The sequence below is a fragment of the Oncorhynchus gorbuscha genome, unplaced genomic scaffold, assembly GCF_021184085.1.
Source record: "Oncorhynchus gorbuscha isolate QuinsamMale2020 ecotype Even-year unplaced genomic scaffold, OgorEven_v1.0 Un_scaffold_141:::fragment_3, whole genome shotgun sequence".
In the NCBI taxonomy this organism is placed as follows: Eukaryota; Metazoa; Chordata; class Actinopteri; order Salmoniformes; family Salmonidae; genus Oncorhynchus; species Oncorhynchus gorbuscha.
The window spans coordinates 319,492-441,109 of NW_025744684.1; the positions used below are offsets into that span (position 1 = coordinate 319,492).

Below are 121,618 nucleotides of genomic sequence, written 5' to 3' on the forward strand. Positions count from 1 at the left end.
GATGGACGCAAGCAGGTTACCTAGGAGGGGGACTGCCAACCGGGGTCCAGTTGAAAACAATGGAATGTGGGTTAAGGGAGACGTTGCAGGAAGCTAGAGACAAGGAAATAGGAAGAAACAAGGCCCATTTATTGAGGAACCAAGGGACCAAACAGAGAGAGAGAGCAGAAGAGGAACTAAAGATAGGAACTTGGGCCATAGAAGAAGCGCAGAAAGCACAACTAAAAAAAAATATCCTGAAATGATGGGGGTTGCCACTCCCCCACGAGGGGCAGATGAACAGACGAGCTACCACCAGGAGATGGCGCCAAATCCCTCTACATGTATAATTACTAAAACATACAATACATGACAAATGGTGACCCTGACGTGGTCTGGTAAAAAGATATCGCTGGACATTGGTGTGCCAGCCGATTGGCCAGTACTGTCGTCGGACGGTGTGTCTCACAAATCCTGACCGGTCAACTAAAAAAGGGTAAGCAGACACCTGTTGTGGAAAACTAAAGTTCTGCACATTGGAGTTATACAAATTTAGTTTTGTGAGACACCTGTTTGATGTAAGTTACTAAATTTAAACTATTATGATGTGTGAGATTGGAAAATAGTTGAGAAAGTAATATCTCCATTGGCAACTGCAATTTTATTATTGATCAACCATACTTAATGGTGCGTTGTGTATGGGATGTACTAGTATGCCTGGTTGGTAGGTGGTAACAGAGATCACTTACCACGTGTATGAATGATGGGTAACGGGTGGCCACCAAAGCTTGAATGGATAGTCTGGGACTACATGTATGAGTGGTGAGCAACGAGTGATCGCCAAAGTGCGAATAGAAAGTCATATGATGCGAACGTGATGTATTAGGCAGGGCCAAGTGTGAATGACGGATATTTAAATTGATTACTCGGACTTGAGATCGATTTAGCCGTAGGGAAAGGGTATCACTTGGGTTTCAGTAAAGACATTGGTTGTTGGCAGTATTGTAGTGTACATGGAATATCGTTGGAAATGGAAAAGGTGTAGAGAACGCCGAAGTCCACTCTAGATTTAAATAAAGGCAGAGAGGGCAAAGAGTGGAGGAGACTGGGTGAGAAGCTGTACAGAGAATGGACAGAAGGTGGGGCTATTGCATCTCCTACTGGTCTGCTTGCTGGGGAGAATGAAGATCTGTGTGTGTCTGGTGTAAATGGAAGTTTACTGGCGTAAATGAAGATTTGTGAGACTCAAATCGTGTGCATGAAATACGTTTGATATTCAGTCGGGGACTAATATCGGTATGAATGAGGTCGGGGATTTTTATGATAAGAATGTTGAAAAGTCGCAGGCTTGCTGATGAGAGTAATATCATAGAATATTGAGGGGGTGTGCAAGACTGTTGGAAAAGGTGTTCAACTCTATTAACGTAAAATTCTGTGTGTAGAGTTATATTATGAAGTTTGGATTATACTAAAATTGTAGAATTACATAATCAACATCTGAACATACTTACGATAAACATTAATTGAGCCACTGAGTAATAGATAAGATATACACTAGGTACGGGGCGACGGGTGTGGTCGATGTAAGACGGGAGTGGTGTTTTAACCAAGTGATGAGAAATAAGGTAGATTTATTTTGTTCTTTTAATTAGTTTACACAAGTACTCCCCGGTTATTGATTTTGGTTTGATTGTTCAGATAACACAAATGAAATTAAACAGGAGGTTAAGATAGACTAACATTAGAATCTGTTTTCATTATGGGGTACAATGAAAGGCCCGCAGAGGGGATTGCAGACTGAGGTTTTTATGTTACAGGGACAGTGCACAATTATCACAGTTGTGTGTGTGTCTAATGGCTGGGGATTTAAGAAGTATTTTTGGGGAGACAATTTGGAGAAACACGAATAAAACATGAAACACCGAGACAAATTATTTGAGTATGAGGGGATTATCATAATTATTAGGTTTTGTTTTTGTAGTAAACGTTTGGGTTAAGGGGATTTTCACGCACTGCAAAGACCTTGAAAGTTGGAGAGAAGTGAGGAGAGTTGGACATGTAGAAAATGTAGGGGGAGCTCCTACAGGATAATGTCAGAACATATGGATACTATACTAATCTTACCTAAGTCATTATTTAGAGTAGGTAAGGTTGATACCTGGGCAAAGCCAGATATCAAAAGGGGGATGGGTGTAAATTGTGGTCTAGGATAGGATGGGGACGGGTGTAAATTGTGGTCTAGGATAGGATGGGGACTATTGGATAAGAAACTAATAATAAAAAATAAAATAAAAATGTAAGCTAACAATTGGGCATAGAAGTTAAAGATGTAATCAGATAAAACATATGAGAATTTTTTTGTTAACCAAGCCTGTATGTCCAGGATTTTATGCATTACAGGTGAACTACAGGTGAAGTCACTCAATCCAGTCCCAGAGGCTTGGGGACCATAGAAGACCCCTGGTGACAGCTAGCTGAAAGAGCTGCCCAGATTCATATCGCACGGCGGAAGGGTAAGACACTTTTTCACTGTCGGACAATAAACAGAGTTCGGGAGAAGAACTGGAATTAACAGAATTCCGGGGCTAACTCCCGAATGAAGTAACCCTACCTGTCCTATCACCCCTGTTTTTGTCCATAGGAGTGAGGATGTGTCTGGCTCTGGCTAAGTGATGTGTATTTTGTTCCAAAATGAACATAAGAGATCCCTAGATCTGGGTAGACAGGAAATTAGAGTAGAGATTACATGATAACCGACTTCGGACTGTTCTAGGATTGGAGAAGAGGGTATCCTTATAGCATAGAGGGTCCCACAAGGGTGGATAGGTTTTCCATGATATGGGGGAAACCTGGGAGCAATGTTGAACTTTGTAAAGGTGATGAAATCCTACTAACCATCAAAAAATATTAAGCTCTATGATGCAGGCACTCACACCCTCGGACTACAAAGGACGAGGACAGACATGATGGGTGTGTTTTCTATTAAGGTACTGCCAAGACCAGAGGTAATCGGACACACTCCTCTACCACCACTGTGTTAAAAATACCATTCAGATAATTAATGTTAGAGACTATTCGGCTATTGATCAATTAGGAACTGGGACTGGTTTTGATGGTAGGGACAATTTGTGGCTGTCTTATATGAGGTACACAGCTAAATCCCTGAGAATAAAGGACTGCATTATTTGTAGTCATGCTAGACCTGTTCTGGCTACACACCCATTTGGTGTTGGGGCATATGGGGGCAATTACAGTTGCATCACGGGTACAGGTAATGGCATTGATTATGGGAGATTGCCTGGAGCTGATTGCAGCAGTAACATAACCATTAATTCCACTTGTGGATGATGTGTGGAGCCAAAAGAGTGCTGAGATCCATTCTTAGAGGAGAATGGCAAGGTATGTGTGGTCTGACCAGTTGGATAATTCCACTGACCATTGTTGATGTTACTGCTGAACAGCTGCTGAGTTCTGTATCCAGGGGACCTGAGAACATTCCATCCCATGGGAGACATAGACGTAGTGCTCCATGGACAGAGGATGTAGTTGACATACACTAACCTGTTGGGAGTGCCAGTGGGGGTTCCTCATGAGTTTCAGGCCTTGGGTAGGAATGATGGACTCTGGCACTTACTACCTAGTATGGGTCCAGCCATGGTGGATGCTAGACAGACTGCTTGGATTAATTATATCTACTATAATCAACAGCGTTTGGTGAATTACTCCCGTGATGCACTCACTGGTATGTCTGAACAGCTTGAGGCCACATTTGGGGTTTCCAGACAGAATACACTTGCCTTGGATATGCTTCTTGCCAGTCAGGGGGACGTCTGCAAGATGTTCGGTAAACAATGTTGCACGTATATTCATAATAATACCAGTCCAGATGGTGGTATATCTAAAGCGGGCTTGATACACTATCTGCTAAGATGAGGTCCACGGGGGGGGTGGAGGAGTCTGTTCTCTTGGCCTGGTTTGGTAAGTACACTGGTATGATGGTTACTGGATTTCTGACCCTAATTATTGTATTATTTGTTATTGATGTGCTGCTTGCATCATACTGTGTTTTAAGAAGTCTGTTACAGATGTGATGAAGGATTCAGGGAGGATGGGACTGACTGAGGATGACACATGATATGCTGTTGTGAAGGTTTGGAGCCCCTGGGTGGCAAGGAGCCCACCTGGTACAGGATAGGAGTAGCTGAGAGGACCAGATGGTTTCTAATAATTCTTTACTCTGTTTTCCATGACCAAAGTTTTATCCTACATCTTACATGTCAATAACAATAAAGTTTTATCCTGTTTTTGATAAGTGACACCCTTGCGGGTGACAAAAGGGGGAAACAAAAGCATACAACAAAGGCATATATCACTTCTTATTAATAATACACTTTTTATTATTTTCATGAAATGCTATGACTACTGAAATAAAGGATAGTGAGTGACACCCTAGCGGGTGTCAAAAGGGGGACTTAGATTTCACACTATTTTCTTTTGTTCAGTTTTTGAATGAGCTGTTCTCTTTTGACATGAAGGTAGTTTAAACTTTGTAACTGTTATATGATTCATTGCTGAATTTGTGTTCACACCCTTGGGGTTATTTTACATTATAGCCATTACCATAAGATTGAATGTTATCTGCTGTTGCCTTGTGTGGAGGTATGTATGTGTTATGCTACCTAGCTGATTTGAAACATTGTTAAAAGTATCAGGGCCATGGAACTTTCTCATGCTGGAAAAATACAGAAGGGAGGGCACATTCAGAGCGTGGGTTGCGAGAACAAGCGGTCTTTTTGTTAGATAACAGGAGCCAGGTGCGAGATAATGGTATGGAGCATGAGACCCATCTTTCAGTTTGCAGCCATTTTAGGGGGATCCAGTTGCTTATATTGATTAAGCTTCTCCATTGTATGTCGTGTCCCATCTGGGATGGGAAGAGGGGGAAATTATTTTTCTTTGTGGGCCATTTCCGTATAGACTTACCTAGCATAGGCTATTTTTCCTTTTTGGATTATGTTTTCGTTTTGCTTGGAGTAATGTCTCTGGACTATATCATATCTCTTAGGAGATGTGAAGAGAGGGAATCACAGCGTTTTCCCGCTGGAAAAAGTTGGCATATGTGGACAATCATTTTACTTTTATTTTGAGATGTTCTCCGCTCTGTTGAATGAGGGTTGTAAGTTCCTAGGTGGCTGGTAGCCAACTTAGTACATAGTGGGATTGAATGGAGAACATGATGGTAATATACATATGTCTATTTCTGTTTAATACCGTGCCTTATTTCTTAGTCCATTAGGGAGAAGTTTCTCTTTGTGTCTGGATCTAGTTAGGTTGTGTCACGTCTCTGGTGAGACGTGAAGAGAGGGTTTTGTAAAGAATTGCTATTCTCTTATGCAAGTGATCAGCCTACTGCTAAATGCATGGCTACAACTCACAGTAAAGGATGTGGGGCCCCCTACAGGATAACTCACGCACACACACCCCCATCCAGCACATACACAGTCCCCTTTACCTGAACGGATGTGACGGCGGGATTCGAGAGTGACGGACGGCCCAGCTGAGCCAATGGCGGAAGACTACAGACGGACGGCCCAGCTGAACCAATCCAAAGATCCGATCTCCCAGAATCAACCTACTTTCTGTTTTGTATAAATTGTATTGTAACGGTTCACTCTTTCTCTTTTTCCTGCTGTTCTGTGCGAGCGAATGGGAGAGCCGTATATACGTGTACCAGATATTCTCACTCTGAATAAATCTGTCGCTTGTCGTACAATCTACCACCTTGTCTGAATCGATCCTTAACCGGCTCACCCTTCTACATATCCTTTTATCAACAGCGGTGGCTGTGTTTGGGCAACAATATGGTTCAGATACACTCCTCTGTTCCCCTCTTTTTCTCTCTCTCACACACTATTGCTCTCACTTATTTTGTGAAATACATTTGAAAATGTAAGCCATTCCCTCCTCTCTCTTTCTCTCTCTGCTTTATCTCACGTTTCTCCAGCTGGTTTGAGTTTGTCAGAGTTTCTTTCTCAGTCCGACCAGCGTTCCCCTCATCCCCCCAGACTGCCTCGCTGTGAGTACACTCTCTCCCTGCCTCCATCTATCAATTTCAAATTAAGGGTTTTATTGGCATGGGAAACATGTTTACATTGACAAAGCAAGTGAAATAGATAAACAATAGTGAAATAAACCGTGAACAGTACACTTACAAAAATTCCAAAAGAAGAACGACATTTCAAATGTCATATGTCTATATACAGTGTTGTAATGATATGCCAGTAGTCAAAAGGGAAAATAAATAAATATAGGTTGTACTGACAATGGTGTTTGTTCTTCACTGGATGCCCTTTTCTTGTGACAACAGGTCACACACACAAGGTCCGAAACGATATCTTAACCGCCATCGATAAGAAACATTACTGTGCAGCCGTATTCATTGATCTGGCCAAGGCTTTCGACTCTGTCAATCACCACATCCTCATCGGCAGACTCGACAGCCTTGGTTTCTCAAATGATTGCCTCGCCTGGTTCACCAACTACTTCTCTGATAGAGTTCAGTGTGTCAAATCGGAGGGTCTGCTGTCCGGACCTCTGGCAGTCTCTATGGGGGTGCCACAGGGTTCAATTCTTGGACTGACTCTCTTCTCTGTATACATCAATGAGGTCGCTCTTGCTGCTGGTGAGTCTCTGATCCACCTCTACGCAGACGACACCATTCTGTATACTTCCGGCCCTTCTTTGGAAACTGTGTTAACAACCCTCCAGGCAAGCTTCAATGCCATTACAACTCTCCTTCCGTGGCCTCCAGTTGCTCTTAAATACAAGTAAAACTAAATGCATGCTCTTCAACCGATCGCTACCTGCACCTACCCGCCTGTCCAACATCACTACTCTGGATGGCTCTGACTTAGAATACGTGGACAACTACAAATACTTAGGTGTCTGGTTAGACTGTAAACTCTCCTTCCAGACCCATATCAAACATCTCCAATCCAAAGTTAAATCTAGAATTGGCTTCCTATTTCGCAACAAAGCATCCTTCACTCATGCTGCCAAACATACCCTTGTAAAACTGACCATCCTACCAATCCTCAACTTTGGCGATGTCATTTACAAAATAGCCTCCGATACCCTACTCAACAAATTGAATGCAGTCTATCACAGTGCAATCCGTTTTGTCACCAAAGCCCCATATACTACCCACCATTGCGACCTGTACGCTCTCGTTGGCTGGCCCTCACTTCATACTCGCCAAACCCACTGGCTCCATGTCATCTACAGGACCCTGCTAGGTAAAGTCCCCCCTTATCTCAGCTCGCTGGTCACCATAGCATCTCCAACCTGTAGCACACGCTCCAGCAGGTATATCTCTCGTCACCCCCAAAACCAATTATTTCTTTGGCCGCCTCTCCTTCCAGTTCTCTGCTGCCAATGATTGGAACGAACTACAAAAATCTCTGAAACTGGAAACACTTATCTCCCTCACTAGCTTTAAGCACCAACTGTCAGAGCAGCTCACAGATTACTGCACCTGTACATAGCCCACCTATAATTTAGCCCAAACAACTACCTCTTTCCCAACTGTATTTAATTAATTAATTAATTTTGCTCCTTTGCACCCCATTATTTTTATTTCTACTTTGCACATTCTTCCATTGCAAAACTACCATTCCAGTGTTTTACTTGCTAAATTGTATTTACTTTGCCACCATGGCCTTTTTTGCCCTTACCTCCCTTCTCACCTCATTTGCTCACATTGTATATAGACTTGTTTATACTGTATTATTGACTGTATGTTTGTTTTACTCCATGTGTAACTCTGTGTCGTATCTGTCGAACTGCTTTGCTTTATCTTGGCCAGGTCGCAATTGTAAATGAGAACTTGTTCTCAACTTGCCTACCTGGTTAAATAAAGGTGAAATAAATAAATAAACATCTTGCTGCTGTGATGGCACACTGGAATTTCACCCAGTAGATATGGGAGTTTATCAAAATTGGGTTTGTTTTCGAATTCTTCGTGGATCTGTGTAATCTGAGGGAAATGTGTGTCTCTCGTATGGTCATACATTTGACAGGTTAGGAAGTGCAACTCAGTTTCCACCTCATTTTATGGGCAGTGAGCACATAGCCTGTCTTCTCTTGTGAGCCAGATCTGCCTACGGTGGCCTTTCTCAATAGCAAGGCTATGCTCACTGAGTCTGTACCTGTACATAGTCAAAGATTTCCTTAATTTTGGTTAAGTCACGGTGGTCAGGTATTCCGCCACTGTGTACTCTCTGTTTAGGGCCAAATAGCATTCTAGTTTGCTCTGTTTTTTTGTTTTCTCATGATTTGGTTGGGTCTAATTGTGTTGCTGTCCTGGGGCTCTATGGGGTTTGTTTGTGAACAAACTCCCAGAACCAGTTTGCTTTGGGGGCTCTTCTCTATCTCTGCTGAGTTCCACTGAGGTTTTCTAATTACTAGGTTTACGGAAGAAAAATAGGTGACTTTGGAACCCAGCACTCCATACTCTTCTGTATTCTGATCATTTACTCTCAACCAGCCAGCTGAATGCCCTGGGTCCTGACAATGCTGCCATGGTAACTAATGCACAGTGGGCAGTGCTGGGGGTGGCACAACGGGCCGCTCTTGGCAATGCTCTGGGTGTGGCCTACGACCGAGTGGCCTATGACCGCACAGAACCGACTACAAACCTGAACCAACTCTCAGGTGAGTAGGAGAGAGGGGACTGGGAGGGGAAGAGATGAATTCTGCACTCATAACAAGTGGGAAACTCAGAAAATACTACTTGTACAGCGTTCTAGTGCTTTGAACTAGTTGAGAATGCTGATTGGCTAATGGCAAACAACTGAGCTCACAGATTTGTTATTTAGCTAAGTCAGTTAAGAACAAATTCTCATTTACAATGACGGCCTACCGGAGAACAGTGGGTTCAGTGGCAGAACGACCTTGTTAGCTCGGGGATTCGATCTAGCAACCTTTCGGTTACTGGCCCAACGCTCTAACCAATAGGCTACCTGCCGCCCTATTATTGAAACAAGTGGATATTTCCCAGTCATATGCTGGTAATTACAAATTTACGAGATGTTATGAACACAACATGAATGAGAGATGGAGATGGGTAGAGATAAAGGAATGCTCCTGTGGTCAGGTAAGAGAAAAATAAAGAGTTGATTAGACTGTGAGGAAGAAACTGAAATGAAGATGTATAGGCAGGAGAGAGAGGTCAGTGGTATAATGTATTTTTTTTTTTCCTCCACCAGCAGCATCTATGCTGGGAACTCTGGGAGTTGGAGTCTTTATGCAACCCTTGTTCCTTCTGCTGGGGTTTGTCCTGTAGTGAAACTACACATCCAATAGACACGCATGACATATGGAACTACTCATGCATGTGTTGAACAAGAAGAGAGATTGTCAATAATATGGCATATTTTAACACATTTAACAGTAACAAATATAACTTTATATCCTGCTTCTTTAAAAAAAAAAAAAAAATCTAGATTAAGCCAGAGCAGGCCTTGATCACATCAAAGCAGATACCTGTGACAATGTAAAAGCACTTAATATATTATTTTATTTGTTAAAGAAATATGTAGATTTTTATATCTTTGTTGCAATGGTGGGTCTATTCTATTAGGACAATGCTGGAACATGTAATGATGTGTTCTGCATTGGTTGTTTTCTGAGAGTTGGGATCATAAAACGAGGATTATGGGTGCTAATCCAGTGCTGATAAAATTGGAAGTGGAAGACTAAGTTAATAATAAAGATTATGAACCTACTATCACTTACTCTATGGATTGTTACAACTGACAGAAGCTCAAATAAGACTCAGAATATAATAATCACTTTATCTGGGTATTTTATTAGAAATGCTCTACGCAAGAAAGAAAACAGAATTGGGTTACAGGGGGAAAGAGGGCTGTGTGTTAACATTGTAATCTCTGAAGACTGAAGCAACTCTAGCTGGAGACACGCACACAATACCTTTATCAAAAGAGTAGAAGAGAACAGTTAACACCTCTGATTGGGTGACTAACTTTTTAAACTTAATCTTTTTTTTTGTTTTACTGTAGTTCAACACGCCTTACATGCTTTTCTTTAGCATACAATCACTGTCCTCAACCCTTCACACCTCTCCTCCTACACCAGGAGTTTCACTATCACTCCATCCATATCTCCCTCCCTCTCAGAGAGAGAAAGAGGATAGATGTCTAGTACTCATATTTACATGGTTATGGTTCAGTTGTGGTCAAGTACAACCACACTTTAGTAATGGAAGGGTCCAACCCAACCACTCCAGGTTATAGAGGGTCATCTTGAGATGGGATGTTTTCTGATGTTACAAGGCAGGATCAACAGGAATACTCTGCCTGACGTCTCTGTGGAGCCAATCTCATCCCTGATCATACTATATGGCTAGACGGACGGGGATGAGAACGGAGAACATTCAACAGACAAAGCCAATCCAGAGCTTACAATGAAAAACAAATACCTGCACATACACAAACCCTTAAATCAAATACTATGAACAAAACTATACGAAAATCAATGCAATAGTGAGAATGAGAACTGGGACGGGCTCTACACAGAGAATGACCAGTGGTGGCTGTCACCAATCCACTGAGATTCTGTGCTTGGATGAACCATAGAAAACACATTCAAATCGATAAGCAAATCACACCCCCATGTTGACTAGTCTCTTCCAACACCAGTCACATTCCCTGTTGATGACAGACAACAGAAACCTAATAGAACTCAGCTGTAGACTGACTGGTGGTTAACTGTCTCCATTTTAAAAAGTACACTTCTGAACGGAAGTGTTATTTGGTAATATAACCTGTAATAATGTGTTTCATAAGTAATTTACAACCAAACCATGGAAACCAGGTGTTTGATGCCTTTCCATTTGTTCCGTTCCAGCCATTATTATGAGCCGTCCTCCCCGCAGCCTCCAGATGTTAATACTACCTCAGTTTAGACGGGACCTGAGGTACTGCGTCCAGAATCAGTCAGTCAAACACACACATAGGTTATGGCTGCCATATGACAAATGTGACAGAAAATTAAATAAGCATTGAATGAAAACAACTTATCACAATGTGCTTGGGTGTTGGATACGTGATGACACGAACACACTGCTGAAGAACAGTTTACAGTGAAGAGCTTTCCTTCCCATACCTCGTCTCTCTTACTAAAATATTTGCAGTTTATAGTACTCTCTCACCCTCCTTCCCTCCAAAATATTATCTTTCTCTCCTCCTCCTTCCCCTCCCTCTCTCAGACAGGTTTGTCTGTCTTGCGTGCGGTGATGAAGGCCATGCCGTGAGTCCTGAAGTGTGTGTTCAGATCTGAAACCTTCTCAAAGCGTTTCCCACACACCTTACACCCCACCCTGCCCTCCCCGTCCTCCCCCAGCGGTGTGGGGGGGTGAGACGAGGAAGAGGGAGACCCCGGCAGGGAACCCCCTCTGGGACTCCCGTCACCGTGGTTACCACCATTGCCGGGCGAGGATGTCAGGGAGCGGTCGTTATGGCCGTGACGGCTGTGGTTGTCAGGGGGCGTGTCTCGAACCCTGTGGCTGATGAAGCGGTGGCGGGAGAGGGAGGGGGCGGAGGCAAAGCAGGCTCCACACTGCAGACACTGCAGGCTGACTCCTCCCCCCAGGGCCTCGGAGCGGTGCTGGGGGATGTGGTCCAGGAAGACGGCGCGGTCCTCGGTGGTGAAGCCACACGGAGCACAGTGGAACCCAGACTCTGGCTGGGGAGGGGGGGCCGAGGTGGTGACGCGAGGTCTCTTAGCAGGGATGATGCCCTCGGTCACATCGTCCTCTTCCTCCTCAGTCTTCAACCCTCCTCCTCCGTCTTCCTCAGCTGAAACAGTGAACGGAGGGTTGGAGCCTCCGTCCTGCTCCGAGGAACTGTCGGCCCCTTCTGCACCCCTCCCTCGCTGACAGACAGACAGAGAGAATTAGAGTTAATGACATTTAGCATTAATAACCGGTCTTCCTATATAAAGGCTGCAGTCGGTAGTTGTGAGAGAAAGTGGAACTGTACCTTTGTGTCCAGAGCTGACATGCCGTGTCTCAGCTGGACATGTCTCTCCAACACCAGTCTACTGCTGAACGTCCTCTTACCCTCACCACACAACCTACACACACAAACACACGTTAGGGTTTAGTGTAGGGGTTAAGGTGAGATACAGCTGTTGTAGGGTAGTATAGGGGTTAGCGTGTAGTGTGCATACTTAGTGGATGACTCATTTAGACTCTGACGTGGGGGTAGGGTATCTAGTGGTTAGGGTGTAGTGTGCATACTCACCGGCAGTGGAATGCTCGTTTGATGCCCTTGTGTTTGACTCTGATGTGGCGTCTGAGGCTGGACGTGGAGGAGAAGGAGTTCTCACACAGACTACACGGAAACTTCTTCAGGATCTACACAAAACACAGGCACCTTACAGTGAACAGTCCCCTCAGCTTCCCTAGTTTAAAAACAGAAAGGCTACTAAAGACAATGATGCTTACTGAGAAAAACGGCTGAAAATCTGTTCTTCAAAGAAAAAAAAAAAAGAGGGCAAACTTTCCTGGATCCCTCCACTTCATGTGAGAGGTGACTGTGCTCCAGAACTTAGATATACATGATATGACTTTATAACCTATATGATCGGGCCCAATCCCAACTTGAGAAACACCTGGGGATCTCAAAGATGAGCATAAATAAACTCTGATCGTATTTTGATGGAAGAACGTAAGTGACGTATTAAGCATAACTTTTCTCAAGTGAGGATTGGGCCTGTGGTGATTAGGGGATTCGTTTAAGGGCCAGTTAGGGGTTAATTTTGGGCAGGACTGGGCCCGTGGGCCGGCAGTAGAGTAGGCCTGACCTAGAGGGTCAGAAGATACAATGGATCACTGATCAGTTAGAACCGATTCAGAATCAATCTACTGTACTGCACATCAAACAGTATATCACTACTGCATGAAACATTTAACGGTCTATCTGCAGGCTATGTTCCTGACCTTGCCATGCTGCTCGGCCATATGGGTAATGTAGTCCTCTCTGTCAGCGTAGCGGGCGTGGCAGGGAGCACAGCTCCACCCTGGGCTTGTCTTATTGGTCTCTCCATCCCTCTCTTCCTCCTCCTCTTCCTCCCTTCCCCACTCCTCTCCGTCAGAGCTCTCCGTCTTCACTGAGCTCCGCACCCGGGGGGGAGGGGCAGGAGAGGGTGTCATGGCAACAGGAACTTCCTGTTTGACCGCAGGGCCTCTGTGAGTAGTCTGAGCGAGGGAAGGGGAAGGAGAATAGAAAAAGGAACACAGCAGATAGGGAGATGGAGGAAAGTTAAGCTACATTTCATATGAACAGAACTGACTGACCCAAACCAAGTCTGGAGAAGGACTGTGTGAGAGGGGAACCCATAGATGTACCTTGATGTGCTCCAGCATGGAACTTCTCTGCGCGTAGAGCTTGGGGCACTCAGGACACTTGAACACGTGCACCTTCTGCTTGACTAGGTGGGTGTCAAAGTGGACGTACAGCAGTGGCTTCTGGGTAAATACCGTGTCACACATCACACACTTGTAGATCATCCTGTAAGGAAGGAGTGAAGGGTATAAGTTTCAATGCCATACAACACTCCTCCCGTGGCCTCCAACTGCTCTTAAACGCTAGTAAAACTAAATGCATGCTCTTCAACCGATTGCTGCCCGCACCCGCCCACCTAGCATCACTACTCTGGACGGTTCTGACTTAGAATACAGTGGGGGAGAACAAGTATTTGATAACCTGCAAAATCGGCAGTGTTTCCTTCTTACAACGCATGTAGAGGTCTGTATTTTAAAAAAAAATCATAGGTACACTTCAACTGTGAGAGACGGAATCTAAAACAAAAATCCAGAAAATCACACTGTATGATTTTTAAGTAATTAATTTGCATTTTATTGCATGACATAAGTATTTGATACATCAGAAAAGCAGAACCGAATATTTGGTACAGAAACCTTTGTTTGCAATTACAGAGATCATACGTAATTGTAGTTCTTGACCAGGTTTGCACACACTGCAGATTTTGGCCCACTCCTCCATACAGACCTTCTCCAGATCCTTCAGGTTTCGGGGCTGTCGCTGGGCAATACGGACTTCCAGCTCCCTCCAAAAAAATTCTATTGGGTTCAGGTCTGGAGACTGGCTAGGTCACTCCAGGACCTTGAAATGCTTCTTACGGAGCCACTCCTTAGTTGTCCTGGCTGTGCGTTTCGGGTCGTTGTCATGCTGGAAGACCCAGCCACAACCCATTTTCAATGCGCTTACTGAGAGAAGAAGGTTGTTGGCCAAGATCTCGCGATACATGGCCCCATCCATCCTCCCCTCAATACGGTGCAGTCGTCCTGTCCCCTTTGCAGAAAAGCATCCCCCAAAGAATGATTCCACCTCCATGCTTCACGGTTGGGATGGTGTTCTTGGGGTTGTACTCATCCTTCTTCTTCCTCCAAACACGAGTGGAGTTTAGACCAAAAAGCTCTATTTTTGTCTCATCAGACAACATGACCTTCTCCCATTGCTCCTCTGGATCATCCAGATGGTCATTGGTAAACTTCAGACAGGCCTGGATATGCACTGGCTTGAGCAGGGGGATCTTGCGTGCGCTACAGGATTTTAATCCATGACTGCGTAGTGTGTTACTAATGGTTTTCTTTGAGACTGTGTTCCCAGCTCTCTTCAGGTCATTGACCAGGTCCTGCCGTGTAGTTCTGGGCTGATCCCTAATCTTCCTCATGATCATTGATGCCCCGTGAGGTGAGAACTTGCATGGAGCCCCAGACCGAGGGTGATTGACCATCATCTTGAACTTCTTCCATTTTCTATTTCCATTTTCTATTACACTCAACTGAACGACTTGATTAGTGTAGTGTTAGCTAGCTACATAGCTGCCTTTGCTGTCTTCGTATCATCGTATCCAAGATAATTGTGTTGTTTAGGTTTAGAGTGTGTAGTCTTAGAGTGATTATCTTAATTTACCGAGGTTAGCTAGCCAGCTATTTGTCGTCCTTAACGTAGGTGACTCTGCTAGCTAGCCAACGCTAGCCAACGTCTTCTGTATAGAACTCAACTACCCGGTCGCATTCACAGGTAGTATCACATTTTCACTTCATTTCATTACAGTACAACGGTTTGATTTGTTTGATCGTAGCTAGCTACATAGCCGTCTTTGTATCAAAGATAATTGTGTAGTCTAGAGCGATTTTCTAGGTTCGCTAGCCAGCTATTGTCGTTCTTTTAACGCAACGTAACGTAAACAACACTGCTAGCTAGCCAGCTAGCCCCCGAATAGCAACACTGCAGAAACTATTACACTCAACGGAACGACTTGATTAGTGTAGTGTCAACAACGCACCCACTGCCAGCTGGCCTACTTCAGCAGTACTGTATCATTTTAATCATTTTAGTCAATAAGATTCTTGCTACGTAGCTTAACTTTCTGAACATTCGAGACGTGTAGTCCACTTGTCATTCCAATCTCCTTTGCATTAGCGTAGCCTCTTCTGTAGCCTGTCAACTATGTGTCTGTTTATCCCTGTTCTCTCCTCTCTGCACAGACCATACAAACGCTCCTCACCGCGTGGCCGCGGCCACCCTACTCTGGTGGTCCCAGCGCGCACGACCCACGTGGAGTTCCAGGTCTCCGGTAGCCTCTGGAACTGCCAATCTGCGGTCAACAAGGCAGAGTTCATCTCAGCCTATGCCTCCCTCCAGTCCCTCGACTTCTTGGCACTGACGGAAACATGGATCACCACAGACAACACTGCTACTCCTACTGCTCTCTCTTCGTCCGCCCACGTGTTCTCGCACACCCCGAGAGCGTCTGGTCAGCGGGGTGGTGGCACCGGGATCCTCATCTCTCCCAAGTGGTCATTCTCTCTTTCTCCCCTTACCCATCTGTCTATCGCCTCCTTTGAATTCCATGCTGTCACAGTTACTAGCCCTTTCAAGCTTAACATCCTTATCATTTATCGCCCTCCAGGTTCCCTCGGAGAGTTCATCAATGAGCTTGATGCCTTGATAAGCTCCTTTCCTGAGGACGGCTCACCTTTCACAGTTCTGGGCGACTTTAACCTCCCCACGTCTACCTTTGACTCTTTCCTCTCTGCCTACTTCTTTCCACTCCTCTCCTCTTTCGACCTCACCCTCTCACCTTCCCCCCCTACTCACAAGGCAGGCAATACGCTCGACCTCATCTTTACTAGATGCTGTTCCTCCACTAACCTCATTGCAACTCCCCTCCAAGTCTCCGACCACTGCCTTGTATCCTTTTCCCTCTCGCTCTCATCCAACACCTCCCACACTGCCCCTACTCGGATGGTATCGCGCCGTCCCAACCTTCGCTCTCTCTCCCCCGCTACTCTCTCCTCTTCCATCCTATCATCTCTTCCCTCCGCTCAAACCTTCTCCCACCTATCTCCTGATTCTGCCTCCTCAACCCTCCTCTCCTCCCTCTCTGCATCCCTTGACTCTCTATGTCCCCTATCCTCCAGGCCGGCTCGGTCCTCCCTCCCGCTCCGTGGCTCGATGACTCATTGCGAGCTCACAGAACAGGGCTCCGGGCAGCCGAGCGGAAATGGAGGAAAACTCGCCTCCCTGCGGACCTGGCATCCTTTCACTCCCCCTCTCTACATTTTCCTCCTCTGTCTCTGCTGCTAAAGCCACTTTCTACCACGCTAAATTCCAAGCATCTGCCTCTAACCCTAGGAAGCTCTTTGCCACCTTCTCCTCCCTCCTGAATCCTCCGCCCCCTCCCCCTCCTCCCTCTCTGCAGATGACTTCGTCAACCATTTTGAAAAGAAGGTCGACGACATCCGATCCTCGTTTGCTAAGTCAAACGACACCGCTGGTTCTGCTCACACTGCCCTACCCTGTGCTCTGACCTCTTTCTCCCCTCTCTCTCCAGATGAAATCTCGCGTCTTGTGACGGCCGGCCGCCCAACAACCTGCCCGCTTGACCCTATCCCCTCCTCTCTTCTCCAGACCATTTCCGGAGACCTTCTCCCTTACCTCACCTCGCTCATCAACTCATCCCTGACCGCTGGCTACGTCCCTTCCGTCTTCAAGAGAGCGAGAGTTGCACCCCTTCTGAAAAAACCTACACTCGATCCCTCCGATGTCAACAATTACAGACCAGTATCCCTTCTTTCTTTTCTCTCCAAAACTCTTGAACGTGCCGTCGTTGGCCAGCTCTCCCGCTATCTCTCTCTGAATGACCTTCTTGATCCAAATCAGTCAGGTTTCAAGACTAGTCATTCAACTGAGACTGCTCTCCTCTGTATCACGGAGGCGCTCCGCACTGCTAAAGCTAACTCTCTCTCCTCTGCTCTCATCCTTCTAGATCTGTCGGCTGCCTTCGATACTGTGAACCATCAGATCCTCCTCTCCACCCTCTCCGAGTTGGGCATCTCCGGCGCGGCCCACGCTTGGATTGCGTCCTACCTGACAGGTCGCTCCTACCAGGTGGCGTGGCGAGAATCTGTCTCCTCACCACGCGCTCTCACCACTGGTGTCCCCCAGGGCTCTGTTCTTGGCCCTCTCCTATTCTCGCTATACACCAAGTCACTTGGCTCTGTCATAACCTCACATCGTCTCTCTTATCATTGCTATGCAGACGACACACAATTAATCTTCTCCTTTCCCCCTTCTGATGACCAGGTGGCGAATCGCATCTCTGCATGTCTGGCAGACATATCAGTGTGGATGACGGATCACCACCTCAAGCTGAACCTCGGCAAGACGGAGCTGCTCTTCCTCCCGGGGAAGGACTGCCCGTTCCATGATCTCGCCATCACGGTTGACAACTCCATTGTGTCCTCCTCCCAGAGCGCCAAGAACCTTGGCGTGATCCTGGACAACACCCTGTCGTTCTCAACCAACATCAAGGCGGTGGCCCATTCCTGTAGGTTCATGCTCTACAACATCCGCAGAGTACGACCCTGCCTCACACAGGAAGCGGCGCAGGTCCTAATCCAGGCACTTGTCATCTCCCGTCTGGATTACTGCAACTCGCTGTTGGCTGGGCTCCCTGCCTGTGCCATTAAACCCCTTCAACTCATCCAGAACGCCGCAGCCCGTCTGGTGTTCAACCTTCCCAAGTTCTCTCACGTCACCCCGCTCCTCCGTTCTCTCCACTGGCTTCCAGTTGAAGCTCGCATCCGCTACAAGACCATGGTGCTTGCCTACGGAGCTGTGAGGGGAACGGCACCTCAGTACCTCCAGGCTCTGATCAGGCCCTACACCCAAACAAGGGCACTGCGTTCATCCACCTCTGGCCTGCTCGCCTCCCTACCACTGAGGAAGTACAGCTCCCGCTCAGCCCAGTCAAAACTGTTCGCTGCCCTGGCCCCCCAATGGTGGAACAAACTCCCTCACGACGCCAGGACAGCGGAGTCAATCACCACCTTCCGGAGACACCTGAAACCCCACCTCTTTAAGGAATACCTAGGATAGGATAAGTAATCCCTCTCACCCCCCCTAAGTTTTAGATGCACTATTGTTAAGTGACTGTCCCACTGGATGTCATAAGGTGAATGCACCAATTTGTAAGTCGCTCTGGATAAGAGCGTCTGCTAAATGACTTAAATGTAAATGTTAAATGTTCTAATAATTGCGCCAACAGTTGTTGCCTTCTCACCAAGCCGTTTGCCTATTGTCCTGTAGCCCATCCCAGCCTTGTGCAGGTCTACAATTTTATCCCTGATGTCCTTACACAGCTCTCTGGTCTTGGCCATTGTGGAGAGGTTGAAGTCTGTTTGATTGAGTGTGTGGACAGGTGTCTTTTATACAGGTAACGAGTTCAAACAGGTAATGAGTGGAGAACAGGAGGGATCCTAAAAGAAAAACTAACAGGCCTGTGAGAGCCGAAAGTCTTACTGGTTGGTAGGTGATCAAATACTTATGTCATGCAATAAAATGCTAATTCATTACTTAAAAATCATACAAAGTGATTTTCTGGATTTTTGTTTTAGATTCCGTCTCGCACAGTTGAAGTGTACATATGATAAAAATTACAGACCTCTGCATGCTTTGTAAGTAGGAAAACCTGGAAAATCAGCAGAGTGTCAAATACTTGTTCTCAACTACAAATACCTCGGTGACTGGCTAGAGACTGTCAACTCTCCTTCCCAAACATACTCTCGTAAAACTGACCATCCTTGACTTCGGTGATGTCGTTTACAAAATAGCCTCCAACACACTACTCAGCAAACTGGATGCAGTCTATCACAGTGCCATCCGTTTTGTCACCAAAGCCTGATATACCACCCACCACTGAGACCTGTATGCTCTCGTCAGCTGGCCCTCGCTACATATTAGTCGCCAGACCCACTGGCTCCAGGTCATCTATAAGTCTTTGCTAAGTAAAGTTCCGCCTTATCTCAGCTCACTGATCACCATAACACCCACCCGTAGCACGCGCTCCAGCAGGTATATTTCACTGGCCACCCCCAAAGCCAACACCTCCGTTGGCTGCCTTTCCTTCCAGTTCTCTGCTGCCAATGGCTGGAACGAATTGCAAAATTTGCTGAAGTTGGGGACATATCTCCCTCACTAACTTGAAGCATCAGCTATCTGAGCAGCATACCAATTGCTGCAGCTATACACAGCCCACCTGTAAATAGCCCATTCAACAACATACCTCATCCCCATATTGTTTTTATGTACTTTTTTTGCACACCAGTAATTCTACTTGCACATCATCATCTGCACATCTATTACTCCAGTGTTAATTTGCTAAATTGTAATTACTTCGCTACAATGGCCTATTTATTGCCTTACCTACTTACGCCATTTGCACACACTGTATATAGACTTTTTTCTATTGTGTTATTGACTCTGTTTATTCCATGTGTAACTCTGTGTTGTTTGTGTCACACTGCGTTGCTTTATCTTGGCCAGGTCACAGTTGTAAATGAGAACTTGTTCTCAACTGGCCTACCTGGTTAAATAAAGGTGAAATTTAAAAAAATTAAATCTGAGAACACAACCAGTGTGTGTGTACATACTTGGCCTGTCCTCCAGTGAGTGTGGGGTGCTGGGTGTTGATGTGGCTCTGGGCGCTGGGGGAGGACTTGAAGGCCATCGGGCAGCTGGGACACTTATGGAACACCTCACAGTGGGCCGTCTGGATATGGGACTTGACCGAGTTTAACCCTCCGAACACCACCTGACAACTAGAACACCTGCAGACAGAGAAATAAATATAATTGTTGATGTTGTCCCTAAACACGGATTCAGTGTCAGATATTTCTCCATCCTCCGAATGGTTAAAGCATGGGTTGGTGGTAGGGCTGTTGCGGTGACCATATTACCGACACATTGGCAGTCACGAGTCATGACCACAGTAAAATTCCACGTAATTGTTGAGTCATGGTAATCTCCTCTTATGCACTCTGGACATGTGCATAAGAGTACTCAAGTCGCTAACTACCACCAGGTCCTAATGGCCTGGTACTCAGGGATCTACTGTCCCTCCATCAGGTCCTAATGGCCTGGTACTCAGGGATCTAGTCCCTCCATCAGGTCCTAATGGCCTGGTACTCAGGGATCTAGTCCCTCCATCAGGTCCTAATGGCCTGGTACTCAGGGATCTAGTCCCTCCATCAGGTCCTAATGGCCTGGTACTCAGGGATCTACTGTCCCTCCATCAGGTCCTAATGGCCTGGTACCCAGGGCTCTATTGTCCCTCCATCAGGTCCTAATGGCCTGGTACCCAGGGCTCTATTGTCCCTCCATCAGGTCCTAATGGCCTGGTACCCAGGGCTCTATCTATCATATAAAATAAAAGGCATATATTGTCAGCTAAATGCCAAATTAACAAGCCTACAGCATGGAGCATAGCCAGATAACATAGGCCTCCAGTAGCCCAACTCAAATTTTATTTTTCTGAAATACATTTTCTTCATATAAAAATGTTTTAGACCCGACTAAAATAAATAATCAATTTATTGTGGTGTACATTACATAGATTTATTATACTTTTTTATATATTGATGTTCCAATGGTGCACATGTTTACGTTAATTAACAGTCAATTTCCTTGAGACCGGCAGACTTTTGCAAAATTTCACGACCGCTACAGCCCTATTTGGTGGTAAGGTAATCTGATCCTAGATCAGCGTCTACGGGACTAACTAGGTTTTTTTCAACCACAGAGGGAGTGAAGGGTTGAAAGGTCACCTGTATCCGATGCGTCGTGTGAAATGGAGACAGGCCTCCTCCAAATGGGATTGAAAGGCTGGCTGCTTGGCCACACCCCCACACTCTGGGCAGACATAGGGGGGGCGGGGGTTGTGGATGCGAGCGTGAGCAGAGGCACTGCAGCCGTTAGGAAGGAGCATGGGAGGAGAACACTCCGTACAGGACTGGAGGGAGAGAGAGATGAGAAAAGGAGAGTGCACAGGTCAGTAAGGCAGATACTCCTAAAGCCATGAAACAAGCTATTACATACAGTGTCTAGACTGAAAAAGTCCTGTGTATTTTTGAACACGCACTGCTCTACTCACAGTGTTAAGGGCTGGTTTGACCTCTTGGAAATGGGCAGCCACCTCAGCCTTGCTGCAGAACTGCACCTTACACTCAGGACACTTGTTATTGGTGTACAGCACCGGCTCTGTCGCCTTCTTACTGATGATTGGCTGCTGCAGCTGGGGGGCGGGGCTCAGGGTTGCCGGGTCACGGCTGAAGTCACAGCCGGAGCAGAGGACGCTGGGACAGAGGAGGTGGAGAGGGAGGGAGAGAGCATGCCTGAAGGAGGCAGAGAGATGGAGAGATAGATAGGGGAATATAGGGGAAGGGGAGTGAAAGGTAAAGAGGAAAAAAAGAGTGAGAGGTAAAGAGAGAGGTGGGGTAGATAGGTACTGATAAACAGCGCTGCACTAGTATTCATAAAGTGTCTCAGAGTAGGAGTACTGATCTACGATCAGGTCCCCCCGTTTATATAATATTCATTATGATCTCAAAGTCAAATCTGATCTGTCTATATAAGGTCCCACAGTTGACACAGAGCAAAAGCCATGAGATAGAAGGAATTGTCCGTAAAGCTCAGAGAGAGGATTGTGTTGAGGCACAGATCTGGGGAAGGGTAACAAAAAAATGAACAGTGGCCATCATTCTTAAATGGAAGAAGTTTGGAACCACCAAGCCACCCAGCCAAACTGAGCAATCGGGGGAGAAGGGTCTTGGTTAGGGAAGTGATGCAGAACCAGATGGTCACTGACTGAGCTCCAGAGTTCCTTTGTGGAGATGGGAGAACCTTCCAGAAGGACAACCATCTCTGAGGCAATCCACCAATCAGGCCTTTATTGTAGAGTGGCCAGATGGAAGTAAGAGGCACTCCTCAGTAAAAGGCACATGACAGCCCACTTGGAGTTTGCCAAAAGGCACCTAAAGGACTTTCAGACCATGAATGCCAAGCGTCACGTCTGACAGAAACCTGGCACCATCCCTATGGTGAAGCACGGTGGTGGCAGCCTCATGCTGTGGGGATGTTTTCCAGCGGCAGGGACTGGGAGCTTAGTCAGGATCGAGGAAAAGATGAACAGAGAAAAAGTACATTGATATCCTTGTCGAAAACCTGCTCCAGGGCGCTCAGGATCTTAGACTGGGGCGAAGGTTCACCTTCCAACAGGACAACAACCCTAAGCACCCAGCCATGACAATGCAGGAGTGGCTTCGGGACAAGTCTCTGAATGTCCTTAAGTGGCCCTGCCAGAACCTGGACTTGAAGCCAATTGAACAGCTCTGGAGACCTGAAAATAGCTGTGCAGCAACACTCCCCACCCAACCTGACAGAGCTTGAGAGGATCTGCAGAGAAGAATGGGAGAAGCTCCCCAAATACAGGTGTGCCAAACTTGTAGTGTCATACCCAAGACTCAAGGCTGTAATCGCTGCCAAAGGTGCTTCGGCAAAGTAAAGGGTCTGAATAGTTATGTAAATGTGATATTTCATTATTTTATTTTTTTATACATTTGCAAACATTTCTAAAAACCTGATTTTACTTTGTCATTATGGGGTAGTGTGTGTAGATTGAGGGGGAAAAACAATTTAATTCATTTTAGAATAAGGCTGTAAACAAATGTACAATAAGTCAAGGGGTCTGAATACTTTCCGAATGCACTGTATGTATACAGTCCTAGGTGAGATATGAAGGTAATAGCACACAGTCTCTCTCACCGATGGGAGTGGTGTCCTGTTGGCCTATCATCTGCTCTACACTGACAGGTCTCATGACCAGGTGGGAACACTGCATGACCAGTCCCCTCTCCTTGTGTTCCCTGGCATGGAGCAGCAGGCTGCACTTGTTGAAGAATGCCAGCCGCTTGGCACAGTGGTTACAAGTCACCTCAATCCTCAGGGACCGCCGGTCATAGTGGCGGGCCAGGCTGCGCTCCAGGGCAAACGCATCGCCACACTCCAGACAGCGGTAGCCCTGTGACGCAAAGGAAGAACAACATGAATACAATACCTATGTCGGTGACATGTCTCTAGATACAATGCATATTCATTGGTCTTGTATGTATTGGCTGGAGCAATCAAATTTCCCCTTTGGGGATTAATATGTGCCCTTGAGCGAGGCACTTAACCCTAATTTGCTCCAGGGGTGCTGTAGTACTATGGCTGACCCTGTAAAACAACACATTTCACTGTACCTATCTGGTGTGTGACCATAAAAAATACACAACATCAACAAGAGCGATTTATTGGTCTACTGAACACAAGGTCTAACAGAAATTGGACGTCTGCTTTTACCCCAACCACTACAATATTGAATCCATGCTGATATAGACCCATCAAACTCAACTCTGGACCTCAAAGCCAGTTCCACTGTGTTTTTTCATTGTTCCCATCTAATCAGGGACCGATTTAGACCTGGGACACCAGGTGGGTGCAATTCATTATCAGGTAGAACAGAAAAGCAGCAGGCTCCGGACCTCATGGTGTAAGAGTTGAATACCCCTAATATAGACCTAGGTCTATTACCTGTGCAGGCAGAGGCAGGTCCCACTCCGGTGGTAATGGTGTACAGAGGTCTGGTCTGTAGCTGGGCAGCAGGTTCTTGCTGTTGAGGATCTTGTTGAAGGCCTCCACCAGACTGGACTGGCTCCTGGAGATAATGGCTCCTGTACTGTTCACTATGGAGGCTGGTCTACTGCCCCCCTGAGGGGTGAGGAGGGGGGAGGGGGACACAGACACACCCCCATTCAGGGTCTTCTGGCCCAGGCTGCGCACGCCAGCCCCCCCTGGACTGAATCTGGGGGAGGAGGAAGAGGCGGAAGAGACAGAGGGGAGGGCTGCTGACTTGGTGATGCTGACAGCCGTAGCCGACACTTTGGGCTTGTTGCTGTCGGCGGCCATCTTGTTTTGGGCCTTGCTGGCAGCCATCAACATGGCAGTACTTGCATCCTGGAGTGTAGACACAGGCAGGAGGCTGCCACCCTTTGACTTCTGCTGCGGAGGCTGCTGAGATGCCACCCTCTTGGGCCGGCTGGGGACCTTACGACCCCCCGGGGAGGGTTTGGAACCATCTGCGCCTTTTGAGGGGGTCCCCCCTGCTCCTTTGGATGCTACTCGCGTCACTGTCCTGGTGATGCTGCCTGTCGGGGTCTTGACTGTTTTGATTCGGACTTTGAGTGGGCGAACGGGGGCTGTTGGTGTTGTCGTAGAATTGGCCGGAGCCGTCTCCGTGTCTCCTGTTTGTCTTCCATCCACAACCTCCATCTTCTCACTGTTGTCTGATCTGCACTCCAGGCTAGGCTCACTCGCCATGGGCTCCTCTCCCTCTCTAGCCCCATGTTGAGTTGATGCTGCGGTTGGTGCCGGGCTGGAGCTCCTCTTGGACAAAGTGGACATAGCAGAACCTGTCTGGTCAGGCGGGGGGCTCTCTGGTGAATCCCTCTCCTCGATCACATGTTCCGGGTTTCTTTCCTCCATCACTGGGCTAGAGATGGGTCTGGGGTTACTGAGGGCGGCAGCCAGCCAGGACTGACGGCCCTGGGCAGGAGGAGGGGAGGGAGACCTGGGGGTGGAGGGTACTTCATCTGGAGGGGGCGGTTTAGAGCTGGAGGATGTCTGAGAGATGGAGGGAGGGGGTTTGGAGGAGAGAGGAGGAGGGCAAGAGAGGAGAGGAGGGGAGGGTGGAGTTGGGGAGCTGAACAGCTCTGAAGAAGACACTTGGCAGTGTCTGCGTGGAAATTTGGGAGGGGAGCACATGGGAGAATCTGGGCTCTCTTGAATCACTAGCGGGCTTCCCAAATCCGGTTCAGAGTCGTCCTCATCCGAGTCCATGATGCGCCTCACCCCCACTCTCAGGCTTCCGTTGGAGGGAGGGGGGGAGGAAAGAGGCCCAGGAGGGCACAGAGTGTCCTCACTCAGGATGGAGGGAGAAGAGAGGTGTGGGTTGATAGAGAGTGAGGACGACGATGATGATGAGGAGGATGTGGAGGTTATAGGACCAGCAGAGGTATGAGAGGAGAGAGGTTTCCGTCTGTTGAGAATATTAACTGTATGTTTGGTTGTGCAGGCCGACCCCCCTGCTCCTCCAATGCTGCCCCCTCCTTCACTCGCAGTGGGAGGGGAGCAGGTTGACCAGAGTTCCCCGTTGGCCTGACCCAATGCCTGGCCCAGCCCCTGGCCTCTCACACTGGGCTCCAGCGTGACTGTGGACCCCTCAAACCCATTCTGGAGAAGAGGTTCTGAGGAGATCAGACCAGGCATCCTAGGAGCCAGTTGTGAATTCAGCAGGCCCCCCTTGACTCCCGTCCCAGTCTCCACCTCAGGGTCTGTCCCACTGCCCCCAGGGCTGTCCCCATCCTCTTCATCTGACCCCTCAGTCTCTTCATAGGAGTCAGGCCTCACCCTGTTCTTAACAATCACACTGACCACTGGAGGCTCACTTTGGGAGTTGGGAGGGGAGTCAGTGGGGCTGGAAGGTCTTGGTGAGGGCCCCCTGGCCCCCGACACGCTTCCCCCGACCTTTCCTGACCCCTCCCCACCCTCTTCCGGTGCAGACTGGATGGCCTCTTTGGCATCGATGTCTGGAATGTCGAAGGCTGCCAACAAGTCATCGAAATCTGGGGTTTTCATGTCCCCCATTCCCGGATTACAAAACCTGCAGAACGTACACACAGGAGTGAGAAATAAACATGGTTGTCCCCAACCCAACCAAAGCCTGAGGCAGGACCGAATACTATGAATCTTGATAATTCATGACAAACGTAGATGTGACTTCCTGTTTTGAACGTGCATCATCATAATGTTGAATTGCAATGTTGAATAGCCTATATTTCAGGTAGCTATGCAAGTTATTTACTAGAACCCAATAAACCTCAAACCTGGCAAACTTGTTGAATGAGTTAGCAGTTAGAAGCAACCACTTTATTTGGAAGTTAGAAACTTATTTGAAAGTTTAAGTTCCCCTACTGCCCTCGTGTGAACTGGCTACTGAGCTAAAATTAGCAAGTTAGTACAGCAAAGGCAGCTAGCAATACCGATAGCTATAGGCCTAGTTTTCAGACAGCGTTTTCCCCCCTTGTTGCACATGCTTCACGTAGTGCAGCTGTACTAGCTAGCTAGCTATTCTCGCTGAGTTTGCGAGAACACAAAATGTGGATATTTTATCGTTATCAGACAGAATGTGCATTTAGCTATGTAGCTAGTTACGACACTGAGCTGTCAACCACCTCAGCACACATACACTAACTAATTACGTTCCCTTCTAGCATTCCTCCGACCAGCTAGCGTAGCTAACATTACTTAGCTAGCTAGAATTTTCTACGTCAACGCAAGGAAGCCTTTTAACGCCTGCTTTTCAGGTATTTAAACCTTACAATTGGAAATTATTTAAGGGCATTCATTTGAATAAGTGGTTTATACGGGTATATGTGACAAGCAGAAATGTATATCTAGTTTTAAATGTGAAGGAAATGGTTTGTTTACCTGGCTCTTCGGTTCCCGACTTTCCTTTTTGACGCATGAGTTGTTCGTCACCAGAAACGACGGGGGAGAGATAGGTCCTGCCAGGTTCATAACGTGTCAACTTTGGAAGCTGATGTATGCGCAATTTGCCAGCTGTTTCCCCACACTCCTGACGTACATACGTGTTATATTGTAATGCCTTGTTCTTGCGAGTGTTGGCTATCATTTCCTTAACATGGCAGTGGTACAATCAAATAACCTTTATGGCACAATGTCCTCCAAAGCCAAGGGCATGCTTTTGTTGCATTTGTGGGGTTGCAGGGACAACATATCTTATGTGTTTCACAATGCATGGCTTTTCAGAAAGACTTAGTTACACAGGAATAGTATGCAATAAAATCAATGTTTATCTGACATTTTTATACTAAAAGTCAAGTCCATATTCCACCACATCTGTTGTGTCGTCATCAATCCCCTCTTTGGAAGGAGTATGTGTGCAGCATGTCAACATTGGCACAAAACTCCACAACAACCAGCTGAGGTGTTCTCTTGAATTATGTAAATGTATTTATTATTATCAGCACATAAATGTACACTTACTGAATGTGCTTGGGTTGATATAAGGTCCCACTTTAGTACAAACTTTTTAATATTTTTTTTAAAGGCAACATGCATCATTAACCTTGACACAACAAAGATAAAGAAAGCCCTGTTCAACTGTTTGAGTATGGCGATACAAAAAAAACCTAGAGGTCATTTGAGGTTACAGTTTGCACAACTATTATATTAAAAGGAGCCATTGTCAACAGGTCAACGCCAGGGTATCTATTATGTTTACTGTGTAAATGTTCATTTCTTCTTCTCATCGTCTTTGTCTTTCTTGCTGTCAGGTTTGGATCCTGTCTGTGAGGCCAGCGAGCCCATGGCATTCCGGATGGCCTCGTTGTTGGGGTCGACACCCGGTAGGTTCTCCAGGACGCTTTGGAGGAACTCTGGGTCCTGCATCACATCATAGTCCTCCTCATCCTGCAGAGAGATTAACATATGCTAGAAAAACAAGCGCATTTGAGCATGTGTAACAGGCGGGATATGTCTGCTACACATGTACACTTTCATCTCAGTGGTGTGAGAGAGTTGGCCTAACCTTAGCACCCTCTGAGTCTACAGGGGCTCCTGTGTCCATGTCCATTGACTCTGCACCAAACTCTGCTGGGTAGGATAGGACAGATGTTATAGACTGACTGTGCATGTTATAACTGGTTATAACAGGTGTCACTGACCTCCACCCTGCATGGACATCTGTAGGGCGTAGGCAATCTGCTCGTCCTCTGTCATGCGGCTGAAGTCGGGCATAGCGGGCGTGGCCGTGTCAGCCTGGGGGACTGACATCTTCAGCAGAGCTTCGTCTGACTCTAGAATAGGAGGTGGTTAACAGTTTATCCCCCCATATGCAGTGCCTCCCTTCAGGGAAGATCCAAGTACAGAGAGGGGAGAGAGATAATGGTGCACGGGCATTGATTGGTTGCCAGTTATAGATGAGTGATTAGTTTGTAGGTGGAGGGTTATTGTTATGTGTACATGGTGTAGATGGAGAGTTGTGTATTTGTCTCACCGTCAGCGGTAGGCGAGGGAACCCCGGCCTCAGCAGCAGACACCACTGCTGCCCTGCGAGTCTCATCCTCCTGCCTTTGTCTCTGCTCCTCCATAGACACCCTCAGAGCCTGGAGAAGGCACAGAGTGCAGAAAAAGTTAAAAGGGGGAAGATTGTAGCATACGATAATAATCATCTAAAAAGAGGCAATGAGAGAGAGAGAACTAGAAAGTGTAAAAACTAGAGTGAGAGGGGATGATCAACCCATCTAGTCCTCCCCCTCTCACCAGTGCCAGCTCTGGGTCTGCACTGGGGTCCACTCCAAACTCAAAGTCACTGGACCCCAGGCCCAGCATGGCTCCTCCCTCCCCAGCAAGGATAGGAGAGGACAGCAGGGCATCAGCCAGACTGGGGCCTGGAGGCACTGTCACAAGGTGGGACCCTGCTCCTTCCTTCCCATTCAGAGTGTTGATGAAGGCCGTCAGCTTTTCTGTGTTCACCTCCTGGAGACCAAAAGGAGGTTATATAAGGGAGACAGTGATGGCTATAAAGAAATAATGAGACCAGATAAATATTAGGTAAGATATTTGGTACCTCCTCTCCAAAGTTAATGATGTCCACACTGACTTTCTCTTTCTTTAGACGCTTTGCCATTTTCACCAGCTAGAGAGAATGTGACAGGAAATGATGTCAGAGGGGACATGCATGCAGCTATCAACACACTGCATTGATAGAACACTCACATCCTTCTCGTTGTCCTCCACTGGGCTGCCCACAAAGGCAATTATACGCATCTTGTGGTTCTTCCCCTGTCTGTGCTTCAGAGCCAACTGGGAGAGGAGAGGACACAGGGTTCAGTGTCGTTACGAACAATAAGATTAAGTTGTATTGTATTATTGTGTAGTATACATACATGAGCCACTCTGATGCCTGTGCAGAAGCTGATGTTTCCACGGGGCTGGACAGCATGCAGTTTAGACAGTATCCTCCCCGCATCTGCAGTCAATGTGGTCAGCACCTCACAGTTACTGCGCAGAGAACAATAGTTACTACACATTTCTTACACTCAATCACTAAAAATAAATCACAAGTATCCAGGCATCCTGTAATATCTAAATGATGAATGTTTAAATTTTTTGTTGCGACCATAGGACAAGCATAAAGACATCTCACACACACAGCTCCTTACTTGGCCATGGTGATGAGGCCCACATTGTTCTCAGGGTTGCTGCGCGTCTTGGAGTGGCACACAATGTTGACAGCATCTTGCTGGGCCTGAAGTCTGGTGGGGAGGAAGTCTCCATTCCTCATATACTCACTGTTGTCCACACTGAGGCACACAGACAACACAGTAGATACATCCATTACACAGGGTAGCATGTAGGCCAGGGAGGGGCAACTCTAGTCCTCAGGGGCCTGAGTTGTGTCACCCCCCCCCCCCTATCAAACACAACTGATTTAAACTAATTGCATTCTAAACTGAAGATCATAATTACTTGATTATTGGAGTCAAGTGTGTTAGCTGGAGCAAAAGTGTGACACCAACTAGGCTTCCGGGGACTGGACTTGCCCATCCCCGATAAAGGTACCACTAGAGCAGGGTTTTTCCCAAACTCGGTCCTGGGGCCCCTCCTTGGGTGCACATTTAGTTATTTGCCCTAACACTACACAGCTGATTCAAACCACCAAAGCTTGATGAGTTCATCATTTGAATCTGCTGTGTAGTGCTAGGGCAAAAAACAAAACGTGCACCAGGGATGAGTTTGGGAAACCTTGTATTAGAGCACAGTGACAAGGTGGCTGGTATTATATCTATATTTAGAACAGTGTTGCATAAATGAGTTAATGCTGCCATTTGTACGTTTTTGGGCACACAGACCAAATTCACATAGAAATACGAGTTATATGTAATTCTCATTGAAAGCAAATATTTTACGTTTAGTTTTGTACACCAGCTTCAAAAAACTGAAAATACAATATGTGGTTATTGAAAATACATTTCGTATTGGTTTAGATGGTACAATGATGTTCTACACTATATTTGCTTTTTTGTCACAAATAAATGACAACTATTAGAATTTTAGCAACCAGGAAATGGCGGAGACATTTCTGCAACGTGCATCGAAGTGTCACCTTTAACTGGCAACAGTAACATTCTGCCAACCGTTTTCCCCAACCAGGACTCTCCATTTTACCCCCTTCTCCCATACTACTGCTAATCCCTAGACAGACTGATGGTAAGGGACATATTAAAGTGCATAGCTAGCGAATGTTGTAGATGTTGACATAGGAAGCTTTTATACAGAACAACTTACAGTAGGCAGAAACAAAGACTGGGGTGATCGTTTACCGAACCTTATGTTTAAACCACTGCCTTGTTCACCAAATAACAGAGAATAGCTAACGATACATTTCGGGATGTAATGCTTACTACATTGGCGAAATCCATCACGACCTTACTTGAAACAACTTCTCGGAGAAGATCTTGCTAACTATGCTACTCTAAATTCCCTGAAATATTTTATTGCAATCACAACCGTTGCATGTCATAGCGAAGCTAGCATTAGCAAGCCAAAAATGACTCAGGAAAATGGCTAGGATTGCTGGCCGGACGTGTTTACATAACTCATGTTAGCGGCAATTTCATAATAACTAAAAAAAGACGCACGTTCACATTAAACTAAAAAAAATATCCCTCTTACTTAGTTTAAAGAATAATACATATGACAATTTATTTTTCTTTCCCTTACCAGACCATAGTACTTTCGAGCCCCATCTTGGAAACGTTTTGTTGCTATCTACGTCACCAGAACTGATGGTTGATGGGAAATGCAGTTCAGCCCCAATATACCTGCGCATATATTTGTTGACAATGACTTACACGTACACCACAGGAGGTTGGTGGCACCTTAATTGGGGAGGACGGGCTGATGGTAATAGCTGGAGCATAATTAGTGGAATGGTATCAAATACACCAAACCATGTAGTAATTCAGTAATTAGTGTAAATAACTAATTGTGGAACCAATACCAATACAAAAAATACAATCAATTGTGTGTGTATGAAAGTGTGTAGATATATTTTTTATTTAAATTTTACCTGTATTTAACCAGACAAGTCAGTTAAGAACATATTCTTATTTTCAATGACGGCCTGGGAACTGCCTGTTCAGGGGCAGAACGACAGATTTGTACCTTGTCATCTCGGGGGTTTGAACTCGCAACCTTCCGGTTACTAGTCCAACGCCCCGCCCCCATATATGTGAATGCACTCCTTAGCGCCCCCACCCCTCTCCCCCTGCACCCCGCACAGTTGTGAGCTATAATTTTAATGAAGTTATCTATTTTTATTTTATTATTTTTTAAAGCAAACACCACAAACTCATGTCGGGAAAAGAAAAAGGCGAAACTAATCTACGCCCGTTCTGATAAAAACCTTAGGGCATATATCCTCGGGGGATGCCTTGCTTGACCACACCCTCCTTCCTTGCACCTGGCCTGCCCTGCCTCTTCCACCAATCCATTTGTCTCTTATGGACAGAAAAGAGCACAAGCTCTGAGCTGTCCGATCAGGTCCATTGTTTACTGAGCGGCCACCATCTCCTGTGCCTTTCCTTCCATTATGAGCAGCCTCCACTGACATACGTTATGGACCAAGAGAGACTGCAATCCACACTCAAGTACAACTTGAGGGCCATGGTTGTTAATAATATTAACCAGGAATTTATTGAGCTTTTTACAAAGAGGATGGATTAGGGAGGAAAAGTAGTGAACGCAAGAACACCTAATATTACATTTTTTGGGGCCCTGCTTAAGGCCTTCTTTACCTCTCCTGCAAACAAAAACCTAAGTCAATATACTGTAAAATACCATGTCAAGGACAGAGACTCCCCCCGCTCACAAATAAAGTGATGTGAGTTTGTGGATCTACTGTAGTGTAGACCTACCCTTCCATTCCCTAAACAGTTGTATCATGTTCAGGAATAAGGACAAGAACCAACATTTAGAAAATAAGTTTATTCTAAAATCAGAGCCAATATGAAAAACATTACATCACTGAAAGATGGTAGAAGGAACAGGCAGCATGAGAAGGCATTTCCGTGACTACTATATACATATTTTATACAGGCAGAGTAAAAAAAAAAGTAATTGAAGCATAGACAGTAACCAGCAACATTGGCTCGGAGGCTGTGTGAAACATTCAACGTAGAAAAGCATGGGACATCCTTGCCCCAGAACAATGGAGAATATATCACTATCAAAATGCAACATGAAATATAAAAAGTGAAATTGTCAAACAATCCCCTCCCATATGCAATACACTACTTAAGTCTGACATTTTCTGTCAGAAGAATACATTATTATACGTACAATCATCTACGGTACATGTACAACTTATGAATCATTTCAGGCTACAAGGTCATAATACAAATACAATAAATACGATTCTTGAAACTTTAAGATGGCAGACTTGTTCATATTACATTATTTCATATGTTCTGTAGTGTCTGTGTTGCAAGTGTACCGCCCTTTGAGCACCAAAGGGTGAGGTGTCTGTTGTGCTGTGGTCCAGTCAAGTCACCAGACGCTGCAATGGGTTTAATCCAGCATCTACACAGAAGCACACAGGCTTTAAAACAACATTGTTCTGTCAGATGTTAGTTTGTAAAGTTAAGCATACGCTAAAAGTCATGATCAGCGTTCATGGAGTCAAATCCAGACCCTGTTGTCACACTAAGGCCCTTGTTATAATAAGACACAATACCATCTATTGAAAATGTGATTCAAAACATGGGAACAATGGGGCTTGGAGTGTTTTCTTTGGTGGCCAACTGTTCTCAAAAAGTACAAGACTGAACTGAGCTCTTTGAAATGATGGGGAAGCTGAGCAGGGTTCAGGGTCAAAACATTCAAAAGAGCACAACTTTTAATTGAGGGCCATGTTTGGAAATTATTTAACCAGAAATACCATATGAGCTTTTTGCAAAGACGTTGGGTTCGCGAGGAAAAGTAGACAAGAACTTGAAATGAATCAAACCATGTAGTAACTTGTGTAAATAACTCATTTGGAACCAATACCACCCCCTCTTGTGCCCTTCCTTCCTATGTGCTTTAAAATACGTATATTTATCATGCAGTACAGCTCCTCTCAAACGGTGAGCGCTGCAACTCTGTTTGAAGGGTCATTAAACTCAGATCCGTTAGGAAAACATCAAGTTAATCAAAACTCAAGATCTGAAGCATAGGTTTCAATGTAGTTTCCATATGCAGCAACTTCATCCATGTTCAAGTCCATACCATTTTGATTGCTTTTCCAATTTGTCATGACAGTTGATCCGAAAGAGCTCCACTTCCAGCCTCTAGTTTCTTCAGGGCATGGCTGTGTTCTTGTACTCCCCCATTCCCTTTAAACATCCCTATTGTCTCACGGTGCATCAATGAACATTAATCATTTCCACCAAAGGCTGATATCCCCCAGTTTGTCGGTCTGTCCATCTCTCCCTCTCTGCTTTGGACCACATGTGCACTCCCATCTACTTAGAAATGTGTCCTCACAATCAGGCCACTGTGGCCCTTTAAAATCACACTGTGTTGGTGTGAAATACAAGATCTAGCATAACCAGTAGGTAGTGATATGTATCCCTGTGTCTGAAATATCCTACTACAGGATAAATAGTATGAGCTACCACACAGCGCTTGTGTTAGTATTCTACACAATGACTGAGCAAATGGGGGGAAAATAACAAACCCATGTTTATATAAACGTTAATGTACAAGAGGTGTACTACAAAGACGCAAACAAAGTCATTCACACAATGTGGTGAGTCTCAAACTCAGTGGGATGAAGCAGCCATTTCTGTAGCCATCAGAAATCCCTTTTTGCTTATTAATGAAAGTTAGGTCAGATAAAAGTATCAAAGTGCTTGAATGACGGTGGTAGAATTACCATTGCTTGAAGAACACTTATAATCTTTGTGCACAAAACAGTCTAAATGGCTGGGTGTGAATGAATGTGATGAAATTGAACTGCCATACGAAGACAGAAAAAGGCAGGTGTAGAGTGTGCGTTAAAAGCTCGCTCTGAATTTTGATTGACTCATTCCTTTCAACCCTGCTGGTTGATCGGTCAATTTTCTTTCAAAGATACTTTTGATTGGTAGTGAGAATATAAAAACATGCTCAAACAAGAGTTTGAATGTATGTGTAACAGGACATTAAAGAAACAAAAATATGAGAGAGAGAGACACAGCTCAGCAAGACTAGCACCAGACAGACACAAAGGCCCAGATATAAAAAGCTAGTGTCAGTGTGGTCAGGTCACTGTCCTGTCCTTCTGTTACTGCTCCTCTTTGGCTCTTCTCTGGTCAACCTCCATTCGAAGGATCGTCAACTAGATTCAGCCGTGGGGTGATTTTCTTCTTCTTGAGCGGATGGTCAGGGGGCCGGAACATAATTACAAATCATTTGCAAATTGACTGCAAGAAAGCCCAAACATTAATAATATTTGACAAACAATTTCAAACCTTGCTTTCAAATCACAGATCTCTATTTTGCATAGGAATACTTTAGAACAGATTTCTTAAATTGAAATCATTTAGAGTGGATTTGCTGGTGTTTACCTTATGTCCACCAATAAAAAAATTTGCATCTGCAGGTCTCCAGTTGGGGAACCCCACTCTATTCTAAGGGTATGGAGGTGGCGGCCATTACTATGTTCTTGCTCTGGTCTCTCACTCCTAGATCAATATAGCACATGTGGTCTCATCAGAGAGGAAGATTCCAGGATAACCATGGAGACAGACAGAGCCTTCCCATCAGCCGGTAACACTGTGTATAGCAGTGGAGGCTGTTGAGGGGAGGACGGCTCATAATAATGACTGGAACAGTGCAAATGGAATGACATTAAACCATGTGTTTGATGTATTTTATACCATTCCACTCAAGATATGACCACGAGCCCGTCCTCCCTAATTAAGGTGCCAACCTCCTGTGGTGTATATCCTACCCATACTGCCCTACCAATAAAAAAGGCAGTAACTGCTCATTTGGTCAAAAATGAGTTAGTGTAACAGTATAATTTTAAACCGTCCCCTCGCCCATACCCGGGCGCGAACCAGGGACCTTCTGCACACAACGACAACATTCACCCTCGAAGCATCGTTACCCATCGCTCCACAAAAGCCGCGGCTCTTGCAGAGCAAGGGGAACTACTACTTCAAGGTCTCAGAGCAAGTGACGTAACCGATTGAAACGCTATTTAGCGCACACCGCTAACTAAGCTAGCCGTTTCACATCCGTTACACTCACCCCCCTTTTGACCTTCCTCCTTTTTTCGCAGCAACCAGTAATCCGGGTCAACAGCATCAATGTAACAGTATAATTTTAAACCGTCCCCTCGCCCATACCCGGGCGCGAACCAGGGACCTTCTGCACACAACGACAACAGTCACCCTCGAAGCATCGTTACCCATCGCTCCACAAAAGCCACGGCCCTTGCAGAGCAATGGGAACCACTACTTCAAGGTCTCAGAGCAAGTGATGTCACCGATTGAAACGCTATTTAGCGCGCACCACCGCTAACTAGCTAGCTATTTCACATCCGTTACACAAGTATCCTGCCTCGCATTGTTTTTGAGAAAATGGGGTTGATATTAGCAGTAACTCCACTAGGTAACTGTGAAACTAAGGTAAATAAAAGCCATTTTTCTCAGTTCCACACTATGAGCAGTTACTGCCGTTTTGCTTGGTAGGGCAGAATAGCTCTGGCCTGTACATTCCTGCCCCGAACTCCAGTCAGTCAGCTACTGTATACATCCATAATCTAAAAGAATAGAAGGTCTGTGTGATGAAGTCATATGTTCTGTCCACAGCAGTAAAAGTGTAGTCATAATAAAAATAATAAAAAAACACTACATATAGAGATGATTTTCCTGTCCGTCCCATCTCCTGGCTGTGTGGAGGGAGGAAGGTGTGGACAGATGTAGAATGATAACATATGAGATATTATGTTCTAAGTCACTGAAAACGGAACCCTAATACTGTCCACAAGAAGGAATGCACAAAGTAACAGAACAGAGAGTGATATAGAGCATGGTGTTCCTCCTCCACACTGTTGATACAGGGGTGTCTAAGCCCACGCCCCTCTCCCCTTCAGACTTTGTGATAGGTGGGACAGTGTATGTGGGTTTCATGACACAGAGACTCCTGTAACTTAGTTGGAGAAAGGTTTCTAGCAGCATACCCATGTGTCTGTCTGGCTGACCAAGCCTTCAGACAGCCACCACCTCCTCACACATATATACACCTCTCTCCCTCTTTGTTCCTCTCTCTGGCACCCAGTCACACTCTCCCTCACTTCACCCCCCCCCATCCCGTTCAGTCAGCCTGAAGTATGTTCCAAACCTCCCCCGGAGAAAAGGATGGATGGATCGACAGAGTGAGAATGGAGGATGCAAGACTACTCTCCCCATCTCACTCTTCCACCCACCTCCTTGGTTCCAGAATCACCTTTTCCTTAGATGACTCCAGATCAGTTGTTACTGTGGGGGACACACAGGGAGGGAGTCCAGTGAGCCATGGGAAACACCATAGTGAAGATCTTAAGAAGAGGAAGAGGAAAAGGATTGGGCCAGACTTACAAAGCAGATGTTAGTCTCTGGGACAATGTCGGATAGTGAGATGGCATCTTCATTACCCGACTGATCACCTGACGCTTCCACTTCCGCACCCATACTGAGAGACAGAGAGAGAAGACTGATAAGGGTGTGTGTGTGTGTGTGTGTGTTCACGTAAGTGGGAATACATGAATCAGTGGTGTAATTCATTTGTGTACCTGTGGGAGACACCGTGGTCTTGGTCTGTGCTTGTTACTGCTCTATGTACCTCAACCCCTACTGACCTAGAGAGAGAGCGAGAGAGGGAGGGCGAGAAACACATGAGAAATGGATGACTTGAAGAGGAGGACTGAGTTTGTGGAGGAGAGGGGATGGAGGGATGTGTTACTGTAGCAGAGGAGAGGAGGAGGTGAGTCCTGTGCTTCCTAATGAGGACGTGGAAAAGTTGGCCTCTGCATCCCCTGACCCTCCCGCCAGGGGAGGGGTCCTTGGCACCAGGTCTGGCCTGCCCGACTGCATGCCTGAACAGAAAGAGGGAGTAAAGAGGGGAAATAATGGCACAATTCCAAGTCGACCCCTAATCCCTTGTCCATACGCACTTCATGTAGCTCTGGACCACCTTGACCTCTGATCAAACATACAAACATTGATTGTGTTAACTGTTCTCTCACCACTGTCTCCCTCTGCGTCAGCCTTGTTAAAGTGTGATTGGTAGACGAGTCGGGAGTCCACCACAGACTGTCCAGCAGCGTGGGAGAGTGGGGTGGGGCCTCCCAGGGTAGGAGCTCTCCTCAGACCCCCCGGACCCCCACCACGAGACTTCTTGGATGGGGAGAGCTTCACTGAGGGGTGGGGAAAACAAAATAACGACAGCACGTTATATCATAAAAGTAGATATTGAAACAGAAGACACACACACAGCAGTCTTACATGGGATCTTCTTGAACACTGTGTTACACATGAATTGTTGGAAGCGCTCAGCGTAGAAGCCTGGTCTGTGCACCGACACTGTATCCTACAGAGGAAAAGGAATAAACCAGTTACAACCTGAAATAGGCCTGACATAAGCAGTGGCAGATCTGACACATCTTTCATAATGTACTACAGGTAATGTGTGTGTGTAGGATCTTACCCCATCATGGACGAGGGCCTTCCACGAGTGTTCCAACTTCTTGATGAACCTGAAAAACAGTCTTCGTGAACGTAGCTCAGTTGGTAAAGCATGGCGCCAGGATAGTGGGTTTGACTCCCGGGACCATCCATACGTAAAATATAAGCACGCATGACTAAGTCGCTTTGGATAAAAGCATCTGCTAAATGGTATATACAGTGAGCTCCAAAAGTATTGGGCCATTGACACATTTGTTGTTGTTTTAGCTCTGTACCCCAGCACTTGTTGGATTTAAAATGATACAATGACTATGAGGTTAAAGTGCAGACTGTCAAGCTTTGATTTGAGTGTATTTTCATCCATACCAGGTCACTGTATCATTTCAAATCCAAAATGCTGGGGTAAAACAAAAAAAATGTGTCACTTTCCCAATACTTTGAGTACTGTGTCACTATATTATCATGTGAAATTGTATGAAGTCTGTACACAAGAAAGCACACACACAAAGAAACACAAGCACCTACCTGTAGGACTGCAGAATGTCGATGATGCCGATAAAGACCAGCAACCTCTCTCCTTTAGAGTTCCTGGCTGGGATCCCGCCCATACTGAAATGACATCATATGCCACACCAACCAATCACCATCAACAAATCCTGATTTACGTGACAGTTTGCATATTTTCCCAAGGTAATATTGTGTGATGTATTGATTGACTCACTGGTCCTCAGACTCCAGGGCTCCCTTCCCGCGGGCCTCTCCCTGTATAGACTCCATGGCTGTGCAGTATAGACTTTTCTGGGCCTGGGGTCGGCGCTGGTCTGGGGTCACTGCCCCCTCTGACCCCCCACTGTCCCCCATCTGCCCCCCACCTCGCTCCCTCTCTCTACTAGCCTGCTCCAGGTTATGGATCCCCACCAGTAGACTGTAGTCCATGATTTTAAAACTCTGCAGGAGCTGGAGCACACACACAAACACATAAGAGTTACTATACAGTAGACCCAAACAGCACACACAGAACACACACACCCTCCCTCCCTCACCAGGCAGTCTCTCTGGATGGTCTTGCTAAGGGCGTTGTAGTTGTCCGTCTCCAGCAGTAGTCCATCAGGCAGGTCCTGGATGAAGTCCAGGTCTTTAAAGGTGGGAAAAGTCTTGTCCCTCTCCTTGGCTGAGGCCCGTCTCTTATAGGTGGAACCCTTCATGTCGTACTTATGGTGCATGTGGACCACACGGGGCAGCAGGTTGTTCATCACCACCAGGCGGATGTTCTTCCCTCCCGCCTGGATGCAGTACAGACCGTAAAACTTAGGGAGCAGGGTCCGTTTGTTCTGATTCAGGTTCTATAAAAGGGGGAAGAGACGGGTAGAAAGGAGAGTGAAAAAAACACACAGGCCACCACAGACAGCTAGGTATTATATAAACACTAAAACACACAGGCCACCACAGACAGCTAGGTATTATATAAACACTAAAACACACAGGCCACCACAGACAGCTAGGTATTATATAAACACTAAAACACACAGGCAACCACAGACAGCTAGGTATTATATAAACACTAAAACACACAGGCCACCACAGACAGCTAGGTATTATATAAACACTAAAACACACAGGCAACCACAGACAGCTAGGTATTATATAAACACTAAAACACACAGGCCACCACAGACAGCTAGGTATTATATAAACACTAAAACACACAGGCCACCACAGACAGCTAGGTATCATATAAACACTAAAACACACAGGCCACCACAGACAGCTAGGTATTATATAAACACTAAAACACACAGGCCACCACAGACAAGCTAGGTATTATATAAACACTAAAACACGCAGGCCACCACAGACAGCTAGGTATTATATAAACACTAAAACACACAGGCCACCACAGACAGCTAGGTATTATATAAACACTAAAACACACTGCAGAATCTCCCCCCTCCTCCTTCAGTATCTCTCCATGAAGTCACCCCCCACTCCTTCAATATCTCTCCATGAAGTCACCCCCCCCTCCTTCAATATCTCTCCATGAAGTCCCCCCTCCTTCAATATCTCTCCATGAAGCCCCCCAACTCCTACCCCGATATCTCTCCATGAAGTCCCCCTCCTCCTTCAATATCTCTCCATGAAGTCTCCCTCCTCCTCCAATCTCTCCACAAAGTCTCCCCTCCCTCCTCCTTCAATACAGTTGTTCAATACAGCTGTTGTTTACATACACTTAGGTTGGAGTCATTAAAGCTCGTTTTTCAACCACTCCACACATTTGTCTTGTTAACAAACTATAGTTCTGGCATGTCGGTTAAGACATCTACTTCGTGCATGACACAACTTTTCTAACAATTGTTAACAGAGATTATTTCACTTATAATTCACTGTATCACAATTCCAGTGGGTCAGAAGTTTACATACACTAAGTTGACTGTCTTCAAACATCTTGGAAAATTCCAGAAAATGTCATGGCTTTAGAAGCTTCTGATTGGCTAATTTACATAATTTGAGTCAATTAGAGGTGTACCTGTGGATGTATTTCAAGGCCTACCTTCAAACTCATTGCCCCTTTGCTTGACATCATGGGAAAATCAAAAGAAAATCAGCCAAGACCTCAGGAAAAAAAATTGTAGATCTCCACAAGTCTGGTTCATCCTTGGGAGCATTTTCCAAACACCTGAAGGTACCACGTTCATCTGTACAAACCATAGTACGCAAGTATAAACACCATGGGACCACACAGCCGTCATACCTTTCAGGAAGGAGATGCGTTCTGTCTCCTAGAGTTGAACGTACTTTGGTGCAAAAACTGCAAATCAATCCCAGAACAACAGCAAAGGACCTGGTGAAGATGCTGGAGGAAACAGGTAAAAAAAGGATCTATATCCACAGTAAAACGAGTCCTATATCGACATAACCTGAAAGGCCGCTCAGCAAGGAAGAAGCCACTGCTCCAAAAACCACCATAAAAAAGTCAGACTGCGGTTTGCAACTGCACACGGGAACAAAGATTTTACTTTTTGTAGAAATGTCCTCTGGTCTGATGAAACAAAAATAGAACTGTTTGGCCGTAATGACCATCGTTATGTTTGGAGGAAAAAGGGGAAGGCTTGCAAACCGAAGAACAACATCCCAACTGTGAAGCACGGGGGTGGGCAGCATGTTGTCAAATCAAATCAAATGTCATGTGATCCCCGGGACCACCCATACGTAGAATGTATGCACACATGACTGTAAGTCGCTTTGGATAAAAGCGTCTGCTAAATGGCATATATTATTATTATTATATTATTATTTGTCACATACACATGGTTAGCAGATGTTAATGCGAGTGTAGCGAAATGCTTGTGCTTCTAGTTCCGACAATGCAGTAATAACCAACAAGTAATCTAACTAACAATTCCAAAACTACTGTTTTATACACAGTGTAAGGGGATAAAGAATATGTACATAAGGATATATGAATGAGTGATGGTACAGAGCAGCATAGGCAAGATACAGTAGATGGTATCGAGTACAGTATATACATATGAGATGAGTATGTAAACAAAGTGGCATAGATAAAGTGGCTAGTGATACATGTATTACATAAGGATGCAGTCGATGATATAGAGTACAGTATATACGTATGCATATGAGATGAATAATGTAGGGTAAGTAACATTATATAAGGTGTTGTGGGGATGCTTTGCTGCAGGGGGGACTGGTGTACTTCACAAAATAGATGGCATCATGAGGTAGGAAAATTATGTGGATATATTGAAGCAACATCTCAAGACATCAGTCAGGAAGTTAAAGCTTGGTTGCAAATGGGTCTTCCAAATAGACAATGACCCCAAGCATACTTCCAAAGTTGTGGCAAAATGGTTTAAGGACAACAAAGTCAAGGTATTGGAGTGGCCATCACAAAGCCCTGACCTCCATCCTATAGAAAATCTGTGGGCAGAACTGAAAAAGCATGTGGGAGTAAGGAGGCCTTACAAACCTGACTCAGTTACGCCAGCTCTGTCAGGAGGAATAGGTCAAAATTCACTCAACTTATTGTGGGAAGCTTGTGGAAGGCTACCTGAAACATTTGACCCAAGTTAAGCAATTTAAAGGCAATGATACCAAATACTAATAGAGTGTATGTAAACTTCTGACCCACTGGGAATGTGATGAAATACAAGCTGAAATAAATCATTATCTCTACTATTATTCTGACATTTCACATTCTTAAAATAAAAAAGTGGTGATCCTAACTGACCTAAGACAGGGAATTTTTACTAAGATCAAATGTTGGGAATTGTGAAAAACTCTGTTTAAATGTATTTGGCTAAGGTGTATGTAAACTTCCAACTTCAACTGTATCTGTCCATGAAGTCTCCCCACACCTCCTTCAATATCTCTCCATGAAGTCTCCCCCCTCCTCCTTCAATGTATCTCCATGAAGTCTCCCCCTCCTCCTTCAATATCTCTCCATGAAGTCTCCCCCCTCCTCCTTCAATGTATCTCCATGAAGTCTCCCCCCTCCTCCTTCAATGTATCTCCATGAAGTCTCCCCCCTCCTCCTTCAATGTATCTCCATGAAGTCTCCCCCTCCACCTTCAATATCTCTCCATGAAGTCTCCCCCCTCCTCCTTCAATGTATCTCCATGAAGTCCCCACCCCTTCAATATCTCACCATAAAGTATCCTGGTAGTAGCTTCTGGAGAAACTCAGCCTCTTTGTGCTGCACTGTCTTGATAATGAACTCATCATCACTGGACACGTAGAAGAGAGAGCCGCTGGCGCCGGAGTTAGACAGCTCTATCAGGCCATCGTTACACAGAGAGTACTGTAGGAGAGGAGTTAGGTAGCATCCTGACCACAGAACTACAACCAATCAACCATAGAGAACTACAACCAGACACAACCAATCAACCATAGAGAACTACAACCAGACACAATCAATCAACAATAGAGAACTACAACCAATCAAACAGATTCAATTGAGTACATTTTTGTAGTCTACTGACCAGGTAGTCGTCTGGCCGGATGCCAAAGAGTTCTCTGAAGTAGCGGAAGGCGATGGGGGCGTAGGTCTTAAACCTGAAATCACTGTAGTGGTGGGCAGGGGTCAGGTTACTGCCCTCACTGAGACAGAGAGAAGGGTGTTAATGAGTGCTGAATACAGGAAGACTTCTCTCAAGCATAAATGCAAGATGGGCACAGACCAGTGGTGTAGCACAGTTCAGGAGAATTATTATTATTAATTTTTTTACAGATTTTGCCATGAAGCTGAGAGAACATGTTTCATTTTTCTTAGCTAATCTCATGCTGTTTTACAGATTTTGCCATGAAGCTGAGAGAACATGTTTCATTTTTCTTAGCTAATCTCATGCTGTTTTACAGATTTTGCCATGAAGCTGAGAGAACATGTTTCATTTTTCTTAGCTAATCTCATGCTGTTTTACAGATTTTGCCATGAAGCTGAGAGAACATGTTTCATTTTTCTTAGCTAATCTCATGCTGTTTTACAGATTTTGCCATGAAGCTGAGAGAACATGTTTCATTTTTCTTAGCTAATCTCATGCTGTTTTACAGATTTTGCCATGAGGCTGAGAGAACGTGTTTCAGTTTTAAAGCCAATTTCCTGTAATTATAAACATTTTCTTCATGGTTTATGACATGTTCATATAGTATCTGGGGGCCCGACTTATATTTTTGGGGGTGTCGGGGGGCCCCCATACCTCATGCGGGTGCTCAGGGGTTGTGTGCTACACCAGTGACACAGACACACAAAGAGAGACACAGACACACAAAGAGACACACACACGTCTAACCTGGGGAAGAAGATGCTCTCGACCACCACAAAGTCCTGCATGAGAACATCCCTCTCAGCCTTCTGACTCAGGCTGCCCACAGTGTGAGTGATGCCCAGCTGAATTGCTCCTTTCAGGGCTGACGACGTAGTCTGGAGGGGGAAGTGGAAGCTTGGCTTGTCAAGAGAGATTGATAAATTCATTGTGTCTGAGGAATTCTCATGTTATAATTAATCTATGACTCTCAAATGCTTGTGTACATTCCATTCTGCGAGTCATCATTGGCTGTGGACGAGGAAGGGTTTCAGGCTACGGGTAATGTTAGCACACATGTGGTGTGTGTGTGTGTGTGTGTGTTGACCCCATGCTGACCTTCTTATAGGTGGTCTCTCCAGTGTTCGTCTCAACTCCTCTGTGTCCAATGGTCTTCTTCATACTCTGACTGGATCCAGGAATCTGAGACACAGAGAGAGAGAGACAGGATGAAAGAGAGAGAGAGGAGAGAAAGATGGAAGAGAGGATGGGAAGAAATAAAAGGTATTAAGAAACTAAAGAAATGCACTGTAGAGTTGTGTGTTTGACTCCATTAAAACAAGTTTCAGCGTCACCCTGTTCTCTCCATTGTTTGGTTTTATGACACACAGCTTAAAGGTAAACATCAGCCATTGACACACAGAAACCATCAAAACCAGTTCCCCCTCCCTTTCCACATATCCTGTGTCCTCTCCCTAGACAGAGAGGTGATACACAACACATCTTCACCAGGGTCTATAAATGTTGGGTAAATACACACGCTGTTCCCTAAACCTAAAGGTATTGGAAAACACAGTTTCATCAACAGTGCTCCAGCATTATCAGCAGAGTGCTGTAATTAGTGGTTTTGTGAGTCAGGGATGGTGTCTGTCTTACCTCTGGAGATGCCATTTTCCGAGACGCACTGGACCCTTGAGAGGAGAGAGAAAAAAGGAAAACATATTAGAGAGTTTAGTGATGGGCCTATTTTTGTTAGGCTCCTCCATGTTCCATGCGCAACTCAGTCCTCTTAGAATCTAATAGTTAACGACAGAACTTAGCTAATATCACAGAGTCATGCTAGACAGCTGTAGTGATGAACTTGTCATATAGTATAGTAGTTTATGGAGGAAGGAACCTGCATTAAAGTGTCTGATCGGGTTGTGTGATGTCTGGAATGACACAGTCTCCCATCCAAACATCGTTGATATACATTACGTACGGAGCGGTCAAATGGCGGGAAGAACGCAATATAAAAGACACATTGGTTATACCAGAACTGTGATTTGGGGCATGTCTTCATTGTTCTTATTCAAATTGTTACAAAAGCCACAAACAAGTTCATTAAATCATTGTTCAAAACCAGACTTATTATTTCTACCTTGTTCTTGGCTACAGAAGGATTTTCAAACTGGAAGGTGTATTATTCTCTTGTCCATAAAAAGACTCAGATATCAGTTATATTAGTAGACCTTTTAAAACAAATATAAAGGCCGTATCCAGTGTATTGTTATTTCATCTTGATCATCTGGAAAAGCACATGTGACATTCAAAAAGTGGATTTCTTCCATTAGGCTACTTTCAGTCAGTTTCAAAAAGTGGATTTCACTTAGTAACTATAGTGTAGCCTGCCAATGCAAAATCAGAAAAATAACTATGGCTGACTTTTAGTGGAGGGAAAAGCACGTCTTCGCCTGTTTGGCAGTTTTTCGCTCAATTTCAGGCCATATGACAAAGGTGAGCCAGCAGACCTTACCCAAGGCACTTGCAGAATATGCTAAAAGATTATCAGGGCAAAGGATGGAGAGACTACAAACCTCAGTCCTCCTGCTGAGTTCGATACTCTGGGGGTGAACATGCTGGTGTTCCTTGTTACAAATGATCATTTGTTTTATCGGATTGTATATTTAGGATTTTTAGCCTAAGGATAATAGGCCTATTCGTTATAAGCCTAAACCAATGTTCATTCAAGTGTTATAAAGAATGTTAAAGGCTAAATAATAATTGACTTAATCTGACTGATGTTGACTATTATATAAATGCACAATTTGTCAACTATTCAAAAGAAAGTAGTTTGCGAGACAACTCCGACAGACTCATCATTCATTTATTTTTTGTTCCCACTTATTGAAAGTGCTGCTGCAGGAGCTTATACCCGATTGTCCGTTGCACAATTCAATGACATTAATAAACACTTTGACAATATTAGTTTAAATTGTCAAAGTAACGTTTACTGCAAGTTATTGACAGTAGCCTATGTGTAGGCCTATATTATTGGCTGTTTGGTTTGCAAAGAGGGATTTAACGGCACAATGTATTTTTCATGCTCTCCGCTCTTTCTACATTGTTCTCTTTCATTATGTTAATAATCCAACTACCACATGTATTGAAAGTGTAGGCTACGGCAATTAGGGTGTAGACCATTTGGCATGCCGCCCTGCTGTGTGCTCACTGCACTGTTGTGAGCCAAGACTCCAGCGGTGTAGTCAAATTCAAATATGTTCAACTGTCGTTTGACATCGAGATGTCATCATCAACGATACAATCGTACAATCGCCCAAATCTAGTGTCTGACCGAATTGCTTCATTGCAGTCTTTCCACTCCATGCACAAAACCTAATAAACTTCAGCGTAATTTTGACTTGAGAAGAAATTTGCAACAGTAAATGCTTGACAACCACGAGTTAATTACAAAAACAGCCATCAACCATGTAATTTTCCACAGATGCCGAGCCATGTTTAGACCTACACAGCCACAGGAATGGATAGGCCTAGGCTAACTGCTGCTCCCATTCACATTGTGCTCTAGATTTACACCACTTTTCCCTCTAATGCTGCTTCCATGTCAGCCTGCCCTGGATGCTGTTGTGGTTGGGCCTTTGCCTCAAGCCTAAAACAATCCTGGAACCCTTGTACTTCAGTCACTGCTCAGGATGCATTGCATTTGTATGACGTTTTTCACTAAATTCTAAAACACCAAATGTTGTAGCTTGTAGTTACAACTACCCTTACTGACTGCCTATCTGTTACTTAGTGCCTCTCCATCTCCAGACAGTATAGTATTACAGCAGACATTCCCTCTCAGACTGTCTACCACAGAGCAGATACTGTGAGAGGGAGCATAGAGCAGCGGAAGGGCAACAAGTTAAATCTCACACACTCACACAGAAATACAGAGCAATGAGTGGACATAGCCTGGTATTAGGTTTAATGGGGAACACCGGATACAGGGAAAGATCAGGATGGTCGGAGGAAATTACGAGAACTCTTGGCATCGACACAGGGACATACGCCAGTCTCTGCAAAACATAACCCGTCTGATACTGTGTCTAGACCACTGGGTCCGCTACCACAGGCCTCTGCAAAACATAACCCCAGTCTGATACTGTGTCTAGACCCCTGGGTCCTCTACCACAGGCCTCTGTAAAACATAACCCCAGTCTGATACTGTGTCTTGACCACTGGGTCTTCTATCACAGGTCTCTGGCAGACATAACCCCAGTCTGATACTGTGTCTAGACCACTGGGTCCTCTATCACAGGTCTCTGGCAGACATAGCCCCAGTCTGATACTCTGTCTAGACCACTGGGTCCTCTATCACAGGTCTCTGGCAGACATAGCCCCAGTCTGATACTCTGTCTAGACCACTGGGTCCTCTATCACAGGTCTCTGGCAGACATAACCCCAGTCTGATACTGTGTCTAGACCACTGGGTCCTCTACCACAGGTCTCTGGCAGACATAACCCCAGTCTGATACTGTGTCTAGGTCCTCTACAACAGGCCTCTGTAAAACATAACCCCAGTCTGATACTGTGTCTAGACCACTGGGTCCTCTATCACAGGTCTCTGGCAGACATAACCCCAGTCTGATACTGTGTCTAGACCACTGGGTCCTCTATCACAGGTCTCTGGCAGACATAACCCCAGTCTGATACTGTGTCTAGACCACTGGGTCCTCTACCACAGGTCTCTGGCAGACAAAACCCCAGTCTGATACTGTGTCTAGACCACTGGGTCCTCTATCACAGGTCTCTGGCAGACATAACCCCAGTTTGATACTGTGTCTAGACCACTGGGTCCTCTATCACAGGTCTCTGGCAGACATAACCCCAGTCTGATACTGTGTCTAGACCACTGGGTCCTCTACCACAGGTCTCTGGCAGACATAACCCCAGTCTGATACTGTGTCTAGACCACTGGGTCCTCTATCACAGGTCTCTGGCAGACATAACCCCAGTTTGATACTGTGTCTAGACCACTGGGTCCTCTATCACAGGTCTCTGGCAGACATAACCCCAGTCTGATACTGTGTCTAGACCACTGGGTCCTCTATCACAGGTCTCTGGCAGACATAACCCCAGTTTGATACTGTGTCTAGACCACTGGGTCCTCTACCACAGGTCTCTGGCAGACATAACCCCAGTTTGATACTGTGTCTAGACCACTGGGTCCTCTACCACGGGTCTCTGGCAGACATAACCCCAGTCTGATACTGTGTCTAGACCACTGGGTCCTCTATCACAGGTCTCTGGCAGACATAACCCCAGTCTGATACCGTGTCTAGACCACTGGGTCCTCTACCACGGGTCTCTGGCAGACATAACCCCAGTCTGATACTGTGTCTAGACCACTGGGTCCTCTATCACAGGTCTCTGGCAGACATAACCCCAGTCTGATACTGTGTCTAGACCACTGGGTCCTCTATCACAGGTCTCTGGCAGACATAACCCCAGTCTGATACTGTGTCTAGACCACTGGGTCCTCTACCACAGGTCTCTGGCAGACATAACCCCAGTCTGATACTGTGTCTAGACCACTGGGTCCTCTACCACGGGTCTCTGGCAGACATAACCCCAGTCTGATACTGTGTCTAGACCACTGGGTCCTCTATCACAGGTCTCTGGCAGACATAACCCCAGTCTGATACCGTGTCTAGACCACTGGGTCCCCTATCACAGACAATGACTAAACTTTTTCCATCACCCAAACTAAGCTTGGGACTTTCCCTGTGACTCACCAAGTTGCCATCTTCCTTTTTGGTAGGGATGTGCTCATTATCAATCCTCTCTAAGAATAAATTTGACCCTGCAGACCCCAGGCCCAGCCCCAATTTTATCCAGCCCAAGAGATAACATCCAATAGCCTATTATAAAACATTGTCAATTTGTGCTACAAACATGCCAACATAGAGAAACACAGCAAACACGTGTGTGAAAAATCTAGAGGCAAAATATGTCTGGTATTTTCTCAATGTTATCACATCGTCATGACAATGCTTGAAATATGTGCTCCTCACAAAAGGATTTGCCATTTAAAATTGTGTGCGTGTGTGAGATTCGCCTTCTCACCCACTCCATGAGAACTTCAGGCCTGTAACCAATAGCAACTGCTATTTCTGAGTTTCAACATGTGTTGAAATATTACAATATTACAACCAGTTGGCAAAAAACTTGTCTGCTGTTATTGTAATAGTGTGGGCAGGTCAGAGTTATGTTGAGGACAGTGAGAGGCAAGAGGAGGGAGACCTACCGAAAATATATCATGGAAAGGTGGCGTACTGATAGCGAAACAGGAAACAGCCTAACGGCTACTTGTCTGTGACATTAGGCTAGGCCTATTCAAATTGTGAGATGGATGAAATCAATCAATTAAACCAATCCACATTACTTGAGCAAACACCACAAGGATTAGTTCTTTCAGGGAGTGGAGAGGCACTGTGTCTTGCTAAACCATGTTGTAGCCATTTCACTGCAAAATGCATTGCACACACAATAGAAAGCAAACACGAACAATAGAAAACAACCATTAACAGCCTGTATTTGGTCCACTCGTCCTTTGCTTGCTCTCATCTTGCTCAAATGCCACAAGGTCCTGTAATGCAATGTCTGTAAGAGGCACTCACAGGAACGAAGCACACGCTCAGCCACTCTCTCACACACAAACACACACTGCAACACCATGCAGGTACCTCTCTGCAAGGCTCTCCTCCAGAACTGAGTCCTAATGTCTATGGAAGAAGATACAAAACAACTACAACCAGTTACACATGAACAAGGCATGCATGCAACCGAATTAGGCCTCAATCACATTGCTCGCCTATAAATTAGCCTAAATGGACCACATGCTACAGAGTCGATCAAGATTTTTCAATGCCGATACCGATTATTGGAGGACCAAAAAGGGCGATACCGATTAATCGGCTGATTTTTTCATTTTTTATTTGTAATAATGACAACTACAACAATACTGAATCAACACTTTTATTTTAACTTAATATATTAAATCAATTTAGCCTAAAATAAATAACGAAACATGTTCAATTTGGTTTAAATAATGCAAAAACAAAGTGTTGGAGAAGAAAGTGAACGTGCAATATGTGCCATGTAAGAAAGCTAACATTTAAGTTCCTTGCTCAGAACATGAGAACATATGAAAGCTGGTGGTTCCTTTCAACATGAGTCTTCAATATCCCCAGGTAAGAAGTTTTAGGTTGTAGTTATTATAGGACTATTTCCCTCTATACCATTCGTATTTCATTAACATTTGACTAATGAATGTTCTTATAGGCACTTTAGTATTGCCAATGTAACAGTATAGCTTTCGTCCCTCTCGTTGCTCCTCCCTGGGCTCGAACCAGGTACACAATGACAAAAGCCACCCTCGAAGCAGCGTTACCCATGCAGAGCAAGGGAAATAACCACTCCAAGGCTCAGAGCGAGTGACGTTTGAAATGCTATTAGCGCACGCTAACTAGCTAGCCATTTCACTTCGGTTACACCAGCCTCATCTTGGGAGTTGATAGGCTTTAAGTCATAAACAACGCAATGCTTGACACACAACAAAGAACTGCTGGCAAAACGCAAAGAAAGTGCTGTTTGAATGAATGTTTACGCTCCTGCTTCTCCCTACCACCGCTCAGTTAGATACTTGTATGCTTGTATGCTCAGTCAGATTATACGCAACGCAGGACACGCTAGATAATATCTAGTGATATCATCAACCATGTGTAGTTAACTAGTGATTATGATTGATTGATTGCTTTTATAAGTTTAATGCTAGCTGGCAACTTACATTGGCTTACAGCATTTGCGTAACAGGCAGTCAGTCTCCTTGTAGAGTGCAACAAGAGAGAGGCAGGTCGTTATAGCGTTGGACTAGTTAACTGTAAGGTTGCAAGATTGGATCCCCCGAGCTGACAAGGTGAAAATCTGTCATTCTGCCCCTGAACGAGGCAGTTAACCCACTGTTCCTAGTCCGTCATTGAAAATAAAAATGTGTTCTTAACTGACTTGCCTAGTTAAACAAAGATTAAATAAAGGTGTAAAAAAATAATAATTAAAACCTGCCAAATCGGTGCCCAAAAATACCGATTTCCGATTGTTATGAAAACTTGAAATCGGCCCGAATTAATCGGCCATTCCGATTAATAGGTCGACCTCTACTACAGAGATCTAGAAACAAGCAGGGCTTCATTTAAGAAAAGCTTGTTTTTACAATAGGATTTCAATAACATCCTAGTTCGACATTGTGTTGAAACATTTCCACAGTTACAATGAGGGTGCGTGCACACTAAACATATCTCCCAGTGCCAGCGCAGTTCAGTTCAAAACACATGTTGGCTGTTTGCCTGCTAGCAGCCTGTACTGTAGCCTGCATGTAGAGCAATTATATGGGACACTCCCCTATTTTTGTCTGACAGAGTAGAGTAAATGTGCTGGTTATTGGCATAATTTATGAACTTATACAGTACCAGTCAAAAGTATGGACACCTACTCATTCCAGGGTTTTTATTTGTATTTTTTCAACATTGTAGAATAATAGTGAAGACATCAAAACTATGATATAACACATATGGAATCATGTAGTAACCAAAAAAGCTAAACAAATCAAAATATTTCAGATTTGAGATTCTTCAAAGTAGCCACCTTTGCATTGATGACAACTTTGGCACTATTGGCATTCTTTCAACCAGCTTCATGAGGTAGTCACCTGGAATGCAATTAAATTAGCAGGTCTGCCTTGTTAAAAGTTCATTTGTGGAATTTCTTTCCTTCTTAATGCATTTGAGCCAAATCAGTTTCTTCAAGTGCAGTCACAAAAACTATCAAGCACTATGATGAAACTGGCTCTCATGAGGACCACCACAGGAAAGGAAGACCCAGAGTTATCCCTGCTGCAGAGGATTTTTATTTTACCTTTGTTTAACTAGGCAAGTCAGTTAAGAACAAATTCTTATTTACAATGACGGCCTAAGAACAGCGGGTTCTGGGGCAGGACGACAGATTTTTACCTCGTCAGCTCGGTGATTCGATCTAGCAACCTTCCAGTTACTGGCCCAGCGCTCTAACCACTAGGCTCCCTACCGACCCCCCAACATAAGCTCAAGTTCAGGATAAGTACATTAGTTACCAGCCTCAGAAATTGCAGCCCAAATAAATGCTCCACAGAGTTCAAGTAACAGACATCTCAATATCAACGGTTCAGCGGACAATTCAGCGTGAATCAGGCCTTCATGGTTGAATTGCTGCAAACAAATCACTACTACAAGGACACCAATAAGAAGAAGAGACTTGCTTGAGCCAAGAAAAACAACCAGTGGACATTAGACCGGTAGAAATCTGTCCTTCGGTCTGATGAGTCCAAATGTGAAATGTTTGGTTCCAACCGACATGTCTTTGTGAGACGCAGAGTAGGTGAATGGATGATCTCTGCATATGTGGATCCCACCGTGAAGCATGGGAGAGGTGTGATGGTGCTTTGCTGGTGACACTCAGTGATTTATTCAGAATACAAGGCACACCTTACCAGAAAGGCAACCACAGCATTATGCAGCGATACGCCATCACATCTGGTTTGGCTTAGTGGGACTATCATTTGTTTTTCAACAGAACAATTACCCAAAACACACCTCCAGGCAGTGTAAGGGCTATTTGACCAAGGAGAGTGATGGAGTGCTGCATCAGATGTCCTGGCCTCCAAAATCAGCCGACCTCAACCCAATTGAGATGGTTTGGGATGAGTTGGACCATAGGGTGAAGGAAAAGCAGCCAAAAAGTGCTCTGCATATGTGGGTACTCCTTCAAAAAAACATTCCTCATGAAGCTGGTTGAGAGAATGCCAAGAGTGTGCAAAGCTGTCATCAATGCAAAGGGTGGCTAATTTGAAGAATCTCAAATATAAAATATATTTTGATTTGTTTAACACTTTGTTGGTTACTACATGATTCCATATGTGTTACTTCATCGTTTTGATGTCTTCACTATTATTCTACAATGTTGAAAATTGTAAAAAAAAAATATACATATAAAAAAAAACCTGCAATGAATATGTGTCCAAACTTTTGACTGGTACTGTATATAGTGAGAACACCCTGTATCATTTGTATGTGTAAGTTCATTGGCCTAGTTCGCAGTCCTGTCAGACTTAGATCCCCATAAAGCAATCAGGCTCATTATTGCGGGACCAAAACAGACCTGTCTATTCTCATGACCTGACTCAAACTGGCTAGCTACTACAGTACCAAGGGAAGATCAACTGTAACAAACACCGTAGTCAAGCTGATAAGAGCCTGTACGATAACAGGCTTAGAAAAGTGGAGAACACTCTTCTGTCCTGACCCAGCATCACTGTTCACATCATAACCTCTGATATCAACTGATTCTGAACAAGTGAATAATGTGACCACAACCAAAAACCAAATCAGTCAGTTCTAGACCTGTGGAAATAAACCAAACATTTTCAACATTGATCACTTATCGCAGGCATTTAGCTGGTATCATTCATTTCGATCCATAGCCTATACTAGAAAAATGTGAAGTTTGAAAGGAAATAAATTGGCTAATTTGGGCGATTGTTAATGGGACAATTGATAACTACAACCATCAAACCAGTAGTAGTATAAAGGATGATTTTTTTTTAACTGTGGAGAACATTAATGTTATAAACGTATCGTTCTCGCATCAATTCGGGCAATTTAACGCGATTTGGATTTATCTCCCAGCTCTAGTCAGGACTCCCTGTGAATTCCTCTTCCTCTCGGTGACTTCCAGTGAAGTTCTCTGTAAATGTGCTGGAATGGTAGAGCAGGAGGCTCTTCTTCAACCACATAGACCTACATTACTCAGATTATTGTTTATTCTCAGGTAGCCGTTGTGGCAGGTAGCATAGTGGTTAGAGCGTTGGGCTAGTAACTGGAAGATAGAAATCTGTAGTTCTGCCCCTGAACAAGGCAGTTAACCCACTGTTCCTAGGCCGTCATTGTAAATACAAATTTGATCTTAACTGACTTGCCTAGTTAATATTATTATTTTTAAATATCCCATGGAAGCGAAATCTGTATCCATTCCACCCTAAACTAACGTTACTTAGCCTAATTGATTAGTGACTGCCTGATTTTGTCAGGAGTCCAAAAGCTGTAGAACAACATTACCGTGTCAATAACATGACATGACATGACCACCATATTCTATCCACGAAAACAATTGTGCTGGCATTACAAGTAAATATTCAACACACACCTAGTTAGTTAGCCAACATTTGGCTGGCCTTGGTTTGCTCAGTTGGCTAGTTAGCCGGCTAACATCAATTAACAGGTGTTTCGTCCTACTACGAGATGCGGCAAATATTACAAAATATCAACAAAGACCCACTGGTTTCGAGTATGGCAAATAGTTAACAGAGGCAGTAAATTAGCCAACTACTGTAGTTAGTTAACATTGCTGGAGTTCGAGAATTTGCCCCATTCAGGGTGAGCCAACATTAACTACATCTGATTGAAAATAGCCGCACACCCGAAAATGTGGTTATCCCATCCCAAGCCCTTAATACAAACACTATAAAGTACATGACCCAATTTCAAGCGTGTAACGTTAGATGCCTAGCTAGTTATAACGCAAACCATCCGATCCGTTTGTTGATGTTAGCAAACTAGCTAACAGCAACTGTGATAACGTTAGCTAGCTCAGACAGGAGAAATGAAGTCAGTTGAATTCAGACAAAATGACCATATTCAGCTACAGGCTGTGCTGACTCTGTAGCTACGTTATTAGATTGCATTTCCGTGCAAACTACTTCACGGAGACCTAAATTAGTTATTATGGATACCTGTCGGAGCAGTCAATCCCGAATCAACTGGAACGGCGGTCGCCATTTTGGATTGGCCGGTATCGGAACAGATAGAACAAATCGTTGGTATGGGTATCCACCTAGCTAGTAGATGGCCAGCGGCAAAGTCAAAATGGGCTATTTCGTAAAAATATATGAAATCCAAAATGTGCTATTTGGTCTTAATTTGGGGTTAAGGTTAGACATACAGTCAGCAGTGTGGTTCTGGTTAGATTTAAAATAAAAATGTAAGAAGATAAATTGTAGAAATAGGCTGGTTTATGACTTTGTGTATCTCCCTTGGACCGTTTCGTACATAAAACATTCAAAATAAGGCTGCTAAGACATCGATTTAATGGCGAGGAGGCGGAGGGGGGGACAGAGAATATGCATATTTTCTTTATGAAACACCATTTTCCACCACCATAAGAGTTGCTAATGCTAGTTCCTGATGTTGCGCTCTTCGATGACGTTTAACGGCGGTTTGCATCCAAAAAACTTGCATTACCGCCACCTACTAGACTGGAGTACAACTCCCTTGTACTTTGCTTGAAAAAATAAACAAATATCCTACCATTAAAACTACAAAAAAAATGAAAAATTACCCTACTCCACTATTTAAATCTATTTAGTCCTACCTCAGGCCAACAACCTTAACACATCCTGTAATTCTTCTGTCAAGCCCACCATCCCTGCAGTACAGTTGATAACCATTGCTATAAATGCCCAAAATCCAATCTTCCAGAAACATATATTACTTGTTGGCATATCCCTCTGCACTGGTACAGATCTACAACTCACACCACTCCTATCAGGATCCCTCCCCTTGACCTATCTTACTCTACTTTCTTCAATGCCTCAATATATGGCAACTTCTAACCCTGGAAACCTCAACCTGCCTCTCTTGCACTGGACATTTTTGATCCTCAGCCCCATCGGCACCCCTACAACTAACACATACCACTACCTTCCCCAATGCTACACATTCCTTTGTCTCATGCCCTTCTGCACACTTCTCACAACTAGGAATCTCCCTCCAACACACTGCTGCCACATGCCCAAAAGCTTGACACCTGTAACAACGTAATGTATTTGGCACAAAGTATTGTACACTATAACTTAAAAATCCTCACATCACTTTATTGGGCAAAGACTCAACATCAAAACTCAAAAGAACAGACAATGACTGTTTCACCACGTTGTCTGCGTCGCACCAAATGAAGAGCATCACAAACACCGGGAATCTTCCCCTTCAGTTGGTCAACTTTTACATTTACTGTTAACCCAGTAATCAATCCTTTCAATGGTGTGTCACAGGATTCTTCTGATGAAGGAGAGGTGGACCAAAATGCAGCACAGTAGTTGTCCATGGTTTTTAAATTAGAAAACATAACCAAAACAACAAAGTGAAAACCCGAAACCAGTTCTGTGTGGCACAAACACTAACACAGGAAACAATCACGCACCAACCCCAACACCAAACAGGCTACCTAAATAAGGTTCCCAATCAGAGACAATAACTAACACCTGCCTGTGATTGAGAACCATATCAGGCCAAACACAGAAACAGACAAACTAGACACACAACATAGAATGCCCACTCAGATCACACCCTGACCAAACAAAACATAGAAACATACAAGCAAACTATGGTCAGGGTGTGACATGGTGCCATTATCTTGAGAGCAAAACAATTAACATTTCTTGCCCCCATTCGTTTAATGTGGAATGCCTTCTCCCTCTGACCAGCAGAAACACAAACAATTATCACAAGACCACTTCTGGTTACCCTCACCTAATCCACAGCACCCATCTCTGTTTTAACCCAGCCTGAAATCACAAATGGATCAGCCAAAAGGCAGGGGTACAGTTTTTCCCAAAACTTCACTCCTACTGTCACACTCCTCTTTATCCTGACCCTTGGGCTCCGAGAACTTCACCACACCTACCACCTCCGATACTTCAACCTCATTCATTTCCATTTTTCCTCCTGTCTTCAGCTCAATCTGCTTACACTTTCTACAATTCTTCTTTAACAAATTATCTCCCTTTTTCCCGCTATTTTTAAGGCACTCAAGCTCAGCCTCTTTGTTCCTCTCTCTCTCTTAGACATCCTCTGCCTCTTTTTTCCCTCCATTCCTACTCCGTATTCCAAATATACACCTCCTTATGATAATACTGCACTTCTCCTGACACACATCTTGTTCTTGCATTCTCAAGGGATGCCATTTAGCCGGCTGTCACAATCTCCACAATCTTCGTTTTGATGTTCTTTATCAAAAGCTACTGCAACGCTTTTCCATTTCAAACAAGCGCGCTCTTCCCTGATGTGCCCTCCCAGTTCAGCCAGTGGTAAACTAACATAGCAGGCATAGAAAGAAGCCTGAGCGGAGTCCCCACTTCTGTTTTTCAGGGGAAACAGAAGTTAGTTAAAAAATATTGTGTCCCTGAAAAGCAGAAACACCCTCCAACGCTGCTATGGGTGGGGTATACAGACTTCTGCAACCTGATTGGCTGAATGCAATATGCAACATCTGGGACTAACATTCTTAGCCACTTTGGCATGGTGGAAATCGATGCCTTTGCAGCCTGAATGGAGAATGTTTCATGTAAGAACCGGTCCACCAGGGATACAAGTGTATATAACCGGCTTCATACGATGCCTTTGGACGGTGAGATGAAATCACTCAATATCTCCATCTGCCAGGCTTTGAGCTAAACTCTGTGGCTGTGACAGCTAGTGAGGACCCTGTCCGTCTCTATTAATGCAAGTTCTACTACACTAACTTAGTGGATACATGTCAGTCACACAGTCACTATAACATAAAGTCCACTTCCATCAACATGTCAGTTTATTCAAATAATCATTTCAATGTTGTTCATGTGTCAGATAATGACAAATTACAATAACTGGCAGTGCTTCACTCCAAAATGATTTCGACGTGGCACAGGAAACATTTTGAAAATATACAGATTTATTTCAAATGTTAGAACAGGAGAACTGGACTAGCAATTCTGTAAGTATAAGAAAATACAACTAACTAATCTGAAACATGAGTATAAAAATAAGTGGTCATACAAATGGTGATTTAATTTGTAAAGCAGATATGTCAGCTCTCCAGGTGTTCTATCATTATAACACCCTCTTAATGACAGACACGGACAATCATACTGAAATATTATGTGCACTCGGATACCATACATGAATTCGTTGTCATCTGGCCATGCTAGAAAATATGGAATAAATGGCACTTTCTAACTATAAATTCTGCTTACTCTTACCCACACCCTAACCCCTGTTTGACTAAATCATGCAATTGCTCAACAGTTCCTCTGTATTAGCCAATTCTATCATGGTCATGTAGTGACTACAGATTGGCCCACTGCCATCAGAGTGAAAAGTCAACAACAACAAAAATCAGGCGAGGGGGCATTTCCTCTTTCTGAGGCGTGGGGACTTGGTTGACTTGGTGATGGCATTCATGAGCAGGCCAGAGAGGCACATAGGGGCGTCGTGGGAGGAGGGAGGGCAGCATTTCTGGAAGACAGCAGGGGAGGAGGTCTTCTCTGCAGAACAGCGGCTCTCTGCCCGTGTCACTAGCTGGGTTCACAGTCAAAGAGAGAAGTTATGAAAACAACAATAACAAAAAGCCTGCTACATCCTTAGACCTACAATATAACTCTCAGTCTAAGATCCTGTAGACACTTGATGGCCAATCATGTTCATTTTATCCCAATGGGACAACCTGGTTAATATGAGATATGGGGTTGTCTGAGTGAACCTGCATTATTAAGTGTCAAACTCACCTGTATCTGAACACATGCAGTTCTCTGGTCTGCTGGCAGGGAGCAGCATTGGTCCACTAAGTTCTGGACAGGGAGAGCCACAGGGAACCTGAGAGAGCAGATTGCAAGTTCATCTCAGTATACTACATCTTTGTTTTACTCGATAATCAAACCAAATCAGTCAAAGAGCTTTGTTAGACAGGTATGTACAAATGTCCCTGGATTAAACTAGCTGCTGTAATAAGATACTTGTGAAAGTTATCGTATTCTATTGTTTTTAAACTTTTGGTAAAGGCCTTTGATACAATGCAAATCTGGAATTTTAATGTCATTAACCACGTTTCCATCCAGAGTTTTACTGCGAGTAAGGTCATACCGTATAAAACAAAACCACAACAACTGTAATGGAAACAGGAGCTTTCAGTGAAATGTTATAAATGCCAACAGATAACTGTTCGTTTGACATGGTGGGATCGTTTTGTGTCCGTAAAATGTATTATGTGGGAAATGGTGGTGGAAACAGCTTTATGTGCAAATATTGATATAATAACCATCATAGCAAAGTAATCTTGTAGTCACGTGATATGGTGTGGTCCTTCCACTACGACTCAGGAAACTACACAGTTTATTAGGCTACGGATTAAATAAATGATCAACTTCACAGGGTAGTGAAAGTGCACAGTGATGAGCTTGATGTTCCTTTCCAATAAATATTGAGGGTCTTATTATGGTGACATGATGATTGATGCTTGACTGCCATTTGAAAAAATGTAAATATTGGTCGATGTTATCCATAATAAATCTCATCATGTAGACTACTTTACCCACACTGTATCTGCTAGCTGTTGGCTCGAGAGAATGTGCCAAGACCAGAGTTGGCACATTTACTATTTATAACAACCGTTTCTGTGACAAATCTATCAGTAGAGTTGGAAATATGATGGAAACACACTGATCTTTCGATTTTTATTCAGGAAAATGGAACAAAAATACATTTTGTGTGCACTACAAAAATCAGCAACAAGTCAGTTTGGTGGAAACACACCACTTGTGGGAAAATGCGCAAATTTAAAATTTGTCGCCAGTCGGATGGAAACATAGCTACAGTCACCATCTACTACAGTGAAATGTACCCTTTCTGAAAGGTCTGGTTCTGTCACCCAGAAAGATAAATAATCGGTCTGGGCAGCATAAAAATGTGACTGAGGAGGAAAAAGGTTAAATTAAACACACACACACACACAAAATAATGCTAACAGGTGAAACAGGTGTACCTCTCAAGCACCTCACGCCACTAAGAGAGGAGAGAGATGAAAACATATATATTATTTTTCACTGTATAGAGGATCTATACAGATATTTCTGTTTAGTGGCCTTCTTCAGCATAGGTATGAATTGGATCCTTACTTTTCCCATGTTGACAAGTGCAGGTAGGCAGGCCATAACACATAGCCCACACACACACACACACTCCTTACCTTTCCCTCAGCACAGGGTAGCACGTCCTCCTGCCCCTTACAGCAGTGTTTGAACCCTCTCTCAAGGCGGTTCATGGCCTTTGATTGGCGGGCCAGCCAGCCAAAGCCTGTACGTGGCAGGCACTTGGGGGTATAGAGAGGGCGGTGCTTGCGTAGACGGCAGACCAATCCGATGTTGTCGAAAGTGGGGCGTCCAGGGGGGAAGCTGATGTCAGAGTCTCTGGGAGTAGCTTGGGGGACACTTCTTGTGCTTCTCCCCTCTGATAGTATGCGGACCAGACTGGGACCTGGGAGGAAAGGACACAATACATGTAGTCATTAGTTGCCATAAAAAATTGACAATTTGAACCTAACATTAACCATAAACGAGGGCTGTGGAGGTCATGAAATGTCTGCCGGTGATTGTCATGCAAATAACTTGACAGTAATTCACAGTTGATTAGGCCTACATAAACACGTTGAGCATCTCCTGACTTCCACGCATAGCATAGCCTACAGCCACTGATGCAGACCTTTGGAACAACTACATTTGAATATGCCTAATACATTCATTTAATATAGCCTTTAATATAGCCTTGTTCCCAAACTTTGTATAGTCCCGTACCCCTTCAAACATTAAAACTCTGGCTGCGTACTCCCTCTAGCACCAGGGTCAGTGCACTCAAATGTAATTTGCAAATAAATTCATAAAAAAATCCTACAATGTGATTTTCTGGATTTTTTTTTCTAATTGTGTCTGTCATAGTTGAAGTGTACCTATGATGAAAATGACAGGCCTCTCTCATGTTTTTAAGTGGGAGGACTTGCACAATTGGTGGCTGACTAAATACTTTTTTGCCTCACTGTAAGACGCATCTAGACCCTTCTTATTAATGCTATTTGTTGCTTTTATATATGTCTTACTACTCGAAAGTCGTCTTTTAATTCTCGCTCAAAAAACACCTGTGGCTTATTTTGTTTCTAAATGTCTGCGCAAGAGGTAAGGTTTCATCGAGTTGTGAGATAGTACTTTTGCACATATAACACACTGTGGCTGAGGAGAGGCACTGCTTCCAATATAAGTGAACCCCAAATCAATGTAGTTGTCATCATATTTGCGCCTCTTCGATGGTCCAATGTCCCTGTCTGTTGTTCGGTGCTTTCCCGGGTAAGGAGGCAGTAGCTCTTAGGCTGCATCAGATTCACAACTGTCAGTGTCCATGCTACCTGGGCTAACAACAAATATATAATTAATTATGCTAGCATTGGATGTGCTCGTGGAAGCGGATCAACTTGTGTCGTCAATAGGTGCAGTACTGCTGGTAGTAGCAGTACCACCATTAGAGCTGGTATGTGTCTCCATGGACGTGGGATCTTTTTTATTTTTACAATTTATCCATTTTCGAGCTAACGGAATAAGCAGCAGCTACGTTTGGCTACATATGGATCATTAGTGGAATTCCCGCGAGAGAGTAACGGTCAACGTGATGTTAATTATTTGACTAGGCTACCTGTATTTGACATTGTGTTGTTATTTCGCTGAACACTAGATGGTTTAATTTTATTTTTGGCAGTGAAACGAGGCTACTAAGGCGAGAACAAACAACTCAACCAAATGTATAGCCCCGTTGTAAAATATAAAACGGACTGTTTGAAAATGTGAAGAAGATGTTTTTAAAGTATTATTCTAAAACATTTTTAAAATGTGAATCACACTTTTATTTGGCGTACTCCCGACAGCATTACGTACCCCAGTTTGGGAATACCTGGCCTACACCATCACAATAAATCCAATAAATATATTATAGGTGTCACGCCTTGGTCATTGTATTTTGTGTTTTCGTTATATATTTGGTCAGGCCAGGGTGTGACATGGGTTTATGTTGTTGTATTTCGTATTGGGGTTTTTGTATTATTGGGATTACGGCTGAGTAGGGGTGTTGTATAGGCTTGGCTGCCTGAGGCGATTCTCAATCAGAGTCAGGTGATTCTCGTTGTCTCTGATTGGGAACCGTATTTAGGTAGCCTGAGATTCACTTTGTATTTTGTGGGTGATTGTTCCTGTCTCTGTGTAGTTTCACCAGATAGGTTGTAATAGGTTTCTCGTTCCGTTTGTTGTTTTCGTATTTGTAGTTATTTCATGTATCGCTTTTTTCCTTCATTAAAGACATGAGTAACCACTACACTGCATTTCGTCGCTCCGACTCTCTTTCCACAAACGAAGAACGCCGTTACAATAGGCAGGTCTAAAGAAACATGATATGAAGAAAATGTAGAACAGAATAGCATACTCAGTTGTCCTTATGTTAGTCCCTGATGCCATATGTCTGTGGGCTACACTAGTTCATTTAGCAGACAAGATTGTCTTAGACTTCCGTGGCATTCTATAGTATGAAGAATACAATTGAACATAGCTGAATAAAATAGAAAGGATATTTCCTCAACGATTTCTGAGATAGCTGCATGTGCGCACTATTTTTTCATGAACAAAAAAAACACTTTTCCCACATTTTGTTACATTACAGCCTTATTCTAAAATGGATTAAAGAAAACAAATTCAGAGAGCAAAAACAGTTTTTTGTAATCTTTTGCTAATTTATTACAAATAAAAAACAAATACCTTATTTCCATACTGTACCAGTCAAAAGTTTGGACACACCTACCCATTCCAGGGTTTTTCTATATTTTTTACTATTTTCTACACTGTAGAATAATAGTGATTACATCAAACCAATGAAAAACACATATGGAATTATGTAGTAATCAAAAATGTGTTAAACAAATCAAAATATATTTTATATTTGAGATTCTTCAAAGTAGCCACCCTTTGCCTTGATGACAGATTTGCACTCTTAGCATTCTCTCAACCAGCTTCACCTAGAATGCTTTCCAACAGTCTTGAATGAGTTCCCACATATGCTTAGCATGTGTGTCCAAACTTTTGACTGGTGCTGTAAGTATTCTGAACCTTTTCTATGAGATTTGAAATTGAGCTCAGGGACTTCCTGTTTCCATTGATCATCCTTGAGATGTTTCTACAACTTGGAATCCACCCGTGGTAATTTGATTAGACATGATTTGGAAAGGCACACATCTGTTTATATAAGGTCCCACAGTTGGCAGTGCACGTCAGAGCAAAAACCAAGCCATGGGGTCGAAGGAATTGTCCATAGAGCTCCGAGACAGGATTGTGTCGAGTGACAGATCTGGGGAAGGGTACCAAAACATTACTGCAGTATTGAAGGTCCCCAAGAACACAGTGGCCTCCATCATTCTTAAATGGAAAAACAACTCCAGAGTTCCTCTGTGGAGATGGTTGTCCTTCTGGAAGGTTCTCCCTTCTCTGCAGTACTCCACCAAACAGGCCTTTACGGTAGAGCGGCCAGACAGAAGTCACTCCTCAGTAAAAGGCACACTGTAACGATCTGAGTGTAGTGGGTGAGGAGTCAGGCGCAGGAAGCAGAGAGTTCAGGTGAGTACTATTTTAATGCACAGAGAAACGGCGAACATAAGCCAACCCTCACGAAAACACAGGGCGTAATGAACAAACAAATGCCCCAAACAGGGGGACTTAAACTGTCCAGGGAAAACCCACAAAATGGGAAAACACAAAACCCATAGACGTGTACACAAGTACACCAAACAGACGGTCACAATAATTAATCCCGCACAAGGAACCAGGCGGGCCGGCTGACTACTAAAGCCTTACTACTAACTACCTAACTCAAAACAGGTGATTTCAATAAACACATAAGGAGGGGGAGGAAATAATCAGTGGCAGCTAGTAGGCTGGTGACGACGAGCGCCGAGCGCCACCCGAACGGGAAGGGGAGTGTCCTTCGGTCGGAGTCGTGACACACACAACATTCTGCTTGGAGTTTGCCAAAAGGCACCTAAAGGAATCTCAGCTCACGAGAAACAAGATTCTCTGGCCTGATGAAACCAAAACTGAACTTTTGTCCTGAATGCAAAGTCTCAGAAACCTGGCAGAAACCTGGCACCATCACTATGGTGAAGCATGGTGGTGGCAGAATCATGCTGTGGGGAGGGTTTTCAGCTGCAGGGACTGGAAGACTAGTCAGAATCAAGGGAAAGATGGAACTGCGCAAAGTACAGAGAGATCCTTGATGAGAACCTTCTCCAGAGCACTCAGGACCTCAGAATGGGACAAAGGTTCACCTTCCCACAGGACAATGACCCTAAGCACACAGCCAAGACAACACAGGAGTGGCTTCGGGATAAGTCTCTGAATGTCCTTGAGTGGCCCAGCCAGAGCCTGGACTTGAACCCAATCGAACATCTCTGTTGAGACCTGAAAATAGCTGTGCGGTCAACACTCCCCATTCAACCTGACGGAGCTTGAGAGGATCTGCAGAGAAGAATGGGAGAAGCTCCCCAAATACAGGTGTGCCAAGCTTGTAGCGTCATACCCTTTAATTTGTAGGCTACCCTTTGTCATATAAAGAAATATTCTGCTAATGTCTCCAGTCATATATAGAGTAGTAGAAATGCATAAAATGTGTTTCTAAAAAGGCTAAATTTTTCCCGTTCAAAAAAATAATAAATGTAGGCCTATCTGATACAGCCTAGCCATACTCTAGTCTATGCTATACACGCTCAGCCATGCATTGAATGGTATATTTTTGCGAACAATGATTGAGTTCTATTATTAGCCTAAATTATGACTCTCCAATCTACTCACATTTCCAATAGTAGGCTATTTTACATAAGAAACAGCATTATGCTTTATTATAAAAGGTGCATTTTTATAGTGAAAAATATCTTCCCCAAATATGAAACTCACGCACTGCCTATGTATGCCAGTTAGGCTACACCGGTTGTAAAGCAGATTAATGTGCTTAATTTTAAGAATTGAGACATAAATATAGCAGCACAAGAAAGCTGGGATCCTCTTTTATATAATGGCCAGTCAAAACTCTGTTTTCACACGCAACTGCGCACTGACTGAGTTTATAAGAACACATGTTTCACTAGGCTCTGTAGGCTATGTGCTCTCTTACCGTGTCCCAGGGGTTCTAGGTCTGTAGGCTATGTGCTCTCTTACCGTGTCCCAGGGGTTCTAGGTCTGTAGGCTATGTGCTCTCTTACCGTGTCCCAGGGGTTCTAGGTCTGTAGGCTATGTGCTCTCTTACCGTGTCCCAGGGGTTCTAGGTCTGTAGGCTATGTGCTCTCTTACCGTGTCCCAGGGGTTCTAGGTCTGTAGGCTATGTGCTCTCTTGTGTCCCAGGGGTTCTAGGTCTGTAGGCTATGTGCTCTCTTGTGTCCCAGGGGTTCTAGGTCTGTAGGCTATGTGCTCTCTTGTGTCCCAGGGGTTCTAGGTCTGTAGGCTATGTGCTCTCTTACCGTGTCCCAGGGGTTCTAGGTCTGTAGGCTATGTGCTCTCTTGTGTCCCAGGGGTTCTAGGTCTGTAGGCTATGTGCTCTCTTGTGTCCCAGGGGTTCTAGGTCTGTAGGCTATGTGCTCTCTTGTGTCCCAGGGGTTCTAGGTCTGTAGGCTATGTGCTCTCTTGTGTCCCAGGGGTTCTAGGTCTGTAGGCTATGTGCTCTCTTGTGTCCCAGGGGTTCTAGGTCAGGGTTCTAGGCTATGTGCTCTCTTGTGTCCCAGGGGTTCTAGGTCTGTAGGCTATGTGCTCTCTTGTGTCCCAGGGGTTCTAGGTCTGTAGGCTATGTGGTCTCTTACCGTGTCCCAGGGGTTCTAGGTCTGTAGGCTATGTGGTCTCTTGTGTCCCAGGGGTTCTAGGTCTGTAGGCTATGTGCTCTCTTGTGTCCCAGGGGTTCTAGGTCTGTAGGCTATGTGCTCTCTTGTGTCCCAGGGGTTCTAGGTCTGTAGGCTATGTGTCTCTCTCTTGTGTCCCAGGGGTTCTAGGTCTGTAGGCTATGTGCTCTCTTACCGTGTCCCAGGGGTTCTAGGTCTGTAGGCTATGTGCTCTCTTGTGTCCCAGGGGTTCTAGGTCTGTAGGCTATGTGCTCTCTTGTGTCCCAGGGGTTCTAGGTCTGTAGGCTATGTGCTCTCTTACCGTGTCCCAGGGGTTCTAGGTCTGTAGGCTATGTGCTCTCTTGTGTCCCAGGGGTTCTAGGTCTGTAGGCTATGTGCTCTCTTGTGTCCCAGGGGTTCTAGGTCTGTAGGCTATGTGCTCTCTTGTGTCCCAGGGGTTCTAGGTCTGTAGGCTATGTGGTCTCTTGTGTCCCAGGGGTTCTAGGTCTGTAGGCTATGTGCTCTCTTGTGTCCCAGGGGTTCTAGGTCTGTAGGCTATGTGCTCTCTTGTGTCCCAGGGGTTCTAGGTCTGTAGGCTATGTGCTCTCTTGTGTCCCAGGGGTTCTAGGTCTGTAGGCTATGTGCTCTCTTGTGTCCCAGGGGTTCTAGGTCTGTAGGCTATGTGGTCTCTTACCGTGTCCCAGGGGTTCTAAGTCTGTAGGCTATGTGCTCTCTTGTGTCCCAGGGGTTCTAGGTCTGTAGGCTATGTGGTCTCTTACCGTGTCCCAGGGGTTCTAGGTCTGTAGGCTATGTGCTCTCTTGTGTCCCAGGGGTTCTAAGTATGTAGGCTATGTGGTCTCTTACCGTGTCCCAGGGGTTCTAGGTCTGTAGGCTGCGTTTGGAGTTATTTGGGCACGTTAGTTATGATTACAACCCTTATCAAAACATACAGGCCTATGGGCTAGGCTACATGACGTGCGATTTGAAAAAGTAGGACTAAAAAAGGCACGTGCTGTTTCTTGCCTTACTGCACATGCAGGGAATCATTAAGTGATAATACATAATAATAATATAATATAATAATATAATAATACATCATTCATAATATAATAATACATCATTCACAAGTGATAATATTGTCACCCATCAGACTATTTGAATCTTGTCTTTACACATACTAAATACTATATGTGTTATGATTTAGAAAGGACCATTATCATGCACCTATTGGAAAAGGGGAGCTTCCCCATAGTTAATTTTCATCCCAGCCAGGTAGGCTATACTCCTGTTGTAAATCGAAGCAATGTGCTTAATATTTGGAAAGTTGAGAAAAATATATAGTAGGCCTAGCCAGTAGAAAGCTGATGGGATCCTCTTTTTGAAGAGGCCATAAAAATGGTTTTGTCAATTGATTAGCCTATAGAACTGTTGCGCAACATGAGCTCATGGGCACTCATGAAGTGTTTGATTAGATTTTCGATTACATTTCTATTGATGTCAGAGTGATTAGAGAGACAGTAGGGTGCTGAGTACCAGCACATTAGCAACTGACTGTTATAAAGGTTGGTACTCTACCAATGATCATCAGCACCATCAGAGCGCAGTTTTGGAGAAGCCTAGTTACTGTGACTAAACAGTCACGTAATATCGTCACCATAACAGCCCTACTCTAAACCTAAAGTAAACCGGTCTCTCTCTCTCTCTTTCCTTACTTGTGACAAGTGTTGGGGTTAAAGGTGAAGCCAGGTTCAGGTATGGGGGAGGAGCCTGCCCCCTGGGTGGTCAGCAGGTAGGTGGGGTTTGGGTTTTCCCTATGGAAACAGCTCAGTCTGGCCTCGCCCTCCATCTGGTAGCAGTGGTGTTGGCGTGTCTTCACTCGGGACTCCTCAGTACAGAATGTGGACAGGGCCTGTTCCCACTGTAAGTGACATATACAAACATCAATTCACACATGAAAAATAGAGATAAAAGAAGTCCTAAAATGGTGAAGGTAAAGCTTTAGCCCTCATGAACACCTTCCCCTCTACACAGCTATACAGATAGACACCAAGGATGATCTGTTGTGTCTGTATGTGCTTTCCTTCTCCGGAGTCTCATCTTCCCTGAGCATCCTCTGTCTTCACTACTACCATCTCATCTTCCCTGAGCATCCTCTGTCTTCACTACTACCATCTCATCTTCCCTGAGCATCCTCTGTCTTCACTACTACCATCTCATCTTCCCTGAGCATCCTCTGTCTTCACTACTACCATCTCATCTTCCCTATGCATCCTCTGTCTTCACTACTACCATCTCATCTTCCCTATGCATCCTCTGTCTTCACTACTACCATCTCATCTTCCCTGAGCATCCTCTGCATCCTCTGTCTTCACTACTACCATCTCATCTTCCCTGAGCATCCTCTGTCTTCACTACTACCATCTCATCTTCCCTGAGCATCCTCTGTCTTCACTACTACCATCTCATCTTCCCTATGCATCCTCTGTCTTCACTACTACCATCTCATCTTCCCTGAGCATCCTCTGTCTTCACTACTACCATCTCATCTTCCCTATGCATCCTCTGTCTTCACTACTACCATCTCATCTTCCCTATGCATCCTCTGTCTTCACTACTACCATCTCATCTTCCCTGAGCATCCTCTGTCTTCACTACTACCATCTCATCTTCCCTATGCATCCTCTGTCTTCACTACTACCATCTCATCTTCCCTATGCATCCTCTGTCTTCACTACTACCATCTCATCTTCCCTGAGCATCCTCTGTCTTCACTACTACCATCTCATCTTCCCTGAGCATCCTCTGTCTTCACTACTACCATCTCATCTTCCCTGAGCATCCTCTGTCTTCACTACTACCATCTCATCTTCCCTATGCATCCTCTGTCTTCACTACTACCATCTCATCTTCCCTATGCATCCTCTGTCTTCACTACTACCATCTCATCTTCCCTATGCATCCTCTGTCTTCACTACTACCATCTCATCTTCCCTGACCATCCTCTGTCTTCACTACTACCATCTCATCTTCCCTATGCATCCTCTGTCTTCACTACTACCATCTCATCTTCCCTGAGCATCCTCTGTCTTCACTACTACCATCTCATCTTCCCTGAGCATCCTCTGTCTTCACTACTACCATCTCATCTTCCCTGAGCATCCTCTGTCTTCACTACTACCATCTCATCTTCCCTATGCATCCTCTGTCTTCACTACTACCATCTCATCTTCCCTGAGCATCCTCTGTCTTCACTACTACCATCTCATCTTCCCTATGCATCCTCTGTCTTCACTACTACCATCTCATCTTCCCTGAGCATCCTCTGTCTTCACTACTACCATCTCATCTTCCCTATGCATCCTCTGTCTTCACTACTACCATCTCATCTTCCCTATGCATCCTCTGTCTTCACTACTACCATCTCATCTTCCCTGAGCATCCTCTGTCTTCACTACTACCATCTCATCTTCCCTGAGCATCCTCTGTCTTCACTACTACCATCTCATCTTCCCTGAGCATCCTCTGTCTTCACTACTACCATCTCATCTTCCCTATGCATCCTCTGTCTTCACTACTACCATCTCATCTTCCCTATGCATCCTCTGTCTTCACTACTACCATCTCATCTTCCCTATGCATCCTCTGTCTTCACTACTACACTACCATCTCATCTTCCCTGAGCATCCTCTGTCTTCACTACTACCATCTCATCTTCCCTATGCATCCTCTGTCTTCACTACTACCATCTCATCTTCCCTATGCATCCTCTGTCTTCACTACTACCATCTCATCTTCCCTGAGCATCCTCTGTCTTCACTACTACCATCTCATCTTCCCTGAGCATCCTCTGTCTTCACTACTACCATCTCATCTTCCCTATGCATCCTCTGTCTTCACTACTACCATCTCATCTTCCCTGAGCATCCTCTGTCTTCACTACTACCATCTCATCTTCCCTGAGCATCCTCTGTCTTCACTACTACCATCTCATCTTCCCTATGCATCCTCTGTCTTCACTACTACCATCTCATCTTCCCTGAGCATCCTCTGTCTTCACTACTACCATCTCATCTTCCCTATGCATCCTCTGTCTTCACTACTACCATCTCATCTTCCCTATGCATCCTCTGTCTTCACTACTACCATCTCATCTTCCCTATGCATCCTCTGTCTTCACTACTACCATCTCATCTTCCCTATGCATCCTCTGTCTTCACTACTACCATCTCATCTTCCCTGAGCATCCTCTGTCTTCACTACTACCATCTCATCTTCCCTGAGCATCCTCTGTCTTCACTACTACCATCTCATCTTCCCTATGCATCCTCTGTCTTCACTACTACCATCTCATCTTCCCTATGCATCCTCTGTCTTCACTACTACCATCTCATCTTCCCTGAGCATCCTCTGTCTTCACTACTACCATCTCATCTTCCCTATGCATCCTCTGTCTTCACTACTACCATCTCATCTTCCCTGAGCATCCTCTGTCTTCACTACTACCATCTCATCTTCCCTCATCTTCCCTGAGCATCCTCTGTCTTCACTACTACCATCTCATCTTCCCTGAGCATCCTCTGTCTTCACTACTACCATCTCATCTTCCCTATGCATCCTCTGTCTTCACTACTACCATCTCATCTTCCCTGAGCATCCTCTGTCTTCACTACTACCATCTCATCTCATCTTCCCTATGCATCCTCTGTCTTCACTACTACCATCTCATCTTCCCTATGCATCCTCTGTCTTCACTACTACCATCTCATCTTCCCTGAGCATCCTCTGTCTTCACTACTACCATCTCATCTTCCCTGAGCATCCTCTGTCTTCACTACTACCATCTCATCTTCCCTGAGCATCCTCTGTCTTCACTACTACCATCTCATCTTCCCTGAGCATCCTCTGTCTTCACTACTACCATCTCATCTTCCCTGAGCATCCTCTGTCTTCACTACTACCATCTCATCTTCCCTGAGCATCCTCTGTCTTCACTACTACCATCTCATCTTCCCTGAGCATCCTCTGTCTTCACTACTATTGTCTCGGGTTGGGTTAAATGCAGAAGACACATTTCAGTTGAATGCATTCAGTTGTACAACTGACTAGATATCCCCCTTTTCCTTATCTTCTCTAGACATCCTCTGTCTTCTTCACTACTACCATCTCATCTTCCCTAGGCGTCCTCTGTCCTCATCAATGCTACACCTGTGCACATAGAAGGCGGTTCTGTTGGTACAATAGGAGTGAACGGGCCAGAACTGAACACAACACGACAGAATGGAACAGGACAGAATCCAATGTTGCCACATAAACACTCACCGTCTGTGTAACGCAGCACAGCGTCACTTCCTGGACCTGCAGCGTCCCGTTCCTATAGCAAAATGCGCTGTACCAAGACTCTATCCGGTTGACGGCGTCACCTTGACGACAAAGGTAGCCAAAGCCTGTCTGGGGTAAGGAGTAGGCAGGGTACTGGGGACGACGGCTGCTATGGAGACAGATGGCCTGGTGGTTGTTTGGGGATGGCTGGCCAGGGGGGAAGAGGACACTGGGGTGGAAATCCCCAAACGAGCGAGGCCCAGCCATCGGCCGAACCTCCAGGTTTAAAGTCTGTGTCCAGGTGCAGGGTGATCTCCCTCTGGGTGATGTCTACGTCAGCTGCCCTGGAGCCCGCTGAGAACACACACTTCTGTTACTGTACCTCCCTCACACAGGATACAACACACACATCATACTCCATTGGCTGTGTGATATGAAGTATACCAGCAGGGAAGGCATCGTCACCCACCTCTCTCCTTGAGGACTTTGAGCAGGTAAGGCTTCATATGTTCATGAGTGACCTCTCTCTGCTCCATGACAGGAAACTCTACACAGTGACAGACAGGAGTTAGTACTGACAGCCACACACTAATAACGTGTCATGTGCCTACACTGCATTAATTACATGGCAGAATGGCATGGGCATAGGAGAGGATGTGTCCCAAATACTTTTGAATACTTTCCTTCTATCGTCTCCTTTCTTTCATTAACACTGACAGATCTGTGAATAGGCTGGATAGAACAAACCCACCTCTCCTATGGGTTACAGTTAGTTATGGTTAGAACACACTCACCTATGGGTTACAGTTAGAACACACTCACCTATGGGTTACAGTTAGTTATGGTTAGAACACACTCACCTATGTGTTACAGTTAGAACACACTCACCTATGGGTTACAGTTAGAACACACTCACCTATGGGTTACAGTTAGTTATGGTTAGAACACACTCACCTATGGGTTACAGTTAGAACGCACTCAGCTATGGGTTACAATTAGAACACGCTCACCTATGGGTTACAGTTAGTTATGGTTAGAACACACTCACCTATGGGTTACAGTTAGAACACACTCAGCTATGGGTTACAGTTAGAACACACTCACCTATGGGTTACAGTTAGAACACACTCAGCTATAGGTTACAATTAGAACACACTCACCTATGGGTTACAGTTAGAACACACTCAGCTATGGGTTACAATTAGAACACACTCAGCTATGGGTTACAATTAGAACACACTCAGCTATGGGTTACAATTAGAACACACTCACCTATGGGTTACAGTTAGAACACACTCACCTATGGGTTACAATTAGAACACATTCAGCTATGGGTTACAGTTAGAACACACTCACCTATGGGTTACAGTTAGAACACACTCAGCTATGGGTTACAATTAGAACACACTCAGCTATGGGTTACAATTAGAACACACTCACCTATGGGTTACAATTAGAACACACTCACCTATGGGTTACAGTTAGAACACACTCACCTATGGGTTACAATTAGAACACACTCAGCTATGGGTTACAGTTAGAACACACTCAGCTATGGGTTACAGTTAGAACACACTCACCTATGGGTTACAGTTAGAACACACTCAGCTATGGGTTACAGTTAGAACACACTCACCTATGGGTTACAGTTAGAACACACTCAGCTATGGGTTACAATTAGAACACACTCACCTATGGGTTACAGTTAGAACACACTCAGCTATGGGTTACAATTAGAACACACTCAGCTATGGGTTACAATTAGAACACACTCACCTATGGGTTACAATTAGAACACACTCACCTATAGGTTACAGTTAGAACACACTCACCTATGGGTTACAGTTAGAACACACTCCCCTATGGGTTACAGTTAGTTATGGTAAGTCGCTCTGGATAAGAGCGTCTGCTAAATGACTTAAATGTAAATGTAAATGTTAGAACACACTCACCTATGGGTTACAGTTAGAACACACTCACCTATGGGTTACAGTTAGAACACACTCACCTATGGGTTACAGTTAGTTATGGTTAGAACACACTCACCTATGGGTTACAGTTAGAACACACTCACCTATGGGTTACAGTTAGAACACACTCCCCTATGGGTTACAGTTAGAACACACTCCCCTATGGGTTACAGTTAGTTATGGTTAGAACACACTCACCTATGGGTTACAGTTAGAACACACTCACCTATGGGTTACAGTTAGAACACACTCCCCTATGGGTTACAGTTAGAACACACTCACCTATGGTTTACAGTTAGAACACACTCAGCTATGGGTTACAGTTAGAACACACTCACCTATGGGTTACAGTTAGAACACGCTCACCTATGGGTTACAGTTAGAACACACTCACCTATGGGTTACAGGGTTACAGTTAGAACACACTCACCTATGGTTACAGTTAGAACACACTCACCTATGGGTTACAGTTAGAACACACTCACCTATGGGTTACAGTTAGAACACACTCACCTATGGGTTACAGTTAGAACACACTCACCTATGGGTTACAGTTAGAACACACTCACCTATGGTTTACAGTTAGAACACACTCAGCTATGGGTTACAGTTAGAACACGCTCACCTATGGGTTGCAGTTAGAACACGCTCACCTATGGGTTACAGTTAGAACACGCTCACCTATGGGTTACAGTTAGAACACACTCACCTATGGGTTACAGTTAGTTATGGTTAGAACACACTCGCCTATGGGTTACAGTTAGAACACACTCACCTATGGGTTACAGTTAGTTATGGTTAGAACACACTCACCTATGGGTTACAGTTAGAACACACTCACATATGGGTTACAGTTAGAACACACTCACCTATGAGTTACAGTTAGAACACACACACATATGGGTTACTTAGTTATGGTATGAACAGACTCACCTATGGGTTCCCAGAGTCCCCCAAAGTCCACCTCCCTCTGGGTCATATCAGGCTCCAGCTGACTCGCCCCTGGAAGACATACACACAGCACTGTGAGGGCATTGAAACACGCACGCACGCACACACACACACACACACACACACACACACACACACACACACACACACACACACACACACACACACACACACACACACACACACACACACACACACACACACACACACACACACACACACACTAACCTTGCAGGAGCTCCTCTTGGTCAAAGGAGGCCTCTCGCTGTAACATGGCAGGCTTGGGATGAGAGAATGTAAACACAGACATATGAGAGAATGTAAACACAGACATAAAAACACAGAGACCGGCACACACTCTGACCGTATAATGTCAGTACAGTTGTCCACCACCTAGATTTCACATGGAAATATGACTTATAGATATGTTATTCTCATTGAAAGCAAGTCTAAGAAGCGGAAGATCTGTTCTATGTGCGCTATTTCTATCATTTCCATTTGTTAAGTTACATTTTTGTTTCTGGTTTTGTATACCAGCTTCAAACACCTCTTTAAGGAATACCTAGGATAGGATAAGTAATCCCTCTCACCCCCCCCCTTAAGATTTAGATGCACTATTGTAAAGTGACTGTTCCACTGGATGTCATAAGGTGAATGCACCAATTTGTAAGTCGCTCTGGATAAGAGCGTCTGCTAAATGACTTAAATGTAAATGTAAATGTAAACAGCTTAAAATACAAATATTTTGGTTATTGAAAAGGAATTTCATAGCGGTTTAGATGGTACAATGATTCTCAACACTATACATTGCTTGTTTAGTCACAAACTGATATTAACTATTTGAATTGTATCAAGCAGGAAATTGCGGAGCGACTTCTGCATATTGCACCTTTAATTAACTTGGTGTGAATTCTCTAGTCTAGATGTTTGTTATACCTAGAATAATAGTTATACTGTTAGTAGACTTGGACAAAGTTGTTCCACACTAAACTGGTGGAATGGAATGTATCACGTCCAACAAATAATGTTTTTCTTCATGATCTTGATAGGGCTTAAAAATGGCCTCTTCTGTGCACTTCTAACAGACCATGCACAAACAGAAGGGGAGCCATAAACACATACCAGGACATAAAACAAGGACAGAAAGAACTGCAAAAACCTCGTAGGCTACAAACCTTCAGATGCCGCGGACACCAGCACTAATGCACAACAGCAGGCTAGAGCCCAAGACCAACCCATTTTGAGTACTGACACGGGAGGTGTCTGATATCCTTGTCCTCTTTCACAGGACTGTTTCAACTCCCTCTGTTTTGCCCTCTTTCACCCCCCACTCTCTTTCCCTGTGTTTCGCAAAGTCGTTCCAAAGCCACGTCAAGTTCAGGAAACGACCCTTGAGTCAAATCAAGGTCCTTCCTTCAAATCAAATAAATGTCCTTCCTTTTCGAATTGTTAAGTTTTTTCGGAGTGGTATGAAATAGAGAATGAGTGTGTGAGAGCTGTGAGAAGGCATAGATACATGTATGTTGGTTTTGTGATTGGAGGGGAAAAAGGAGGGATTTTTTCCACCACGAGTCAACAGTGGCGTGTTTTCATAGAAGGAAGCCAGGCTTCTCCCAAAAATGGACTAATAAAGTAAATAAATAATTGTCCTTCATTTCGCAAGAGGGTGAATTTATCACACTAGAGAAAGCATCGGAGCAAGCGAAACTGCGCCTCTCTGTATGTGTAGCGTCGAATGCAAGGGAAGCCAGCAAGCATTTGGTCTCCCAAATCAGTGTTGAGCTAAACCGAGTGAGCTCAACTGTGAATGGTCCTGGCACACCCAAAAAATTGTCAAGGAAACCAGTTTGGACTTGGCTGCACTCCAATCACATCACATCATGTCACATCCAGAGCCAAATGTCATTGACAGAAACAATTTGAATCTTGTTGTGCTGTTGTCCTCCAGTGACTAGCTAGCTGAAATGGTCCCTAAATTAGCCATGGATGAAGATAAGGATTTGGACGTGTGGTTTGACTTAATTCTCCATACTGGCAAATGATTATGACAGCAATTCTGATCCAACCATAAATGCATACATTGTTCCGCATGCCTGAGCGGATGGAAGTTCAATATGTAGCTAGATGTAGAAGGCTAATGTTAACTAGCTGGCTCATCGTTTCCCATGAAAGCAAGTCAGGTTAGGGAACAAGCCTTTTAGCCAGGTAGCCTAGGACAACGAAAAATAAAGGTGTGTACTGTATGACAGAGTCATACTTTTGTAAAATGTGTATAAGATGTATAAACTGTAGAAGGTAAAATCCAAAACATTATTGTTTATTAGTTTACTCCAATTGGGGGAAGGGTGGTAGGGTTTGCGGAATAATAAAGGTATCTTCAAAAAAAGTATATATGTCTATATAGGTATGTGTATGTATATGTGTGTATGTATATGGTAATATATATTTACCCCCCAAAATATATGGGGGATTGGAAATGATGCAGACAATTACATTGATGGAAGCAACAATCTTTCCAATATTAAGCTGATCCACCCCATTTTTTTATAAAAATGGGTGAGTTTTCATCATGCTGACACACTCTTTGGGCTCCCTGAGGCGTGGCTTGTAAAGAGGCAAAGTATCCTAATCACTATGATCTCATTAGAGAAGTAAAATCACAATCCTCTCATCACAAAAACATTCTCTTCATCCTTGATATTTTCTACACCACGTAAAGGATGTAAACCTGGTGTTAAAACTCCTCATGTTTTCATTATAATGTCTTTATACATTTTCCATATTCCATCTCTCATCATTCCCAGCATTTGAAATATATTGTCCCAGTGTTCATTGTTTGATGTTGAAGTTTTGGACATACCATTCACCCATACTAGAGACAAGAAAGGAGTCATCTGCTGCGTTACAATTTATGATCTGTAGACGGTGATCCACTGTCCTGATCTGAAAAGTGTGTATTTATTCAACCTTTATTTTACCAGGAGACATCTTTTTTGTATGTGTGCATGGGTGTCTCACCATCCCGGCTCATGCCCTGGGTCACACACTTCTGCAGTCGGCAGCTCTGGCAGCGGTTGCGGCTGGCTCTGTCTATAGGACAGTTACTCTGTCTGGAACAGGAGTAGGACACGGACGGCAGCTGGCAACGCCGGAAAAAACCCTGAGGGGGAGAGAGGACCATTGAAATAACCAATGAAATCACTGGAAATATGTCATCTGACCACACAGTTAGTTATGTCTGCTTGGTCAGAGTGAAATTAGGTGTGTAGTGCTGCAGTCTCACCTTGCAGCCCTCGCAGGTGATGACTCCTGATGATTTATCACCACAGATCTTTCTTCAAATCTGCTTTGTTGAAGTCCTCAGCTATAATAAATGCAGCCTCAGGATATGTAGTTTCCAGTTCGCATAAAGTCCAGTGAAGTTCTTTGAAGGCCATCGTGGTATTGGTTTGAGGGGGAATATAAACGGCTGTGACTATAACCAAATAATTCTCTTGGGAGGTAATACGAACATTTGATTGTGAGATATTCTAGGTTTGGTGAACAAAAGGACTTGAGTTTTTGTGTGTTATCATAATCACACCATGAGTAGTTAATCATGAAACATACAACCCCACCTTGCTTCTTCCCAGAGAGTTCTTTATTCCTGTCTGAACAGTGTATTGAGAACCCAGCTGGCTGTATGGACAATGACAGTATATCCCGAAACAGCCATGTTTCCGTGAAACAGAGCATGTTACAATCCCTGATGTCTCTCTGGAAGGAGATTCTCGACCTGAGCGTGTCTAATTTATTATCCAGAAAACGAACATTAGCAAGTAATAAACCAGGGAGCAGTGGATGGTGTGTGCGCCTCCTGAGTCGGACTAGAAGTCCACTCCAAACACCTCTTCTCCGCCGGCTGTGTTTTGGATCAGCCTCTGGAATCAGTTAAATTCCCCTGGGGGTACGAACAAAGGATACAATTTGGGAAAGTAGTATTCCCGGTGGTAATGCTGGTGAGTTACCGTCGCTCTGATATCCAAAAGTTATTTCCAGCTGTATGTAATAACACAAACATTTCCTGGGCTAATAATTTTAAGAAATAACACACAAAAAGCAAAATACTGCAAAGTTGCTTGGGAACTAGAAGCAGAACTGCCCTATCTGTCAGGCGTCATCTTGCCTATCAACTGTTCAGAGACTGCGTGAATCAGGCCTTTATGGTCGAATTGCTGCAAAGAAACCACAACTAAAGGACACCAATAAGAAGAAGAGAGTTGCTTGGGCCAAGAAAAAATAGCAAAAGACATTAGACCAGTGTAAATCTGTCCTTAGGTCTGATGAGTCCACATTTTAGATTTTTGGTTCCAACTGGTGTGTCTTTGTGAGACGCTGAGTAGGTGAACAGATCATCTCCGCATGTGTAGTTCCCACCGTGAAGCATTGAGGATGAGGTGTGATGGTGCTTTGCTGGTGACACTGTCTGTGATTTATTTAGAATTCAAGGCACAGTTAACCAATATGGCTACCACAGCATTCTGCATCTGGTTTGTTCTTAGTGGGACTATCATTTGTTTTTCAACAGGACAATGACCCAAAACACACCTCCAGGCTGTGTAAGGGCGAGAAGGAGAGTGCTGCATCAGTGCTGCATCAGATGACCTAGCCTCCACAATCAGCCGACCTCAACCCATTTGAGATGGTTTGGGATGATTTGTAGTCAACAAGTGCTCAGCATATGTGGGAACTCCTTCAAGACTGTTGTAAAATCATTCCTCATGAAGCTGGTTGAGAGAATGCCAAGAGTGTGCAAAGCTGTCATCAAGGCAAATGGTGGCTACTTTGAAGAATCTCAAATATAAAATATATTTTGATTTGTTTAACACTTTGTTGGTTACTACATTATTTCATAGTGTCTTATTTCATAGTTTTGATGTCTTCACTATTATTCTACAATGTAGAAAGAGTCAAAATAAAGAAAACCCCTTGAATGAGTAGGTGTGTCCAAACTTTTGACTGGTACTGTATATAGTGAGAACACCCTGTATCATTTGTATGTGTGTGTTCATTGGCTTAGTTCGCAGTCCTGTATTCAGACATAGATCCCCATAAAGCAATCAGGCTTGTTATTGTTGGACCAAAACAGACCAGTCTATTCTCATGACCTGACTCAAACTGGCCAGCTACTACAGTACCAAGGAAAGATCAACTGTAACAAACACTATAGTCAAGCTGATAAGAGCCTATACGATAACAGGCTTAGAAAGGTGGAGAAGACTCTCCTGTCCTGACCCAGCGTCACTGGGGTAAGGTATACAGACTTCTGCAACCTGATTGGCTGAACGCAATATGCAACATCTGGGACTAACATTCTTAGCCACTTTGGCATGGTGGTAGAAAATAGTGTTTCATAAAGAAAGCAGTTACCCCATTTTTTTTTTGACCTTCTCGCCATTAAATCAAATTACGGAGGAAATCGATGCCTTTGCAGCCTGAATGGAGAATGTTTCATGTAAGAACCGGTCCACCGGGGATACAAGTGTATATAACCGGCTTCATACGATGCCTTTGGACGGTGAGATGAAACCACTCAATATCGCCATCTGCCAGGCTTTGAGCTAAACTCTGTGGCTGTGACAGCTAGTGAGGACCCTGTCCGTCTCTATTAATGCAAGTTCTACTACACTAACTTAGTGGATACATGTCAGTCACACAGTCACTATAACATAAAGTCCACTTCCATCAACATGTCAGTTTATTCAAATAATCATTTCAAAAGATTTATTTCAAATGTTAGAAATAGAACAGGACAACTGGACTAGCAGTTCTGGAGCTATTTGAAAAATACAACTAACAAAATCTGAAACATATCTTCTTTACAAAACAAATCACCATTTGAATTACCACTTCTTTTTTATATTCATATCAGCTCTCCAGGTGTTCTAACATTATAACACCCTCTTAATGACAGACACTGACAGTAATACTGAAATATTATGTGCACTCGGATACCATACATTAATTGGTTGTCATCTGGCCATGCTAGAAAATATGGAATAAATGGCACTTTCTAACTATAAATTCTGCTTACTCTTACCCACACCCTAACCCCTGTTTGACTAAATCATGCAATTGCTCAACATTTATTCTGTATTAGCCAATTGTATCCTTTCTGGCATGGTTATCTAGTGACTACTGCAGAAATGCCCTGACCGCTAATTCGGATTGGCCCACTGCCATCAGAGTAAAACCAAAATCAGGTGAGGAGGAATTTCCTCTTTCTGAGGTGTGGGGACTTGGTTGCCTTGGTGATGGCATTCATGAGCAGTCTGGAGAGGCAAATAGGGGAGTCCTGGGAGAAGGAGGAGGAAGGGCAGGACTTCTGCAAGACAGAGGAAGAGGAGCGCTTCCCCTCAAGACAGCGTGTCTGCGACAGCATCACTAGCTGTGTTCACAGTCAAAGAGAGAAGTTATGAAAACAACAATATCAAAAATCCTGCAACATGCAAAGAGTTACAATATAAAAAGGATTGTTTCTAACTAACTTAACTCTCAGTCTAAGATCCTGTAGACACCTGAAGGCCAATCATGTTCATTTTATCCCAATGGGACAACCTGGTTAATATGAGATATGGGGTTGTCTGTGTGAACCTGCATTATTAAGTGTCAAACTCACCTGTATCTGAACACATGCAGTTCTCTGGTCTGCTGGCAGGGGGCAGCATTGGTCCACTAAGTTCTGGACAGGGAGAGCCACAGGGAACCTGAGAGAGCAGATTGCAAGTTCATCTCAGTATACTACATCTTTGTTTTACTCGATAATCAAACCAAACCAGTCAAAGGGCTTTGTTAGACAGATATGTACAAATGTCCCTGGATTAAACTAGCTGCTGTAATAAGATACAGGTGAAAGTTATTGTATACTATTGTTTTTAAACTTTTGGTAATGTTTTTTGATGCAATGCAAATCATTAACCACATTTCCATCCACATTTTTATTGCGAGTAAGGTCATACCGTATAAAATAAAACCACAACAAGTGGAATGGAAACAGGATTGTTTTGTAAAATTGTATAAATACTGACAGATAATTTGTTCGTTTGACATGGTGGGATCTTTTTGTCTGTAAAATGAGTTATGTGAGAAATGGCGATGGAAATTCCTTTATGCACAACTATTGATATAATAACCATCATATCCACGTAAACTTGCAGTCACTCGATAATATGGTGTGTGGTCCTTCTACTACGACTCAGGAAACTATGCAGTTTATTAGGCTACAGATGAAACAAGTTATGATGCTCCTTCCCAGTAAATATCAAAGGTTTTATTCTGGTGACATTATGATTGATGCTTGACTGCCATTTAAAAAATGTAAATACTGGTCACTGTTATCCATAATAAATCTCATCATGTAGACTACTTTACCCACACTGTATCTGCTAGTTGTTGGCTCGAGAGAATGTGCCAAGACCAGAGTTGGCACATTTACTATTTATAACAACCGTTTCTGAACTTTAGATTTTTATTCAGGAAAATGAAGAAAAAAATACATTTTGTGTGCACTACACAAAAGCACTACAAGTCAGTTTGGTGGAAACACACCACTTGTGGGAAAATGCGCAAATTTAAAATCTGTCGCCAGTCGGATGGAAACATAGCTACAGTCACCATCTACTACAGTGAAATGTACCCTTTCTGAAAGGTCTGGTTCTGTCACCCAGAAAGATAAACAATCGGGCTGGGCAGCATAAAAATGTGACTGAGGAGGAAAAAGGTACAATTAAACACACACACACACACACACACACACACACACACACACACACACACACACACACACACACACACACACACACACACACACACACACACACACACACACACACACACACACACACACACACACACACACACACACACACACACACACACACACACACACACACACACACACACACACACACACAATAAACCTAAACAAACCCTTACTTCTTGATGATCTTGTATGTTTCACAGATGTGTCCGAGGTTGTGGGTCTGTGGTGCGTCAGAAGCAGAGTCAAGCTTTTGTTCATAGTCTGGATGAGGGGCGAGGGAGGAGAAACAGGTATACCTGTCCTCACCTTCTCCCACATCACAACAGGAGGAGTTGTGAGGCCTCTCCTTCTGCTCTTCCTCACAGAACCTGTCAAGCTCCTCACGCCACTAAGAGAGAGGTGGAGAGATGTTCTGTAAACACTTGAATTGATCAACACTCGAACTGTACACACACACACACACACACACACACACACACACACACACACACACACACACACACACACACACACACACACACACACACACACACACACACACACACACACACACACACACACACACACACACACACACACACACACACACACACACTCCTTACCTTTCCCTCAGCACAGGGTAGCACGTTCTCCAGTCCCTTACAGCAGTGTTTGAACCCTCTCTCCAGGCGGTTCATGACCTTTGATTGGCGGGCCAGCCAGCCAAAGCCTGTACGTGGCAGGCACTTGGTGGTGGAGAGGGGTTGGCTGTTGTGTAGGCAGCAGACCAATCCGATGTTGTCGAAAGTGGGGCGTCCAGGGGGGAAGCTGATGTCAGAGTCTCTGGGAGTAGCTTGGGGGCTCTTCTTGTGCTTCTCCCCACTGACAGCACATGGACCAGACTGGGACCTGGGAGGAAATGACACAATACATGTAGTCATTAGTTTCCAGGGCTGTAGCGGTCATGACATTTTGTCAGCCTGTGATTGTCATGCAAATGACTGCCAGTCTCATGGTAATTGACGTTAATTAACATCAACACGTTTTGCATCTCCTGGCTTCCACACACAGTTTACAAGCCACTGATGCAGACCTTTGGAACATCTACATTTTAAGATGTCTAATAAATCCATTTAATATAGCCTACAACATCACAATAAATCCATTATTTATTTTAGACAGGTTTAAAAAAACATGATATGATGAAAATGGAGTCTATTTCAGAAGAACAGAATAGCATACTCTGAGTTGTCCTTATGTTAGGCCCTGATCAGGCTATGCCAAATGGCTGTGGGATACACGAGTTCATTTAGCAGACAAGATTTGCTTAGAATTCCGTGGCATTGTTTTATAATATGAAGAATACAATTGAACATAGCTGAATAAAATAGAAAGGATATTTTCTCCAAATGATTTGAGGGAGTGAACACATGCTGCTATTCTGTGTTGAGCGGTTAACAAAGAAACAGGTCCTCCTGTATGCTTAATGTTTTGTTGTTAATGCAACTTTAGTTGTGATATACAGTACCAGTCAAAAGTTTGGACACACCTACTCATTCAGGGGTTTTCTTTATTTTATTTTTTTACTATTTTCTACATTATAGAATAATAATGAAGACAGCAAAACTATGAAATACCACATATGGAATCATGCAGTAACCAAAAAAGTGTTAAGCAAATCAAAATATATTTGATATTCTTCAAAGTAGCCACCCTTTGCCTTGATTACAGCTTTGCACATTCTTAGCATTCTCTCAGCCAGCTTCATGAGGTTGTCATCTGGAATGCATTTCAATTAACAGGTGTGCCTTGTTCATTTATGGAATTTCTTTCCTTCTTAATGCGTTTGAGCCAATCAGTTGTGTTGTGACAAGGTAGGGGTGGTATACAGAAGATAGCCATATTTGGTAAAAGGCCAAGTCCATATTATGACAAGAACAGCTCATATAGGCAAAGAGAAACAACAGTCCATCATTACTTTAAGACATGAAGGCCAGTCAATCTGGAACATTGCAAGAATTTTAAAAGTTTCTTCAAGTGGGCTGTACTCTTCTTCAAGTACTCTGCTGCCTGTGACTGGAACGAACTGCAAAAATCGCTGAAGTTGGAGACTTTTATCTCCCTCACCAACTTCAAACATCAGCTATCCGAGCAGCTAACCGATCGCTGCAGCTGTACATAGTCTATTGGTAAATAGCCCACCCATTTTCACCTACCTCATTCCCATACTGTTTTTATACTGTTTTTTATTTATTTACTTTTCTGCTCTTTTGCACACCAATATCTCTACCTGTACATGACCATCTGATCATTTATCACTCCAGTGTTAATCTGCAAAATTGTATTATTCGCCTACCTCCTCATGCCTTTTGCACACATTGTATATAGACTGCCCATTTTTTTCTACTGTGTTATTGACTTGTTAATTGTTTACTCCATGTGTAACTCTGTGTTGTCTGTTCACACTGCTATGCTTTATTTTGGCCAGGTCGCAGTTGCAAATGAGAACTTGTTCTCAACTAGCCTACCTGGTTAAATAAAGGTGAAATAAAAAATAAAAAAAATTAAAAAAGTGCAGTCGCAAAAGCTCTCAAGCGCTATGATGAAACTGGCTCTCATGAAGACCGCCACAGGAAAGGAAGACCCAGAGTTACCTCTGCTGCAGATGATATGTTCATTAGAGTTACCAGCCTCAGAAATTGCAGCCCAAATAAATGCTTCACAGAGTTCTAGTAACAGACACATCTGAACATCAACTGTTCAGTGGAGACTCCCTGAATCAGGTCTTCATGGTCGAATTGCTGCAAATAAACCACTACTAAAGGACACCAATAAGAAGAAGAGACTTGATGGGCCAAGAAACACAAGAAATTGACATTAGACCGGTGAAAATCTGTCCTTTGGTCTGATGAGTCCAAATTTGAGATTTTTGTTTCCAACCGCCATGTCGTTGTGAGACACAGAGTAGGTGAACGGATAATCTCTGCATTTGTGGTTCCTACCGTGACGCATGGAGAATGTGGTGTGACGGTGTGGGGGTGCTTTGCTGGTGTGATGGTTTGAGATGATTTGGACCGCAGAGTGAAGGAAAAGCAGCCAAATAAGTGCTCAGCATATGTGGGAACTCCTTCAAGACTGTTTTAAAATCGTTCCTCATGAAGCTAGTTGAGAGATTGCCAAGAGTGTGCAAAGCTGTCATCAATGCAAAGGGTGGCTACTTTGAAGAATATAAAATATAAAATATATTTTGATTTGTTTAAAACCTCTTGACACTACCAATCACAGTAGCGGGATAATTTTAGTCTGCAACCGCTGAATAGCATAGTGCAACAGTCAAATAATATACTAGAAAATATTCATATTCATGAAATCACAAGTGCAATATTTTGAAACACAGCTTAGCCTTTTGTTAATCACCCTGTCGTCTCAGATTTAGAAATGATGCTTTACAGAGAAAGCAATCCAAGCGTTTGTGTAAGTTTATCGATAGCCTAACATAGCATTATGTACACTTAGCATCAGGAAGCTTGGTCACAAAAATCAGAAAAGCAATCAAATTAACAGTTTACCTTTGATGATCTTCAGATGTTTTCACTCACGAGACTCCCAGTTACACAGCAAATGTTTATTTTGTTCCATAAAGATTATTTTTATACCCAAAATACCGACGTTTGTTTGTTGCGTTATGGTCAGAAATCCACAGGAAAGAGCGGTCATGACAACGCAGACGGAAATTCCAAATAGTCTTCATAATGTCCACAGAAACATGTCAAACGTTTTTTATAATCATTCATCAGGTAGTTTTAAAAATATATATGCGATAATATATCAACTAAGTGTGTAGCTTTTTCTATAACACTGGGAGGAACAATGGCCGCTTCACTCAATTTGCACACCATCTCACTCAGAGCCGCCACCTCTCCACTTTCGCAATTTGATCCTTCACGCTCATTTTTCAAAATAAATGTCTAAAGACCGTTGACACCTTAGGTAAGCCACAGAAAAATGAAAATTATCCCTTTAAATGGAGGACAGGCACGCATAGGAACACAGAGGTTTCAAATAAGAGGCTCTTCCTGATTGGATTATCCTCAGGCTCTAGCCTGCAATATCAGTTATGTTATACCCACAGACAGTATTTTTACAGTTTTGGAAATTTTAGAGTGTTTTCTATCCTAATCTGTCAATTATATGCATATTCTAGCATCTGGTCATGAGAAATAGGCCATTTACTTTGGGAACGTTATTTTTCCAAACATAAAACTAGTGCCCCCTAGCTTCAAGAGGTTAACACTTTGTTGGTTACTACATGATTCCATATGTGTTATTTCATAGTTTAGATTTTTTTCACTATTATTCTACGATGTAGAAAAAAATAAAAAATAAATTAAGACCCTGGAATGAGTAGGTGTCCAAACCTTTGACTATATGTTTTGATGTTTAATACATTCTAAGGCTGCATGATGTGACTAATGATGATTTGAATAAGAAAACACATGAAAGTTATGTGTTCTGCTCTGTTTCTTCCACAGGCTGCACACACTTCATCAGTCTCTCATTCACAATTTGACAAGCACTTGATCATATTCTCACCCATCAGACTATTCTCAATTTAATCTGGTGTGTACCAATATGTGTGAAATTACTTTTGATTAGAATGCTCCACAAAAAAATGCATGTAATCCGTAGCCTGCACTTCATTAGTGAATAGCGAATGGAGGTTGTGCAATTACTGTATGTTTTTAAAATGCAAGCAGAGGCAGCGCATCCATAAGGCTAGGCTTTTCCTAAAGTAAATTGAATTAAATTGCCAAAATCATATAGCCTAATTATCCTACTCCTGTCTATAAAGAACTAAATTAAATCACTCAAAGTAGGCTACTAAAGCATGATTTGGCCACAGAGGATATTTATTTTGTTGTGGATTGTTTTAAATAGACTTGTCTACAGTTGGAAGGAAAGGCAACATGCAATTTGGGCAGATTATTGTTGAGTTGCGACTATCTGTGAAAGTAGAGGCCAAGCCAGGCATATCGCAATATTTCAAAATACAATTGCGGGAAAACATACTTTGGACAGAAAATGGTTATCGCTGTAAAGAGAAGAAAATAAAAGGACTAATCTGTCTTTTAGTTATCAAAATTCTCAATTAAACAAACAACAGAATAGCCTATTTTATTGGCACCAGCCGAGAGCAACAGCAATATCCTTGGTGAGTGCACATAGTGCATATTCACAATTTTTCAGTAATACTTTAAAGTTTGTTTTTGGACAATAATTACACCGAAGTTGGTCCCTCTCCTTGTTCGGATGGCGTTCGGCGGTCGGAGTCACCGACCTTCTAGCCATCGCTGATCCTCTTTTCATTTTCCTTTGGTTTTGTCTTCCATCACACTTGGTTCCAATCCCATCAATGACATGTTGTGTTTTTAACCCTCATGTCCTTGTCGGTGACTGTTTATTGTAAGTGCTTGTGCACGTCTGTCCTGGTGTGCGTCGGGTTATGTTCCCATTATTTGATTGTCCTGTTTTCCGGTGGGTTTTTTGTTATTAAACTGCGCCGTTTGGAAACACAGTTTTTGCTCTCCTGCGTCTGACTTCTCTGCCGCCAGTACGCACCCCTTACAGAATCACCTACCTGACTATGTAGTCAGCAGGAGCAGGTACCCCGGGTATAGGGGTGGAGGAGCGCGTCCGGGAGCACGCTGCAATGCTCTGCCTTCTTGGCACCGCCATGGACTGCGTTGTCCAAACTATGGACCACTGGGAGAGACAGGGAGTTCTTCCAGCACCTCCACCAGCACAACCGGGGTCTTCTCTGAGCGCCCCTCTCCCTCCTGGTCCCAGTGGGATTCGTCTCTCCCTGCCCCAGGAATAGGATAGAAAGGCTGCGAACTGCCGGGGGTTCCAGCTCGTGCACTATCTGTGGCCGCAGAGGTCACACTGAAGGTCAGTGCCGGGTTGGTTCCTCTGGGGATCAAGGCAGCAGGCAGTGCGCTCTGGTGTCACCCCAGGTGAGCCGGCACCATTTTCACCCAGAGCCCTCTGTTGCACATGGTTGTGTATGTCACTTTCCCCGAGTATTCCCTGCATTCCCAGCTTAAGGCACTCGTTGATTCAGGCGCGGCTGGGAATTTTATTGATAGAGCGTTAGCCTATAGTTTAGGGATCCCCATTGTTTCCGTGGCTGTGCCTTTCCCCGTTCACGCCTTAGATAATCGACCATTGGGTTGATTAAGGAGGTCACCGCTCCTTTGGGCATGGTGACGCAGGGGGGTCACAAGGAGAATTAGTATCTTCCTTATTGACTCTCCTGCATTTCCTATGGTGCTACTCTGGTTAGCTTGTCATAACCCCACAGTTTCTTGGCCACAGAGGGCTCTCATGGGGTGGTCGCGAGAGTGCTCAGGTAGGTGTTTAGGGGATTCTGTTGGTGCTAGTATGGTGGAGAGTCCAGACCAGGTCTCCACCGTGCGCATTCCCCCTGAATATGCCGATTTGGCTCTCGACTTCTCTAAAAAGAAGACTACTCAATTACCACCTCATCGACGCGCGATAAATCTCCTGGTAGACGCTGCACTTCCCAGGAGTCATGCGTATATCCCCTCTCACAGGCAGAGACAGAGGCTATGGAAACATATGTCTCTGAATCCCTGCGTCAGGGGTACATTCGGTCCTCCACTTCACCCGCCTCCTCGAGTTTATTGTTTGTGAAGAAGAAGGAGGGAGGTCTGCACCCGTGTATTGACTATTGGGGTCTGAATCAGATCACTGTGAGGTATAGTTACCCGCTACCGCTCATAGCCACAGCGATTGAGTCAATGCACAGGGTGTGCTTCTTCACCAAACTAGATCTCAGGAGCGCTTACAACCTGGTGCGTATCCGGGAGGGAGACGAGTGGAAGACAGCTTTCAGTACCATCTCAGGGCACTATGAGTACCTCGACATGCTGTACGGGTTGATGAATGCGCCATCAGTCTTCCAAGCCTTTGTAGACAAGATTTTCAGGGACCTGCACTGGCAGGGTGTGGTGGTGTATATTGATGACATTTTGATATACTCCCTTCTCGTAGGCCTATTACATGGACAATGTCATTTTTATTGATACTTTTGTCACTGTCAGCAGAATAGACTACCCTTTAATTTGTCCTATTAAAAAAAGATGTTGATAATGTCTCCAGTCATATATAAAGTGTAGTAGAATGGCATGAAATGTGCTAATACATGGCACCAGCCTTATGCATGGTGTCCCCGGTTCGCCAACCCAGTGCGGGCTATTCCACCTCGCCGCACTGGCCTGGCTACGGGGAGCATTCAACCAGGTAAGGTTGGGCAGGCTCGGTGCTCAAGAGCTCCAGTGCGCCTGCACGGTCCGATCTACCCAGTGCCACCTCCACTCACCAGCCCTCCGGTGGCAGCCCCCCCCTCCGAACCATGCTGTCTCTCTGTCTTCTCCCTACAGGTGCTCCCGCCTGTCCACGCTGCCAGAGCCTTCCTCCTGCCCAGCGATGTCAAAGTCTCCCGTCTGTCCTGAGCCACCAGAGTCTCCCGTCTGTCCTGAGCCGCCAGAGTCTCCCGTATGTCCTGAGCTGCAAGAGTCTCCCGTCTGTCCTGAGCCACCAGAGCCGTCAGCCAGCCAGGAGCTGCCAGAACCGTCAGCCAGCCAAGAGACGCAAGAGCCGTCAGTCATCCAGGAGCTGCCAGAGCCGCCAGCCAGCCAGGAGCCGCCAGAGCCGTCAGTCAGCCAGGCGATGCCAGAATCGCCCTTCACTCCGGAGCTGCCGGAGTCTCCCGCCTGTCCGGCACTGCCGGAGTCTCCCATCCATTCAGGACCCATGGTTAGGGTCCCCAGTCGGAGGTCGGCGGCGAGGGTCGCCGCTCATAAGAAGCCACTGGGGCGGTTGAGGAGGCGGACAAAAACTGTGGTGAAGTGGGGTCCCCGTCCCGCGCCAGAACCGCCACCACGGACAGATGCCCACCCAGACCCTCCCCTATAGGTTCAGGTTTTGCGGCCGGAGTCCGCACCTTTGGGGGGGGATTACTGTCACTTTCTGACCTTTATGTCCTTTGTTTTGTCTTTATTTAGTATGGCCAGGGCGTGAGTTGGGGTGGGCAGTCTATGTGTGTTTTTCTATGTTAGGGTTTTGAGTTCAGCCTAGTATGGTTCTCAATCAGAGGCAGGTGTCGTTAGTTGTCTCTGATTGAGAATCATATTTAGGTATCCTGGGTTTCACTTTTGGTTTGTGGGTGTTTGTTTCCGTGTGAAGGTTTGTTGCCTCACGGTACTGTTTCGGTTTTCGTTCATGTTCACGTTTATTGTTTTATATTTCATAGTGTTCAGTTTATATCTTAAAATAAACGTTATGGACACTTACCACGCTGCGCATTGGTCCTCCGATCCTTCTCGCTTCTCCTCCCCAGAAGAGGAGGAGGAATGCCGGTACAGTTTCATTGAGTTGTAAGATAGTACTTTTGCACATATAACACACTGTGGCTGAGGTAAGGCACTACTCCCAGTATACACTACTGTTCAAAAGTTTGGGGTCACTTAAATGTCCTTGTTTTTTAAAGAAAGCACATTTCTGTCCATTAAAATAACATAAAATGTATCAGAAATACAGTGTAGACATTGTTATTTCACCTTCATTTCTCAGAACAAGAATAGACTGATGAGTTTCAGAAGAAAGTTTTGTTTCTGGTAATTTTGAGCCTGTAATCGAACCCACAAATGCTGATGCTCCAGATACTCAACTAGTCTAAAGAATGCCAGTTTTATTGCTTCTTTAATCATGACAACAGTTTTCAGCTGTGTTAACATAATTTCAAAAGGGTTTTCTAATGATCAATTAGCCTTTTTTAATTATACATTTGGATTAGCTAACACAACGTGCCATTGGAACATAGGAGTGATGGTTGCTGATAATGGGCCTCTGTATGCCTATGTAGACATTCCATGAAAGACCAGCCATTTCCAGCGACAATAGTTATTTACAACATTAACAATGTCTGCACCGTATTTCTGAAAATGTTTATGTTATTTTAATTGACAAAACAATGAGCTTTTCTTTCAAAACCCAGGATAATTCTAAGTGACCAAAACTTTTTAATGGTAGTGTACGTGAACCCCAAATCAATGTAGTCGTATTTGCACCTCTACGATGGTCCAATGTCCCTGTCTGTTGTTCGGTGCTTTCCTGGGTAAGGGGCAGTAGCTCTTCGGCTGCATCAGATTCACAACTGTCAGTGTCCATGCTAGCTGGGCTAACAACAAATGTAGAATTACTGATGCTAGCATTGGATGTGCTCGTGGAAGCTGAACAACTTGTGTCGTCTGTCACGTCCTGACCTTAGTTCCTTTTTTATGTCTCTATTTTAGTTTGGTCAGGGCGTGAGATGGGGTGGGCATTCTATGTTTTGTTCTGTGTGTTAGATTTCTATGTGTTTGGCCTGGTATGGCTCCCAATCAGAGGCAGCTGTCAATCGTTGTCTCTGATTTAGAACCATACTTAGGCAGCCTGTTTTCCCACTATGGGTTGTGGGTAGTTGTTTTCTGTTTTGTGTTTCTGTACCTGACAGGACTGTTTCGTTTTCGTTCATTCTCTTTGTTATTTTGTTTTGTGTTCAGTTTAAATAAAAATAACATGAACACTTACCACGCTGTGCTTTGGTCCACACCTTCTTTATACGACGACCGTTACATCATCGACAGGTGCAGGTGTAGTACTGTTGGTATATGTCTCTATGGTCGCGGACCTTACTCCTTTTGAACCATGAATCCATTTTTGAGCAAACGGAATGAGCAGCAGCTACGTTTGGCTATATACGGACCATTGGTGGAATTCCCGCAAGAGAGTAACGGTTAATGTGATTGGATGTTAATTATTTGACTAGGCTACCTGTATTTGACATTGTGTTATTTCGCTGAACAATAGATGGTTTAATTTTATTTTTGGCAGTGAAACAAGGCTACTCAGTAGAGAAAAAAAACACACGATATGTATAGCCCTGTTGAAAAATATAAATCGACTGTTTGAAAATGTGGGAAGCTTTTTGGGAAGCTCCATGCTATACACGCTCAGCCATGCGTTATTCGCCTAAATTATGACCATCCAATCTTCTCATCACATTTCCAATAGTAGGCTATTTTACATAAGAAACAGCATTATGCTTTATTATAAAAGGTGCATTTTTATGTGCTTTATATGTTTGCCAATTAGGCTACACCGGTTGTAAAGCAGATTAATGTGCTTAATTTTAAGAATTGAGACATAAATATATCAGCACAAGAAAGCTGGGATCCTCTTTCATATAATGGCCAGTCAAAACTCTGTTTTCACATGCAACTGCGCACTGACTGAGTTTATAAGAACACATGTTTCACTAGGCTCTGTAGGCTATGTGCTCTCTTGTGTCCCAGGGGTTCTAGGTCTGTAGGCTATGTGCTCTCTTGTGTCCCAGGGGTTCTAGGTCTGTAGGCTATGTGCTCTCTTGTGTCCCAGGGGTTCTAGGTCTGTAGGCTATGTGCTCTCTTGTGTCCCAGGGGTTCTAGGTCTGTAGGCTATGTGCTCTCTTGTGTCCCAGGGGTTCTAGGTCTGTAGGCTATGTGCTCTCTTGTGTCCCAGGGGTTCTAGGTCTGTAGGCTATGTGCTCTCTTGTGTCCCAGGGGTTCTAGGTCTGTAGGCTATGTGCTCTCTTGTGTCCCAGGGGTTCTAGGTCTGTAGGCTATGTGCTCTCTTGTGTCCCAGGGGTTCTAGGTCTGTAGGCTATGTGCTCTCTTGTGTCCCAGGGGTTCTAGGTCTGTAGGCTATGTGCTCTCTTGTGTCCCAGGGGTTCTAGGTCTGTAGGCTATGTGCTCTCTTGTGTCCCAGGGGTTCTAGGTCTGTAGGCTATGTGCTCTCTTGTGTCCCAGGGGTTCTAGGTCTGTAGGCTATGTGGTCTCTTACCGTGTCCCAGGGGTTCTAGGTCTGTAGGCTATGTGCTCTCTTACCGTGTCCCAGGGGTTCTAGGTCTGTAGGCTATGTGCTCTCTTGTGTCCCAGGGGTTCTAGGTCTGTAGGCTATGTGCTCTCTTGTGTCCCAGGGGTTCTAGGTCTGTAGGCTATGTGCTCTCTTGTGTCCCAGGGGTTCTAGGTCTGTAGGCTATGTGCTCTCTTGTGTCCCAGGGGTTCTAGGTCTGTAGGCTATGTGCTCTCTTGTGTCCCAGGGGTTCTAGGTCTGTAGGCTATGTGCTCTCTTGTGTCCCAGGGGTTCTAGGTCTGTAGGCTATGTGCTCTCTTGTGTCCCAGGGGTTCTAGGTCTGTAGGCTATGTGCTCTCTTGTGTCCCAGGGGTTCTAGGTCTGTAGGCTATGTGCTCTCTTGTGTCCCAGGGGTTCTAGGTCTGTAGGCTATGTGGTCTCTTACCGTGTCCCAGGGGTTCTAGGTCTGTAGGCTATGTGCTCTCTTACCGTGTCCCAGGGGTTCTAGGTCTGTAGGCTATGTGCTCTCTTGTGTCCCAGGGGTTCTAGGTCTGTAGGCTATGTGCTCTCTTGTGTCCCAGGGGTTCTAGGTCTGTAGGCTATGTGCTCTCTTGTGTCCCAGGGGTTCTAGGTCTGTAGGCTATGTGGTCTCTTACCGTGTCCCAGGGGTTCTAGGTCTGTAGGCTATGTGGTCTCTTACCGTGTCCCAGGGGTTCTAGGTCTGTAGGCTATGTGGTCTCTTACCGTGTCCCAGGGGTTCTAGGCCTGTAGGCTATGTGGTCTCTTACCGTGTCCCAGGGGTTCTAGGCCTGCAGGCTATGTGGTCTCTTACCGTGTCCCAGGGGTTCTAGGCCTGCAGGCTGCGTTTAGAGTTATTTGGCCACGTTAGTTATGATACAAACCTTGTCAGAAAATATAGGCCTATGGGCTATGCTACATGACATGCGCGACTATGATTTGAAAAAGTTGCACAAAAAAAAGCATGCGCTGTTTCTTGCCTTATGCACATACTGGGCACCATTAACATATTATAATATTGTCCCCCATTAGACTAGTTTAATCTTGCCTTTACATATACTAAATAGGGATGCTCGATATATTGTGAACATATTGGAATCGGACGATATTAGTTAAAAATGCCAACATCGGTATTAGCCGATGTCTAGTTTAACGCCAAACGTGCAAAACCGATGTCAAAGCAGGCATGCATACCTATTTAACGAAGGTAAATGACATAATGACGCCACCTAAAAGTTTGCACTATTTGTGCAACACAGCATTCCTAAACTAGCCCACAATGTATGCTGTGTGGATCGAGTAGTCAACGAGTAAAAATGTCAGCAAGACAACTCAAAGGTGAAATCCATTAAAGCCAAGATAATGGGATTCATTGCCCTTGACAATCAACCGTTCTCTGTCGTTGGTAATGTTGACTTTTGCCAACTGGTCGAGCACCAGTTAACACTACCAAGTGCGCTATTTTTCTGATATTGCCCTACCGGAGTTACACAGTAATCTCATCACTGCTATTATCTTGACGACATACATACTATGGAACGCTGCTTGACTCTTTGCATGTCAAAAAATATATAGTAGCATTGTCAAAGCTGTACAAAAAAGTCTGCAAACAAGCAAACACTGGCCAAGAACGATGTGTTTACAATACCGCATTGGTAATAAAGCATCATTTGTTCGACCGCAACTTCTGGGGTAGCTAGGTTTAGCTTGGTACATAGCTAGCACCAATTCAACCAGCCTGAACACAATGACCAGTAAAAACTGCTGTCATTTTCATTATTCTGAGCAATGATTCAGGAATCCTTGTAAGTATTAGCTAGGTTGACACATGTTGTTCGCCTATTGCAATTGAACATTAACATGAATCAAAAAAGAACTGTCTTTAACCCCCTTAAATTAGGGTTATTTTAGATGCCACCTAGCTATATAGTTAGCTAGGTACAGTGCCTTGCGAAAGTATTCGGCCCCCTTGAACTTTGCGACCTTTTGCCACATTTCAGGCTTCAAACATAAAGATATAAAACTGTATTTTTTGTGAAGAATCAACAACAAGTGGGACACAATCATGAAGTGGAACGACATTTATTGGATATTTCAAACTTTTTTAACAAATCAAAAACTGAAAAATTGGGCGTGCAAAATTATTCAGCCCCTTTACTTTCAGTGCAGCAAACTCTCTCCAGAAGTTCAGTGAGGATCTCCGAATGATCCAATGTTGACCTAAATGACTAATGATGATAAATACAATCCACCTGTGTGTAATCAAGTCTCCGTATAAATGCACCTGCACTGTGATAGTCTCAGAGGTCCGTTAAAAGCGCAGAGAGCATCATGAAGAACAAGGAACAGACCAGGCAGGTCCGAGATACTGTTGTGAAGAAGTTTAAAGCCGGATTTGGATACAAAAAGATTTTCCAAGCTTTAAACATCCCAAGGAGCACTGTGCAAGCGATAATATTGAAATGGAAGGAGTATCAGACCACTGCAAATCTACCAAGAACTGGCCGTCCTTTTAAACTTTCAGCTCATACAAGGAGAAGACTGATCAGAGATGCAGCCAAGAGGCCCATGATCACTCTGGATGAACTGCAGAGATCTACAGCTGAGGTGGGAGACTCTGTCCATAGGACAACAATCAGTCGTATATTGCACAAATGTGGCCTTTATGGAAGAGTGGCAAGAAGAAAGCCATTTCTTAAAGATATCCATAAAAAGTGTTGTTTAATGTTTGCCACAAGCCACCTTGGAGACACACCAAACATGTGGAAGAAGGTGCTCTGGTCAGATGAAACCAAAATTGAACTTTTTGGCAACAATGCAAAACGTTATGTTCGGCATAAAAGCAACACCCTGAACACACCATCCCCACTGTCAAACATGGTGGTGGCAGCATCATGGTTTGGGCCTGCTTTTCTTCAGCAGGGACAGGGAAGATGGTTAAAATTGATGGGAAGATGGATGGAGCCAAATACAGGACCATTCTGGAAGAAAACCTGATGGAGTCTACAAAAGACCTGAGACTGGGACGAAGATTTGTCTTCCAACAAGACAATGATCCAAAACATAAAGCAAAATCTACAATGGAATGGTTCAAAAATAAACATATCCAGGTGTTAGAATGGCCAAGTCAAAGTCCAGACCTGAATCCAATCGAGAATCTGTGGAAAGAACTGAAAACTGCTGTTCACAAATGCTCTCTATCCAACCTCACGGAGCTCGAGCTGTTTTGCTAGGAGGAATGGGAAAAAATGTCAGTCTCTCGATGTGCAAAACTGATAGAGACATACCCCAAGCGACTTACAGCTGTAATCGCAGCAAAAGGTGGCGCTACAAAGTATTAACTTAAGGGGGCTGAATAATTTTGCACGCCCAATTTTTCAGTTTTTGATTTGTTAAAAAAGTTTGAAATATCCAATAAATGTCGTTCCACTTCATGATTGTGTCCCACTTGTTGTTGATTCTTCACAAAAAATACAGTTTTATATCTTTATGTTTGAAGCCTGAAATGTGGCAAAAGGTCGCAAAGTTCAAGGGGGCCGAATACTTTCGCAAGGCACTGTATCTATATAGTTAGCTAGGTATCTATATAGTTAGCTAGGTATCTATATAGTTAGCTAGGTATCTATAGCTACTGAAACAGATTATGTTGTGTTATTTGACATGTCAAATAGAGTCATTAGACGTGTATCTTTTTTGACACGCAAAGACCCAAACGGCGTTCCATAGAAATCATGGTTGAGAATGAAACGACTGAACAAATTAACAACGAAACAGCACAGCAAATAAGTGAAAGAAATAGGTTTTGATTATGTTTTACTGGTAGTGGGGACATACATAAATGCCAACAAAATAACATTTTGGTCAGTGTGGGGTGTGTGTAACCTTTATTTAACTAGGCAAGTCAGTTAAGAAAAAAATAGTATTTACAATGACGGCCTGGACAACGCTGGGCCAATTGTGTGCTGCCCTATGGGCCAATCACGGCCGGATGTGATACAGCCTGGATTCGAACCATGGACTGTAGAGACAGTCTTGCACTGAGGTGCAGAGCCTTAGACCGCTGCGTCCATGTGTGTGTTAACCATTTATCTATACTAGAATGCTTAAGACCGTGAAAAAATGTAATATTGGTATCAGGGTTTTTTTGGCAAGGAAAATATTGAATATTGGTATCTGCCAAAAATGTCATATCGGTGCATCACTAATACTAAATATTATATGTATGAAATGAGTTTGGATTATTATCATGCAGCTATCAGAATAGGGGCAGAGGGAAGAATAAATGTAATACATACTCTATGAAGATGGCGCCGAAGAACATGGCTGACGTTTTACTTTCTCCCGACCAATTGTGCTTTTTTGTTCGTTTTTTTGCATGTTGCGTAACTTATTTTGTACTTATTGTGTACATAATGTTGCTGCTACCATCTCTTATGACCAAAAATAACTTCTGGACAGAACAGCGATTACTCACCACGGACTGGAATAAACTTTTCCTCTAATGAGTCCGACGAGAAGGATATCTTGCTTTCATTGGAACAGGACCAGATCCCCCCCTTTTGTGTGAAGAAAAGACACAGGAAAAGGTGCTGCAGATCGGGCATCCTTCTTAGAATCAGTAGGCGAGCGAGTAAACTCACACTGCCATCTGTTCTTCTTGCTAACGTGCAATCATTGGAAAATATAATGGATAACCTACAATTAAGATTATCCTACCAAGGGGACATTAAAAGCTGTAACATCTTATGTTTCACGAGACGTGGCTGAACGACAATATGGACAATATAGAGCTAGCGGGATTTTCCATGCACCGGCAGAACAGAGACGCTACCTCTGGTAAGACGAGGGGTGAGGGTGTGTGTCTAATAACAGCTGGTGCGCGATGTCTAATATTAAAGAAGTCTCGAGGTATTGCTCACATTTACATTTACATTTAAGTCATTTAGCAGACGCTCTTATCCAGAGCGACTTACAAATTAGAGTACCTTATGATAAGCTGTAGACCACACTATCTACCAAGAGAGTTCTCATCTATATTATACGTAACTGTCTACTTAACACCACAGAACGAAGCTGGCACTAAAGGCCGCTCTCAACCAATTCTATAAGGCCATAAGCAAAGAAGAAAATGCATTGGACTAGTAACCAGAAGGTTGCAAATCCCCGAGCTGACAAGGTACAAATCTGTCGTTCTGCCCCTGAACAGGCAGTTAACCCACTGTTCCTAGGCCGTCATTGAAAATAAGAATTTGTTCTTAACTGACTTGCCTAGTTAAATAAAGGTTAAAAAAAATATTAAAAAATAGGTCTACACGGACAAGTTCTGGCCTGGTTTAGATTTTATCTGTCGGAAAGATATCAGTTTGTTCTCCGTTAATGGTTTGTCCTCTGACAAATCAACTGTAAATTTCGGTGTTCCTCAAGGTTCTGTTTTAGGACCACTATTGTTTTCACTATATATTTTACCTCTTGGGGATGTAATTCGAAAACATAATGTTAACTTTCACTGCTATGCGGATGACACACAGCTGCACATTTCAATGAAACATGGTGAAGCCCCAAAATTGCCCTCACTAGAAGCCTGTGTTTCAGACATAAGGAAGTGGATGGCTGTAAACTTTCTACTTGGACAAAACAGAGATGCTTGTTCTAGGTCCCAAGAAACAAAGAGATCTTCTGTTGAATCTGACAATTAATCTTAATGGTTGTACAGTCGTCACAAATAAAACTGTGAAGGACCTCTGCATTACCCTGGACCCTGATCTCTCTTTTGACAAACATATCAAGACTGTTTCAAGGACTGCTTTTTTCCATCTACGTAACATTGCAAAAATCTGAAACTTTCTGTCCAAAAATGATGCAGAAAAATTAATCCATGCTTTTGTTACTTCTAGGTTAGACTACTCCAATGCTCTACTTTCCGGCTACCCGGATAAAGCACTAAATAAACTTCAGTTAGTGCTAAATACGGCTGCTAGAATCCTGACTAGAACCAAAAAATGTGATCATATTACTCCAGTGCTAGCCTCCCTACACTGGCTTCCTGTCAAGGCAAGGGCTGATTTCAAGGTTTTACTGCTAACCTACAAAGCATTACATGGGCTTGCTCCTACCTATCTCTCTGATTTGGTCCTGCTGTACATACCAACACGTACGCTACGGTCACAAGACGCAGGCCTCCTAATTGTCCCTAGAATTTCTTAGCAACTAGCTGGAGGCAGGGCTTTCTCCTATAGAGCTCCGTTTTTATGGAATGGTCTGCCTACCCATGTGAGAGACGCAAACTCTGTCTCAACCTTTAAGTCTTTACTGAAGACTCATCTCTTCAGTGGGTCATTTGATTGAGTGTAGTCTGGCCCAGGAGTGTGAAGATGAACGGAAACGCTCTGGAGCAACGAACCGCCCTTGCTGTCTCTGCCTGGCCGGTCCTAGGACCATGCCTCAGGACTACCTGGCATGATGAATCCTTGCTGTCCCCAGTCCACCTGGCTGTGCTGCTGCTCCAGTTTCAACTGTTCTGCCTGCAGCTATATAATCCTGCCCGTATGTTAATTAGCCTATCAGAAGCTTCTACAGCCATGACATCATTTTCTGGAATTTTCCAAGCTGTTTAAAGGCACAGTCAACTTAGTGTATGTAAACTTCTGACCAACTGGAATTGTGATACAGTGAAATAATCTGGCTGTAAACAATTGTTGGAAAAATGACTTGTGTCATGCACAAAGTAGATGTCCTAGCCGACTTGCCCAAACTATAGTTTGTTAACAATACATTTGTGGAGTGGTTGAAAATGAGTTTTAATGACTCCAACCTAAGTGTATGTAAACTTCCGACTTCAACTGTACATGCACAAATTACATCAACTAACCTGTACCCCCCACACACTGACTCAGTACCGGTGCCCCTGGTACATAACCTCATTATTGTTATTCTTATTGTGTTACCTTTTATTATAACTTTTTATTTTAGTCTACTTGGTAAATATTTTCTTGACTCTTCTTGAACTGCACTGTTGGTTAAGGGCTTGTAAGTAAGCATTTCATAGTAAAGTCTACACTTGTTGTATTCTGCGCATGTGACAAATATAGTTTGATTTGATGTAAATACACTTAAGTAGCAAATAGAGGGCGCATTTTCTATGGTTAATATTCATGCAGCCAAGTAGGCTATACTCCTGTTGTAAAAGCGAAGCAATGTGCTTAATATTAGGAACGTTGATAAATAAATATAGTCTGCTTAGCCTATAGAAAGCTCTTTTTAAAAGAGACCAAAAAAATTCCCCCAATTGATTAGACTATAGAACTGTTGTGCAACATGAGCTCATGGGCACTCATGAAGTGTTTGATTCGATTTTCGATTTACATTTCTATTGATGTCAGAGTGATTAGAGAGACAGTACGGTGCTGAGTAATAGCACATTAGCAACTGACTGTTAGCAAGTTTGGTACTCTACTAATGATCATCAGCACCATCAGAGCGCAGTTTTGGAGAAGCCTAGTTACCGTTAAACAGTCACGTGGAATTTGACTGCGGTCATGACTCGTAACCACCAGTGTGGCGGTAATACCGTCACCATAACAGCCCTGCCCTAAAACTAAAGTAAACCTCTCTCCCTCCCTTACTTGTGACAAGTGTTGGGGTTAAAGGTGAAGCCAGGTTCAGGTATGGGGGTGGTCGGCAGGTAGGTGGGGTCTGGGTTTTCCCTATGGAAACAGCTCAGTCTGTCCTCGCCCTCCATCTGGCAGCAGTGGTGTTGGCGTGTCTTCACTCGGGACTCCTCAGTACAGAATGTGGACAGGGTCTGTTCCCACTGTAAGTGACATATACAAACATCAATTCACACATGAAAAATAGAGATAAAATAGGTCCTAAAATGGTGAAGATACAACTTTAGTGGGCCTGACTCATGAATGCCTTCCCCTCTACACAGCTACACAGCTATACAGATAGACTCCAAGGCTAATCTGTTGTGTCTGTATGGGCTTTCCTTCTACTGAGTCTCATCTTCCCTGAGCATCCTCTGTCCTCATCACTACTGCATCTGTGCACCTAGAAGGTGGTTCTGTTGGTACACTAGGAGTGAATGGACCTAAACAGAACTGAACACAACACAACATGAAAGGACAGAATGGAACAGGACAGAATCCAATGTTGCCACAGAAACACTCACCGCCTGTGTAACGCAGCACAGCGTCACTTCCTGGACCTGCTGTGTCCCATTCCCATGGCAACATGCGCTGTACCAGGACTCTACCCGGTTGACTGCTTCAGCTTGACGACGAAAGTCACTTCCACCGTTTAGGGGGAGGGAGTAGAAAGGGAACCGCGGACGATGGATGCTATGGAGACAGATGGCCTGGAGGTTCTTATGGGAGGGCCGGCCGGGGGGGAAGAGGGTACTGGGGTAGGAATTCCAAAACGAGCGAGGCCCAGCCCTTGGCCGAACTCTAGGTGTAAAGTCTGTGTCCGGGTACATGGTGATCTCCCCTGGAAGACAAATATACACACAGCACTGTGAGGGCATTGAAACACACACACAGTGTCACACACACACACACACACAGTCACACCACACACACACACACACACGCACGCACGCACGCACGCACGCACGCACGCACGCACGCACGCACGCACGCACGCACGCACGCACGCACGCACGCACGCACACACACACACACACACACACACACACACACACACACACACACACACACACACACACACACACACACACACACACACACACACACACACACACACACACACATAACAGGTCAGGAAGGGATCTGTTATCTGTGGAAGGGATGAGAGAATGTAAACACACACGCCCACACGTACTAGTTAATAAATAAGCCATAGCACTCTGACCATGTGATGTCAGTACTGTTGTTTACCACCTAGATTTGTGGAAATCATGAAATCAGAATACTTAAAGCTAATATGTAACTTTTTGTGTGACCCAATTCACATAGAAATGTGACTTATAGATCTGTTATTCTCATTGACAGCAAGTCTAAGAAGCGGGAGATCTGTTCTAAGTGTACTATTTCTATGATTCCCATTTCTTAAGTTACATTTTTGCTTCTGGTTTTGTATAGCAGCTTCAAACAGCTGAAAATATAAATATTTTTGCCTATTGAAAATGTATTTTATAGCGGTTTAGATGGTAGAATGATTCTCAACACTATACATTGCTTGTTTTTTCACAAACTGAAATTAACTTTTTGAATTTTATCAAGCAGGAAATTGCAGAGCGACTTCTGCATATTGCACCTTTAATTAACATGGTGTGAATTCTCTAGTCTAGATGTTTGTTATACCTAGAATAATAGTTCTACTGTTAGTAGACTTTGACAAAGTTGTTCCACACTAAACTGGTGGAATGGAATGTATCACATCCAACAAATAATGTTTTTCTTCATGATCTTGATAGGGCATAAAAATGGCCTCTTCTGTGCACTTCTAACAGACCATGCACAAACAGAAGGGGAGCCATAAACACATACCAGGACATAAAACAAGGACAGAAAGAACTGATGACTACATGCAAAAACCTTGTAAGCTACAAACCTTCAGACGAGCACACCAGCACTAATGCACACCAGCACGCTAGAGCCCAAGACCAACCCATTTTGAGTACTGATACTGGAGTTATCCTTGTCCTCTTTCACTGGACTGTTTCAACTCCCTCTGTTTTGCCCTCTTTCACCCCCCACTCTCTTTCCCTGTGTTTAGCAAAGTTGTTCCAAAGCCACGCCAAGTTCAGGAAACGACTTGACAAACGACAGCTGGAATCCCTTCTTTTCAAACCGTTATGTCCTTATGGAGTGGTATGAAACAGAGAATGAGTGTGTGAGAGCTGTGAGAGAGCATAAATACATTTATGGTTGTTCTGTGATTGGAGGGAAAAGAGGGAGATATTTTCCCACCATTAGTCAGCAGTGCTATGTATTCATGGATGGAAGCCAGTCTCCCCCCCCCCAAACTTGGCCAATAACAAAATAAATAATTGTCCTTCATTTCGCAAGAGGTTGAATGTTTCCTCACACTATGGAAAGCAACTGATTGTGCAAAACAGCGCCTCTCTGTATGTGTAATATCGAATGCAAGGGAAGCCAGCAAGCATTTGGTCTCCCTTGATAAAACACTTATAAAATAATAGCCAATCAGTGTTGAACTAAACCTAGTGAGCTCAACTGTGAATGGTCCTGGCACACCCAAAAAAGTGTCAAGGAAGCCAGTTTGGATTTGGCTGCAGTCCAATCACATCACATCATGTCACATCCAGAAACAATTTGAATCTTGTTGTGTTGTTGTCCTCCAGTGACTAGCTAGCTAAAATTGTCCTAAATTAGCCATGGATGAAGATAGGGATTTGGGCTTGTGGTTTTACTTAATTCTCCATACTGGCCAATGATTATGACAGCGATTCTGATCCAACCATAACATGTATAGTGTCTCTTGCCTGAGAGGATGGAAGTTCAATACGTAGCCAGATGTAGAAGGCTAATGTTAACCAGCTGGCTCATCATTGCCCATGAGAGCAAGTTAGGCTACTGAGCAAGCATTTTTGCCAGGTAGCCTAGGACAACAAAAACTAAAAGCGTGTACTGTATGACAGAGTCATAGAACGTTTCGTCCACATGAAAGAGAGGAGGCGTTGCTAGAAATGTGACTTATAGATATGTTATTCTCATTGGACAGTGCAGTTAGATTAACAAGAATTTAAGCCTTCTGCCAATATCAGATATGTCTCGCATTAGCCTACGTTAGCTAAACCGGTTCATACACATATACAGTGGGGCAAAAAGGTATTTAGTCAGCCACCAATTGTGCAAGTTCTCCCACTTAAAAAGATGAGAGAGGCCTGTAATTTTCATCATAGGTACACTTCAACTATGACAGACAAAATGAGGAAACAAAATCCAGAAAATCACATTGTAGGATTTTTTAATGAATTTATTTGCAAATTATGGTGGAAAATAAGTATTGGGTAGTCTATGAATCAAACACACACACCGTTGAGGACGGCTCAAAGCAGGAATGTCTGTGTGTTTTATCATAGATGTGTCGTTAAAACATGTACATTCTACCAGTGTGCAGCTGCATGCACTGAGCTCTCTCCCGCTATGTTTCTTCAAGCTCTCTCCCTTCCTGGCATGCAATTAAACATCCTATTTTGTACATTGGGAAAACAGACAATACAGGAACACCAGTCATTTTTTAAATCATATCAGCAGTTTATTGGAAGCCTTTTCAATGGGAATCACCATGGTAACACTTAGGAGACAAACTGACAGAGAGAATGTTAAAGCAACAAATATAAGACAAATACCTAAGACAACAACATAGCAAGGCAGCAACACATGACAACACAGTATGGTAGCAACACAACATAACAACAACATGGTAGCAACACAATATGGTAGCAACACAAAACATGGTACAAACATTATTGGGCACAGACAACAGCACAAAGGGCAAGAAGGTAGAGCCAACAATACATCACGCAAAGCAGTCACAACTATCAGTAAGAGTGTCCATGACTGAGTATTTGAATGAAGAGATTGAGATAAAACTGTCCCGTTTGAGTGTTTGTTGCAGCTCATTGCAGTGGCTAGCTAGAGCAAACTGAAAAGAGGAGCAACCCAGGGATGTGTGCTTTGGGGACCTTTAACAGAATGTGACTGGTGAACTGGTGTTGTATGAGGGCTGCAGTAAATATCTCAGGTAGGGGGGGAGTGAGGCCTAAGAGGGTTTTATAAATAAGCATCAACCAGTGGGTCTTGCGACGGGTATACCAAGATGACCAGTTTACAGAGGAGTATAGAGAGCAGTGATGTGTCATATAAGGAGCACTGGTGACAAATCTGATGGCCGAATGGTACAGAACATCTATCCGCCCGAGAACACCCTTACCTGCCGATCTATAAATTATGTCTCTGTAATCTAGCATGGGTAGGATCATCATCTGAATCAGGGTTAGTTTGGCAGCTGGGGTGAAAGAGGAGTGATTATGATACAGAATACCAAGTCTAGATTTGACTTTAGCCTGCAGCTTTGATATGTGCTGAGAGAAGGAAAGTGCACCATCTAGCCATACTCCCAAATACTTGTATGAGGTGACTAGCTCAAGCTCTAAACCCTCAGAGGTAGTAATAACACTTGTGGGAGGAGGGCATTCTTCTTACCAAACCACATTACCTTTGTTTTGGAGGTGTTCAGAACTTGAGAAAGCTTGTTGGACACAAAGAAAGCTTTGTTGTAGAAAATGTAATACAAAATCCTGGGAGGAGCCAGCTGAGTACAAGACTATCATCTGCATATATTTATGGATGAGAGAGCTTCCTTTTGCCTGAGCTATGTTGTTTATGTAAATTGAGAAGAGTGTGGGGCCTAGGATTGAGCCTTGGGGTACTCCCTTGGTGACAAGCAGTGGCTGAGACAGCAGATTTTCTTTCAGCAGATTAGCAAACCAGCCCAAAGACCCCTTCGAGACACCAATACTCCTTAGCCGGCCCACAAGAATGGAATGATCTACCGTATTAAAAGCTTTGGCCAAGTGAATAAAAATAGCAGCATAATATTGCTTAGAATCAAGGGCAATGGTGACATCATTGATGACCTTTAAGGTTGTAGTGACACATCCATAACCTGAGCAGAAACCAGATTGCATTCCTGAGAGTACAGTACAGACATCAAGAAAGTCAGTCAGTTGATTATTGACAAGTTTTTCCAACACTTTTGACAAACAGGGCAAAAGATAAATCGGCCTATTTTTTTATTTCACCTTTATTTAACCAGGTAGGCTAGTTGAGAACAAGTTCTCATTTACAACTGCGACTTGGCCAAGATAAAGCAAAGTAGTGCGCCACAAACAACAACACAGTTACACATGGAATTAACAAACATACAGTCAAGAATACAATAGAAAAAGTCTATATACAATGTGTGCAAATGAGATAGGATAAGGGAGGTAAAGGCAATAAATAGGCCATAGTGTCGAAATAATTACAATAAATCAAATGTCTTTATATAGCCCTCCTTACATCAGCTGATATATCAAAGTGCTGTACAGAAACTCAGCCTATAACCCAAAACATCAAGCAATGCAGGTGTAGAAGCACGGTGGCTAGGAAAAACTCACTAGAAAGGCCAAAACCTCGGAAGAAACCTAGAGAGGAACCAGGCTATGAGGGGTGGCCAGTCCTCTTCTGGCTGTGCCAGGTGGAGATTATAACACGACATGGCCAAGATGTTCAAATGTTCATAAATGACCAGCATGGTCAAATAATGGTAATCACAGTGAACAGGTCAGGGTTCCATAGCTGCAGGCAGAACAGTTGAAACTGGAGCAGTAGCACAGCCAGGTGGACTGGGGACAACAAGGAGTCATCATGCCAGGTAGTCCTGAGGCATGGTCCTAGGGCTCAGGTCATCCGAGAGAGAGAAAGAAAGAGAGAAAGAGACAAGATGAGAGAGCATACTTAAATTCACACAGGACACGGGATAAGACAGGAGAAAAGCTCCAGATATAACAGACTGACCCTAGCCCCCCGACACATAAACTACTGCAGCATAAATACTGGAGGCTGAGACAGGAGGGGTCAGGAGACAATGTGACCCCATCCGATGATACCCCCGGACAGGGCCAAACAGGCAGGATATATAGCCATTAAAACACTGGAGTGATAGATGTGCAGAAGATGAGTGTGCAAGTAGAGATATTCGAGTGCAAAGGAGCAAAATAAATAAAATAAATAACAGTATGTGGATGAGGTAGTTGGATGGGATATTTACTGATGAGCTATGTACAGATGAGCTATGTACAGGTGCAGTGATCTGTGAGCTGCTCTGATATGAGTCTCCAGCTTCAGTGATTTTTGCAGTTCGTTCCAGTCATTGACAACAGAGAACTGGAAGGAAAGGCGGCCGAAGGAGGAATTGGCTTTGGTGGTGACCAGTGAAATATACCTGCTGGTGCGTGCTACGGGTGGGTGCTGCTATGGTGACCAGTGAGCTGTGATAAGGAAGGGCTTTATCTAGCAAAGACTTGTAGATGTCCTAGAGCCAGTGGGTTTGGCGATGTTTAGGAAGCGAGGGCCAGCCAACGAGAGCATACAGGTCTCAATGGTGGGTAGTATATGGGGCTTTGGTGACAAAACGGATGAAGCTGTGATAGACTGCATCCAATTTGCTGAGTTGAGTGTTGGAGGCTATTTTGTAAATTACATCGCCGAAGTCAAGGATCGGTAGGATATCAAACCAAATTAAATTTTATTTGTTACATACACATGGTGAGCAGATGCGAGTGTAGCGAAATGCTTGTGCTTCTATGCAGTAATAGCCAACGAGTAATCTAACCTAACAATTTCACAACAACTACCTGATACACACAAGTGTAAAGGGATGAAGAATATGTACAGATATATACATATGAGATGAGTAATGTAGGGTATATACAGTGCCTTGCGAAAGTATTCGGCCCCCTTGAACTTTGCGACCTTTTGCCACATTTCAGGCTTCAAACATAAAGATATAAAACTGTATTTGTTTGAGAAGAATCAACAACAAGTGGGACACAATCATGAAGTGGAACGACATTTATTGGATATTTCAAACTTTTTTAACAAATCAAAAACTGAAAAATTGGGCGTGCAAAATTATTCAGTCCCTTTACTTTCAGTGCAGCAAACTCTCTCCAGAAGTTCAGTGAGGATCTCCGAATGATCCAATGTTGACCTAAATGACTAATGATGATAAATACAATCCACCTGTGTGTAATCAAGTCTCCGTATAAATGCACCTGCACTGTGATAGTCTCAGAGGTCCGTTAAAAGCGCAGAGAGCATCATGAAGAACAAGGAACACACCAGGCAGGTCCGAGATACTGTTGTGAAGAAGTTTAAAGCCGGATTTGGATACAAAAAGATTTTCCAAGCTTTAAACATCCCAAGGAGCACTGTGCAAGCGATAATATTGAAATGGAAGGAGTATCAGACCACTGCAAATCTACCAAGAACTGGCCGTCCTTCTAAACTTTCAGCTCATACAAGGAGAAGACTGATCAGAGATGCAGCCAAGAGGCCCATGATCACTCTGGATGAACTGCAGAGATCTACAGCTGAGGTGGGAGACTCTGTCCATAGGACAACAATCAGTCTTATATTGCACAAATATGGCCTTTATGGAAGAGTGGCAAGAAGAAAGCCATTTCTTAAAGATATCCATAAAAAGTGTTGTTTAATGTTTGCCACAAGCCACCTGGGAGACACACCAAACATGTGGAAGAAGGTGCTCTGGTCAGATGAAACCAAAATTGAACTTTTTGGCAACAATGCAAAACGTTATGTTCGGCGTAAAAGCAACACCCTGAACACACCATCCCCACTGTCAAACATGGTGGTGGCAGCATCATGGTTTGGGCCTGCTTTTCTTCAGCAGGGACAGGGAAGATGGTTAAAATTGATGGGAAGATGGATGGAGCCAAATACAGGACCATTCTGGAAGAAAACCTGATGGAGTCTACAAAAGACCTGAGACTGGGACGGAGATTTGTCTTCCAACAAGACAATGATCCAAAACATAAAGCAAAATCTCCACAATGGAATGGTTCAAAAATAAACATATCCAGGTGTTAGAATGGCCAAGTCAAAGTCCAGACCTGAATCCAATCGAGAATCTGTGGAAAGAACTGAAAACTGCTGTTCACAAATGCTCTCTATCCAACCTCACGGAGCTCGAGCTGTTTTGCTAGGAGGAATGGGAAAAAATGTCAGTCTCTCGATGTGCAAAACTGATAGACATACCCCAAGCGACTTGCAGCTGTAATCGCAGCAAAAGGTGGCGCTACAAAGTATTCACTTAAGGGGGCTGAATAATTTTGCACGCCCAATTTTTCAGTTTTTGATTTGTTAAAAAAGTTTGAAATATCCAATAAATGTCGTTCCACTTCATGATTGTGTCCCACTTGTTGTTGATTCTGTCAGGATTTGGCCAGGGTTGTTCCGGTTTTTGGTCACTAGATGCCCCCATTGTGCCTTTTGACCTTTTGTTTTCCCTTGATCCCCATTATTATTTGCACCTGTGCCTCGTTTCCCCTGATTGTATTTAAACCCTTTGTTTTCCTCAGTTCTTTGCTCTGTGTTTGTATGTTAGCACCCAGCCCTAGTACTCTGTGAACTCTTGTTGATCCCGGTGGACTCTCTTGTGGAATTCTGTTTTTTGTTCTTGTTTGTTTGTTTTTGAGTATTTTTTAGGCTTTTTGTGCTATACCTTCCACCTTGTGGATTTACCTTTTTGTCTTGGAGGATTACCTTTGTTCTTGTGGAATTCCTTTTGAGGTTGTGGAGTTACATGTTTTCCTGAAGAACTTCACTTTTTACTTCATTAAATACACCGTCTCAAGTACTGCTGTGTCTGCCTCATCTTCTGGGTTCTGCCAACTATTCGTGGCTCAGTTGGTTAAGTGACTGTTTCTCACTCCGGAGACCCGGGTTCGTAACCGGGTCCTGACAGATTCTTCACAAAAAGATACAGTTTTATATCTTTATGTTTGAAGCCTGAAATGTGGCAAAAGGTCGCAAAGTTCAAGGGGGCCGAATACTTTCGCAAGGCACTGTAAACATTATATTAAGTGGCATTGTTTAAAGCGGCAAGTGATACATAGTCGGTTTTACGAGGGTATGTTTGGCAGCATGAGTGAAGGATGCTTTGTTACGAAATAGGAAGCCGATTCTAGATTTAATTGGAGATGCTTAATGTGAGTCTGGAAGGAGAGTTTACAATCTAACCAGACACCTAGGTATTTGTAGTTGTAGACATATTCTATGTCAGAACCGTCCAGAGTAGTGATGCTTGACGGGCGGGCAGGTGTGGGCAGCGATCGATTGAAGAACATGCATTTAGTTTTACTTGCATTTTAAAAGCAGTTAGAGGCCATGGAAGGAGAGTTGTATGGTTAAGGTTAGTTAACAATGTCCAAAGAAGGGACAGAAGTATACAGAATGGTGTCGTCTGCGTAGAGGTGGATCAGAGATCCTTGATGTATACAGAGAAAAGAGTCGGCCCGAGGATTGAACCCTGTGTCACCCCCATAGAGACTGCCAGAGGTCTGGACAACAGGCCCTCCAATTTGACACACTGAACTCTGTCTGAGAAGTAGTTGGTGAACCTGGCGAAGCAGTCATTTGAGAAACCAAGGCTGTTGAGTCTGCCGACAAGAATGTGGTGATTGACAGAGTCGAAAGCCTTGGCCAGGTCGATGAATACAGCTGCACAGTATTGTCTCTTATCGGTGGCGGTTATGATATTGTTTAGGACCTTGAGTGTGGCTGAGGTGCACCCATGACCAGCTCGGACACCAGATTGCATAGCGGAGAAGGTACGGTGGGATTCTAAATGGTTGGTGATCTGTTTGTTAACTTGGCTTTCGAAGACCTTAGAAAAGCAGGGTAGGATAGATATAGGTCTGTAGCAGTTTGGGTCTAGAGTGTCTGCCCCTTTGAAGAGGGGGATGACCGCGGCAGCGTTCCAATCTTTGGGGATCTCAGACGATACGAAAGAGAGTTTGAACAGGCTAGTAATAGGGGTTACAACTATTTCGGATGATAATTTTAGAAAGCAAGGGTTCTCATTGCCTAGCCCGGTTGATTTGTAAGGGTCCAGATTTTGCAGTTCTTTCAGAACATCAGCTATCTGGATTTGGGTGAAGGAGAAATGGGGAGGCCTGGGCAAGCTGCTGTGGGGGGCTCAGGGCTGTTGACAGGGGTAGAGGTAACCAGGTGGAAAGCATGGCCAGCCGTAGAAAAATGCTTATTGAAATTCTCAATTATCACGGATTTATCGGTGGTGACAGTGTTTCCTAGCCTCAGTGCAGTGGGCAGCTGGGAGGAGGTGCTCTTATTCTCCATGGACTTTACAGTGTCCCAGAACTTTTTGGAGTTTGTGCTACAGGATGCAAATTTCTGTTTTAAAAAGCTAGCCTTGGCTTTCCTAACTGCCCTGAAAAGCTGCATACCGCGGGGGCTATTCGATGCTAATGCAGTACGCCACAGGAAGTTTTTGTGCTGGTCAAGGGCAGTCAGTTCTGGAGTGAACTAAGGGCTATATCTGTTCCTGTTTCAAAATGAATGGGGCATGCTCATTTATTAAGATGGTGAGGAAAGCACTTTTAAAGAATAACAGTTAGAATAACAGTTAGGATCAGCTTGATCTCCCCCTTGAAATAAAGGATGAACTGTGGCTGCCTTCCAAGCAATGGGAACCCAGAAGAAGAGACAGATTTAAAATGTTGGAGATAGGCTTTGAAGGCAGGGTCAAGTTTAAGGAGCTCCTTTATATAATAAAAAATAAATATAATATATGCCATTTAGCAGACGCTTTTATCCAAAGCGACTTACAGTCATATGTGCATACATTCTACGTATGGGTGGTCCCGGGGATCGAACCCACTACCCTGGCGTTACAAGCGCCATGCTCTACCAACTGAGCTACACAGGACCTTGGCACCTTGGACTCAGTGAATGCCTGCAGGGACAAACTTTGTAGCGGGGCAGGGGGAAAAGAGTGAGAGGCATTGAGGATAGTCGCATTAGAAGGGGTGGGAGATGAGAAAACGTTGGACGGGCAGGGAGGTGTGGCTGAGTCAAATAGGAATCCTGACTTAATGAAGTGGTGATTAAAGAGCTCAGCCATGTGCTTCTTGTCAGCAACAACCACATCATCAACATTAAGGGACATGGGCAGCTGTGAGGGGGAGGGTTTGTTCTTCAGGTCTTTAACCATTTTCCAGAACTTCTTGGGGTTAGACCCACGGAGTTGTATCCTGTGATGTCATAGAGGGTAAACAAAAGTGGTGGGAAAAGTACTCAAATGTCATACTTGAGTAAAAGTCAAGATACCTTAACAGAAAATGACTGAAGTAAAAGTGAAAGTCACCCAGTAAAAGTCCAAAAGTATTTGGTTTGAAATATACTAAAGTATAAAAAGTAAGTGGAACTGCTCAAATGTTCTTAAGCATCAAAAGTAAAAGAATAAACCATTTCAATGTCCTTATATTATGCAAATCATATGGCAACATTAAAAATAAAATAATTGACGGATAGCCAGGGGCACACTCCAACACGCCGACATAATTTACAAACGAAGCATTTGTGTTTAGTGAGTCCGCCAGATCAGTGGCAGTATGGACGACCAGAGATTTTCTCTTGATAAGTGTGTGAATTGGACCATTTTCCTATCGAAATGTAACGAGTACTTTTGGGTATCAGGGAAAATGTATGGAGTAAAAAGTACATTATTTTTTTTAGGAATGTAGTGCATTAAAAGTAAAAGTTGGCAAAAATATAAATAGTAAAGTAAAGTACAGATACCCCAAAAAACTACTTAAGTTGTACTTTAAAGTATTTTTACTTAAGTACTTTACACCACTGGTAATGCTCTCCACTCACTACTCCCTCAAACTTGAATGCTTTACTAATCTGTGACTTTTCTGATCTATAACTTTATTGTACTAAGATTATCTGCAGTATCATTTTACAGAATGTGTGTACATTTGTGTGTCTTACCGGGGTTAATGAGCACCAGTGAGCTGAAGAAAGCCATCTGCTGCTCAGTCAGTCTCAGGGCACACATTCTGTGAGCGAAGTCAAACACCGCCACCATCAGATCACCACAGCCTGGAACAACACGGTTAGCAGAGTTAGCATCACTAAGACTAGGAACCAATTGGCAAAGTTAATATGAGATTGTGTCCTCCGTAATTATTGGGACAGTGAAGGATTTAAAAAAATATTTTGGCTCTATACTCCAAAAGTTTGTATTTGAAGTTAAAGTTCAGAAGGTTAGACACATAAATATCATACAGCCTCCACATTAACGTAGAAGTGTTAGCAAACATATTCTATTCTTTACAATAAAAGTGACTCCAAAATGACACAAAACATTATTTACCATTCATTTCTATTGGGCACAAAATAATCTGAAACACAAGCAAAACAAACAGCAAATGCATCCAATAAATGTTTTGAGTCACAAGCTTGATGTAATCATTGCGTGCTATGAATATGGGACCAAATACTTAACTTTTTGCTATTTTAATACACATATAAATGAATTCGTCCCAATCATTTTGGTCCCCTGAAATGAGGGTGGTATGTACCCTCAAATTAAAGCTGACCATTTGCACTTTAACCTCAGTCATTGTTTGATTTCAAATCCAAACTTTTGGAGTATAGAGCCATAAGAATAAAAAATCATTCACTGTCCCAATAATTATGGAGGGCAGTGTAGCATCCATTGAACAGCTAAGACTAGGAACCAATGGACTAACCCAGAGACTTGAAAAGTTCAGTGCTGCCAAACTTCCCATCGAAGAAGACGGTGCTGTTCTCTGTGTTAAAACACCTGCTCATTCTAACCAGAACCACCTCCATCGATCCGGAGAGAGGGAGAGAGAGAGAGAGAGGGAGAGAGAGAGAGAGAGAGAGAGAGAGAGAGAGAGAGAGAGAGAGAGAGAGAGAGAGAGAGAGAGAGAGAGAGAGAGAGAGAGAGAGAGAGAGAGAGAGAGAGAGAGAGTAAAGAATGTTTAATAATGGCAATGTGCACTTCTTACAGAAATACTTTTCTTGAGAGAGGATAGGAGAGTAAGTAGTGATTGACAGGTGGGTTTGGCTCAACAGTCTTGGGCAGGGTGATCTGGTCATTCTGTCTGAGCCCACGGAACCCTGGGATGCTTTTAGCGAACTCCACCACGTACTGTACCGCACAGTGCTGGTACATCTCAACTACTGACTAGAGAGGGAGAGAGGGAGAGGGGGAGAGGGATGAAGGGGGAGGGGGAGAGAGAAAGAGGTAGGGGGAGAGGGAGGGGGGGTGAGAGTGTCACACCCTGATTAGTTTCACCTGTCTTTGTGCTTGTCTCCACCCCCCTCCAGGTGTCGCCCATCTTCCCCATTATCCCCTGTGTATTTATACCTGTGTCCTCTGTTTGTCTGTTGCCAGTTTGTCTTGTCTTACCTGCGTGCTTTCCCGTTTTCCTGTTTTTCAAGTGTTTGTTTCCTAGTTTTTTCCGGTTCTAACCATTCTGCCTGCCGTGCTGTACCTGCCTGACTCTGACCTGATTACGAACCGATGCCTGTCCTCTACCTACCATTTGCCCCGTGTTATAAGAAAAGATTGAAAACTGTACTATCCGCCTCCTGTTTCTATATCTGGGTCACATCCTGAGTCGTTACAGTACGAACTGCCCATGAATGACCCAGGAGACTCAGACCAGCCCCACAATGCTGTCTCACAACAGAGCCACCATTGGAAGACACGCAGAGTTACACGCAGAGAATACGCCCGTAACACCCAGTTCTTGTCCCGGTTCCCGGTTCTGGAAGGCCTTCTGCACCCTCATTGGGTCGTCAGCCAGCCTGTCCTCTGGTTTCCACCCCCAATCTAACGGCCAGTCGGAACGAGCCAATCGGGACCTGGAGACCTCCCCTCCTTCCCTCCCTCCCTCTTTCTCTCTCCCCCTTAATTGTGTGGGTGGAATACGCCCGTAACACCCTTCCCTGCTCGGCCGCTGGTCTCTCGCCCTTTGAGTGTTCCTTGGAATATCAGCCCCCGCTCTTTCCTGAGTAAGAAGAAGAAGTCAGCATACCCTCTACCCAGATGTTCATCTGCCGCTTTCACCGTACCTGGAAGAAAGCCCGGGCTGCTGTTTTGAAGACCAAATTCAGGTATCTTCGACAAGCGGATTGCCACTGGACCCCTGCTCCCAACTATCAGCTCGGGCAGAGGGTATGGCTTTCCACTCGGGACCTGCCCCTCCGGGTGGAGTCCTGTAAACTTTCCCCCTATTTTATCTGCCATTTCCCCATCTCTAAAATCCTTAGCCCCTCTGCTGTTTGTCTTCTGTTGCCCCTCACCCTCTGTATCCCCCCTACGTCTCCTATTCCCAAGATAAAACCTGTGTCTCACTGTACTTTGTCTTCTGACTGGTGCCCGATACTGTCACACAGCCCCTCCATGCGTAGCAGAGGAGGGGGGGGGGGGGGTAAGGGCAGTAGGGGGCTTCTGGGTCATACGATCTAATTCCCATCCCTATCGTCTGGTCAGGAGATGGCTGACAGGTGTCTAACCATGAAGAAGAGGGAGTGAGAAGGAGGAAGGGGTAACAGATATAAAACAGTGCTAGTGAGATTGTGTTTTGAGTGTGTGTATGTGTCCACTCCCTTACCTCTTTCGTCTAAGTGCCCACTGCCAGTAGACACACAGGAGCCGTGGTAGGCCAGACCTGGAGCCCGGGACTCGCCTGGGGAGCACACCAGGTAAGGGAGCACATCTGTCGTGCAGGGTGGAAGCTCTGGCTCTCCAGGGAAGGAGTAGGCCGAAGCCGGGGCCTGGAGCAGGTGTGGTGACCGGTCATGGCATGCCTTGCTGGGGTAGGGCAGGGCGGGGCCTCTGCCTGGAGATGCTGCTGCTGCTGCTGCTGACGGTGTCTCTCCACCACTGCACGCAGAGTATACCGCTCACTTTTCAACAGCCGACCAAACTTCGTCGCTGGGGAAACAAAAACACATGGTGGTGGAGTTGAGTTGAATTACCCTCATACAAAGTGTCTTGACGTGACTCTCATTAATGTGATGACTGTAATTTATCGAATAATTACCTAATATGTTTAATTGTTACTGGATTAAATTAATCATATAACAATTAACTCATTAGGAATTTGGGGCACCACGGGAGAAGTTGTTTACCGAGTTACCATCTCCCGAATTAACACAAATTAAATTGAATTAATCCGAATTAACTCAAGAATATATATATATTTATATATTTATCATTTCCTCATATCAGTCTCATTTTGAACGTCGCAGACCTCGTGAATCTGCACAAACCCGATTCTTACTAATAATTCCGTACAACACATATTTATTTGATTATTTATTTACTAACAAACTAAATGATAACACAGGATACACACACGGTATAGGTTATTGATTGGAACATTTATACGGTGATGACAGGTCCCTAGCGGACTAACACAATATGACACTTGTTACACAAGATGGAGAGTTAAAGAGAAAGAGAATGCGAGAGGGAAAGAGAAGCACCACTTGGATACATTTGGGAACTACGCTCATAGTAACCCTAATACCTTGCCCCGAACTGCCTCTCTTTTGGGTAAGAATTAATGCATGTATTTACGTGTTGAAGGTCTCGTCTGTGATCTCTGTTGGGCCCAGGCCTTCGTGGAATGAGTTCCGCATTGTGAGAAGGGTTAGAATTAGCCTTAAGGAAACAAATAAGTTAAAAGTGACAGTCAATCAGATTTAAACCGCAGTGAATGAACTTAAAAAGGAGAACACCGTTCTGACAGAAGCCTTACTTGACATACAGACTAGATCCACGAGAGAGAATCTGGTACTTACAGGTATCCAAGAGAAAGAAGGAGAAGTTCCTGAATCTGTAGTTAGAGAGTTCCTCCTTGCAGCGCTTCAGATTCCACGTGAAGCTGTCGACAAAATCCAACTGGAACGTGTACACCACTTCAGATGTATGAACACCAAATTTGCTTCATTTAAAGATAACATAATGGGTAAAAGACTTGCTGGGACAAAAATTGTCATGAATGACCAGTTCCCGAAGGAAATTGCAGAACGGCGTAAAGTTCTGAATCCAATTTTCATGGAAATAGATTAAAAGGGCAACGAGTAGCTCTCGTTGTCAATAAACTATATATTGATAACCAGTTGTTCAGAGACACAAAGACTACTCCATGGATATTTAAAAAATTACAAAGTTCTTATAGATGAGGAAAATAATGAAATAATTCTAGCCCGGTTATGAATTGTAATAATACAATAAAAAATATAGCTTTTCTGTATATATTCAAATATACAGAAATGTTTACATACCCTACATTATTCATCTCATATATATACGTATATACTGTACTCTATATCATCTACTGCATCTTTATGTAATACATGTATCACTAGCCACTTTAACTATGCCACTTTGTTTACATACTCATCTCATATGTATATACTGTACTCGATACCATCTACTGTATCTTGCCTATGCTGCTCTGTACCATCACTCATTCATATATCTTTATGTTCATATTCTTTATCCCCTTACACTGTGTATAAGACAGTAGTTTTGGAATTGTTAGTTAGATTACTTGTTGGTTATTACTGCATTGTCGGAACTAGAAGCACAAGCATTTCGCTACACTCGCATTAACATCTGCTAACCATGTGTATGTGACAAATAAATTTGATTTGATTTGATATAACTAATTGGAACACAAAAGCACTAATTCAACATAGTGAAGATAAAAACTCAGTAAACAAAAGGCGTAGTATGTGTGGATGGTGTGGTGTGTGTTTTTTTTATGTTTGGGAAAGTGTGGCGTTGAGTGAGAAAGGAAATGGTTGCATATCCCAGAACCAATGTATTGCTGTGAGTGGAGGTGTGAGAGAGCTTTCAATGTTGTTCAGATGGTGGATATACTTTTTATAATGAATTATACATTGTATTTATTTATTTATTGTCCTATAAGATGGAACAGTCCACAACCTTAGATACCCACCTGAATGACACCCACCTGAATGACCCAGAAATGGGTTGAGTGTGTGTGCATATCCCACAACTGTTGCGAAGGAGTAAAGATGTTAGGGACAATATAGGATGATTCGCAATAATTGTATGCTAATATAATAATTGCTTGCAATAATGTAATTTTGGAAATGGCGAGACTGGTGAGAGGTAAAATCATTTGAATAAATTGCCTACATTACTACAAATATGAATAGCTAATTGTGGAAATTAAGTAACAGGATTTGTTTTAATATATATATTTTTATGATTGCTGTATATAATGCAAATCGAGGTGAGGGCGATGGAAATGCATTTGGCGGTTGATCTACTTCTGTTCTGTAAATGTCACTGTGTCACGCCTTGGTCATTGTATTTTGTGTTTTCGTTATATATTTGGTCAGGCCAGGGTGTGACATGGGGTTTTGTTGTTGTATTTCGTATTGGGGTTTTTGTATTATTTGGGATTGTGAATGATTAGGGGTGTGTCTAGTTAGGCTTGGCTGCCTGAGGCGATTCTCAATCAGAGTCAGGTGATTCTCGTTGTCTCGGATTGGGAACCGTATTTAGGTAGCCTGAGTTTCACTTTGTATTTTGTGGGTGATTGTTCCTGTCTCTGTGTAGTGTTCACCAGATAGGCTGTAATAGTTTCACGTTCCGTTTTGTTGTTTTTTGTATTTTGTATCAGTTATTTCATGTACCGCGATTCAGTCATTAAAGACATGAGTAACCAACACGCTGCATTTCGGTCCGACACTCTTCTTTCAACAGACGAACGCCGTTACAGAATCACCCACCACTCACGGACCGAGCAGCGTGTTAACAGGCAGCAGCGAAAGGAGGACGTTATGGACGGTAGAGGCATGGAGTATACGACGTGGGAAGAAATCGACAGGTGGGCGGCCGACCCAGAGAGAGTGCAGGAGCCCGCCTGGGATTCGCTGCAGCAATGCGAAGAGGACTATAGGCGAATGGAGTCAAAGCAAAAGACACGCCGGGTAAAATGGAGAGGCGCTGGTATAAACAGGCAGCGACAGCTGGAGCAGCAATAGGAGGATGAATTATTCGGAGAATGGACATGGGAAGACGTGTTGGATGGTAAAGGTTGTTACACTTGGGAGGAGATATTGGCCGGAAGAGATCGCCTCCCATGGGAACAGGTGGAGGCACTAAGGAGAGCAGAGGCAGCCGGAGATAGGAGCCGACGATATGAGGGAACACGGTTGGCAAGGAAGCCCGAAAAGCAGCCCAAAAAAAATATTGGGATGGGGCTAGAAGGGAGTATGGCTATGCCAGGTAGGAGACCTGCGCAAACTCCCTGTGCTCACCGTTGGGCTAGAGAGACCGGGCAGGCACCGTGTTATGCTATGGAGTGCACAGTGTTTCCAGTGCGGGAGCATAGCCCGGTGCGGCACATACCAGCCCTTCCTATTGGCCTGGCTAGAGTGGGCATCGAGCCAGGTAAGCTTGGGCAGGCTCGGTGCTCAAGAGCACCAGTGCGCCTGCACGGTCCGGTCTATCCAGATCCACATCCACACACCAGTCCTCCAGTAGCAGCTCCCCGCACCAGGCTTCCTGTGTGTGTCCTCGATCCAGTACCACCAGTTCCAGCACCACGCACCAGGCCTTCAGTAGGCCTCGCCTGTTCAGCGCAGCCAGTGCTTTTCTCCTCTCCTGCGCTGTCGGAGTCTCCCGCCTGTTTTGCGCAGCCAGAGCCTTTCTCCTCTCCTGCGCTGCCGGAGTCTCCCGTCTGCCCAGCACCGCCAGTCTGCCCAGCGCCGCCAGTGCTCCCAGTCTGCCCAGCGCCGCCAGTGCTCCCAGTCTGCCCAGCGCCGCCAGTGCTTCCAGTCTGCCCAGTGCCGCCAGTCTGCCCAGCGCCGACAGTGCTCCAAGTCTGCCCAGCGCCGCCAGTGCTCCCAGTCTGCCCCGCGCTGCCAGTGCTCCCAGTCTGCCCAGCGTCGCCAGTCTGCCCAGCGTCGCCAGTCTGCCCAGCGTTGCCAGTCTGCCCAGCGCCGCCAGTCTGCCCAGCGCCACCAGTCTGCCAGGATCTGCCAGTCTGCAGAGAGCTGTCAGCCTGCATGGAGCAGTCAGAGCTGTCAGTCTGCATGGAGCAGCCAGAGCTGTCAGTCTGCATGAAGCAGCCAGAGCTGTCAGTCTGCATGAAGCAGCCAGAGCTTTCAGTCTGTAAGAAGCAGCCAGAGCTGTCAGTCTGCATAGAGCAGCTAGATCCGCCAGTCAGCCATGATCTTCTAGATCTGCCAGTCAACCAGTCTCTTCCAGATCTGCTAGTCAACCAGAATCTTCCAGTTCCGCCAGCCAGCCAGGATCTACCGGAGCCTACTACCTGCCTGAGCTTCATCTCAGTACTGGGCTTCCTCTCAGTACTGGGCTTCCTCTCAGTACTGGGCTTCCTCTCAGTACTGGGCTTCCCCTCAGTCCCGGGCTTCCCCTCAGTCCCGGGCTTCCCCTCAGTCCCGGGCTGCCCCTCAGTCCCGGGCTGCTTCTGTCCCGAGCTGCCCCTCTGTCCCGAGCTGCCCCTCTGTCCCGAGCTGCCCCTCTGTCCCGAGCTGCCCCTGTGTCCCGAGCTGCCCCTCTGTCCCGAGCTGCCCCTCTGTCCCGAGCTGCCCCTCAGTCACGAGCTGCCCCTCAGTCCAGTGGGGATCTGGGTGAGGACTATTAGGCCATGGTCGGTGGAGAGGGTGGATTATCCCAGGACGTGAAGGGGAGGAACTAGGACATTAATGAAGTGGGGTCCACGTCCCGAGCCGGAGCCGCCACCATGGACAGACGCCCACCCGGACCCTCCTTATGGTTTTGCGGTGCGTCCGGGAGTCCGCACCTTAGGGGGGGGGGGTTCTGTCACGCCTTGGTCATTGTATTTTGTGTTTTCGTTATATATTTGGTCAGGCCAGGGTGTGACATGGGGTTTTGTTGTTGTATTTCGTATTGGGGTTTTTGTATTATTTGGGATTGTGAATGATTAGGGGTGTGTCTAGTTAGGCTTGGCTGCCTGAGGCGATTCTCAATCAGAGTCAGGTGATTCTCGTTGTCTCGGATTGGGAACCGTATTTAGGTAGCCTGAGATTCACTTTGTATTTTGTGGGTGATTGTTCCTGTCTCTGTGTAGTGTTCACCAGATAGGCTGTAATAGTTTCACGTTCCGTTTTGTTGTTTTTGTATTTTGTATCAGTTATTTCATGTACCGCGATTCAGTCATTAAAGTCATGAGTAACCAACACGCTGCATTTCGGTCCGACTCTCTTCCTTCAACAGACGAACGCCGTTACACACTGTGTGCTCTTTTCGAAGGATGGATCCCAGTCTTTTCAGGGCTATGGGATACGGGGGGTCGGGGGTCGTCTGTCGGGCATTGGGATGACAACACATCTCGGGATGAGGAGGGCTTTTAACGGGTGGAATAGTGAGGACCAATTGGAGGTTTACTTAGTAGCAATGCAAATATCATGGTACAGCTATATAGACACTCAATCATCATGTTATTTTTTAATGGTATATTTACAAACATATATTTTGATAAATATAATTGAAAGTTGTGTCTCATTATAGTAAGTGATGAAATAAGTATAGCCAGTTACAACTGTAATGGCTTAGCAGATGATCAGTAGTTGCCTGGCTAAAAGAGAAGGAATATAATATCTATTATTTACAGGAAACTCATCCAACAATTTTAGATGAAGTTTTGTGGAAAAAGGACTGGGGGGGGGGGGGGATATATTTCTCCCATAGGCAAAGAAATTCAAAAGGCGTGATGGTTTTAATTAACAGTAATGTTGATCCAAATGTGCAAATTGTAAATACGATATTGGACAATAAACAGATATGGCTTATTAACCTATACGGTCCAAATAATGATGATCCAAGTTTCTTTGAAAATATATATAAGAATTGATCAAGACAAGCA

The 121,618-nt window shown here is 44.2% G+C and overlaps 5 protein-coding genes and 1 pseudogene across 8 annotated transcripts; all 6 read right to left on the reverse strand.

The window, feature by feature from the left end:
* Positions 1-9,827: 9,827 nt before the first annotated feature.
* LOC124017034 (zinc finger protein 687a-like) lies at positions 9,828-27,113 on the reverse strand. The gene is given in 12 exon segments (XM_046332386.1): positions 9,828-11,931; positions 12,039-12,132; positions 12,303-12,415; positions 13,001-13,258; positions 13,409-13,571; positions 20,027-20,203; positions 21,200-21,384; positions 21,526-21,693; positions 21,696-21,766; positions 23,196-23,451; positions 24,003-26,130; positions 26,958-27,113. Coding segments are annotated over 11 exon segments (4,266 nt in total). The 5' UTR covers positions 26,115-26,130; positions 26,958-27,113; the 3' UTR covers positions 9,828-11,262.
* Positions 27,114-27,478: 365 nt separating this feature from the next.
* On the reverse strand, positions 27,479-31,401 carry LOC124017036 (26S proteasome non-ATPase regulatory subunit 4-like). Of its 2 annotated transcripts, none has more exons than XM_046332388.1 (10): positions 31,278-31,401; positions 29,717-29,857; positions 29,441-29,555; positions 29,271-29,357; positions 29,122-29,190; positions 28,815-29,030; positions 28,549-28,657; positions 28,217-28,348; positions 28,081-28,142; positions 27,479-27,962 (listed from the first exon to the last, which is right to left on the reverse strand). In XM_046332388.1, the coding sequence occupies exons 1-10, from the start codon at positions 31,301-31,303 to the stop codon at positions 27,786-27,788; spliced, it is 1,134 nt and encodes a 377-aa protein (XP_046188344.1). In that variant the 5' UTR covers positions 31,304-31,401; the 3' UTR covers positions 27,479-27,785. The 2 variants fall into 2 exon arrangements, with proteins under 2 accessions (XP_046188344.1, XP_046188343.1); XM_046332387.1 differs by having other exon boundaries at positions 28,081-28,145.
* Positions 31,402-32,528: 1,127 nt separating this feature from the next.
* Positions 32,529-55,392, reverse strand: LOC124017010 (phosphatidylinositol 4-phosphate 5-kinase type-1 alpha-like). Of its 3 annotated transcripts, none has more exons than XM_046332343.1 (17): positions 55,148-55,392; positions 44,941-44,975; positions 44,404-44,487; positions 44,053-44,183; positions 43,246-43,363; positions 42,912-43,064; positions 39,295-39,594; positions 38,973-39,208; positions 38,777-38,860; positions 38,274-38,322; positions 38,072-38,156; positions 37,813-37,983; positions 37,530-37,662; positions 37,360-37,425; positions 37,166-37,259; positions 37,015-37,066; positions 32,529-34,945 (listed from the first exon to the last, which is right to left on the reverse strand). In XM_046332343.1, exons 1-16 carry the CDS (start codon positions 55,191-55,193, stop codon positions 37,064-37,066), a joined length of 1,788 nt encoding a protein of 595 aa, XP_046188299.1. In that variant the 5' UTR covers positions 55,194-55,392; the 3' UTR covers positions 32,529-34,945; positions 37,015-37,063. The 3 variants fall into 3 exon arrangements, with proteins under 3 accessions (XP_046188299.1, XP_046188300.1, XP_046188301.1); XM_046332344.1 differs by having other exon boundaries at positions 32,529-34,948; XM_046332345.1 differs by lacking the exons at positions 32,529-34,945; positions 55,148-55,392 and adding an exon at positions 50,013-50,047 and having other exon boundaries at positions 36,017-37,066.
* A 2,716-nt stretch (positions 55,393-58,108) lies between these two features.
* On the reverse strand, positions 58,109-74,634 carry LOC124017011 (annotated as a pseudogene).
* A 5,425-nt stretch (positions 74,635-80,059) lies between these two features.
* Positions 80,060-102,986, reverse strand: LOC124017012 (extracellular matrix protein 1-like). Its single transcript, XM_046332346.1, has 7 exons — positions 102,673-102,986; positions 101,270-101,586; positions 100,722-100,909; positions 82,749-83,034; positions 82,320-82,534; positions 81,004-81,091; positions 80,060-80,772 (listed from the first exon to the last, which is right to left on the reverse strand). The coding sequence occupies exons 1-7, from the start codon at positions 102,731-102,733 to the stop codon at positions 80,584-80,586; spliced, it is 1,344 nt and encodes a 447-aa protein (XP_046188302.1). The 5' UTR covers positions 102,734-102,986; the 3' UTR covers positions 80,060-80,583.
* An 8,886-nt stretch (positions 102,987-111,872) lies between these two features.
* On the reverse strand, positions 111,873-114,505 carry LOC124017001 (nuclear receptor ROR-gamma-like). Its single transcript, XM_046332333.1, has 5 exons — positions 114,410-114,505; positions 113,785-113,895; positions 113,435-113,546; positions 112,671-112,781; positions 111,873-111,928 (listed from the first exon to the last, which is right to left on the reverse strand). Exons 1-5 carry the CDS (start codon positions 114,503-114,505, stop codon positions 111,873-111,875), a joined length of 486 nt encoding a protein of 161 aa, XP_046188289.1.
* Between the last annotated feature and the right edge of the window lie 7,113 nt (positions 114,506-121,618).

Bases quoted from the DNA above. Each gene is read 5' to 3' on its own strand.
- LOC124017010 (XM_046332343.1), bottom strand. From the start codon at position 55,193: ATGGCGACCGCCGTTCCAGTTGATTCGGGATTGACTGCTCCGACAG. The intron at 44,184-44,403 runs GTCAGCATGGGG...TTCCCCCTCCAG, and splicing joins GAGAGACCACCTATAAGAAG to ACTACGTCGTCAGCCCTGAA. The intron at 39,209-39,294 runs GTGAGGGAGGGA...TGTGTGCTCCAG, and splicing joins CCATCCAGAGAGACTGCCTG to CTCCTGCAGAGTTTTAAAAT.
- LOC124017036 (XM_046332387.1), bottom strand. From the start codon at position 31,303: ATGGGGCTCGAAAGTACTATGGTCTG. The intron at 28,146-28,216 runs GTCAGTGACACC...TATCCTACCCAG, and splicing joins GATGTCCATGCAGGGTGGAG to CAGAGTTTGGTGCAGAGTCA. The intron at 27,963-28,080 runs GTTAGGCCAACT...ATCTCTCTGCAG, and splicing joins TAGACTCAGAGGGTGCTAAG to GATGAGGAGGACTATGATGT.
- LOC124017012 (XM_046332346.1), bottom strand. From the start codon at position 102,733: ATGGGTTGGTCTTGGGCTCTAGCGTGCTGGTGTGCATTAGTGCTGGTG. The intron at 101,587-102,672 runs GTTTGTAGCTTA...TTTGTCTTCCAG, and splicing joins GCTGGTGTGCTCGTCTGAAG to GGGAGATCACCATGTACCCG. The intron at 100,910-101,269 runs GTGAGTGTTTCT...TGTCACTTACAG, and splicing joins TGTGCTGCGTTACACAGGCG to TGGGAACAGACCCTGTCCAC.
- LOC124017001 (XM_046332333.1), bottom strand. From the start codon at position 114,505: ATGAGGGTGCAGAAGGCCTTCCAGAACCGGGAACCGGGACAAGAACTG. The intron at 113,896-114,409 runs GTGGCTCTGTTG...CTCCCTCTCTAG, and splicing joins ACTCTGCGTGTCTTCCAATG to TCAGTAGTTGAGATGTACCA. The intron at 111,929-112,670 runs GTAAGACACACA...ATGACATCACAG, and splicing joins ACTGGTGCTCATTAACCCCG to GATACAACTCCGTGGGTCTA.